A 134616-nucleotide genomic window follows, 5' to 3' on the forward strand; every position below is an offset into this window, starting at 1 on the left:
TCCTTATAAGCCTATTGCTAAGGTGAAGCTGTGGAATTGAGTCTTCCTCCAACAAGGAAGAGAAAAAGATGTTTTGTAACATGCTCAGATAACTGGTGGCTATAGTTTGGCTTTGGGTGCATGCGGCTTGGCTTTGGTTAGCTCCCTTGGTCCTACTTTCCCCAAAAGGAAACCTCCAAGTGATGGGAATCCTATTTATTCCCATCCCCTGGAAGGATTTGCAGGATAATTGCTCAGAACTAGAATGTTGAACCAGATTTCTACATCACCTATCCCTTTTGTTCTTTCTGAGCTGCAGCTGGAGATTGCTGCTTGGTTCACATGAATAAGCAGGGTTAGTCTAAAATGTAGGCAAAAACTTAAAAACAACGAATGATTCTAGAATTTAATGACAAATGTATGATAAGTTTTATAACATAATTTCTCTCTCTCCAGTCCTCATTTTTGTTAAAAAACAGATCATGATAGGACTAAGTTGTTTGCAAAATAGACTTGAGGTTTATATTTGGCCTAATTATTTGCATAAAGTACAGCAAGAATTATTATTTCTACATAGGCCTTTTAGATCAGCCTTGATGGAACTTTGTTCCACAAGGAATCTCAGATAAGACCTTTTAAAGCCGAGCCCAATAATGGGTTTGTATCCTCAAATACCCGTGAGTTGGCTGATCCTCTCATCTTAAGGTCCCAAGATAAACTCAGAGCTCCTGGGCCTGTCAGAAAGTGACATTCTTTACACCACAGGTCAGGAACCCTGTACAGGGACTGTGTAGACAAGAGTATGAGGCCAGTTTTCCCAAGGGGCTTTTATCAGCTCTGCAAGTCGAGCTTGACTCCTTAAAGGAAAGCATACCCTTCCAGTCAAAGCCTTGGTAAAACAACCAGTTTCTCCAATTGTATCCTGTTGCAAAAGAAAATGGATTCTTATTGCACTGATGCAAACAATTATATTACCATGAGTTAAGAATACTCACAACTAGTTTCCAAATTCTGGAGAAGCCAGGCAGAGAGAGACAAATGTGCTCCAAATTTTGTACACAGGAGTATATCTTACTCAATTATTAAAGGCCTTAAATTGTTCAAAGTAAGTTTCCTTGACTCTCAAAAACAAAACAAGCATCAGCAATCTTTCAAGCAAAAGTCAAAAAGACTACCCCAGTTTTCTATTAGCTCAGTCCATTCAACTAACTCTTGTTTTGTTTGATATTTGTGAACATTTCACCTGTCAAAGATCTATAGATTATAAATCATCTTTTGAAAAGGATCAAAACAAGACAACAATTGTCTGGGAATAACAAAATATCCAGGATAGTTCCAGTTAGAAACACAATTGACAAAAAGTTTGGTCATCTCTGTGGTTTACAATAACTTAACATAGACACCTTAATTGTGATTGATAGCATATGCTTTAGACATTAGAATTTTAGAAATCCCATATAATTTTGGAACATATATTAGTACTATTCACCAAAATATAACCTAAGGAATACCAAACACGATTTTAGAAATCCCATGTAACTCAACATATCAAATAATCCTGTTTACTTCTTTTTTTAGATACTCCAGGGGCCCTCTGTTGTATTCAAAAGCCAGGCATCAGGAAAGACAATTTTGAAACTGAAGTTTGATTTTTGGAAGCCTGTTAAATATGTTAGAGGTTTACAACACTTGATGTTATGAAATAGAAATCCAAATTACCACGTTATTTTGCCAAAATGATGACTTAGAAATTTGAAAAAGCAAAAACCTTCTACAACCCTTTACAAATTTTGCTAAAGAGCAGATTAGTGCCTTAACAGTACCTTGTTGTGCTTTTATTTCAATGATCAATTTACAGAAAAACCATATAATATCCTTTTGAATTTAGTCAATAAGTTAACACACAGAATTTCTTTGGCAATATTGATTTTTACAATCCTTTCACAACATATTTGACCGTTTGTCTTTATCTTATCTAACTCAAAACAATCCTTTAACCCTAGGCAAGAATTTACATTTCCACACCTTCTTATAATCTTGTATTAAAAACACACCTTACTGTTCTTACACACCTTGCATGTAAATTTATTTCTAGTAGTTTCAATTACATGTTATAATGGTAGCTCCTAGAAATTTTTAACTTTAATGTAAAACCTGGTAAGTCGTTTTAATTATGTGCTAGGTACAGCCAAGTTTGACTCCTTCCAGCATAATTAAGGGTGTAGTTAGTTCCATATGTCCCCAGGCCTTACCAATTGTGAAGCGGGCCAGTTAAATAGTTCTCAAAAACCAAAAAATCAATTATAACCTTAAAACATTTAGCAAACCTAGTATCTGACCTGCATAATTTAGTTCACCTATTAATATTTTGACAACATCTGCACTTTACCAATAACCTTTAAGGCTGTTTTTATTTCTCAAAGATTACAGTCATGTGAACTAAAAGGTACCAGAGCTTTATCTTCCCTTTAAAAAATATCTGATCCAAGCACTTATCTTCCTTTAGGCCAATTAATTAGAACTCTTTTTCATAGACACCACACATACAACACATATATGGCTACACAGACAGGTAGAAGAAAACCCAGTTGCCATAAGATTTTTTGTTTGCCAATCTCCTAATTGGATTATTGGCCTCCAGGTGGAGTCCTTTTAAGAGACAGGGCTCAGAAAACTTGTAGCTTCTAAGGCCTAGTAAACAGACATAGGTGGGGCGAAAACAGATTTTGAGAGGGATCTATCTGTTTTTAATTCCTGGGGTTCCATGAGGAAAACAGAGGTCTCCCCATTCTCATGTGTGTATTAAGAGTGACAAGGCAAAATGGAGAAAAAGAATTCAATCAACTGAGAAAACACCTTTTTCCAGCAAAACAAGGTCCAAGAAAAGAAAAACATAAAGGCCTTTTAAATATACCTATAACTGTGCTCGCTTTGGCAGCACATATACTAAAATTGGAACGATACAGAGAAGATTAGCATGGCCCCTGCACAAGAATGACATGCAAATTCATGAAGCATTCCATATTTTTTTGCAATCTCCTCATCTGACAAAGGGCTAATATCCAGAACCTATAAAGAACTCAAACAAATTTACAAGAAAAAAACAACCTCATCAAAAAGTGGGCAAAGGATATGAACAGACACTTCTCAAAAGAAGACATTTATGCAGCCAACAGACACAAGAAAAAATGCTCATCATCGCTTGCCATCAGAGAAATGCAAATCAAAACCACAATGAGATACCGTCTCACACCAGTTAGAATGGCAATCATTAAAAAGTCAGGAAACAACAGGTGCTGGAGAGGATGTGGAGACATAGGAACACTTTTACACTGTTGGTGGGATTGTAAACTAGTTCAACCATTGTGGAAAACAGTGTGGTGATGCCTCAAGGATCTAGAACTAGAAATACCATTTGATCCAGCCATCCCATTACTGGGTATATACCCAAAGAATTATAAATCATGCTGCTATAAAGACACATGCACACGTATGTTTACTGTGGCACTATTCACAATAGCAAAGACTTGTAATCAACCCAAATATCCATCAGTGACAGACTGGATTAAGAAAATGTGGCACATATACACCGTGGAATACTATGCAGCCATAAAAAAGGATGAGTTTGTGTCCTTTGTAGGGACATGGATGCAGCTGGAAACCATCATTTTCAGCAAACTATCACAAGAACAGAAAACCAAACACCACATGTTCTCACTCATAGGTGGGAATTGAACAATGAGATCACTTGGACATAGGAAGGGGAACATCACACACCGGGGCCTATTGTGGGGAGGGGTGACGGGGGAAGGATAGCATTAGGAGATATACCTAATGTAAATGACGAGTTAATGGGTGCAGCACACCAACATGGCACATGTATACATATGTAACAAACCTGCACGTTGTGCACATGTACCCTAGAACTTAAAAGCTGAGCACTCTTTAAGAAAATCATTTTAACTCCTTTATTATCCAACTTTAGCCATGCCAAGTGGCCAATATTTCTGACTTTCAAACCTCACTAAAGGCTCAGAGAAAGGACAATCCAAGGATTAGTGGAGGGAAAGATAATCAACAAATAGCAAAGGATGCAAATATATCAAACTAGAAAGGACTCATTCCCTAAGCCAGGATTGAATCGGGGCTACCACTGTAAAATGGCAGAGGCTAAACAAAGCATTGCTATGTGGTTACAGGTCATGCTCCCAAGGAGGTAAAACAAGATGGAGGCCTGCCACAAAGTTTGCTATGTACCATATAGAAAGACACACAAAGCATTGGCTTTGGCTACAGCTCAAGACCACCCTCACAAATCCTTTTTCATAATTAAAACTTTACAGAGAATATAAATAGTGAACTTTATCATTACTGGCCTAGTAAAACATTTTTTTGAAAAGAAAAAAAAAAAAAACTTCACTTAAAAGTTAACTCATGACCTAGTAGAGAAAGAATTAGAAAGCTTAAAGTACAGGGCTGTGTTAACTGCTGACAAGGTAGAGAAAAGGAAAAACAGTTTAACGTGAGGGGTTGGAAAGATGCCTGGGGAAAGAACCTCTTATTCTTATGCCAATGGGCTCCTAAGGGAGAGAAACTTAAGACAGGAGCTGGGGAGCTGTGGGTTCGCTGTCCATCCCGAAGAAAGAAGGAAAAAGCTGACATTCCCAACCCCTAGGAGCAACGTGAATGGGGGATGCATAATTTTCTCTACCCTCAGAAGAAGTCTGAGGACAAAAAGGCTTAGAAGTGAAAGGAAGAAATATTTTTTGGTTTGCATGTTACTAACCTTTTCTCATGTCCCCATACAGGCCACCAAAAATGTAGAAAAACCAAGTTCTTGTCACACGATCAGGAAGGATTGGGTGCACAGACACATTGAAGGGTGATTAGAGAGGAATTTACTGGGTGAAAATGAAAAAAAAAAACCTCTCAGCAAAGTGATATGGAGTCTTGCTAACAGGCCCTCCACCTCACAGATTGTTTCCCAGGTCATCACACAAGCTGAAGAGAGCAGAGTCCTCCTCTGCTTAAGATGTGAATTCCCTGTGGCTCCACCCACTTCTCCCAGTGTGTATGTTGGACTCCAGTCCACTGTGGGCATGCCCAGACAAGCCCTGGGCAGATTTCTTCATCTGCACACAAGCATTTGATGTAAACACTTGTGGGGCAGGTAGGAGATTCTCTCCAGGGACCCCTTTTTATCTGCCTAGGCATTTGGCTGTCTTAGTGAAAAGAAAAGTGTTGCAGTTCTAAGGTCAACAAGCCGACCACCACAGGGCAGGAGGAAGGAGACTTAAGGAACAGGAGCAGGAAATAAACTTGGTCAGCTTTGCCATGTTTACAGTTTGCCAAAGAGGCTTTACCCACCATCATGAGTCATAGCACTCGGGAGGAGTTGGGAAGCATCATCAGTCCTGTTAGCTCAGGTTCTTGGCAGCCCACTGAAATCAGGAAAGTCAAGATATGCCTAAGGAGTCCATTTCTGTTCTCATTATACACCCAGTTAGAAAACAGTCCACCCTCTACAAAAGGCAGAAGTAGGGCAATGTCAGCCAAGATGGAAGATGGTTGACCTCAGAGCTTAGTTTGTTGCGTTCTGTTGAAATGTCTTGAGTTTCAAGTTGCAATGAAAAGACCATAGTCTTCTTTGGTTGTGTTACCATCCTGTCCCTAGGCAAAACAGTTCTGGCTGTTCCTGCAAGTCTGAAAATGTTTAAGGGCAATCTTGTTCATGTTTGTTACGAAGATTTTCAGTCTCAAGGCTTTATACGTTCCCTAGTAGTACTGGCTATGAAGTTAAGGGCCTTGTCCTGATGCTGTGCAGGTAGGGTGCATGTAGCCTTCCTTTCTGCTGTTTTTTCTAGTATATCCCATCTGACTACATCTTTCTCACTATATTTCAGTGGCTCCTGAAAGACTTGAGGATTGAACCTCAAAACAGCTTGAAGTTAATTGATTGTTTATCCCATTAAGACTTTTATTTATTCTTTCACCAAATATTTATTGAGTCAACTACATGCAAGATTTCAAGGTCTTGCATGATCTGGCCCCTCCTTACATGTCTAGATTCATCTTCTTCCACCTGCCCTTCATACTCTATGCTCCAGGCCAAAAGAATGATACCCAATTTCATCAGTAGGATGTTTTTTTTTTTTTTTTTGAGACAGAGTCTTGCTTTGTCGCCCAGGCTGGAGTGCAGTGGCGCAATCTCGGCTCACTGCAAGCTCCGCCTCCCGGGTTCACGCCATTCTCCTGCCTCAGCCTCCCGAGTACAGTAGGATGTTTAATGTCTTAGTGACTTGCATATGCTATTTTTTTTTCTGCTTGGAAAGCACTTTCATCACTTTTTTGTTTGGCTTGCTACTTGAGACTCATCAGGACTCAGCTCTGCAATCACCATCACCCTCTCTGAGAAGCACTGCTAGAATTGTTGCCTTCCTCCCCATCTCTGTGGTGTTACAGTCCCTCCCCGGTGCAAGTATAGCGCCCTGTGCCTTCTTTCACCACAGCCTTCCCCTATTACATTGCACTGTAACTTGTTAAATCAACTGTCAACCCTTACTTCCAAGTCTATGAACCCCTAGAAGGCAGAGATTGGGATTTCCTCATTTATGAATCCCCAAGGCCCAGGCCAGAGTATTGGCCACCATCTCTGAATGCTGAGTGAGTGAATGGATGAGGCTAGACTTCCCTCAAAGGGCCTGCCAGGCAGGTCACAGGAGCTGTCATCATGGAGAGGGGAAGGGACAGGACCCTGTTTCCAGTGAGCTATGGTGGAAGTTCCTACTTGGTGTTTTCTGGCCCTGGCTTGAAAGAGAGATTGGGGTGCCTTTGCTGGCTGGAATGAAGGTGGGGTCACAGTAATTTTTCTATGGTATTTAGCTGAATTAGAGAAGTTATTGTCCAAATGTTTTCTGTCCTAGGCACCCCTTTCCTGGTCCTTTGGCTGGAGAGAGCAAGTTTTTGTTGGAGTATTTTTGTCCGCACCCATTGGTGTTTACAGATTGCTAGTTTCTTCAGCTCCAAGTTTGGGATCTGTGAGGCAGAAAGAAAACCCACAGAAGTCACCATGGAGTAGTTCCATGGGTCCTGAAGTCCCTAAAGAGTCAATTTTCTTCTTTCTACCTTTCAGTGTCTACTTCTGTTTGTTTTATACCTATTGTCCAGGGGTTTTAGTTGTACTTAGTGGAAGGAACAGGGAGAAGTATGTCAACTCCATCTTCCCAAAAGTGGAAGTCCCATAATTGATTTTTTCCCCAGCTTCAGTGAGGCATAATTGGTAAGTAAAAATTGTATATATTTAAGGTGTACAACTGGATATTTTGACATATGTATATACTGTGAAATATTAAATGATTTACACATCCATCACCTCACATAGTTACCATTTCCTTTCACTTTTTGTTTCTTTATTTATTTTGGTTAGTTAAGATCTACGCACAATTGATTTTTGTACATTGACTTTGTAACTTTTGACTCTCCTGTATTAACACCTTAAATCTAGCAGATTTTTTGTAGATTCCATAGATTTTCTATGTGCATATATATGTCATCTGAATAGTTTTGCTTCTTACATTCTAATATCTTTGTCTTATATTTCTTTATTATTATTTTACTGAATAGGCCCTCTGGTATAATGTTGAATAAAACTGGAAAGAGAAGACATATTCGAATAATTCCCACTCACAGAAAAAGTAGTTAGTCTTTTATAATTGAGTCTTACTTCTGATCTTAGGAGGAAAGCTTTCAATTTTTCATCAAGTGTGATGTTAACTGTAGGTCTTTTTTGGATGCCCTTTGTCAGGTTGAGGAAATTTTCTTCTATTCCTGGATTGTTGAATATATATTTATATTTATATAAGGAATGGGTGTTGAATGTTGTCCATTTTTATATCTCTGTCAATGATCCTCTGGGTTTTCTCCTTTATTCTGGTAACTTAAATTAATTGATTTTCAAATGTTAAACCAACCTTGTGTTTATGGGATGAATTCTATATGGTCATAATGTAGTATCCTTACTTTTTAATTCTAAAATTCATTTTATTGTGGTAAAATATACATAACAAAAAATTTAGCACTTTAACCAGTTTTAAGTGTTAAGTTTGGGGTGATAACTACATTCACATTGTTGTGCAGCCATCACTGTCAACCATCTCCAGAACTTTTTCATCTTCCTAAAGTGAAACTCTGTACCCATTAAACAAGAACTCCTCATATATCCTCCCCCAGCCCTCATTTCTATGTGTTTGACTACTCTAGATACCTCCTATAAGTGGATTCAACTTATATAATGCTTTTGTGACTGGTTTACTTCACATAGCATAATGTCCTCAAGATTCATTCATGTTGTAGCATGTGTCAAAATGTTTTTCCTTTGAAGGCTGAATAATAATTCATTGTCTTTTTTTTTTAAGAGACGGAGTCTCACTCTGTTGCCCAGGGTGGAATGCAGTGGTGCAATCATAGCTTACTTAGCTCACTGCAACCTCAAACTCCTGGGCTTGAGCAATCCCCCCACCTCAGTCTCCCAAGTAGCTAAAACCAGAACTATGTGCCACCACAGCTTGCTGATTTAAAAATTACTTTGGTAAAGGTGGAGTTCTCACTATGTTGTCCAGGCTGGTCTTAAACTCCTGAGCTCAAGCTCTCCTCCCACTTCAGCCTCCCAAAGTGCTGGGACTATAGGTGTGAGCCACCATGCTTAGCTGATCTGTTTTCTTTATATATCACATTTTGTTTGGCCATTAATCTGTTGTTGCTTCCACTTTTTGGTTACTGTAAATAATGCTGCTATGAATATGGGTATACAAATATCTGTTCAGTCCCTGCTTTCAATTTTTTGTGTATGTACTCAGAAGTGGAATTACTAAATTATGTGACAATTCTATGTTTAGCTCTCTAGGGCACCAGCATACTACATATATATGTATTTTTTAACAGCTGCTGCACCATTTTATATTCCCACCAGTAATGCATAAGGGTTCCAATTTCTCAGTATCCTCACCAATGCTTGTTATTTTCTGTTTTTAAAATAATAATGATTCTAATGGATGTGAAATGTTATCTTATTGTGGTTTCGATTTGCATTTTCCTAATGATTAGTGATGTTGAGCATCTTTTCATATGTTTATCAGTCATTTGTATAGCTTCTCTAGAGAAATGTTTATTCCAGTCCTTTTCCTTTCGTTTTGTTATTTCTGTTGAGTTGTAGAAGTTCTTTATATAATCTAGATTTTAATCCCTTATCAGATATATGATTTACAAATATTTTCTACCATTTCATGAGCTGCCTTTCACTCTGTTGATAGTGTCCTTTAATGCATAAATTTTAAAAAATTTTGATGAAAGCCAATTTATTCATTTTTTCTTTTGTTGTGTATGCTTTTAGTGCCATATTTAAGAAATCATTGCTAAGTCTAATATCATGAGGCTTTTCCCTTATGTTTTCTTCTAAGAGTTCTGTAGTTTTAGCAATTGCATTTATGTCTTTGATTAACTTTGAGTTAATTTTTGCATATGGTATAAGGTAAGGTTCCAACTTCATTTAAAACTTTTTTGCATGTGGATACCAAGTTTTCCCAGCATCATTTGTTGTAAAGACTGCCCTTTCCTCATTGAATGGTCTTGGTACATTTGTTGAAAATCATTTGACTATATATGCGAACTTTTATCTCTGGGCCGTCTAGTTTATTCTTTTTTTTTTTTTTTTTTTTTTAAGATGGAGTCTAGCCCTGTTGCCCAGGCTGTAGTGCAGTGGCACGATCTTGGCTCTCTGCAACTTCTGCCTCCCGGGTTCAAGTGATTCTCCTGCCTCAGCCTCCGAGTAGCTGGGACTACAGGTGCCCGCCGCCATGCCTAGCTAATTTTTTGTATTTTAGTAGAGATGGGGTTTCACCGTGTTGCCCAGGCTGGTCTTGAACGCCTGAGTTCAGGCAATCTGCCTGCCCTGGCCTCCCAAAGTGTAATGATTACAGGCGTGAACCACTGCGCCTGGCCTAGTTTATTCTTTATATGTCTGTCTTTATGCCAGGGCTACACTCTTTTGATTCGTGTAGCTTTGTTGTAAGTTTTGGAATCAGGAAGTGTGAGACCTTCAACTTTGTTCTTTTTAAAGATTATTTTGGTTATTCAATGTCTCTTGAGATTCCATATATATATTTAAGGACAGATTTTTATATTTCTGCAAATTGCCATCAGGGTTTTGATAAGGATTGGGATGAATCTGTAGATTGCTCTAGATAGTACTGACATATTAACAACATTAAATCTTCCAATCCATGAACTTGGGGATGCCTTTCCATTTTCTGTGTCTTCTTGCATTTATTTTAGCATTTTGTACTTTTTAGTGCACAAATCTTTAACCTCCTTGGTTAAGTTTATTCCTAAGCATTTTGTTCTTTTTGATGCTGTTATGCCTTCTTCAATTGACTCTTTTATTACTATGAAATGTTATTCTTATTCCTGGTAAGATTACTTATCCTGCAGTCCATTTTATCTAGTATTGATAGAGCTACTCCATCTTTTTTATAATTAATATTTGTGTGATACCTGTTTTTCATCCTACTTTTAACCTCTCTTCATCTTTGTATTTAAGGCATTTCCTATAGGCTGGATGTGATGGCTCACACCTATAATCCAAGCAGTTTTGGAGGCAGAGATGGGAGAATTGCTTAAGTCCAGGAGTTCAAGACGCCTGGACGACGAAGTGAGACCCTGTCTCTACAAAAAAAATCAAAAAAGTATCCGGTGTGGTGGAGCACACCTGTATGTAGTTCCAGCTACACTGGAGGCTGAGGTGGGACAATGCTTGAGCCCAGGAGGTCAAGGCAGCAGTGAGCTGTGACTGCACCTCTGTACTCCAGCCTGGGTGACAAAAGGAGACCCTGTCTCAAAAAAAGAGGTGTTTCCTATATATGAGATTACAGTTCAGATTGCTTTATTTTCCCAGTCTGGTCATTTTTGTCTTTTAATTGAGGTTTTCATACTATTATTTTCTTTTAATCTAATGATTGATGTGTCTGGGTTTAAGTCTACCATCTTACCATTTGTTGGAAATTTAGGAACAACTTTAGAGCCTGTTCATGCTCTGTTTCAAAGCAACCTTTTTGTGGGAGCAAAATACATGTGGGCATGATAAAGTGGGAGCATCCAGGGCTTCTCATCAGGGTACAACTAATCTCTAGCCCTGGGATTTGATAATTCTCCCCAAAGAACTCCCTGGGCTTCACTGTCCTCCATTAGAAAGTGAGGGGCTTGGACGAGACCATCCATAATGGCCATCTTGGCTATGCCAGGATCACTAAGGCAAGACCCCAAGTAAATTTCCTACTTTTGCCCTTCTCTCATCCTTGTGAGAGACTCTTCAGAGGTTCATCAACACTCTGTAGGTTAGAGGACATAGGTATTTTCAATGGTTTTGATTATTGGTTTTTTTTTTTTTTTTTTTTTTTTTGTGATGAAGTCTTGCTCTGTCACCCAGGCTGGAGTGCAGTGGCGCGATCTCGCCTCACTGCAACCTCCACCTCCTGGGTTCAAGCCATGCTCCTGCCTCAGCCTCCCTGAGCAGCTGGGATTACAGGCACACACCACCATATCCAGCTAATTTTTGTATTTTTGTAGAGACGGGGTTTTACCATATTGACCAGGCTGGTCTCGAACTCTCCTGACCTCAAGTAATCCACTTACCTTGGCCTCTCAAAGTGCTGGGATTACAGGCATGAGCCACCTCGCCTGCCTTAAACTTGTTCTTGCTAAATTGAGAGCAGAGGAAGAAGAAATCATAGAGGTTTTGGCTCTCTAAGAACATATTTTAACATTTTTTTTCTTTTTAGTTAGTGCTGTTTCTGAAAGGCATTATTTTTTTTTCCTGGATTCCAATGCCAGAACATGTTTCTTCCTTAGTTGGTCACATCAAAACATTTAGTAAGAACTCTAGGAGTGAAGACAAGATAGCCAAATAGTAACAGCTCCATTCTGCAGCTCCCAGCAAGACCAACGCAGAAGGTGGATAATTTCTCCACTTCCAACTGAGGTACCCAGTTCATCTGATTGGGACTGGTTAGGCAGTGGGCACAACTCAAGGAGAGCAAGCAGAAGCAGGGTGGGGTGTCGCTTCATACGAGAAGCGCAAGGAGCTGGGCGACCTCCCTGCCCCACCAGCCAAGGGAAGCCGTGAGGGACTGTGCTACCCAGACTGGGTACTATGTTTTTCCCATGGTTTTTGCAATCCACAGACCAGGAGATTCCCTCGTGTGTCTACACTACCAGGACTCTGGGTTTCTAGCACAAAGCTAGGTGGCTGTTTGGGCTGACGCCGAGCTAGCAGCAAGAATTTTTTCATACCCCAGTGGCACCTGGAACACCAGTGAGACAAAAAAGTTCACTCCCCCGGAAAGGGGGGCTTAAGCCAGAGAGTCAAGTGGTCTTCCTCTGTGGGTCCCACTCCCACGGAGCCCAGCAAGCTGAGAACCACTGGCTTGAAATTCTCACTGTCAGCAGAGCAGTCTGGAGGCAACTTGGGAGGATGGAGCTTGGTGGGGGGAGGGGCATCTGCCACTACTGAGGCTTTAGTAGGCAGTTTTCCCTTGACAGTGCTAAGGAGACTGGGAGGTTTGAACTGGGAGGAATTCACCACAGTGTGGCAAAGCGACTATGGCCAGAGTGCTTCTCTAGATTCCGCCTCACTGGGAAGGGCATCTCTGAAGGAAAGGCAGCAGCCCCAGTCAGGGGCTTACAGATAACACTCTCATCTCCCTGGGACAGAACACCTGAGGTGAGGGGTGGCTGTGGGCGCAGCTTCAGTGGACTTAATCTTTCTTGCCTGAGAGCTCTGGAGAGAGCATCTGATCCTGACAAGGGGGATTCTCCCACCACAGCACACCAGCTCTGCTAAGGGACAGACTGCCTGCCTCCTTGAGTAGGTCCCTGACTCCCGTGCCTCCTGACTGGGAGACACCTCATAGAGGAGAGCTCTGGCTGGCATCAAGCCAGCGCCCTTCTGGGACGAAGCTTCCAGGGGAAGGAGCAGGCAGCAATCTTTGCTATTCTGCAGCCTCCACTGGTGACACCTAAGTGCACAGGGTATGGAGTGGACCTCCAGCAAACCACAACAGACCTGCAGAAGAGGGGCCTGAATATTAGAAGAAAAACTAACAAATAGAAAGCAACAACATCAACATCAACAAAAAAGACCTCTACACAAAAACCCCTTCCAAAGGCCATCAGCCTCAAAGATCAAAGGTAGATAAATCCATGAAGATGAGGAAAAACCAGCACAAAAGGCTGAAAATTCCAAAAACCAGAATGCCTCTTCTCCAAATGATCACAACTCCTCTCCAGCAAGGGCACAAAACTAGATGGAAAATGAGATTGATGAATTGACAGAAGTAGGCTTGAGAAGGTAGGTAATAACAAACTCCTCTGAACTGAAGGAGCATGTTCTAACCCAATGCAAGGAAGCTAAGAACCTTGGTAAAAGGTTACAGGAACTGCTAACTAGAATAACCAGTTTAGAAAAGAACATAAATGACCTGATGGAGCTAAAAAACACAGCATGAGAACTTCGTGAAGCACACACAAGTATCGACAGCTGAATTGATCACGTGGAAGAAAGGATGTCAGAGATTTAAGATTACCTTACTGAAATAAGGCATGAAGACAAGATTAGAGAAAAAAGAATGAAAAGGAATGAACAAAGACTCCAAAAAATATATGAAACTTCTTGGGATTATGTGAAAAGACCAAACTTATGATTGATTGGTGTACCTGAAAGCGATTGGGAGAATGGAATCAAGTTGGAAAACCCACTTCAGGATATTCCCCAACCTAGCAAGACAGGCCAACACTCAAATTCAGGAAATACAGAGAACACCACTAAGATACTCCTCTAGAAGAGCAACCCCAAGACACATAATTGTCAGGTTCTTCAAGGTTGAAATGAAGGAAAAAATGTTAAGGGCTCAGAGCAAGAAAGGTCAGGTCACCTACAACGGGAAGCCCATCAGACTAACAGCGGATCTCTATGCAGAAACCCTACAAGCCAGAAGAGAGGAGGGGCCAATATTCAACATTCTTAAAGAAAAGAATTTTCAACCCAGAATTTCATATCCAGCCAAACTAAGCTTTATAAGCTAAGAAGAAATAAAATCCTTTACAGACAAGTAAATGCCAAGGGATTTTGTCACCACCAGGTCTGCCTTATAAGAACTCCTGAAGGAGACACTAAATATGGAAAGGAAAAACCGGTCCCAGCCACTGCAAAAACACACCAAAATATAAAGACCAATGACATTATGAAGAAACTGCATCAACTAATGTGCAAAATAACCAGCTAGCATCATGATGACAGGATCCAATTCACACCTAACCATATTAACCTTAAATGTAAATGGGCTAAATGCCCCAATTAAAAGACACTGACTGGCAAATAGGATAGAGTCAAGACCCATCTGTGTGTGGTATTCAGGAGACCCATCTCACATGCAAACACTCACATAGGCTCAAAATAAAGGGATGGAGGAATATTTACCAAGCGAATGGAAAGCATAAAAAGCAGGGATTTCAATCTTAGTCTCTGATGAAACAGACTTTAAACCAACAAAGATCAAAAAAGACAAAGAAGGGCGTTACATAATTGTAAAGGGATCAATGCCACAAGAAGAGCTAACTATCCTAAATATATGTGCACCCAATACAGGAGCACCCAGATTCACAAAAAAACAGTTCTTGGAGACCTACAAAGAGACTTAGACTCACACACAATAATAGTGGGAGCCTTTAACACCCCACTGTCAATATTAGACAGATCAATGAGACAAAAAATTAACAAGGATATTCAGGACTTGAACTCAGCTCTGGACCAAGTGGGCCTAACAGACATCTACAGAACTCTCCACCCCAAATCAACAGAAAATACATTCTTCTCAGTCTCACATAGCACTTATTCTAAAATAAACCATATAATTGGAAGTAAAGCACTCCTCAGCACATGCCAAAGAAAGGAAATCATAACAAACAGTCTCTCAGACAGCAGTGCAATGAAATTAGAACTCAGGATCAAGAAACTCACTCAAAACTGCACAACTACATGGAAATTGAACAACCTGCTCCTGAATGACTCCTGGGTAAATAAGGAAATTAACTCGGAAATAAAGAAGTTCTTGAAACCAACAAGAACAAAGAGACAACGTATCAGAATCTCTGGGATACAGCTAAAGCAATGTTAAGAGGGAAACTTAAAGCACTAAATGCGGGCATCAGAAAGCTGGAAAGATCTGAAATCAACACCCTAACATCACAATTAAAAGAACTAGAGAAGAGCAAACAAATTCAAAAGCTAGCAGAAGGCAAGAAATAACTAAGATCACAGCAGAACTGAAGGAGATAAAGACATGAAAAACCCTTCAAAAAAATCAATGAATCCAGAAGCTGATTTTTTGAAAAGATTAACAAAATAGATAGACTGCTAGCCAGACGAATAAAGAAGAGAGAAGAATCAAATAGACACAATAAAAAATGATAAAGGGGGTATCACCACTGATACCACAGAAATACAAACTACCATCAGAGAATACTATAAACTTTTATATGCAAATAAACTAGAAAATTTAGGAGAAATGGATAAATTCCTGGACACATACACCCTCCCAAGATTAAACCAGGAAGAAATCAAATCCCTGAATAGACCAATGACAAGTTCTATAATTGAGGCAGTAATTAATAGCCTACCAACCAAAAGAAGCCCAGGACCAGATGGATTCACAGCCGAATTCTACCAGAGGTAGAAAGAGGAGCTGGTACCATTCATTCTGAGACTATTCCAAGCAATAGAAAAAGAGGGACTCCTCCCTAATTCGTTTTACAAGGCCAGCATCATCCTGATACCAAAACCTAGCAGAGACACAACAAAAAAAGAGCCACTACATGTTCTCACTCATAAGTGGGAGTTGACCAATGAGAACACATGTACACAAGGTGAAAGACATCACACACCGGGGCCTGCTGGGGGTTGGGAGGCAAGGAGAGGGAGAGCATTAGGACAAATACCTAATGCATGCGGGGCTAAAACCTAGACGACGGGTTGATAGGCGCAGCAAACCACCATGGCACATGTATACCTATGTAACAAACCTGTGCGTTCTGCACATGTATCCCAGAGCTTAAAGTAAAAGAAAAAAATGGAAATTAATTGGCAATTCACCAAGAAAAAATTAATGAAATACATGATATTACTCTATAAAAAGATGTTCAACCCTAATGATAATATTTAAGAAATAAAAATCAAAACAATAAAAAACTCTAGCAAAGTTATGTATATTCACCTGTTGCGGAGTGAGGAGAGAAAAACTATCATTATAATTGGGAGGGGTATTAGAGGAGGTGAGGCTGGCATTAGGTCTTTCTCCACAAGCAAAAATGGTGGCGGTGGCAGTAGGGGAGCTGACAGTATTCCCATTATGGAAGTGATATGACATGAACTTCATTTTAGAGGTCACAATGGCTACTAGGCGGAGAACAATTTGTAGGGGTCGAGAGTGGAGGCAGCAAGAACTCCAGTCAGGAGTGCAGACTAGACTTAATGGCGATTTGAACTAAAGCAGTGCCAGTGATGGAGGAGAGGACAGTTCATATGGCATTTCTTGTGCCTAAAGAACATTTTTAGCACCAGAAAGCCTGACTGTTTTTGAGATTTTTGCCAGAGAGCAATAATCATGCTATATAGGAGAGACTTGGCATCTAGAAATGGATCTTATATCTGGTTTGTACTCCTGGAATTATGAAGACTATAGTAGGTAGCGAAATAGAAGTCACCCACTGTATGTTTGATGAATAGAGCTGAAAACTGTATAGATATAAAATGAGGATTCTTCTAGAATTAATTGATTTTTAAAAAAATTCCAAATGAATTAAAATAGCACTACTTAAATTCCTTTTATGTATTTATCATTAAATTTTTCCACAAGTAAAATAGAGCAGATGTCTTTAAGGTACACCACTATGTATTAACATCATACGTTCCCCCCCCACCCAGAAAAATGGAGGACTATTGAGGAAAACTCAAATCACACATTGATCAGTGTATTTCAGACGTAATGGAAATATTACCAAGGCTCCACAAAATTGCATTCAAATAAACTGGAGATGAACAAAAGTGTGAGTATTCTTACAAGCCAAGATGACTTCATGTTGATTTTATACAAGTTTGCTCTGTTTTGCCTCAAGAGATGTGAAAATGAGATACTTATCTCCTCTGAGGATGAACCAAACAAATGACAGTTTGATGACCACATAGAAATAAAACCTTACCTCACTTGCCTTTATGTCTTCCAAGGAATTCCTCCAGAGATTTCTATGAAATTTTGGGACTTGCTGTACAGGCTACTCACAACTGTCTTTTCTTTGCAGACAAGTGCCTAGTCTTTGATATCGACCAGTCCCCCTGCGAGAAAGAGCAGAGGTAAGATGATACTTCCAAGAAAGACCACTAGAGTCTCAGGCCAAAGTTCTCCAAATCCTGCATCCCATGTTCAGGTGGGATGGACATCTAGAAGCCCTTCCTGCTTTTGGTGAGTATTCTATTGTGGTTCCCGGTGGTAATTACAGCCTCATTGACCAGGACCACCTTCCTGCCAGGCCCTTTGCTAAGTGCTTTGCATGCATCATCCCATTGAAGCATCCCAATTTTGTGAGGCAAGTACTATTTATTACTGGGCCCATTGTCAGGAGAAGGACACCATGACTTCAGAGATATTAATTACGTTCTCTAAGACTGGTCAGGATTTATAGTTAAGCCCAAACTCTTCCCATTCTTTGCTGCCGCTAATCTCTCTGCTTTTGTGGCGGAAGTCGTGCCTCCTTTCTGAGGAAGCTTGGTTGAGATTTTATCAGGAGAAAAGCATGTAAAAATCCTTTTTGAACGTCGTTTCTGACAACTCACTACTAAATTTACAATTAAAGTTAATTTATGCAGACAATATACTCTACAAATGACAAGTATTACATTCATACATGTTGTTATCATCCCTTTGCATGTAATATGGCACTTAAAGAAGGGAAGTGATTTGCTTAAGGACAAGAATTGCATGTGTGTTGGGGAAGAAGAGACCTGATTTCTCTGCCCCTAGAAGGGGATTGTGATTTAGGTTCCTAGAAGTGTTACATAAATGCCTGCCTCGCTAAACAACTTTTTTGCTCTATCATTTCCTGGTTATTTCAGATGTTACGTCATACTGAAGCTTTTACACTTAATAATTAGAGTTTGTTTGTAGAGACTGAAGGTTGCAGACACAGCTGCGAGTCAGAATGTTTTATTTAAAATGCCGTCAGGAAGACCCATGCTGTTTTAAAATGAGTCCCTTCTGAAACTGGGTTTAGGAGCTTGTTTCTGAAGTGCATTGATCTTCAGTTTTGATGTGGAGAAAATAATACATCCAAAGACCACCTTCAGAGTGGTCAACTTTTGACATTACAAGGATTGAGTAGGAGGCTGAACGCTCTAGGGCCCTTTCTGTGACATATCCTCCTTGTCAGAGGGGCAGGGGTTATCACTATTATGAATGAAATTTAATAGTAATGATGTTAAATTAATATGTACTTTGTTCTTCCTGTGCTTAGTGATACAGCAGAATTAAAGTTGATTTTTGGGCCGGGCGCAGTGGCTCATGCCTGTAATCCCAGCACTTTGGCAAGCTGAGGTGGGCGGATCACGAGGTCAGGAGATGGAGACCATCCTGGCTAACACGGTGAAACCCCGTCTCTACTAAAAATACAAAAAGAAATTAGCCGGGCGTGGTGGCGGGCACCTGTAGTTCCAGCTACTTGGAAGGCTGAGGGAGGAGAATGGCATGAATCCGGGAGGTGGAGGTTGCAGTGAGCCGAGATCATGCCACTGCGCTCCAGTCTGGGCAACAGAGCGAGACTCTGTCTCAAAAATAAATAAATAAGTAAACAAATAAAGTTAGTTTTGATCTTTTAACTCTTTGACTGTCTTTTTAACTTGTCTCAAAATTGGTCAGTTTAAGAAAATAACATGTAGTGTTAAATCTATTCCTCATTGAGGATTTATTCAACTCTGGAATGAGTGGTGAGGGAGGTTGTGAGATCATCTTCCCCGTGAGTGTTTAGAAACAGACTGGAGCAATCAAATGGTATAATATAGGGCAACCCTGCAAAGCTCAGTGGGTGTGTCTCCTGGAAAAGGCCAGAGAGGAGGGCGGATTGGGAGGTGTGAAAACAAGGCTGGCCTTGTGATTGAGACAACCATACTAAATGAGGCAGCAGGTCAAGGGGTACACTGTGCAGTTGTTGCCCTCCCTCTGACCTCTGGGGTTCCAGACACCCACTGATGCCCTGCTAAGCTGGACTTGATACTCAACAAGGGTCGCATTTTGCTCTGTGAGGCTACAAAGCCCCTTTAGATCAGGATGGGGTCCTACCTTCTTTGTTCCACAATAGAGCCGTGATTGGACTCAAAAAGACCCCTCTTTTCTGTGATCCATACATTTTCTGGGCTCCATTAGGTGCTGCTCAGGTAGTGCTCCAGGGTCCAGGGAGGGTGGAGAGCCCAGATTGGGGTGGAACCTTTTGACTCGACAAGGTAAGGGCTACGTTGAAGTGGTTTATCTGCACCCCCGGTTTCAGAGGCAGTAGGGATCTCGCACTCCAACATCGCGAGGTCTGGGGAGAAATGCTACCACTCCTCCCCCCACTTCCGCAGCCACGCTGCCTCCGTGCCTGCCCCCCCCCGCCACGCCCCCACCACGCGCTTTGCACTCTGGGGCCCACGCACTTCCCTGGGGAGTTCACTGCGGGAGGAGTCAGTTAGAAGCTGCTCCTCATTTGCAGACTTTCCGGGAGCCCACCCGGTTCCCGGTCTCTCACCGGAGACCACAGGGAGGAGCTTCAAGTCACCCCAAGTCCCTACAGCCTCCAGCAGTGAAGACTTCCACAAGGGTGAGTGAAGTCCGTTAATGACGGCTACTCCAAAGTAACATGACTTGGGGTGGCGGCGGGGAGCCAGCCCCTTTGTCCCTCGGTGGCTGAGGAGCTCAAGCTACTCCATCAGAGACATTTCCTCCAGGACCCTCGTTTTCCTGGTCATCCTGGGAAGGTTGGTTGGGATGAGGGGGAGGGGGAGAGGTGGCAGTGGGTAGCTGGGGGTTGCACGAGGAAGACCTGCACATTCTGAACCTCCTCCCACATTGGGCACCAGCGCAGGTGCACCATAGGAGGCACCCGTTGAGTTTTCTTTGGACATTTCGGGAAATTGAAGCAGAGTTGGGATGAAAGGAAAGCTTGGGGTGTTGCGAATAGGCCGGCCTGAGCGCGCGTTTGAGTGAGAACGCCAGGCTCTGTCCGGTAGGGCTGGGCGCGTCTCCATTACCATGGTCGAGGACGGTGTGCTGCGGTGGGCGCGCATATCAAGAGGTTTGCCTCACTTTTAGCAGATTGAGCAGTTTGTGCACGTGAAATCTCAGACTTAAGAATTTTGAGGGCAGCAGTGGCTTTTCGGAGGATCTCCTTGAGGTTTTTGTTATTTGGGTTTGTTTTTCGCTTTTTTGGATTTCAAATGATGAGGAGTTTATGTCAGGATGTGTATTTGGGCACACTTAGACGGAGAACACAGAAGTTGTGGCTACCTTAGAAAATGTATTTTTACAAAATGGAGTCAGATTAGCGTGAAAGTGGCAGCAGCCACGTATCTGAAGACCTATAATGGAGGTGAGCGTGGGTCCGGTGGCATGCACCTTAGTCTCAGCTACTCGTAAGGCTGAGTTTGAGACCAGCTTGGGCAGACTTAGCGAGACCTGTTCTCTACAAAAATTTAAAAAAACAAAAAGCAAAAAACAAAAATTAGCCGGGCGTGTGGTGCCCAGCTAGTCAGGAGACTGAGGTGGGAGGAATCACTTGAGCCTGGGAGTTCTAGGTTGCAGTGAGTCACGAATGAACCATGGCACCCCAGCCTGAGCAACAGAGCAAGACCCTGTATTTTCATTCAAAACTTCCTGCAAAAATTACAACTCATAAGACAATATTTTATCAGTTACTCATCCATCTTAAGGGAACATAACTTTCCTACGGATAAAATCAAGAATGTAAATTAATCTACACTGGATTATGTATTATGCATGCCATAGACCACACAATATGCCAGGAACGGCAGGTGGCAAAGTCATGCTCCAAAGGAGATCCAGGAACAGAATCAGGCGTCCTAGTTTTTTTGAGATATCCCTACTGATTGGCTGTGCTTTTCTCTAACCTTAGTTCTTTCAGTAAGCTCAGTTTGTATCTAACGTAGATTTGTTGTGCTTATTTCTCTGCCTGTTCTAGAAAAGAGAGTATTGAGGGGTTAAGACACTCAGGCAGCAAAAGAGAATCCTTTCCACCAAACTCAAGAGAACGGGCAGAAAGCATTGGACTCATGACTTTGAAAGTATTCAGGCAAATGTAGCCAGTAGATGCCCTCCAGTCTGTCAGTACTTACTTAGACATCTGTCTCTGAGATTATCCTAGCACTTCCTTGGGAAAGTTGGGAGTGATGGAGAGAGGATGTGAGGGCGGGAACTGGACCTTTCTTCCATCAGCAAAGAACAGGCTGAGGGATGTTCCTCCTTTTTTTTCCCCAGCAAGTCAGGAGCCAGTGGGAAGTGGCTTTCCAATGGCTGGCCTTTATGTGGAGATTTCTTTGCAAAGTACTTCACAGATATCCAGTTTCTTGGGTGATAAGAATTACACTACAAATCCTCCTACTCTTAACTGAAAGCTGATAGGGTTGATAAAGTAATTAGGATTGTGGGGAGAGCATTTGGTTGTTGATAGTAAAACGAACATTTGTGATAAAAGTGTAGTTTAACTCTCCCGGTTTTAGTCTCAACATTTCATTCAACACATATTCAAAAGTTCTGTTAGAGGCACGTTTTGAGCTAAGATATAGGGCAAAGCAACTGAGAATAAAGATGCTAGCTTTTAGGGAGTCCACAGGCAAGTGGAGCTGAGAAATGTGCAAACAAATTATTATATCCCATTATTTGCTTTGAGCTATAATATGTGACTAAGAAACCCAGACACTGGACTTTCAAAGAGAAGGGAGTGATCAGTTTACCCTGGGTTAGGGCCTCAGCCCATCTTCCCCAAAGAGGAGGATTTAGATTGGGTTTTGAATTATGAGATTAATAAACTCTGGAAGGAGAAGGCAGAGGGAGACACACATATTAACAAAATGATGGAGGAGCAATAACGCCTAGCATTTTCTGAAGCAGGAGGTGACCAGGTGAGGGTGGCAACAGTAGAGAGCCATGGCAGGATTTTAAGAAAGTGATTCCCTATGCAGGTTGATATCCTTTATCCAAAATCCTTGGGACCAAAAGTGTATCAGATTTCAGATTTTGGAATACATGTATTTGCATTATGCTTACTGAGTGAGCATCCTTAATCTGAAAATCTGAAGTCCAAAAATGTTCCAGTGAGCATTTTTTGAGTGTCATATTTACACTTAAAAAGTTTCAGATTTTGTCTAGGTGCGGTGGCTCACGCCTGTAATCCCAGCACTTTGGGAGGCCGAGGCAGGTGGATCACCTGAGGTCAGGAGTTCGAGACCAGCCTGACCAATATGGAAAAAACCCCGTCTCTACCAAGCCCGGCGTGCGCCTGTAATCCCAGCTACTCAGGATGCTGAGGCAGGAGAATTGCTTGAACCTGGGAGGTGGAGGTAGTGGTGAGCCAAGATTGCACCACTGCACTCCAGCCTGGGCAATAAGAGTGAAACTCCGTCTCAAAATAAATAAATAAATAAATAAATAATAAAAATAAAATTTAAAAAGTTTCAGATTTTGGAGCATTTCAGATTTTGGATTTTCCATTTTTGAGTCAGGGATGCTCAACCATGAGTACACCTGATTTAGAGGTGTACTCATCAGGATTTGCTGGACTGGATTGTTTGGAGGCAGAGTGAAGGAGAGGGAGCTGTTAGCAAAGATCCTAAAAGTTTTTGTTTTATACAACTGATTCCACTCACTGAGATGAGGAGCACCGGGACCAGGAGCAATTTGGTAACTTTAGTTTTGAACCTGAGCATAAGGTGCTGGTGAAATATCTAGGAAGTCACTGGATGTGCTTCTAGAGCCAGAGCTCAAAGGAATAGTCACAGCTGGAAATAAAGATGCAGTGTCATCAAGGTTTCTTTTGGCAGAGGCTTCTGGGGACTACTAGCACCTCTTTATGGCTCTGGTGTCAGGGAAATCAGTCAGGGAAATGCCTACCCTGCTCTAGACATAAAAAGCTGCTGTTTATAGTCATGCTGATGTAACTTAGACTGTGTCTGAATGTTGATAGGCAAAGGTCTATGTGACAAAGGCTTCCACTAGATTTTCAAGGAGGTACTTCCCAAAAGTCAGTCTCTTAAAAGACAAGATCTAAGCAATTGTCTTTTCGTTTTGTTTTGTTTTGTTTTGTTTGAGACAGGGTCTCACTCTGTCACCCAGTCCGGAGTGCAGTGGCATGATCTCATCTCACTGCAACCTCTGCCTCCTGGGCTCAAGTGATCCTCCTACCTCAGCCTCCTGAGTAGCTGGGACCACAGGCATATGCCACTATACCCGGCTAATTTTTGTATTTTCTTGTAGAGACTGTAGGGTTTTGCTGTGTTGTCCAGGCTGGTCTTGAGTTCCTGAGCTCAAGCAATCCACCTGCCTCGGCCTCCCAAAGTTCTGGGATTACAGGTGTGAGCCACCACGCCCGGCCAATTGTCGTATTTTTTAATGGAAAATACAAACTACCTTTGACGTCCCAGTTTACACTGAAACTTTACATTTGCCCCTTGTCCTTTATCAAGGGCTTAAGATTTTGGCAAGGCTTTCTCCAAACACTATATAAATATTAAATTGACTTCCAAATGTTGTTTATGAGAACTGGAATACCATTCTTGTTATTTGATATGTATTTATGGAGTGTGTGTGTTCTGACTTGAGTCTAGCTAATGTCCCAGTAGGGTAGGATGTTTTGGACGTCGATGAGTTTTTCTTCTGATTCTATTTCTAACAGTTAAGCACATTGTTTAAGTAACTGGTTGTTTCTTGATTACAGAGTGTTCATGACCACTAATAAATGTTCCCCGTATTTAAACATACAAGTTGTACCTTTGGGATGGCAGGGAGCTAAGGGCCATCAGCTCTTTTATATGCTAATACCTGAGATCAAGGCACACAATACTACTCAGTCAAGCTAATATTTAGCTTTGGAAGTTAAAGCATAAATTCATGAATTTGAATAGTGTTCTTCTTTCTGCGTTGATATTTAACCATAATGTATGTATGCACACAATGTTCCAAGATTTCTCCTTTTTGTTTTTATTTTTTTTGATGATATATGTTTCACTTACTGCAATATTTGTTGATTTCATGAATACTACTGATATTTAGGGAAAAGATCTAAGAAGTGTTGAACTAGTGTGTCTTTCTTTAAGCTTGTCTCCTTGTTAAGGTGAACCTTAACATTCAAGGTTAAGGTGATCCTTATCATTTGAGACATTGACCAAATATATGGGTGAGCAATGCGCCTTAGACTTCTCCATCCGTGTGGTATCTGATCCTCCTGAGAGCGGCCTTATGTGGTAGGGAGGCCAGGGCTTAGCACCATTTTACAGGTACTCAGACAGGCTAGGTGACTTGCCCAAGATCACACAGCTAGTGCAGAGCTGGGACTAGATCCCAAGAATTCTGACCTCAAGAGGGATGTTGATTTTCCATTGATTTTGCAATTCCCCCTACTTAAGTCACTAATTTTAAAGTGTGGATTAAGGCAAGTATATTTTGTTGGCTTGCTGTCCTCTAACTTTAGGTCTCCCAGTTGGGAGAATGAACTTGTAGGTTAATAGTTTTCTAGTAGAAAGCAATAAATATATTCCTTAGTGTAGACAATAAATTGTGGCAGTTCCACTCTCCTCCTTGGGCTGCGTCAAGATCACTTTGAAACATTCCTGGGTATTCTTCATACAGGACTTAGGGCTGTTTACTCTTTTCCTTCTCCCATATCAGCCTCCTTTGCCAATCGTCTTCAGAAATATAGGTGTAAGCTGTGCTGTAAGGCATGAACCACACAGCACTTTGAAATGAGAAAGCTTTAAAGTAACAGGCAGGAATTTGAGGGGGAAATTGAAAAGTCTTTCTGCACAAAATGATTGTACTTTAAGGTGAAATTCACAAACAAGATCAATCAACATGAAGAATCTGGAAACTCTCATTGAGAGTTGTTTCTTTTTTTAGACATTCCATAAGAAACAAGTTAGAGCTTTCGTGTAAAGTTCTAACTTGTGATTACGGAAGGCATTTGAAGTGTATAGAACAGAGTATATTGTAACTGGCAGCCAGGGCATTTGCAGAGCCTCACATAATGGGCAAGTGTCTTAACCATCAGCATTGAGAAAAGGAATGGCACAGGAGTAGGGGCTGAGGGTAAGGTGGGGAGAGGAGCTCTGGCATCAGGTAGCCAAGAGTCAGCAACAATTACAGAGATAATTTTAAGTGAGGAGGTCCATAGCATTTCTTTTGGGAAGTGGAAGTTTTCCTTGGCCCCTTTTTCTAATTTGAAAACAATGTGGCTCATACATTGTCAACCTTTTCACTCAGTGGTATATATTTTTTGACCTTTTATGTGATATTAATACTTAATTTGTATATCCATCTTAAATTAATTTTGTTGCATATAGATTTTTTATGTGTGGACATAGCCCTTTATAAAAAAAATTATTCAACAGCTTCTAGGAGACAACTTCTCTGCTTTTTGGGATAAGGCATCCCTGCAGTAGGCAGAGCAGTAGGGTAGGATTCAGGAGAACCGGGGGTTAGGCTGGGGATTACTTGAAGATAAGGGATTTAAAGGAAGTTAGGATTCTGTTCCTCTTCTTGAAGTTGAAATAAAATAAATTAGGAGAAACCTAATTAGATACCTAATTACTAAAGGGTTTGTTTCCCTACTCAGACTTGCCCTGATTCAAAAACTGTATTTACAGAATGTTCACAGCCATGTAAAATAGACTGGAAAGAAATACTCCAATATGGCAATGTTTCCCTCACAGTGGTAGAATTATGCTTGTGTTGTCTCTCCTTTCTATTTTGTAAATTTGGTACTCTTAAAAAAAGAAACCTAAAATAAATTTCCTTTAAAAAAAATGAAATTGTAAAAAGAAGCAAGAAGCCTGGCTCATTCCCAGCATTCTAATGGGAAATGATTATAGAGCTCCATAAAACTGGCCGAGGAGCTACATAGTGATGAAATGTTTTTGATCTCTTTGGGAAGTACTGTAGGGAACAGCTCTGCTGGCACTCCCACAGCCCCTTTCCTGTGTGGAGATTGGGCTCTGGGACCTTTGTCTTGAGTGGTAAACGCCCAGCATGCCACCAGGAGCCCTAGCTGTGGTCACTCCCTCATGGAGCACCTTTTGGGTCTGAGGCTGATAATTGTCCTGCTTCTTATGTGGTAAGCTGTCAGGACTGTGGGCTGCCAGCTGCCTTAGCTGTACTAAAAGGAGGTGGTTGATTCATTCTTTTACTGTGGATTGTCAGCTGAATAAAGCGGCCCACCACAGCCTTAGGGACAAAAGCTCTCCATTAGGATTACACTGCCAGGTTGGAGAATGGCCCTTTCAATGCTGTACAGCCTCAAACAGGGGCTGTATTAAGCTGACCACCTTTATGCAAATCTCTCTCCTTTGTCCAAAGGCTCCCTCATGACAGAGGCCAGCTAAGCCTTTCTGGACAAATAGGCTTTGTGCAAGTCTGGGGGATCACCCAGGTTAGGTGTTTCCAGGAAGAAAAGTGGATTGAGGCGGTTTTGTAAATGTCATTGCTAATAAACTGAACATTGGCAAAACTTGCACTTAAGACGTTACTTGGGAAGAACAGATTATTCTTAAAATGGAACAGATTGAGGTGCCATAGAGTTCTGGAGTGCTGAAATTGTTGTCCTTTGGCATTATGCAAAATAACATTATGTCTTTATCTGTCTTTTCCAGTTCCTTTCTAGTTTCCTCCCTGATCCTGAGCTGCTTTGTTTTTGTTCAGAGTGGAAAGGCTGCTCCCATCTGTGCTCATCTCCTCCTTAGTTGCTTTGGCTCTTTTCTCTCTCCTTGCTGCTGTGTTTTGCCTCCACCCATCTAATAGAATATTTCCAAGGTCTTATCTTCTTTTCCTCAAGTCACTCGCTTGGGGCACTCAAGTAATTAGTCTAATTTCAAATATTCTCTGTGAACATGCCTTGTAGAGTCATGGATTCCCCAAGCTGAAAGAGACTTCGAAGTCATCTGTCCGACTCATGTCTATGTGGTCAAATTGACAATTCTTGTCAAATAGAGGTTGGAGTTTCTTCCATGTTTCATTGATGCCTAAGCATGCAAGAGAACCTAAAGTTGATGACTTTTTTGTCAGTACTTTTCCATGATTCAGTTTTTCTTTAGGAAAGAACACTCTCCTCTTCTGACCTTTAGCTATTTTAGCCCCCACTGCTTCAGGCCCATAACAGTAGCAACACATTTAATTCTTAATCTTTGTTCCTTCTCATATTAGTCTACCTCCTTCATAGCACGTCTGGGAGACATCCTCTCTTGCAACCTTTTTCTCTTCTTTCCGCAACAGCTAACCTCAAACCTCTTCTCAGCCTGTCTGCTTGAGCTCCCCTTGCATCACCTCTTTTAAAATTAGTTTGATCTTGTAAGTCAATTCTCGGAAAATTTTAGTAGTGCCCAGCTACCTCACATATTAAATAAAAATGTTACTACCTTCAGTTAGAGAATTCAGCCTGACCTGACCACTTTGATTTTCTCATTTGATTTTTCTTATCACCTTTTAACATTCCAGCTGCTCAAGTTTTAGAGAATCATTTTGACAGTTATAAGAGCTATAGCTCTTCTTTGAAATAGTAATATTTTAATTTTTCTTTAGGTCCTTTTGATTTACCAAAAAACCCCACAACAACAATAATAACAATAGCATTGAAATCACTGGACACAGTGCCTTGCTCATAGTAGATAACTGGGGGGCATGAATGATGAATAAATAAATAAAAGTATTTGAAATCACTGTAGATAACTTGATTTTCCCAGAAGCCAGAAATGTAGAACTCACTGTCCTAGAAACTGTATTCTTTCTTCCTTGGTAAATTCCTATGGCATCAAGTAAAGGGAAACCTTAATAAATATGGACTGAGAGTGGCCTAAAATATCCCACTATAATCTGTAATACTTTCAGGTTCTCTACGGTTTAAATTTAAATTTTTCTGTTCATTTATATATGTAAATCTTTCGGTTTAAAAAGTCCTTTAATGAAGTGTTCCAGTATCATTTTCTCTAGATTGTTTTACTGATTGGCTGTCAATATTTTAAATTGAAAATGGACTGGAGACAGAGAAAAACTTACCTATCAGGTTCTTAATTAAATGATTCATGAAGATGTCTTTTAAATGGTTCACTTGAAATATACCTTTATATGAACAGAAATGGCTATCTCCATATTAAGTCATCTGTATTAGTTCGTTCTTGCATTGCTACAAAGAAATGCCTGAGACTGAGTAATTTATAAAGAAAAGAGATTTAATTAACTAACGGTTCTTTAGGTTTTACAGGAAGCATGGTATTGGCTTCTGGATGGAGCTTTTACTTATGGTGGAAAGTGAAGCTGGAGCTTACACATCATGTGGCTAGAGCAAAAGGGGGTGCAGGAGGATGCGGTGGTGATGGGAGATGGGGGAAGGGCATGCTGGGGGNCCCCACCTCCAACCTCGGGGATGACAATTCAACATGAGATTTGGGCAAGGACAAATATTCAAGCTATATTATCATCTGTCCTTCATGTTTTCCTACATTTTTTTCTATGTCTTAGGTCATTCTCTTCCTGCATCTCGTGATCTCTGGAGAAACAACAAGTTCTTGATTTTTCAGTTTTCAACTAGCTGAATGTTATTCTTCATAGTTTTACAGGCTATGTTTATATAGCCTTGTGTTGCGGAGAGAAGCTTACCCTATTCGCTGCACTGATCAGGGAGAGACTGACAATACAGGACTTTGAAACAGTACCAAGTAAGGCAGGTGCCATAAGGGGTACAGGCAATGTGCTATGGAGCTGGAGGAGAGAGTATCAGAAAAGGCTTCTTGGAGAAGGTGCTTTGGGGGAAGTGCTTTGAAAGATTTATATTACTTCATTATGTAAAGATACAGGGAAGGACATTTTAGGCAAGGAGATGATCATGAGCAAAGGCTGGGCAGTAGGAATGAAGAGTGAGTGTCTGGATAATAGTAGGTACTTCCTGGAATTCATGAATGGTGTGACTGGAAAGGTGAGTTGGGTTGTATTATAGAGAGCCTTGAGTGACAGGCTGAGACAGTTTTACTGTGGTGATGCTTAAAATCTCCAGACAAGAACACATGTGATTATAATAGGAGAACATATTCAATAAATATTTGTGGAGAAATCATATATTGAACTTCTTATATTTTCCCTTTACTAACATGTTGTCTGTAATGAGGCAAGGTAGAAATGAATTTAATAAACCAAACCAAACTCAAACCTATCTAACTAAGTGGGTTCCAAAGTCCACATGACTACTCCCGCTTGTTTCACAATGTTTTCAAGCGACAAACCTTGTGAGGGGATCTTCCTTGAGGTCACAATTGTGCCAAACAGGTAGTCCCAAGTGCCAGTCACTAGTGAAGTTAAGCACTGGGCATAAGTGCCAACTGTGGGCACCTAACCAGATTCTTGCCAGATGCTCCTTGACTGATGTGAATGAAAGTCATCTGTTGAGTGGCTTCAGTTCATGTCACTGGATGATTCTTGAGCTTCAGCCCTGTGCTAGGTGCTGCAGACAGGGAGAAATCAGACCACATTCTGACCTTTTGCTCATACTCCACTGGGGGCGACAGACAAGGGGTCAAATAGTGATCAGACATCTTAGAAAGTGGCAAGTGCCCTGAGACAGTAGCGGACAATGAATTCTAGAGGGTTCAGGGAGAAGGAAGCTGAGGAAAACATTTGTGAGAGTGCCTTCTACCTGAATCTGGAAAAACTTGAAAAAAAATGATGTACTTTGGGATCCAAGTGCATACATCCAGGTTCCACATACCTTTACACCCAGTAGATACTGTGGGGATTTATTTTGCCAAATATCAGAAACAGATTGCTTTTTTGGGACTATACTATTTGGCTTTAGCATTGGTATGCTCCAGAGGCAAAAATGGTGTGTCCCTCAGAAAAGGCAAGAATACTATTTGCCTAAAGTGAAGCAAGTCCATAGAATCCGTTAAAAGAAATTTTTGAACGTCGACACTTACATTTTCTTCTTTTTTTATTAAAAAATAGAGATGAGGTCTCGTTATGTTGCCTAGGCTGGTCTTGAACTCCTGGGCTCAAGGAATCCTCCTGTCTCAGGCTTCTCAAAGTGTTGGGATTACAGGTGCAAGCCACTGCTCCCAGCCATCATTCATTTTTGTATCTATAAACCAACTTAAAGATTACAAGTAAGAGTTTTTACATTGCAGAGAAAGGAGAATTCCCTTAGAGGCAGATCTAAACACCATCTCTAGGGCTTGTATAAAAGACCACTGGACAAAATAGCATCAGAAAGCTCAGTCCCTTTGGTCAAGTAGACCACCGTGGTGATTGCAGGGGACTGGAATTGGGAGGAGACTGAAGACATTTGACTTCGTGCAAAAGGTAAAAGCGGTTTAAGAACATTTTTTCTCGGGGAGGGGGAGGTGATGAACATTCCCAGTTTCTCCAGTCGATAGCATTTCTGTGAGAATTGTAACACTATGAAAAGTCATTTCTAATCTGGAAAGTCTTGGTGGTTGAAAAGTTTCTCTTACCTTTATTTTCAGTTATGTGATTATTGAATTCCCTGGTGTTGCTAGACGGGCTATTTTTTATTTAAAAACGTCTTTTTTTCCTAAGATGATCTGGATAGACTATCCAGTGCCCATACACAACACTCATCAGCTTTTAAATCTCTCATTCTCAGGTAAGAAAACAATTTTTGTCTTTCAGACTTAACTTTTGTACTTACCTTTTTATATTTTACTATGTACTTGTAATGGAAGTAAGATTCCTCTGTAGTTTGAAACAGATCATCAAGTTGTAAGTGGGGAAAATCTAAGTAATGAGCTGGAATTTTTTTTTTTTCTTTATTGAGACAAGGTCTGTCTCTGTCACCCAGGCTGGAGTACAGTGGCACAATCGTGACTCACTACAGCCTCGACTTCCAGGGCTCAAGTAATTATCCCACCTCAGCCTCCTCAGTAGCCAGTGAGTAGCTGGAACTACAGGCGTGCAGTACCATGCCTAGCTAATTTATTTTTTCTTAAATTATTTTTATTTTTATTTATTTATTTTTTTTGAGACAGAGTCTCACCCTGTTATCCAAGCTGGAGTGCAGTGGCACAATCTTGGCTTGCTACAACCTCTACTTCCCGGGTTCAAGTGATTCTCCTGCCTCAGCCTCCCAAGTAGCTGGGATTACAGGCACCTGCCACAACGCCTAATTTTTTTTTTTGTACTTTTAGAATGGATAGGGTTTCACCATGTTGACCAGGCTGGTTTTGAACTCCTGACCTCAAGTGATCTGCCCGCCTCGGCTTCTCAAAGTGCTAGGATTACAGGTGTTAAGCCACCGCGCCCAGTCCTAATTTTTTACTTTTTTGTAGAGACGGTGTCTCCCTGTATTGCCCAGCCTGGTCTTGAACTCCTGGGCTCAAGTGATCCTCCTGCCTCAGCCTCCAAAAGTGTTGGGATTGTAGGCGTGAGCCACCTTGCCTAGCAATAAACTGCATTTTAAAATAATAATGCCTGAGTTAGTAATTCATACAATGCTCAGTCAGGCTTAAAGCACAGGTCAAGATGTAACATCATTCAAATAGTCATAATCAACCCTTATCCTAGTGAACTGATTACATGTGAAATTGTGTAGCATGAATAATAAAAATATCTGTTTATGGATGTTCTTGATTTTCACCAATGACAACTACAGATTTAAAGTGCAAATCATATTTTAATCTTGAGATTCTACTTGATCACTTTAAATGTAACACTCTTCTAATTTCCCTCAGAGAATTGTAAAATCAAGTGAAGGAAAGATGTCTTAGTTTTGATAAATTGGTGATTGTAGATCAATAAGAAGGTGTGTGCATATGTGTGTGTGTGCACGCGTGTGTATGTGTACTCAGTTGTAGAACAATTGCAAACAGAAATGAACTTAAATGTTAATTATCGCCAACTACTGTAATTTTATGTTTATATAGATATTATATGATTGTATTCTCTCAAAACATAACATATATTTATTGCCATAAATGTAATTTTTTTACATGATTTGCCATAAATGTAATTTGATACTTCTGTAATGAAAAAGTAAATAGATATAGAAAATAGATTTATAAATCTTAAGATATAACAATTACAGCTCATTCTCACCCAATTCTTTCAAAGGGGGCATTTTTCCAGCTATGCAGCTGGTCAGTTCTCTAAATATATTTTTTGAAATTACATGAGACAGCCCAGTCAGTGGTTGTGCACCTGTAGTCTTAGTTATATGGGAGGCTCAGGTGGGAGGATTGCTTGAACCCAGGAATTATTAATAGAAGCCAGCCTGGGCAATATAGTAAGACCTGTCTTGAAAGAGAGAGAAAGAGAGCGAGAGAATGAGATTTACATTTCTGTTATGTTAAGTTGCTCATTTAATAAAAAATTCTCAATAGAACCACATTTTATCCTTGCACAGCCTTGAAATTCCATTTTGGGACCATTTCCTTAGTATAGGAATTCTACTGTGGTGGTACATATAGTGAACAGATTTTACCTTGTTTCTGTCTTCAAAGTTATTTCAATGGCAGGGATTAATAGCCTATTAATTTATGGTTCATACTGTTTGCCTGAAGGAGACTTATCTTACACAGATAATTCTGACAGAGACATATACCATAATGCACAGTCATTGCAATTGTTTTGTAAAAGAAAGGTTAGGTGAGAGTCTCTATTTATTTATTTATGAGATGGAGTCTTGCTCTGTTGCCCAGGCTGGAGTGCAGTGGTGCGATCTCAGCTCACCACAACCTCCGCCTCCCGGGTTCAAGTGATTCTCCTGCCTCAGCCTCCTGAGTAGCTGGGACTACAGGCATCCACCACCATGCCCAGCTAATTTTTTTTGTATTTTCAGTAGAGACGGGGTTTCACCGTGTTAGCCAGGATGATCCCGATCTCCTGACCTCATGATCTGCCCGCCTTGGCCTTCCAAAGTGCTGTGATTATAGGTGTGAGCCACTCCACCTGGCCCTAAGAGTCCTTTATTCTTAGAGTTGTTTCGCAGGTATTTGGGCAGGCTATGCTGGGGACCTTTATGGGAGGACTTTGAACTACAACCAGTAAACCAGTTAAAAAGGATCTCTACTATTACCACATTCGTCTTTCCCTGGACCATTCATAAACCTTGGAGGGGATCCTAAGACTAGTATTTTTGTCACAGAGACCATTCAATATTTGTTAGGCTTTCAGAGTTTCCATTGTGTCATGCGTAAGCCAAAATGCATGCATAGGTGTTTGAGGATAGAAAGTAAAACAAGACAAAGACATATTGAAGTCATCTTGGAGATTCTCTGTGCTCTTAGGTCTATTAAAAGTGCTGAGATGTCTTGTGTCAATAAATCTGCTTCAGTATATTTAACCAGCATTTTTCAAATGTTCTCCACTAAGGAACACTTAATACCTATTTTTATTTTTGCTTAATCCTATTACCATCTTTTGGTATTCGTGTTCTGCAGGACCAGTGACCTTTAGGAAAGTTGTTTTTACCTGTATACCATTGTATATATGTGATCAATGGTATTTGGCTCAGCTATGTTGAATTCCCCAGGAGTAATATTGACCAGCCATTTCTGAGCAAGAAGACCATCAGCTAATTGCAGTGTCAAACTTCTTATGACAACTGGTTATTAATGTTTTTGTGCCAAATTCCCTGATGTATTGATTAAGGCTCTGGCAGGTTTGAAGGCAGCAAAAACTCCTGAGATATCTCCAGTAGGTTCAAAAACTGGCCTTGCAGGCTTAAGAACTTTCTCTGCTGCAGAGACAACAGAAACAAGCCTAACTCCCCAAATCCAGAATGACTCTGTTGACACAGTCCCCTCTGATCTTAGATGCTGTTGCATGGGGATGACATTTGCCAGAGATTTCTCCCCTCTCCCTCTCCTCTGAGTGGCTTTGAGATGGTGGGTTTTGATAACTGAGTTCACATTGTTGGAGAGAAAGTGTGGACACCAGCATCACAACTGTGGTGAACAAAGAGGCTCCTCCCCTTCCAAGGAAGCTGGGAAGGTGGATTGCTTCATTGAAGAGTTAAAGAAAATAGTTTTAGAATATATTATTTGATTTTTTTTTTCTTTTTTCAGGGTCATCTCTTGGGCATTTAAGTCACAGACGAAATCTCATTCCATGTTTCTGATAATCCATCCTTTAAAATACTGTAGAAAAATGGGTTTGCCTGTAGTTTGACAAATTAACTTTTTTTAAAGGAAACAGTAAAATGTGATTTTCCCATTCCGCAAAATTTTGAAATTCTTTGATCAAGTTTCAGTGAGTTTTATTTTTAGGGTATATGGTTGGAATTCTGTTTAATACATAATTTTTAAAAGTCAGCATCTGTTTATATTGTATATTAGGTAGATCCAGTGTGGACAATGTCATATAAAATGTTAATCTTACAAGCCGGTAAAGGCTTCAAGTTTAACTTAAGCCTGTTACTAACTTTGCAAAATTTTTTAATAAGGTGAGGGACTAGAAAAACCTTAGTTTCTATAAATTTTAATAAACTCAAGTGAGAAAATATGTATGAAATGAAGTTTTACCCTTACATGAGTAATAATAGAAGTTTTAAAAGTGTTAGGCAGATCTGTAGAATCCAAGTCAAAGGATAAGTTGTTATTCAGCTTTTGTAAGGAGCAAAGGAATAACTGTAGGAAGCTTAAAAGCTGTAGACATTTTAAGGAAAGAGGCATAGTGAAATGGACATAAGAGTAATGTAATCTTGACTCAATTTTAACTTTTTAAGTAATCATTTGCAAACTCCAATGCTTTAACTAATATTAAAACATGATTACTTCTTTCATTTATTTATTCATTGAATACAAATTATTGGGAGAAAGTGAAGATGGGAGGTGTGGGGGAGATGTGCAGGAAAGAGCCTCTATTCTGGGTTGTTGGAGGCTGTCACTTAATACTTCACATTATTTTTCTTATTAGACAAGATTACACATGTTGGATTGCCTCAGTGGTTTGAAATGGAAATTCTATTGAAATATAATGGGTGAAAATAGTTTTTCTTCTATAATGGTTTGCTCTCTTTATCTCAGTAGCAGTGTAGTCTATTTTCTCTGTGAGTCTAAGAATGACAGCCTGAGCTTTTCATTAGCCAGAGAACCCTGAACTTTACTCTAGCAGAGAGTTCAGGGAATTTAAGAAAAAGTATGATTACTTTAACCCAGGCGCCCCCCTGCTGTCCCTAACACTAGATGCTGACTCTCTGTGCTTCTGTTTCTGTATTCCATCTATGCTCTTCATTTTTATTTCTCCCTCTTAGCTTCCACAACACTTTATGTATAACTTTTTAAAGGGATTTATAAATTTTGACCTTGTATTCTAGTTACCTATCTATAAGTCTAATCTCCAAAGAGCAGAACGAATTGACTTCATCTCTTTATTCTCCAGAGTCAGCCACAGAGTTCACACTTAGAAAATGTCTATAAAATGAATAAATGTTAAATGAATAGTGGAATTTTATTTACAGAGGACTCTTCCGGAAAGATGTGTTATGTGATGTGTGTTATCTTTACTTCCACAAACGAGTCTCTACTTTTCATATAAGTGCTATCTGGTAAAGAGAACCAGGATGCTAGAATATGGGATTTTCTCCTGTTGACCTTTTCCTTCGAGCATGCTCCCTTTACATCTTTTCTTATAGATGAACTATCAGTTATACGTTTTGAGTTTCTCATTCTTCATTTTTGGTTGATTTCTTCTGAAGAGGAACCCATATTGGAACTTGGGGACAAAATGATGAAAAAAGAGAGAGGAAAAGAGCAGGATACAGGAATAAAGTGTCCACTAATGAACCCTGGAAAGAGAGGCCATGAACAGCCAGCTCTGTCAGCTCAATTTTGCATAGCTCTCAATTCAATGAGTAGCTGAAATAGATAGGATAGAGTTACAATGTGTGAAGAGTAGACAGGAAAATTTCTCTGGGAGGTGTTCAGGGGCAGTATGCCCAATCGTGTGTCCTTGAATCCTTTTCTTTTTTCTTTTACCTTTTTTTTGTTGTTGTTGAGACAGAGTCTTGCTCTGTTACCCAGACTGGAGTGCAGGGCACGATCTTGGCTCACTGCAACCTCCGCCTCCCGGGTTCAAGTGATTCAACTGCCTCAGCCTCTCGAATAGCTGGATTACAGGTGCGTGTCACCATGCCCAGCTAATTTTTTGTATTTTTAGTAGAGATGGGGTTTCACCGTGTTAGCCAGGGTGGTCTCGATCTCCTGACCTCCTGATCCACCCACCTTGGCCTCTCAAAGTGCTGGGATTACAGGCATGAGCCACTGCACCTGCCCCCCCCCCCACCTTTTTTTTGAGACAGAGTCTCACTCTGTCACCCAGGCTGGAGTCAGTGAGTGGCACAATCATGGCTCCCTGCAGCCTTGACCTCCTGGGCTCAAGTGATCCTCCTGCCTCAGCCTCCTGAGTAGCTGGGACTACAGACCTGTACCACCATGCCTGGCCTGTCTTTGGATCTTTTTTTTTTTTTTGTCCTGGAGTTTTTACTTTTAAAATGGCATAGATACTGTAGAAGTATGAGTATATACAGAGAAATAATTGTATACATGTATACATACATATAAAAAATGTATATTTTCATTACACTTCATTACAGCACTATAATAGCCTTAAAGGGGATTTAGCCCAAGTATTAATTGATCGTAGAATTGATCAACGTTTTACATAGAATACTATACATATATATGTAAATAGTATTCTATTTTAGATATATACCAGTGACTTTGGAGACAATAATTTCTTGTCTGGAGAATTTTTCACAGTATTTTGCTTAGTGACAACATCAGTTTCATGATATGTACAGTATGTCCTTAGTTTACTTTTTTGAAAGCAATATTTTAATATAGGGAGTATCTTTGGAGATGCTGATTACAAATGGTTTTGCTTTTGTATTTAATAATTTTTATTTGAAATATAATATTCCAACTGGACAGTACATAAATCATAAGAATATACTTAAATAAATTTTCATAATAGGTAAACTCATGACCACTCACAAAATTCAGGAAATATAACATCACTAGCATCCTAGAAATGACAATTATACTGACTTCTAAAGGCTATTCAATGCAATATTCAATGCAAAGAAACACCAACTGTCCTGGATTCTCATTCCAGATTTTAGTGTCATATAATTTTGACTTTCATATACATTTATTAACAGAACATGTCTTTGGATCTTGAGTGCATCTAAGAGTATCAGCCTTGGTTCAGTGTCATGGTCCACTTGGATATGACAGCAACAAACACCCAAAGGGGCTTTAGGAGAGCTCTAGCTGGGAGAGAGGTGTAGCAGGAGCCTAGAACTCAAATACTGGAGGGGGAAGGAATGAGGAAGAAACAAGGATGGGATGCACTTCAAGATTCTTACCTCCTCCGAAGCCTAAAGTGCTGCTGCACTTCAGCCTTGATACTGTCTAGAGGTTTGAAGTACACTGGACTGTCACTCCTTTCTATACACTAGGAATTCTCAAATATTCAAATCCCGTGTCTTAGCAATCACTGTCAAGGGACCGAGCTCTCAACATGATGGAAACCAAGCTCTCCTATTTTTTTTTTTTCAACGAATGACACTGATGTGTTTACAGACACTTTGTCACCATATTTATGATTTTTTTGTGAGTTTCAAGAGCATGATCAATTGCCAAAACATTATTGGACATAAATGTAATTGCTTCAGAACATCAAAGTAATTTGTTGATAGGCAAGGGAACCAGAATTGGGAGAAATGTGAGATGTTCGTGCTTATTCCTAGTGAGCTGAAGGTCACAGATGGAAATTGGGGGTGGGTATGAGGAGGGTGGTCAGGATGGGCAAGAGTGTTGAAAAAGGGCCAATGCTAAGTAATGAAAAGGCAGTGCACTACAGCGAGTGAGTGCTCAGGCACTGCCATGAACTCTCAAGATGGTCTTGGGAAAGTTAGCAAAAATATTTGGAACCCATTTTCCTCATGTGTAAAATGGGGAAGATAATGCCTGGGATGTAGTTTAAGTGTTTAATAAATATCATTTAATGTTATTACTATTTTTAATTTTTCTAAAATCTTATACTTTTCTACTGCTATAAATCTAAATTCACATGAGCCCCATTCCAAGGGAAGTTTATTGCTTAAATATAAAAGTAACATAAGGGGATGGTTTCATCTCCAAGGAACTCTTTTAACAAGGGACCTGAGGACAGATTCCCTGTCAAGTCCCAGCGTAGTTTTTTTTTGTGATTTTGAAGACGAATGAGAGTACCATACTTTTCATAATTAATTTAAAAATTGGCAATATTTTTCAGTTCTACCTGTCTTTTAGATTTCACAAGACTGTTTTAATCTTGACAAAATCCTTTCTAATTGTGGAGTTATAATGATTGACTTAAATGCCTCTCCTTATTGACTGTGGACTTTGTGAGGACAGAGACTGTGGCATCTTCATCTCTGGATTCTCACACTTGGTATTGCTAAGGCTGGCTCAGAGTAGGCACTTCGTGAATGTATTGGGAATAAATGCAGTACTTCAGCTTTTCGACTTAAGGTGCTTTCATGTGTCCCAGTCCTAGAAGAATTCAGGTTAAGTCTAAGGGAAATCAAAAGAATATCCAAAAGAGATAAAAATTTACTGATATTTCTATCAGTTCTCAGCTAGATTTTTATAAGATGTCAATCTGGAGAAGAGTATGAATTTAATGAATTAATAGAACATCAAGGTTGGTATATAGGCACATTCCTAGTGAGCAGAAGGTCACAAATGGATGGAAATTGTGACATAGCTAGAAATGTAGGGACCATTAACAGTAACTTTGGAATTCCCCTCTGAATCCCACAGTAGACCACTCTCATTGGGAAGTGAAGGCTAGCCTTTGAAATAGAGATCAAAGAAATCAATCAGGGAAAGATAGCACCAGACAATTATCCAGAAGAAAAGCAGAAGCTTTTCTTTTCTTCGTATCAGGGGGGTTTATTGCTTCCTATACAGATTGATTTCTGTATTTAATATTAGGATATGCTTTGGGAATAATGAAAAACATTAAGTTCTACAGGCTGATTGAATTCCACTTAAAATCTTACAATTCGTGTTTGTCACCTGGGTATCTGTAGGTCTTATTCACTAGGTTTTATTGTCCAGCTACTGCAACTAGCCGTGATAATGTGTACATTTGAGTAGCAGACTTCAGATTAATTTTCCTTTTCCAGGAAGTGAAGTCCTGCAAGGATGTCTTATTGTTTTACTGGAAATCAAAGTGATAATGAGCTTCCCTTTGCCTATCGGGGGTGGAGTTAGCCCTGGACAGTTATAGATAGTGTGAAACAGCCCTTTAACCACTAGATGCAAGAAACCTGGAATCGATTTGTCTGGTAAATGCTTCCACAGTGTATTACCCGTTCTCTAACCCTTTGAAACGTCTTTAGACATGATGGGGTTGGTAAACATCACACAGAATTCACTATGGAAATTAAATATGCTGGATTTCTCTGGAATTATTTATTCTGTAAAATCCTAGGACTCCTAGTGACCCCATCTCTTTAATTTTGGTATTCTAAATTCTCATTTCCTCTCTTTTATCATCTCATTGTATAGGACCATATTCTGTCACTGCACTTTGCAAAGTAGAGGGTGAGCTGTTACAGTAACATAGTTTGCACCAAGTTATCTATATCATCTTTTGTACTTACATACATTTAATTTGATTGAACAAATACCCAATGCTTTGTGTCTATGGTGCACAGTTCTAGATGTTTTAGGATATAGAAAGTGGAATAAGCCTTCCTTGTCCTGAGGAAGCTTACATTCTAGTGGAAGAATAAGAAAAATGCACATAAAGGGCAGGGTTTGGAAAATAGGTCTTCAAAGGAAAGACTTAGGGGTAATCCGGGAAGACTTCTTGGAAACAGTAGCATAGGTATATAAGGAAATCCAGTGTACTTTTTAACCTTTATACCAGACTCTCTGGATACAAATCTTTGATTTACTACTTACTAGCTGGTTGATCTTGGGCTACCTTTCTGTGACTCAGTTTTTTTTATCTGTAAAGTGAAGACAACATCAGATCATACCTCAAAGAGATGTGACAAATAAGTTACTTGCTGCAGAGGGCTTCAAGCAGGAACTTTCCAGTAGTCTGGGATAATGGGGGACCCAGGGGAGGACTTTAAGTGGAAGGACAGATCAAGTCAGTGTATAAGATCATATTGGCCGCTGGTTGAGGATGGACTAGAGGGGGCAGGAATGGAGACCATGGAGGAAGAGGTGGTTGCAGGAATTGAGGTGAAAGGGCCTGAGCTTGAGGCCTGGCATTGAGGATTGGTAGGAGCAGGCAAGTGTGAGCGATAGTACAAAGATGGGATCCAAGGACAGGCTATGGATGCTGGTCAGATGGGCCCAAACCAGGGCAGAGAAGGAAGAGATGTTATGAAAATTGACTTGGCAACCATCATTTGCAGGAATAGATTGATGATATTGGTGCTTGAGAATTTTGTCATATAACTGGGATTTTCTCTGCTAATATCCAGGTAAATATGAATACCTGGCTTTCTACTCCTTTCAGAGGATTGTTATACAATAAATGTAGAAATTTAATTCTACTGAATTTCTGTTGTTTCAACCAAGGAAGGGGAATGTTGCATTCTGTTGATAAATAAGGAAGGGAAAGTAACAAACATTTAATCACCTGCCTGATACTGATCAGCAGAATTCTTACATGGCCTAGGGATTCTGGAGGAAAGGGTTGTGGAAAGGGCAGTCAGTTTGACCATGGAAGAGGAAGCAGATTGCTTTGGGGCTTCATGTACAACCCAGGAAAATGCTACATCTCTCAGATGTAGAAGACTGCATCTGAGAGAGTAGCTAGAGAGCTTTCCCGGGCTAGAGTGAATGTGAAGGCTGTTACGAAAGCTTAGGTGGTGTTGTCCGGAGAATGTAGTGGTTATAAACTGAATTCTAAAGTGTCCCACTTATTCATATACTCACTTTCACATCAGTTGGGCCTCCAAAATAGTTTAGAGAGCTTTTAGGGTAATCACTGCAGAGTTGAGTAAGAGAGAAAGAAAGTGGGTAGTGTAGCAAGACAGGGAAAGACCACTTTCCTTGAGAATTGAAAAGCACTACAGAGGAGATGGTGAAGCAAATGTTTACAGACTGATTTTCCAGTGCTGTCAGGTAGTAGCTATGTAACTTCAGACAAGCTACTTAAACTCTGAGTCTCAGTACTCTCATGTGGGAAATGGGAGTAATACCACCTATCGAACAGGGCTGTTGTGAGAATTAAATGGTGACTTGTGAAATACACAGGACCTAGTATGTATGTAGTAGTCTCAGTAAATGTTGGCTATTATGGCTCTACCTCTGCTGCCACTGCCCTGCTTCAAGGCCCCAACCTCTCCCAGCTGAACTCCTTGGGTCTTCTAACTTTAAGTGCTTCTCAAAGGTTAGCATGCATAAGCATGGCTTAGAGAACTTGATGCTATGATGATTCTGATTCTACATGTCTGGGGCAGCCCTAGAACTTGCCATCTTCTGTGAAGCTTCTAGTTCAGTATTGATTACTCCCTTGCCCCTTGCCCTGAATCAGTGGATTTATATAGGTGCCAGTCTTCCCCACAAGCCTGTATACTGCCAGGGTGTGGCAGGGACAGGGGTTGAATTGCTGAGATTTCAGAACTGGCAGGAGCACAGAAGGGTTTTATGGACTTAATTGGAATAAGACTAGGATTAATCGTTTAATGGATTGCTGATCTGTTTTAGAGTCTGCAGAAATTTTTGCTGGACCATCTAGAAACTTGAAATATTCTGCCGGAATGTTCAGGGATGCAAGAAATCTTCTATTTCTTTAGTATTCCTTATTGTCTCAGACTAAGAGAACATGGCATACGAATTCCCAAAAGAGGGAAATCAGTAAGAAATACCCTTTTAAATCTGACTTTGTTTCTTTACAGATCTGGGTTTGCCTCGTTTTTTTTTTTTGTTTGTTTGTTTGTTTGTTTGTTTGTATCTATCTTTTAGGAACAGGATTAGCTGGGTGAGAGGAGGTATTCAGCAAACTTTGGCTGACCATTTGCATTTTTCCAGGTAGGACTCAGCAATCCCTCATTCATTTATTCATCCACCAAACATTTATTCAACATGGGTTTAGGGTGCTAGGAATACAATAAGTGACAAAATAAGTGACCCCTTTTCTCAGAAGGGGTCACAAAATATGCACCTGTGCTTAGAATGCACCTCAGCTTTGGTCTAGGAAAGAGTGAGCATTTTACCCATGCAGGTATGTGTGTAGGTGTGTGTGCATGCTTCTGTGGAATTGAGTTCATTTTCTTCATTGCTTGGATTCCCTCACAACGCTGCCCAGGCCAGGGTCTATGCTTGTGCAGTAAGAGCTTACTGAAAGAACTAAGGTTAGAGAAAAGCACAGCCAGTCAGTAGGGATACGTCAGAAAAACCAGGACACCTGATTCTGTTCCTGGATGTCTTTTGGAGCATGACTTTGCCACTTGCCTTTCCTGGCATATTCAGTGTTGTGTATGGCATGCATATTACATAATCCAGTGTAGATTAATTTACATTCTTGATTTTATCCATTGGAAAGTTGTGTTCCCTTAAGATGGATGAGTAACTGATAAAATACTGTCTTATAAGTTGTAATTTTTGAAGGAATTTTGATTGAAAATAAATTGGAAATTTCCACTGACTTGGTTGATATATTTATATCATACACATTTAACATCATTACTATCTACTTGAGATTTGTAAATATTTCATTCCTTCTCACTGATTAAATGCCTTTAATAAACCTTATATGAGAAGATGACTTCACTCAAGTTGATGAAATCTGCCATAATGCATTTTCCCCTATAAACTTAAAACAAATTCCTGGAACCATATTGAGATTTGAAAGACCACTTTCCTTTGCTTGAGCAATTGTTTATAAAGAGTGTATATGTGTTCCTCTATATATAAAGACAGAGTTGATCCCTGATAGTGCACAGCAAGTTTTATAACTACAAATATATGATGTGATTATCTTCCACAATAACATTTTAAATACTTTGAGGTTTTTACTTTAAAATAAACAAATATTGTAACCAAAGTAATATCCAAAGATGTATTAGTCTCTGCATTCTGCTTTTCTTCTGACCTTCTCTGGTTTTCTTTAAAATTCCATGTAAACATTTTAAATGATGTTTACATGAGCCAAACACTTTCTGGCCATTACTGCACCGTGAGGCCATAGAGTTTTCCTTCTCTCTGTCAGTCTGGCTAAGCTGACTGACAGACTGGGTGAGGGAGTTCAGACTGATCTGCAGAGCACGTTTCTGGGAGCTGCTGAAATAGTACTCATTCTGACAAATCGCTGATTAGGCCTGCCAGGAACTACCTGTGACTTAGGCAAGCCCACAGAGAGGGCAGTTATTCGTGGGTTCTAGAGCACTAACTAGTTAACTTTAACCTCTTCAGATGTGGAAGAGTGAGGATATGTTTTCTCTTTGTGTTGTTGGGGACAATGTCACTTCTGTGCAGATCATTACCACTGCAGAGTTATTCTCTTCTACCACATGTTGCACATTATGAGGACATACATTAGGTGCCGTGATACCCTGACTCTGCACCCAGACCTGAGACAGCACTTATTCATGACATGTTGGACTTACCTGGCAGGCCCACTGCATGGAGATTGGTCTCCACACAACTCTCTCATTGTTGCAACAACAGGTGATGTGAAGAAATCTCTCTGTATTGCCAAATTTTTGCCATCACTGACCCCTCTGAGAAGATTGCATCCTTGTCACAGTCTTTTAGATTTTACACTGCTGTTAACAATCTCTAATTAAAGCCATAATTTATTGGGTGGTTGCTATGAGTCAGTCATAGTGCTAGCCACTTTATATACATTAACTTAATTCTCATAAAAACCTTGGCATGTAGGTATTATAACCCCCATTTTAAAATTGAGATAATTGAGACTCATAGAAGTTAAGGACCAAAGGTCACACATCTATAAACAGGTAGAGAGTTGGGATTTAAACCCAGATCCAATTGATTCCAGAGCCCAGTCTCTTCACTCTTCAACACTAGCATCCACATTATTTTTGAGAGGAGTTTCTTAATTCTGAATGACACACATACTAAATGTAACAAACTTTAAAAATATTTTAAAAATTTACTTGCTCATTGTTCTATCACTAAAGGACACCTTGTGAATGCTTTGCTTTTATTTCTCATTCTGTTTTCTACACAGTATTTCATTGGATCATTTGCTTAACATGATTGGGTTCATATGGCGCATACAATCCTGTAACCTTTTTCAGACAAGATTATAATAAGTATTTTTCATAATACAGATTCTCTGCAAACATGCTTTTCACTAGCCTCTGCATTGATTACAAAACATGAAAAATCTACTGGGGAGTGTCACAAATGAGATACTCCATGAAATAAGAAATGTAATCTGGGGCAGGAGGATAAAGGGAGCTTGGACTCCTAGTCCTGGGCAAATGTTACTCTACTTGAAAATGAAGAATGCCACAAATATAGACATTTCACATGGAACTGCATTAAAATTCAACTTTAAAAGGCAGAACAGGCAAAGATGGATGAGTACAAGTATTTATCTGAATTTGTGAAGGATTTGTTGGAAAGGACATCAGCCCTGAGATATGTAAGTAAACTTATGAATTATAATGCTTTAGTCTTTATTCTAAAACTCTTTCCTAGTCCCCTAGGTTTGCATCAGAAAGTCACGATCTTGCAATTCTTGCTCCTCAGCCTGGTTGCTCTCCTTCCACAGCTGTCAGGTGTAGTAAAAGTCTGGCATTGTAAAGTAGTCCGTGGATGGTGGAAGATTTAATACCTTGAACCTAACCCCATAGTAAATGGGTCCTGGACTCATTTTCAGGACATGTTCCACTTTCACTTTTTATTTTTATTTTTACTTTTATTTGAGATGGTCTCACTCTGTCACCCAGGCTGGAGTGCACTGGTGCCATGTCATCTTACTGCAACCTCCACCTCCCAGGCTCAAGCGATCCTCTCACCTCAGCCTCCACAGTAGCTGGGTCTACAGGTGCGCACCATCATGCCCAGCTTATTTCTTATATTTTCACCATATTGCCCAGGCTGGTCTTGAACTCCTGGGCTCAAGCTGTCCTCCTGCCTTGACCTCCCAAAGTGCCAGGATTACAGGTGTGAGCCACTGCACCCAGCCAGGACATGCTTCACTTTGACTCTAATTCAGGATTACAACTTTAGTGTCATTTAGTCCTGAAATGTTTGTTCTGGGAGATATGGCACATGACATGTATGTCACATAGGTCCCAGATAGAACTCCTGCAGCATGTTTCAGGAACATTATCTCCAGGAGCCCAGGTTTTGATCAGCAAGTTGCTTGTCTCTAGAAAAGGTTGGTATTGCTGTGGAGCTTGAGCTGGAAGTCTGATATTTGGGTCCTGGAAGTTTTGAGACTGAGAGAGTTAGACTGAGGATTCTTTTGACTGTGGACGTTATCCCAATTAGACACTGATAAATCTATATTATCATAGTAGTCATGCCGGAAAGTATATATCTAAGTGATTCTCAACCACAGAGAACCAATGATGAATTAAATCCACCTATTCAGTGTATTTTCTTGTAAACTAAAACAAATATCTATGTGTGTATAGATGTGTGTGTACACATACATCTATCGTATGTTTTTCCAGAAAATTAAAAATGGATGAGAACAACGCTCCCTTTCCCAGCTCTTAGAAGAAATGTTTGCAAGTGTGACCCTCTTGACCTTTATATTATACTTCCATAATACAATTTGATGGGATTTTAGATTATTTCCCATTGATTTTGGAAAAATGTACTTATGTAAACTGCTTTTTCCAACCAATTAATTATTATTTTGTATAGGAGGGCTGACTATCCTTGGCCTGAGAGCTTTTAATTAGCCTTACTCTTTTTCAGTCTTTCCATGTTCTTTCACCGACATAAGTTTCTGAATCTGTTGTTTTAGAATGAATTACTGAGTGGAGAAGGTGCAAAGTCCATTAGCAGTTAGGTGTTTGAGCCTACCTTGTCCAGTAGGTAAGGAGAATAGTCAGTTGTTTATCTGTGTATTTTGAGTGTGTGCTCTGTGTGAAGCTGTGTGCTGTTGGAGGTATCAAAGATATGCAAAGCATGGCTTCTGTCTTCAAAGAACTTGTAAACAAATTTTGTTGCCCCAAAACACAGAAAAGGCTGTATTAAACACACACACACACACACTCTCTCTCTCTCTCTCTCTCTCTCTCTCTCTCTCTCTGTCTGTGTGTCTCTCTTTTCTCTCTCTCTCCATGGTAAAACTTCAAAATTTTAATGCCTTTTTTTTATCATAAATCAAATTTGAATTTATGCATGGATCTGTTCCTATGTTGTCTCTTTTCTACTACATGTATGTGTTTCACCATTATTCATTAGCCTAAATACTGTAGCTTTATAATAAACTTTGATGTCTAGTAGGCACACCGTTTATATTGCTGTTGTTCTTCAAAGTTATCGTAGATATTTTGGCCCTTTACTTTCCACAGGAATTTTGTAATTAACTTGTGAAGTTACATAGAAAAACAAAGCAAAACAAAACAAAAAAAATTACTGGTTTGATCAGAATTATGTTAATTTGTACATTAGTTGAGAAGATCTGATAAATTGATGATATTGAGACATCCCTTACGCAGACTTGGCATTGTCACTGCATTTATTTATTTTATGTGATTCAATAAAGCCCTATTATTTCCAGTGTAGTATTTCTGTGCATTTTTGTTAAATTAGCTACTAAGCACTGTATAGTTTCCTTCCTATATGAAGAAACCTATAAATATTATTTAAGAACATGAAAAACAGGTTTGAATAATTGTAGAGAACTTTTCTTGATGGAAATATGTACTGTGAAGATGTATAATGTGATTTTAATAAATTACAATAAGATTATTGAAGTTTTTGGAATTTAAAATTAATTTTTATAGTAAATAATTTTGAAATATTTTCCAATTTTCTTTGGGGTTTCTTCTTTGACCTACAGATTGTTTAGAAGTATGGCATTTAATTTCCAAATATTTGAGGGGTTTCCAGATATTTGTTTGTTTAGTATTGATTACTAATTTAATCTTGTGGTCAGAGAACAAAATCTGTGTGATTTTAATGCTTTAAATTTATTGAAACTGTAGATGTTGAATCTTATTGAATGTTCCATATACAGTGGAAGATAATGTACATCCCATAGCTGCCTGGATGTGGTGTTCTGTGAATATTTTTGCTGGTAATGTTAAGTCTTCGATATTCTTACTTATTTTCTCTTTATTCTATTGATTACTAAGGGGAGTATTTAAATTACCAACTCTTAATTGTGGATTTATGTATTTCTTCTTTCATTTCTGTCCGTTTTTACTTCACTGTCAAGCTTTGTAATTAGAGGTAAACATATTTAGGGTTGTTAAGTTTTCTTGATTGACTTCCTTTATCATTATGAAATGTCCCTCCTTTTCCCTAGTGATATATTTATCCTAGAGTCTACTTTGTGTAATATTAATATAGTCACCCAAATCTTTTATTATTAGGGCTGAGTGGTATATATGTTTTTATCCCACTTTTTTGTAGTTATTTAAATTTATTATTTTATTTTATTTTTAAAATTTTATTATTATACTTTAAGTTCTAGGGTACATGTGCACAACATGCAGGTTTGACACATAGGTATACATGTGTCATATTGGTGTGCTGCACCCATCAACTCGTCATTTACATTAGGTATTTCTCCTAATGCTATCCCTCCCCCCTCCCCCCACCCCCGACAGGCCCCAGTGTGTGATGTTCCCTGACCCATGTCCAAGTGTTCTCATTGTTTGATTCCCACCTATGAGTGAGAACATGCAGTGTTTGGTTTTCTGTCCTTGTGATAGTTTGCTGAGAATGATGGTTTCCAGCTTCATCCATGTCCCTGCAAAGGACATGAACTCATCCTTTTTTATGGCTGCGTAGTATTCCATGGTGTATATGTGCCACATTTGCTTAATCCAGTCTATCATTGATTTGGGTTGGTTCTAAGTCTTTGCTATTGTGAATATGCTGCAATAATCATACGTATGCATGTGTCTTTATAGTAGTATGATTTATAATCCTTTGGGTATATACCCAATAATGGGATGGCTGGGTCAAATGGTATTTCTAGTTCTAGATCCTTGAGGAATCGTCACACTGTCTTCCACAATGGTTAATCCTACTTTTAACCTGTGTCTTTATAATTAAATTGAGTTTCTTATAGACTATACATATAGTTTGGTCTTGCTTTTTAAAAATGTAATCATCAATCCTAAACTACATTTGTGTGTTTAGTCCATTGATAGTTTATATTATTATGAGTATGTTTTGATTTAAGTCTACCATCTTACTATATGTTTTCTGTTTGCCCTATTTGATCGCTGTTTCCATTGTCTTCTTTTTTCTGCTTCTTTTGGATTAAATGAGCTTTTAATTAGTATTCCATTTTATCTCTTTTTTGATTTATAATCTGTATCTGTGCCTTCTATTTGTTGCTCTAGGCAGTTTGTCATATACATCTTTAATTTATTACAGTCTGCCCATGGATTAATATTGTGCCACTTCATGTATAATGTAAGAAGCTTACAACAGCAGATTTTTATTTTCCACCCTCTCATCCTTTGTGCTATTATTGTCACAGGTTTTATTTCAGCATATATTATAAACTCTAGAATATTTTGCTTTTACATCAATTATCTTTTAAAGAAATTAAAAAGAGAAACATTCTTTTATATTTATGAACATACATATTCTTAAGAGCCAGTGATTTTCATTCCTTTGTGTAGATCTGAGATTCCACCTGGGATCATTTTCCTTCTACCTGAAGTACTTCCTTTAACATTTCTATTAAAGCTGGTATGCTTCTCATTGACTTATTTCAGATTTTGTTCACCTGAAAATATCTTTAGTTTTCTCAAAGGGTGTATTTTTGCTGGATGTAGAACTCTAGGTTGATTTTCCAACTCCCCCTCCAAGCACTTTAAAGATGTTTCATTGTCTTTTGGTTTGAGTTGTTCTGATGGGAAGCCAGACAGAAAACATTATTTTTCCTCTGGTATTAAATGTATCTTTTATTTGTGTTTGCTTTTAAGATTTCTGTTTAAAATTGGTTTTCAGCAATTTCTTTTAGTTTTTCTTTGTGTTTATTTTATTGGAGTCACCAATATTCTTGGATATATGAGTTTATATTTTTCATCCAGTATGGCAAAAAAAATTGGTAATTATTTTTCCAAAAATATGTTTGCCTCCCTCTTCTGGGAATCTAGTAACTTATATTTTAGATGGCCTGAAAGATCCCACACTGAGAGAGACTCTGCTCATTTTCCTCTACACTGGCTAGATACAACTCAAATGTCTTCCACCTATGCATGAACTGTGATGTTTATTTAGTTTTGTATTCATACCATTTGTTCTCTCCCTGGTAGTTGATCTTTGACTGGTCTTGTAGAATGTCACCTTGCAGGCCAGGCGCGGTGGCTCACGCTTGTAATCCCAGCACTTTGGGAGGCTGAGGCTGGTAGATCACGAGGTCAGGAGATGGAGACCATCCTGGCTAACACGGTGAAACCCCGTCTCTACTAAAAATACAAAAAAAAGTAGCCGGGCGTTGTGGCAGGCGCCTGTAGTTCCAGCTATTCAGGAGGTTGAGGCAGGAGAATGGCATGAACCCGGGAGGTGGAGCTTGCAGCGAGCCGAGATTGTGCCACTGTACTCCAGCCCGGGTGACAGAGTGAGACTCCATCTCAAAAAACAAACAAACAAAAACAAACATGTATGCAGATTTCTGGAACTCTTTTTCCCCCAGAGCTCCCTTCTTTCTGATACTCTGCTCCATAAATTGTAACCATCTTTCTTGGCTTTCTGAACTCTTATGTCTGTCTCCTAAAACTTAATGAGACCACTTTATTCTACTTGAGATCCTTCTCCCTCAATCATGGTCTGGAAGTGTCCTCAGGTAGAAATCTGGGATTATTGTGGAGCTCTTCTCATTTTTGCTCTTATCTCAAAGATCACAGGCATGTGCTACCTCTTTCCAGTGTCTTAGAACAGGCGTTTCCTATAATTTGTCCAGTTTCCTAGTTGTTCATGGCAGGAGGGCTGTTTCCACATCAGTTATTCTAGTGATAAGCAACAATCCTGTCTTAGTCTGTTTTCTGTTGTTATAACAGAATGCCTGAGACTGGGTAATTTATAAAGAAAAGAGGTTTATTTAACTCAAGGTTCTGCAGGATGAGAAGTTCAAGGGCGTGGTCCTAGCTTCTGGCAAGAAATTTTGCACTACATCACAACATGGCAGAGAAAGTTGAAGGGGAAGGGGACATGAGCAAAAAGTGAGGCAAGAAGGAGGAGGAACTTCAGCTTCTAACAACCCAGTCTCTCAGAAACTAATCCATTCCCCTGAGAAGTAATCCTGTATCAGGAGAGTGAGAACTCACTACCAGGAGAATGGCACCAAACCATTCATAACCCAAACCTTCTCACTAGGCTCCATCTTCCAGCACTGCCTCTTTTTAAGGATCAAATTTCAACATGAGTTTTGGTGGAGACAGGAAACCACAACCAAGCCATAGCAGACCTCTATAATTTTTGGTGCTATTGTATGTTTTAAAAATATTTTCTAATTTTGGTTGCTGGTATGTAGGAACAAATTCGTTTTTAAATATTAATCTTGTACACAGCAACCTTGCTGAACTATTTTATTTCTAATAGTTTGCAGAATTTCTTAGGGTTTCTATGTAGATAATCAGAATGTTCATGAATGCAGACAGTTTTATTTTTCCTTTCCAATAATTATCCATTTTATTTACTTTTCTTGCCTTAAGGCATTGGTTAGCACTTTTAGCACTGTGTTAAGTGTTTTAGCAGCCACTCTTTTTTTTCCTGAAACTAAAAAATTCCTTTAATGTTCTACCTTTACATAGGAAGATTGTATGTTCTGGTTGATAAATTTTATCAGGTTAAGGAACTTTCTGTGTATTCCTAGTCTGTTAAGAATATTTTCAAAAATCATATGTGTGTATTAAATTACATCAAATGTATTTTTCGGAATCTACAGAGATGATCACATGCTTTTTCTCTTTTTATCTGGGATGTTGAATTACATATTTTTTCTAATGTGAAAATATGCTGATATTTCTGGATTAACTCCACTTTCTTAATACCCTGCTGCTTTGGGTTTCTACAATTTATTTAGAATTTTTTCATATGGATCATAAACGAAACTGACATAAAGTTTCTCTTTTTGATGCTGCCTTTCTCTAGTTTGGTATGAAGAATATACTAGCATTATAAAATAGATTGGGTAGTTTCTCTTTTTGTGTGTTTTCTAGCATAATTTGCATGAGATAGGCGGATACCTATCAGTTCTCTAAATGTTTAGAAGCATCCATTTGTGAAATCATCAGGTTTTGCTTAGATTTGTTTAGGTTATTTTCTGTGGATGGATTTTTCATTACCGAATTTATTTATTTAGATTTGTAGAGTTTATTCAGCTTTTTTTGTATCCTTAAATAGGTTTGGGTAAAATTCATTTTCCAAGGCAGTATCCCGTTTTATCTCTGTTTCACTGTTTTCAAATTTATGGGTGTAGAGTTGATCATACTGCTTTTTACTATGTTGTATTTATAGTATGCCCTTTCATTCCAAAATGTGTCCTCTCCCATGTTTCTTGATTAACCTTGTATAACAATGCTTTATTTATTTCACTAGTTTTTATTTTAAGAAACCATTTTAAGATTTCTGTTCTATCTTTATTTTTATTGCATTATTTTCTGGTCCTATTTAGTATTTTCTTACTTCTCCTTTCTTTAGCTTTACTTTTATTTTTAATTTTTTTTGTTTACTAATTTACTGTTTTTTGTTTATTTGTTTTTTTGAGATGGAGTCTCACTCAGTCACCTAGGCTGGAGTGCAGTCGTGTGATCTCGGCTCACTGCAATCTCCGCCTCCCAGGTTCAAGCAATTCTCCAGCCTCAGCCTCCTGAGTAGCTGGAATTATAGGTGCCCACCACCACAACAGGCTAATTTTTGTATTTTAGTAGAGAGAGGGTTTTACCATGTTGCCCAGGCTAGTCTTGAACTCCTGACCTCAGGTGATCTGCCTGCCTCGGCCTCCCAAAGTGCTGGGATTACAGGCGTGAGCCACTGAGCCCGGCCAACTTACTAATTTTGTTTACTAATTTGTTTACTAGTTTTTGTTTACTTTTTTTCCTAATAGGCATTTAAGACCAAATGCTTTGGTACTACTTTAGCTGCATTTTACTTTAATATATTTTTAACGTGGTATACTTGTAATATTTAGTTCTGAGTATTTTCTGCTTTTCAGAGCTATTTAGGAAGTTTTGTTATTTTGAATGATCAAATCGATCAGGTTTTGTATTGTCTTTTTATTATTGATTTCTAATTTAATTGTATTTGGGCCAGAAATACGGTCTATTTGATAATATTCTTTGGTATGTGTTGATCTTTTTCATGGCTTAGAATGGCTTAGCTGTTTTTGGTGCTCTGAAATTTCACTGTGATGTTTCTAGGTGTGGTTTTATTTTAATTTATCCAGATTGGGTCACATTTTCCATTCTGGAAAATTTAAAATTGTCTCCTTACTGCTCATCTCCCCTTGCTATTATGCCTATCTGGAACCTCTCTTAGATATATACTGTGCCTTCCCATTTTGTCCTTCATATCTCATAACCTCTTGTTTCATATTTTCCAACCCATTTTCTCCTACTGTATGGCAAGTTTCCTATTAGCTCTGTTCCATTTATTAATTTCCTTATCTGATGTTTCTAATACATTGTTCAACCCATCTTTTAAAAATTAATTTCATTGAATATATCTATTTATATAACTTCTAATTCATCTTTCTCCACAGCTATTTGAAGTTCTTGGGGGTTTCATACTGTTGGGGGGTGTATGTGTCCCTTAGTTTGGGGATTGATAGATTATTTCCTTACGTATTTTCTAATTTTGAATAGTGAGCTCATCTTCAACAGTGCCTTATCTGTGGAAATTCTGTGGAATCTGTCTTTAGAAAGTATCTCTCCAGAAGGGGTTTATCTTTGCCTTTTCTGGAACCCCAAGGTTGATTCCGTATGGTGGTGTCTTTTCCCCTGCACCCAGAGAACACGCTGAGACAGACAAGCTTCCTGTTTTCTTCTTTTGTTGGTGGGAGGATTTTTTTTTTTCTTTTTCAGTGTAATGTTAGCCTCTGGGAGTCCTGGCTACATGTAGGGAGAGGTGGTGAGTTTTAATTCCACTTCCTTGTTTGGGTTATTCTTTATCCATTTTTTTTTCAATGTAATGTTAGCCTCTGGGAGTTCTGGCTATACATAGGGAGAGATGGTGAGCTTTAGTTTCACTTCCCTGTTCAGGTTATTTTTTATCTAGGAGAGCATTAACACCAAGCACAGGTTCATATTTCGTGCTTAGTACCTTTCCAGTGTTTGACTCCCCAAGCTTTCCCTTACTTAGAGAGCATTTAAAGGATGTTTGCTATATTTTGATCACTTTTTTGTAACACATATGTATTGGGATGCCATTGACATCTACCTTGAGGCTTTGGCCTTGAGGTGATGTGTGAGTCTAATTGTACAGCTCAAAGCAGAGGACTTCAGTGATTTCAAGGTCATTGTTTTATACACCAAGGATTTCTGTGAACAACAATAATGCAGATTTTTCTCTTTTGTGGCATGTACATGCTTGGCATGAAGCTTTCAAACTGCATCTGTCTTCATTTCCTTAAATTTTCTCAAAGTTAATAAAAGTTAAATGAATTTAAGGGTATGGAACTAAAACTACAAATACTTGTTTTTTGTTTTTGTTTTTGTTTTTTGATTAAGTGGTGTAACCACAGAATGTTTTTGTAACTTTTACAAATATATTCATTTGTAATGTTATTATCAAAAATATTCATTGGGGATTACACAATAAAGCAAGTCTTCAACATCTACATAACATATGAGAGTGTTATTGGTACTTAATGAAAGCCTATCTTTAAAAGAAGTAGGCATTCCTTGAGGGAAAAGTGTTATGCAATTGAGAATTTTGATTATCCTTATTGCTTTACTGTGATTCACCACTAAAACTGATTTCTTAGTAAAATATTGCTTCACTTTGATTTCAGGAGTCTTCCTTACATCACTGAATAATGAATGAGGATGAGAGAGAGAAAGAGAAGAGGTATGCATTCATAACTGACTGACATTTCTGTCAAAGCCCTCTCCCTCGTGCTCTGTTCCCATTTCACATCTAGCAAAATGCTATTTCCTCAGGGAAGCCTAATTCACTCAGAGAAATGTCGTTTCTCCAGTGTTGTTTTTTTTTTTCATAACTCTCAGCCCCAACTCTATTATAATACTTAGCACATTACCTATTTACCTGACAGCCCTCTTCCTCAAACTGTGTCCTCCATGCCTTGCATAGTGCCTGCCCAGAGCTGACTCTAATGGTTGTCAAATGACTGACAAGTATACAGTCCCTGATATTTTTAGAAGACTGTTTTTGAGCCTTGGCTTGCCTACAGCTTAAATTCATTTGTGTTTGAGAAGATAAATTAATTTATTTTTCCAGATCAAACTTCTAAAATAAATTCAAGTACACTGATCAAAAAGATTTTGTCAAAAGTTTGCAGTATGATCTGTGGTTTTTAAAAGTAAAAAATAAAAAATCAATTAGCGTTTTATGGTTCAGTCTCCTCTCTGAGAAGAGCATTGGCTTTGAGAGAGCCTCTTGTGTGATTATAGACCACTTAGAAAGAATTTAATTTTATCGGAAACACTCTTGCTAAAGGATGTAATAATATATGGTGGAACAAAGACCCACCGTTAAATTCAAATTAATTTGGACTTATTTTATATAATTCTTAGGTCACTGTGCCAGGTACTGTGCGGGGCTTTGTTCTGGAAGAGACAAGGAGACAGATATGGTCCCTACCCTCAAGGGCCCCACAGCAAAGGGAGATGAAGTTGGCTTTCATTTCCTTATTTTAATAATGATTATTATTGTTGCTCTATGGGTAATCAAAGGACTGGATTTTTGCTCTAATATTGACACTGACTTCTCCCTTTCTCTCTTCTTACCTTCTATTGTTCCATCATCTGATTTCCCCACCCCACCCTTGCCATTAGTAACCCTGATTGGTTTTCTTTTTCTCAATTAGGGATGAATCTGATGAATTCGAAAAGGCAAAGAAGGCTGAATTAAATGCCGTCTTGACAAGACTCCGCAAAATACTGCAAACTCATGGCTATCCTGTAAAAGGAGACAAATCGGAAACATCACAGAGCACCACTGTCCTTTCACAAAAGGACAAAGGTTTGATTTGTTCAGCCTCCACCATCATTATAGGTTTTCGATTAGCCACATTGAAAATTAGCTGTGGGTGGGACAACTTGGTCTCTCACTTTACCTCAGACATTCGTTGGGAAGAATTAATGATTAGAGGAACTCTTGAAGTACCTTCTAATACACAGATAGTTTGTTTCTTTGCATTCACAAGTTTGTATATGGTTGACACTTAAAATGTGATTGAGATTCATGCAAAAGTGAGCCAAGGAAATGAAAATTAATAGAAGCATATGTGGGAAATAATGCAAATTTCTGTATCTTAAGCACTTAAAGGTATGTGGTAAATGTTGCTGAGGGAAACATGGCCCCGAGCCTGTAAAATATTACCTACAATATTTTAAGGTTTAATTCAGTAGGTTTAACTCAAAACATCTGAGTAAGTCATGCCCATAAATATGTAATTATACTGTAATAATCTCTTACCTTAAAATAATTTTTGACCCCATGATACCTCCAGGTATTGCCCTATTTCTGTGTTCTCCTCCTTCACAGAAAAACTTACTGAAATGATTTTATGGGCCCTGTCTCCACTGGCTCACATCCCATTCTTTCTTCAACCCACTTCACTGAGGCTTTAGCTCCTACCATTCAACTACAACTACTTTTGTTAGGAATACCAGTGACCTTCACATTGCTGAATTATTTGGTTTAACTGTCCTCATCTTTCTTGACTTTTCCAAAACATTGGACATGTGACCACTCCCTCCTTTTTGAAACACTTTTCCCTCAGGTTCCGGGACAGCACAGTCACTAAGTTTCTTTCCTGGTTCATTGGCGTATTAGTCCACTTTCACACTGCTGCTAAAGACATACCCAAGCCTGTGCAATTTACAAAAGAAAAAGGTTTAATTGGACTTACAGTTCCACATGGCTGGGGAAGCCTCACAATCATGACGGAAGGGGAAAGGCACATGTTACATTGCAGCAGGCAAGAGAGAGAATGAGAGCCAAGAGAAATGGGTTTCCTGTTATGAAACCATCAGCTCTCGTGAGATTTTTTCACTACCATGAGAACAATATGGGAGAAAGTGCACCAATGACTCAATTATCTCCCACCAGGTCCCTCCCACAAACGTGTGGGAATTATGGGAGTACAATTCAAGATGATATTTTGGCAGGGACACAAAGCCAAACCATATGAATTGGCCACTCTTTATCTGTGTTTTTTTTTACTTCTTCCTCCCCTTTCAACTTCTAAACATGGGTGTACCCATGGCTCAGTCCTTGGACTTTTTTCTCTTTTATATTTACACAGTACCCATTTTCCAGGTTACCTTATCTATTCCCTTGATTTGAAGTGTTATGTAGATATCAGTGACCTCCACTTTTAAAATCTATCTCCAGCCCTGAGCTCCTTCCCTGAGAATCGTACTTATTATACAATTGGCAAAAGAGTTTTCTACGTGATGTCCTCAATTGCATATTAAATAGAAGGGTTAACATGGCCATAAAGGAACTCTTGATACCCCTACACTGCATTGCCTGTCTCATCCCCACCTCCAGTTCTCTTCATATCAGTAACTGGCAACCACCAGTCGTTCTGCCAGGCGCACAAGCAAAAAGTTTAGAAGCCGTTCTTATTTCCTCCACTTCATTCACCATCCTATCCAATTCCTCTGCAATATTTTTTTGGCTTCTACCTACACAGTATGTTTCATATCTATACATTTCTCACCATTTGCGTAGCCTTGATGTACCACCCAAATCCAGGCCGCTATCATCTTTTACTTTTTTTTCTTTTTCTTTTTTAAATTGATCAATAAAAATTGTGTGGATTTATGGTATAGAACATGGTATTTTGATATATGTATACACTGTGGAATGGCTAAATCCAGCTAATTGATATATGCATTACCTCACATACTTACCTTTCTCCGATGAGACCACATCAAATCTACTCTCTTAGCAATTCTCAAGTGTACAATATATTGTTATTTACTGTAGTCACCATGATGTGTAATAGAACTTGAACTTATTCTAACTGAAATTTTGTATCCTTTGTCCAACATCTCCCCATTCCCTCATCTCTGACTTTTGATGAAGGTTCATAGCTAGATTCTGCCTCTATCTTTGCTACCCACTTCATTCTGTTTGCAACAAACAGCCATAGGGATCTTGTAAAAATCTACCATGTCACTCTCCTGCTTAAAAGCACTTCATGGGCTGGGCACGCTGGCTCACACCTGTCATCTCGGCACTTTGGGAGGCCGAGGTGGGTGGATCACCTGAACTCCTGAGGTCAGGAGTTCAAGACCAGCCTGGCCAACATGGTGAAACCCCATCTCTACTAAAAATACAAAAAATTAACTGGGTGTGATGGCAGGTACCTGTATTCCCCGCCACTCGAGAGGCTGAGGCAGGAGAATAGCTTGAACCCAGGAGGTGGAGGTTGCAGTGAGCTGAGATCGCGCCACTACACTGCAGCCTGGGAAACAGAGCGAGACTCTATCTCAAAATAATGATAATTAAAAGCATTTCATGTTTTACTCAGCATAAAATACAAACTTCTTACCATATACCCTACATGATCTGGCCCTTCCTATCTCTCAGGCTTTCCTACTGCTTTACCCCCTGGTCATCCCACTGCGGCCACTTTGGGATCCTTTCGTCTCTTCAAATAGGCAAAATGATTTCCTGCTTCATGTTGCACTTACTGCTTCATCTCCCTGAGATGATTTGGTCCCATATCTTCACACAGTTGCTTTCTTGTCTATCAAATCTTAGTTCAGATGTTACCTTCCTAGTACCTTCCTCGTAAGGCTTTTCTTGATCACCCGATCTTACCAATTATTGTACTTGCAGATACCTGAAACTGTCTGTTCTGTTGTCTATGTGTTGATTATTTGTCTACGCTGCCCCATCAGTCTGTAAGATACAAAAGAACAGTCACCTTATTTTTCTTGTTTATGCTGTATCCTGAACCTGTAAAGCAGAATATGACCCATAGCAGAAGCTCTGTAAACATTTGTTAAATAAATGAATAAAAGAGGTTCAGTTTAACAAGTGTTAAATCCCTGCCATGACTTAAGTACCATGTTAGACATTGGGGATATGGTGAAGAATTGGATATGATGCACACCTTAGAGAATAAACAAAAACAAGTTCATGGGTAGTAGTAAAGTAGAAAAGTCCTTTATGATTTATTTATAAAATACAGTGGTTATCCTTTCTTGACAGTATATGAACTCCCCTATCTTTTTTATTTCTTTGAATGAAGTATAGGAGGTGAAAGTTATTAGATGGAACTGGAAGGCAATGGAGAAATTTCTTCAGAAATTGACTGTGGAAGAGTATCATGGGTTGTTTCTTGAGTTTGAAGAGCTATGCCTAGAATTGAGTTTCCAAGCTGGGACAGTGGTCAGGATCACTGATCTTGAGGCATTTATGCAGTTGGCATGGTTTACTTTTCATGTTACTCCTATTTCACACCCAGTTACACACCCTATTTTCATTTCCTCATCAGTGAGGGCTCTAAAGCTCTCCTTATGCATGGCCTCCCTCTTACCCAACTCTACTTCTAGGAACGAGTCAGAGACTCATGCCTGTCAAGAAAGCAATAGCCACTGTAAACATTATCCTTGTCATACGATTTTATATTTTTAATAGAGATCAAAGTTGTATGCTATGGGTCTCATTTTTCTGTGAGGAGAAGGAACTAATGTTTATTGACATGAAGTATTAAAATCACTTGAGATTAGAGGGCTGTGTTAGTGAAGTCCCTTTGCTAGTGAAGTTAGTGGAGTAGGGTGGAGTTGGGGAGGTAGAGAGTGGCACATGTTGACAGCAGACAGGAGCAGAAACACACTTTTCATTGAGGAAACCAGAAAACCCTGAAGAATGTGATAGGACGGATGGGGGAGAGGACAGTACCAGTAGCTTGGAAGAGATGAAAGATAAAGCTTGAAGATATTCTAGTTAAGGGACCTTGTGTAAAGCTTAAATAGATGAAACTAAAGAGTGGAATTTCATAATTTAGTCAGGACTAGGGGAGGACTTTGGGGGTCTGGACCTACTTAGAGCCCCTTGACTTACCTGGCGGATTATGGATACTGGGTTTTGGTAGAACTCAAGAGGAAAAAAATAACTAGAAGTTGAAAAATCATAAAAGTGTTTAACAGGTCATAATGTGTGTGGTAGAAATTGAGTTGGATGATCTTCAAAGTCTTTTTCAATTCCAAACACTTCTGTGTTTGTGATCATTTATATACAATTAGTTAGCCAACATCAGATCCTTCATTAGCACTCAGCATTTTCTCATGAGTCTTTTCTATAAATTAGGTATAACTTTGAAAAATCTAATACCCATAGCTAATCATTTTAATGTGACACTGTTCTGTACTTTCTTCCTTTTTCTAAAAAGACAAAGTCAATCCAAAAAGCTCTCAAAGGAAATTACATTGGATTCCATCTTTTCGTACCTATGATGACTTCAACCAAATGATGCTACAGGTAAGAGGGCTTTTGTTCTTTGATTACTTCATATGTTGAATACATGTAATAGAAGACAAAGAATAGTGTTCGTCAAAGTGTGATTAGGAGATAATATGCATTAGAATCAACCAGAGAGCTTGATAACTTAAATCGTCTGGATCAGAATCTCAAATCTGTTAGGGCCAGGAGTTTGCATTTCTCTCAAGCTCCCTGGATGCTTCCTATGCCAACTGAGTTTTGAGAAACACTGATTTTGAGTGACAACAAACACAAACAAATCTTTGCATAGGTTAGTGGCAAGTTAAGTGGTTATCTGGTAGACTTTTTCAACATAGATGGTTATACTCTAATGAATTAGCCTTCAAGTAGTTGTTCCCCCCTCAAGAATGTAAGGTGTTTATAGTTTCTATCTCCAAGAGAACTGGTTAGTTTCACAAGCCACAAACTGCACTCCGAAGGACCATATTCCTTTGAGTTGGACAGATAAGGATACAGATTTTGCCTTTGTCACTTACTTGCTGTGTGTCTTGACTGAATTACCATCTCTGAGCCTTGATTTCTTTCTCTTTAAAATGAGTAAAAATGATCTTTATCTCATTGAGATGATGTGAGAATAAAATAAAGTGAACATGTGTAAAATATATAGTACACTGTTTGGCGATATTGGACACCCAGAAATTATCAGTCTGGTCCCTTTTCTCTTTCGGTCCTGGCTGATCACCCAGCACTATGACCATTAGTGGTCATAATGGTGTCTGAGAAAGGCATTGTGTGAGTGAATCTTTTCAAACTCATCCCAATGTTAGAGCCAAAATTCTACTGACTGTGAATGAGTGGAACCATATTTTAATATTCTACTTCATTTTTCTTCCTTTTAAGCAACAGACTCTCACTTTTTTTTTTTTTTTGACACAGGGTCTCACTCTGTCATACAGGTTGGAGTGCAGTTGTATGATTGTAGCTCACTGCAGCCTCAGCCATCTGGGCCCAAGCAGTCCTCCCACCTCAGCCCCCAAAGTAGCTGGGACCAGAGGTGCACACTACCATGCTCAGCTAATTATGTTTTATAACTCTTTATAGAGACAAGGTCTCACTATGTCACCCAGGCTGGTCTCCTGAGCTTCTGGGCTCAAGCGATTCACCTTGGCCTCCCAAAGTGCTGGGATTACAGGCATGAGCCACTGCACACGACCCTCTCTCAATTTTATTAAAGGTTTTGTTTTAGGGATCCTATACACAAATATTTGCTAAATAGAGGACTTAAAATGTGTTATGTGAAATCTTGTTACCAATTTTATGAAACCAGATGCTTGTTTGAAATATTTTAGAAGCTAGACAAGGTATAACTACACCCTAGAGGGATAATTATGTTCACAACTACAGAATATATGGCATTCAACTGGAAGGATCAGAATATCTTGGGTAATTCCCTCCTTTCCACTTTATTCCCCTCCATTAGGCTTTAATAACTTCCCTAGAAAAGTCTGTTCTTTATTCATGAAGTTTTTTCTTGCAATAAACAAGCTCAGTCTGACCAATCAGGGCTGACTTCAGCCAGAGAGATGGAAACATCAGGAAATCTGAGAAGAGGGACAGTAAAGGGCTCTATCTCTTCACTTTCTAGTTTCATTACAGTTTTGGCCATTCTTTTGAAGCATGAAAGAAAGCGGAGTTTGGAGGGCAAGAGAGCAAGGTGCCTTTGTTTCTTATGGCTTGTATTTCAGAGCAATGACTTAGCTTTGGATGTTTCCTTCCTGTTTGCCATACTGTTGGTCAAACGTAAGAGCCTCCTGACATCTGTGTAACAACCTACACAGTGCTCTCATGTAGAGTAGCCGCTCTCATGTAGAGTGCTCTCATGTAGAGTAGCCTACACAGTGCTCTCATGTAGAGCATCCTCTTATGAGGATGCTCATAGGCATCTTCATAAGAAGCCTATGAGTAAGTTAATAATGATGTTGATCCTTTTTACTGTAGGAAAGAGGAGACCAAACTGGGAGAGCTTGCACCTTGCACCTTGTGCTACTCCAAGACCTGTTGAGTAGCACAGCTAAGTAGCACACCATGTTTCCTCACTTACACTCCAGCCCATGGGGGTCCAGACTAACTCAGAGCAAACCATCTCAGTAGAGAATGTGGTAATCAAAATGCCAAAAGCAAGCAGACATACAAAAAATGAGTAGAGGAGCAAAACGCCTTACCAGATCCGCCTAGACTGTTTTCTGAACCTATGTGTTTGGAAGGTCACTTCAGGCATGTGGCAGTTTTGGACGTTATCTTTTAACGTCTAATAGGAAATAGCAAGCACCCAGTTTTAAAAACTTTTACTTAAAATTTTATCGTACAAAAATGTATATAACATATATTAACAGTTAAAAAATAGTACAGGTAACACTGAGGTTAAGAAATAGAGCATTACCAGATCCTTTGAAATCCCCTTTGTCATGATCTTCTTCTTCCACACCACTTCTTCCCTACCATTTCCTGAGTTCTGTATCAATATTCCTTTGCCTTGCTTTGTATTTTTAGGACAAGTGTATGCATCTGTAAGTGATATGTTGTTTTCTTTTGCATGACTTTCACCTTTATATAAATTGAATTATATTGTATGTATTCTTCTCTGACTTGATATTTTTGCTCAACCTTTTTCAATTCATCCATGACACTGCATGTAACTCTAGTGCATTCATTTTTACTTCTGTATTCTTGTTAGAACATACTGTACAATTAACCATTTTACTGTTGATGGGCACTAGAAATCGGTTTTAGCTCATGCTCCTTAGGAAGTAGAGGCAGAAACAAAACTTACATGCTAAGGTTTTAGTGGGATGTACATTCTCAGGATAGTGAGGGTGAGGGGGAAAGAAAAGTAAGGCAGGGAAGAAGGGAACTGAAATTTAGGATAGTTTATTACCAAGCTGGATACAGCTTCACAAGAACACACAGTGGGTTGTTCAGTCACTCTTAAACTATGTAAAAGGCACCGCACCTTAGAATAGTCTGTATAGGGGAGGAAGGGAAAATACTGTATCTACCAGTTCCTTTCTATCTCCTGTCATTTTCTATCTCGTGTCCTTAGTCAAAAGTCACCTGGCTTTTTTGGAAACCCACTGGGGTACCCAGATCTGATGCCCCAAGGTGGATGAAGTTACTGCTTTCATGAATCCAGTCACTTTGGATGGATACTGAAAACCCCTACTGCTGGCGGAGTTAGGAGACTAGGCTGGGACTGCAAAAGGAAAGCTAAAATCCCTGGCTTGATTGAGGGTGGGATGGGGTATGAATCGGAGGCGCATAAACTGGGTCTTGCAGAGCTGTAGGTTTTTGTTATTGAGAGCAGTTTTGGTTTGAACATTTTTGTTCGTATATCCTTTTCCATATAAGCAAGAGTGTTTCTAGGTGTATATCTAGGAGTGAGATTGCTGGAGGGTAGAGTGGAGTGGTAGGGTAGCTCCCCTTTACATGAAAATGACAATGCTTTTCAAGTGGCTGTGTTTCACTGTGTATTTTACTGTTCATTTATATTCTTAGTAGTAGTGGATGAAAGTTCTTATTGCTCCACATCCTTGCTAACAATTTATTGTCTAATTTTTAAATTTTTGTCAATTGGTTGGGAATGGAATGGTGTCTTGTTTCATTACAAATGACAATGAGCGTCTTTTCACAAATTTTGAGGCCATTTGTGTTTCCTCTTCTATGAGATGCTTGTTTCTAACCTTTGCTCAGTTTCTTATGATATTGTTGTTCTTTCTAATTATTCATATGTTGGAGATTTTAAACAGATTCTGGAAATGAATCACTTGCAAGTTATGTGTTGCAAAATTCTTGTTCTAGTTTGAAACTTGCCTTTTCACTATTTAAGGTGACTTTTGACAAACAGAAATTATTAATTTTAAAGTAATCAAATTTACCAAAGAGTGTTTACTTTCTTGTTTAAAAAATCCTTAACCTACCACAAGGTAATAAATATATTCTCTTATATTTTATTTTAAAAGCTTTAACGTTTTATCTGTTATATTTAATGTGTTCATACTTTTTGAGTTCTTTTTTGTGTATGCTATGAAGGAGAAACATTATAAAGATAAGAGAATATTTTAAAGTAGTGATTTCGCTGTTTAATGATGATGTGATTGGTTATATTTTTTACTTCTTCTCAAGTTACTTTTTGTAATTTATATTTTTGTAAGACTTGCTTTCAAATTTGTTGGCATAAAGTTGTTCATAATGAAGCTTCTGTAATGATATCCACTTTTCACTCCTAATATTGTTTGTGTTTTTTGCCCCATGATTCGTCTTACCAGAGTTTTGTCAATTTTAATGTTCTTTTCGAAGAATTGACTTTTAACTTTCTTGATTCTCTCCATTGTGTCATTATTTTTTATTTTATTAATTTCTGCTATTTTTATATTTACTTTTTTCTACTTTTTTGGGTTCGTTTTTTGTTCTCTAACAATTTTAGATTATTTAATTCATTGATTTCTAACCAATTTTCTTTTCTAATATATACACTTAGGCAAAGATTCCCAAATGTTGTTTTAGCTGCATTTCACAAGTCTTGATAAATGGTGTTTAAAAAATTATTATATCATAAATACTTTCTAATCTCCATTATAACTTATTATTTGGCCTGTTTTTTTATTATTGTAAAATGTATATAACATGAATTTATCATTTAATCACTTTTAAATATAGAGTTCAGTGGCATTAAGTACATTCACATTATTGTGCAACCATCACCACCATCCATTTCCAGCTTTTAAAAGCTTGCGTAATTGAAACACAATAACTCCCCATTCTCACTTTCTCCCAGTTCCTGGTAACCACCATTCTACTTTGTGCATCTATCTATTTGGCTGTCCTAGGAACTTCATATAAATGGAATCATACAGTAGTGTCCTTTTGTGACTTGTTTCACTTAGTATAATATCTTCATGTTTCATCCATGTTGTAGTATGTGGCAAAATTCTCTTTCGTTTTAAGGCTGAATAATATTTCGTTGTTTGTTATACATTTTGGTTATACATTCATCTGTTGGACACTTAGATTGTTTACACCTTTTGGCCATTATGAATAATGCTTCTGTGAGCATAGGTGTACACATATCTGTTTGAGTTCCTGCTTTCAGGTTGTTTTTTTTTTTTTTTATACACCCAGAAGTGGAAATGCTGAATCACATGATAGTTCTATGTTTAGTTATTTGAGAGACTGCCATAGAGTTCTCTATAGCAGCTTTGTCATTTTACACTACCCTCAATAGTGCATAGGGGTTTCAATTTCTTCATATCTTGTCCCAAAACTATTTATTTTGTTTTAATGATAGCCCATCCTAATGGGTTTGAGGATTTCGTGACTTTATCCAAATGTAGAATCCTGTTTGCAATTACTTGGGCTTCCTGAATCTTAAGATTGGTGTATTTTATTACTTCTGGATAATTTTCAACCTGTATCTCATTGCGTATTTCCTCTTCTCTGTTATATTATCTCCTTCTGGAACACTGATCAGACATATGTTGGACTTTCTCATTCTCTTCTCCATGAAATGAATTTATCTTATTTTTCCATTTGTATGTCTCCTTGTGTTACATTCTGAGTCATTTTCTCAGCTCTTTCCAGCTCAACAATTTTATTTCTGGCTGTGTTCTAACATGCTATTTAACCTATACATTAAGTTTCTAATTTTAATGACAATATTATCTATAGACATTCTGTTTGATTATGTTTTATATCTCACGAGTCAGTTTTGAGTCTCTTGTTTCTTCATATTTTTAGTGCCCTTTGTTATTTATTTAAGCCTATTAAGCATACTTGTTTTGTATTCTGTATCTGATAATTCCAATATCTGTTATTTTTTAAATATGATTCTTTATTTTATTATGTCTGTTGCCTCTTGTTCATAATGCTTCATCTCTTCCTGTGTTTTATTTTTATTATAAGCTCGTATTATTTGTAACTTTATCTGCATGAGTTCTTTGAACCCTCATTTTAAAATAATTGTCTAGATGTGATTTTGATTTACTTTTGTTAGACATATGGGGTCAGGATCACTTTAAACTAGATATTAGACTTTGGTCGTTGAGGGCCACACAGGTAGTATATGAATTCTAGCTCCAAGTTTGTGTAAAGGTGGGCTTCTGCTTAGTGCCTCCTAAAGTTCACTATTTTCTCTTTTCCTACTCTTCCCAGGACTGAGGCTGAGGGAGGCATGCACATTCCCTGTCTCCTTTCACTGGATAAGATTTTTCTGTTTCACCTGTTGAAGGTGTCACACCCTTTTGGAGACCTGGCTTTATATTGTGGTCTTTGATTTCACCTCCTGCCTTGTACAGGCCTCGGCTTTGCTTTTGTCCCCCAAGCTCTAGGCCATCAGTGTTGGAAGATAGTCTCAAGGCAGATACAGGGTCTAATATTCTCTGATGTCTTAATTCTCACAATCTAGTCATTTCTGACACCAGATTATTTCCCTTACTTTACCGATAGCTTGGTCCTGTTTTGAAAAATAAGTTTTAATATATTTTATTCATCATTTTAGATATTCTCTACCAGGAGGCATTTGTCTGGCTATTGAATCCATTATATAGCAGGAAAGTGATGGCAATATCCATATTTATAAGGAGATGACTAACCTAACCACAAATGAAAGTGTCCTTAAAATATTTTTAACTTTTTTGAAATTAAGTGTTCTTAAAGTGAAACAACCTACACATGGAAATGAATCTTCTTAGCTTGTGTTAGAGAATTTCATGTTAATTGGGTGTACATTGAAATTTGTTTGTTTAAGTGACACATCATTTGATAAACATTTCATGCTTAAGGTTAAGTAGATTCTGTGTAGGAGGCAGAATAATGGAATTTTAATTAAGTCTGTGCCTATTTTATTGATATTTAAGGACTGCAATACATTTCAGTGTGCCATTATAATTATCTAAGCATTTAGCAATAAAGCTATCATTTTATTATTGTTCCACTATTTAATTACATTATTATCCTCTCGTCATTAGTTATTAGATGGCTTTATGATTACACTGAGCGCAGATGGAGTGATCATTCATGTGGCTGAAAACATCTCTTCTCTTCTTGGACATTTACCAGTAAGTTCTTTCTACTTTTGGGAAAGTGGATCATTCTGGTTTGTTGTTTAGGGGTTCATTATTTATTTTCAGGAGCATAAAGCTCATCAGAGAAGATGTTTTCCATGTTGTCAAAACGTGCCCCTGTTTTATTGTCATTTTCATTGGTTTCAGAATACTGTAGATTGGGTGCCTTTGTAAGCAACACAAATTTACATTTTATAGTTTTAGAGTCTGAGAAATCCAAGATCAAGGTGCCAACAGATTTGGTGTCTAGTGAGGGCCCACTCTCTGGTTCATAGACATCTTTATTCTTATTATAACCTCACATAGTAGAAGAAGCAAGGGAGCTCTTTTTTTTTTTTTTTTTTTTTGAGATGGAATCTCACTCCATCACCCAGGCTGGAGTGCAGTGGTGTGATCTCGGCTCACTGCAACCTCTGCCTCCTGGGTTCAAGTGATTCTCTTGCCTCAGCCTCCTCAGTAGCTGGAATTATAGGCACACGCCACCACGCCTGGCTAATTTTTGTATTTTTAGTAGAGACAGGGTTTCACCATGTTGGCCAGGCTGGTCTCAAACTCCTGACCTCAAGAGATCTGCCCATCTCGGCCTCCCAAAGTGCTGGGGTTAAAGGCATGAGCCACCATGCCCAGCCTAGGGGTCTCTTTTATAAGGACACTAATCCCATTAATCATCTCCAAAGGCCCCATCTCTTAATATAATACCGTCACATTGACAGTTAGATTATTTCAATATATAAAGTTTTGGGGGACATAAACATTCAGTCTGTAGCAAGGCCTTGATATTCCACTTATACAGGTGCTTGAGGAGGGGTTACCTAGAATACATTTACCAACAACAACCCTCCCACACAAACTGTCTGCCATTGGCATGGTTGTGTTAACAAAAAGTTTTGGGAGAGGATATGAAGAAATTGAAACCCCTATGCACTATTGGTGGTAGTGTAAAACAATCATATCTCGGTTGTTTTCATTACGTATTCCTCATTCCACAGAGTTGTCTCAAGAACTTGACAAACCCTGATCCAGAGATCTATAGCACTCAAGTTTGGAACATGGAAATTAATAGAAGCCAGGGTTAGATTATCCTGTAGTTAGGTTGGAAGTGGATTAAAAACATTTCACTAGTTTAGCCAGGCCAGTTGGCATGTTCCGTGGCCTGCTTGGAAACTCAGAGTCCTTATACCCTTTAAAAAAAATTACAGATGCGGCCGGGCACGGTGGCTCACGCCTGTAATCTCAGCACTTTGGGAGGCCGAGGCGGGCGGATCACGAGGTCAGGAGATCGAGACCATCCTGGCAAACACGGTGAAACTCCATCTCTACTAAAAATACAAAAAAAAATTAGCCAGGCGTGGTGGCGGGCGTCTGTAGTCCCAGCTTCTCGGGAGGCTGAGGCAGGAGAATGGCGTGAACCTGGGAGGGAGCAGAGCTTGCAGTGAGCAGAGATCGCTCCACTGCACTCCAGCCTGGGTGACAGAGCGAGACTCCGTCTCAAAAAAAAAAAAAAAAAAAAAAAAAAAATTACAGATGCTAGAATCAATCTCTTTTATTTCTCATTCTCTTTCGTTTTTTTAAAAAACAGTTTACATTTTCAAATTCAGCTTATATTTGTAGGCTACCAAAACAGCTGAATAAAATGCAAATAGAGATACTTATTGGATTGCACTTTAGTATATTTAAATCATAGAAGGAAAAGATTCTTTTAAAATCTATATTTAAAGAAGGAATGTGCGAGTATGATCCATTACAGCTTAAATTTTATTATAATGAAGACCAGAAAACTACCCAAATTTTTGTGGCATCAGATATTGCTTAAACCAAATTGGTCATTGGCTGAGACTGGTGACTTTTTCTTATTATGTGAGGATTTATTATAATGATGGTGTTAGTTATGATATGATCTTGCTTCTTTATGTATTTGGTTCAGAGTTTTCATTATCAAGAAGCTCTTTCACCCTTCAACATTTGAGGTACGACACACACACACGCTGCCCCAAAACCACAAGGTCTAGAGAGGTATCTGGGTCTAGAGAGGTGACATGTGCTTTGAACTGCCAGCCTTAAACAATATACTTGATTTACCTGAGATCAGTGTACTTAAAAATAAATGTATAACTATTACATTTGTACATAAACATTAAATGGGAATTAAGTTATATATTCCTATAAAACAAGGTTAAAAACGATTACACCTGAGGCATAGTTTCACACTTCCTCATTAAATCCTAACTGTTCTTAATTTTTCGAAACAGGCAATCTTTTTCTCAGGCTTTGATTAAAAATTTCATTTTGTAAGTCATCCAACTTATATTATAAAATGGAGACCGAACCATTTCTAGAGTGTCTGCGTGGCTCCAGGAATCTTCAGTTTCATTGCACATCTAGGCACCTCTGTCTGTGGAGCAACTCCAAACTAATAGCATGGTGGAATGGAAAGAACTTGGTCTTTGGAATCAAATAATCAAATAATCTAGAAATTAAAATTTGCTTTGTTTCTCTCTAACTACGTAACCTTTAGTTTCTCTTCTATAAGTGGGGAAATAATATTACTTAGAGAGTGCTGGGAGATGAGTTATTATAAATTACGTGATTATACAGAGACCTGAATGGAGTATGTGTGATATGCAGGTAATTGGAGCAAGTATCTTTCAGACAGAGGAGAAAGCATATGTAAGAGCCTGAAAGCAGGAAAAGGTACAGCAGAGAGAACAGTGTGACTGGAGTGATGTGAGCAAAAGGAAAATAGAGATGATAAAGTCAGAGCAGTAACAGGAGAAGTAACATCCCTTTTCCTCTGAGGTGGGAGGAAGCCATTGGGGAGGTTGGAGCAGATGAAAGAAATGATCTGACTTAAGTTTTATCAGAATCGCTTTGGCTGTTATGTCAAGAATTGGCTATGAGGGGCAGGCATGGAAGTACAGAGTCCACTTGGAGGGCTATAGATGGTAGTGGGTTGGATTAATGTGGCAGTGAAAGTATTTTGTAGGTAAAATAAGTTGTTTTGCTGATGTATTGAAGATGGGTATGACAGAGAGATAAGATGTGTCCAAGTTATGCTGTTACAACACATACCATGAATAAAGTGATGCCTGTTATCATTATCATCATGGTATTAAACTTTTATCTGAAACCTTCCATCACATTTTCCCAATCATTGATTTCATTGACAGTTTTTTTTTTCCTTTAGAAAAACTCATAGTCATTTGTAGTAGTAAGTTCTAGTCACTGCCCCCTGTTCTTAGCAGCCTGCCCTCCTACTCACCCCACTCCATTGTTCCCCCTGAAAATAAAATCAAATCTGGGAGTTTACATATATTTATTCTCTTTTGCAGTTCTAAAGCAAATGAAGCTTTTAAAACATACGCTACATCTGAAAAGATTCTCAGCATTGAATCTTTAAGAGATTAGACTTTAGCGAATTTTGAACATAGGTACATGGTTAGTTTGTGATAACTGTGATGAGATTTGCTCTGTTTTCCCTGAGAAGCTTACAGATAGCAGAGATTTAGTAGTGATGAGTCTCATTTGATTTGAGATGCAGCCTAAATCTCCTGCAGAGGATCTTATCCTTCCCTGTGCCCCATACAGTTGAATAGCTTTCTAATGCATGTGTAATATGAATGTCTTTGGCAGTAAAAAAGATGATTCTTGCCTAGATTCTCAGTAAATGTCATGGAGTCCCCAGTAAATTTCTTAATTCTTTTTTTTGTTTGTTTTTTTGGTGTGACTGAGACTCACCATGCTAATATTTGTGTGACAACTAATAGATATTTGCAAACTTGGCTTTTGAAAAAACACCTTAATTTTTCGCTGGTATTTATCCTTGCTTCATTAAGTTCTAAGTACCTTGATCTTTCTACCTTGTGTAATAAGAGCAAATGCTAAAAATTTACAAAAATAACATGAGGTTAATCATGCTTTCAGGTCTCTGCCCTTTTTCTAACTAAGGAACAAGGTCACTGGAACAGATCCACTGTTTCAATTGGTGGTTAATTATAAGGCTTATTGTCACTATTCCTATCCCTAGAGAATCAAAAAGAAACTCATTACCACTAGTCACATCCAAGAGAATGTAGACTATCAAAAGATAGCTCACTTTGAACTCTTTTAAGTGACAATACTATCTTCATTTTTCAACTAATGAAAGAACTTATGAGACATAGCACTTTGTACCTCTTGTTAGGGTATTATTTTATACTTTACATCATAATTGATTGTGCATATTTAATCTGCCCTACTAGACTATGTGCTCATTGGAATTCATTGTCAGGTTCACCTTTTGTAACCCTTATAAGAAATAAGTGTAAAATCTTATTCAGTGAATTACTTCATGTAGAATGTCCAAAATACAGGAACTGGTCCAGTAGGAAATTTTCTGTTCCTGATGCAAATTGGACTTAGGCAGCTATGGTGTAGTAAAAGGCACAATAGATATGGAATTAGATGTAGCTTTCATGTCAATTTCATTTCTGCATTTCTGAACTCTTGACAATTGGAGAAGCCTTAATTTCCTGAAGAATAAGACAAGGGATAATTCTTACACTCCCAGGGGATTAAGTGAGCTTGTATATGTGAACATACCTAGAATAGTGACTGGCATGGAGCAGTTGTTTATCGTGTGTTAGGTGAGTGAATGAATGAGTCGTCTCCACAGAGGTAACCTAGTTTGGCATCTAAAGTCTATTTTATAACTAAACCAACAAAAACGCTTTTATTGAAAAAGTTAAATTTAGTGAAAAAAATCTACCTTTCTTTTTACTGTGTGACTTTCACTGTCAAGATGTATTGCCTGTTAATTCCATAATGTTTTGTTTGGTAAATTAAGGTAATATTTCTATCCTTAATCAAGCCAAACTTGATTGAGACAGCATCCATCTGCTAATTCGAGCATTGACCAGTTCATAGGCTGGCTTCTACAAATGGGCCATAAAGATATATTTCTGAATATTGACTGTAGATTATTAATGCTAATCAGTTAAAAAATCATTGGAATTTGTGGTTTGTCACACAAAGCCATTATTCAGCTACAAAGAATACTTTATTACTTTGTTGCTATCACATTAAAAGCTCATTACTTCTATATCTGATATTCAATTTATCCATGTCTCACCATATTTCAGCTACATGATACAATATTATTCATTCATTCAACCAATATTTACTGAATGCTTACCAGTGCCAAGCTCTGTTCTAGGTGTTGAGGATATAGCAGTGAATAAGACAGGCAAGGTCTCTGTTATACTGCAATTTACATTTTAATGGGGAAGGCAGATAATAAACAGATAACAAAAAAGGCAGTAAGAGAATGTCAAGGAGTTGGTGCTATGTAAAATACTTTTGAGTAAAGACCTGTATTAAGTGAGGGAGAAAGCCATTGCAAGTACTTGGGAACCAGTGCTTCACATTTAAGGAGGAGTTAGTTCAAGGGCTCTGTGATGAGTATTTGCTCTCGTGTTTGGATGCGAATGAGGAGTTAGGTGTACCTGGAGTGCAGTGAGCAAGAGAGAGAGAGAGCAGATAAGGTCAATAGCAACAAGGAACTAGAATATTGAGTGGTGAAAGCCCTTATAAAGACGTTGGCTTTTATTCAGAATGACTTGGATAATCAGTGGAAAATTTTGAGTGAACATAGGAATAGCATGATGTGGCTTATGTTTGGAAAGGATCACGCTGGCTGTTCTATAGAGAATGGAGTGGTGGTGGAGGCATGGCAAGAATAGATGCAGGGAGAGCAGTTACGGCTACTGCAGTAATCCAAACTGGGAATGAGACTTGGACCAGGTGGTGAAAAGTGTACTGAGTCTGTACGTGTTTTGAAAATTGATCCATTAGAGATTGCTGATGGATGTTGAGTTTGAGAGATAAAAGGCAAGTCAAGGACAAGTAAATGGGTAAATGGTGGTTGCCATTACTGATATTAGGAAGACTGAGGGAGGAACATATTTTGTCAAAGAAAAGATCAGGAGTTCTTTTTGGATCTCTTAAAATTGAAATCTGATTAGACATCCAAATTGAGTTATCGTGCGGGCAACAGACGAGTATCTGCGAGTCATTAACAGATAGGTGGTATTTAATGAGATGGAAGTGGAAGAGACCACGTAGGGAAACAGGCCTAATGACTAAGCCCTGGTACTCCGATGCCTAGTATTCAGGAAGCAAGAGTAAGATCTAGCAAATTGTGAAGGAGTAGCCTTTGAGGTAGAAGTATATCCTCATGTGTGTGGTGTCCTGCAAGTCAAGTAAATGTATCAAGGGAAAAGGAAGGATCAGTTGCATCAAATGCTGAAATGCTTGGTAAGATGAGGGCTGAGAAGGGCTGAGAAGTGATGATTTGATTTGGCAATATGGAGGGCATTAGTGACCTTGACAAAAGCAGTTTCAGTGGAGTGGTTAGATATAAACTTCATTAGTGTGGTTTCAAGAAAGAGTGAGAAGTGAAGAAAGGGGAGGTGACAAGTATAGTTTCATTTCAGGAATTTTTGTCCCAAAGTGGACCAGATAAGTAGAGTTATAATTGAAGGGAGAGGCGGTAATGTAAAGGAAGATTATGCATGTTCAGAATTTTGTGTTGTTTTTGTTTTCCTGATTATTTTTAAAATTTCTTATTGATGTATAATATTTGTACATAACTCCAGATAAATAGAGTTATAGTTGAAGGGAGAGGCAGTAATGTAAAGGAAGGTTATGCATTTTTAGATTTTTGTGCTGTTGTTTTTGTTTTCCTGATTATTTTTAAAGTTTCTTATTGATATGTAATATTTGTACATATTTATGGCATACATGTGATATTTTGATACATGCATACAGTGTTTAATGACCAAATAGATGACAGATATCATAGCATGTATAATACAGCATTCTGTATGCTTATCGGAACACCCAGTCAAGAGGAAAAGAAAACTTAATGTGTGGGGTAGAGTAAGACTTTCTAGAACAATGTCTTTTCATAGTCTACAGAAAATGGGATGCAGTGCACAGGCGAAGGAGTCAAATTTAGGTAACAGCTTATTCATTGGAAGAGGAGGGAAAGCAGGTCTCTAGGCACAGGAATAGATATTATCGGTTGGTAGATTTGGTGTCAGATGTTGACATTTCCCATTTTTTTCACTGACTGAAACAAGAAATTAGGTCAGCTGAAAATGAAGGAAGGCTGGGGCGTTGGAGGTTTGAAGGAGGAAAAAGAGTAGGGGAGCAAATTGTCTAAATAAATGAATTTTGGGCAGAGTTGAATACGTATTTCAAACAATATACTGCTTAGTTGTGGGTTTTTCTTCATCTACATTCAATTGCTTGGGTGAAGGTGTGGGTGTAAATGAAAGGTTGGAAGTAACTAGAGTCAAAATTTTCCCAGGCAAGTGTGGTAGAGGGAAAGAGCACATAGGAATGATTACAGTGACCATGGAATCTGAGCTGGATAGGGAAAGATGTGATGATTTGAGGAAGATAATGCACAGTGAAAATGTGATAGAAATGGGTTAGAGGTCTTAGTGGATGGAATCATTGTTGGAGAGGTGGTACATACAAGAGGGGTATTTGTATGAGTGCACTGGAAAGGTAGAAGGTAGTGGTCATAAAGTAGGATAATGTGAATTGTATTTTTTAGAGGTATAACAGATGTAACTGTAGATGGCTGAGGTGGGGCAGAGCATGAGCTCGCTGGAGGTAAGGAGATAGAGGAACTGAACAGTATTAACACAGATAAAAAAGGAACTGAACAGTATTAACACAGATAAAAAAGTTTACTCTCTCCCTCTTCCCCTCCCTTTCCCCTTCACCTCCTCCTCTCCTCTCCCGCCAGGCTGAGATTGTGGGCAAAAAATTATTAAGCCTTCTGCCTGATGAAGAGAAAGATGAAGTCTACCAAAAGATTATTCTCAGATTTCCTTTGTTAAACTCAGGTATGTATATTTTTAAAAGTAGTAAATTCTTAGGTTTTAAAGGACAAGTAACAATCACTCAATGGATTAATTTTTAAAAAGATAATTAGAGCATATATGGCTGTTGATCATATATTAATTTACTTTTATATAATATTACAAACTATATTTTTAGTGTTAAAAAATCTCTCCTCCATTAAATCTTATTCTTCACCACAGACCCTGAGTATTGTAGCATTTGTACAATTGCATTAGTGCTGTATAAATAATGGACCGTCGTGTGTAGTGTTCTAGCTGGTGCCCTGCTCTACTGATACAACATAGATAGCTATGTAAATGCTAATGTTCATGGAAAGAAAATAATATTTTTGTGAAATCTAATCTAAGTAAGACATTGGTCATATGAAATAATCCAGTAGAATATGGTAAAGTACAAATGTAGACTTGTTTTGTATTTGTTCTCTTTTTATTAGAAACACATATTGAATTTTGCTGTCATTTAAAAAGAGGAAATGTTGAACATGGTGATAGTTCTGCTTACGAATACGTGAAATTTATTGTGAATGTAAGAGATATTTGTAATGGTAAGCAATTCTGTTTATCTTATCTATATGACATTTATGAGTTATGTAGCCTCTCATTACTAACATAAATGCTCTTCTGCTTGGTACTTGCAAACTGTCTGATATCCCTGTGGCCACAGTTTCTGACTACTCACATTAATTAGACTTTAAAAAAATTAACAGTGAAATTTACAAGGTGGGGGACACTGAGTTGTTAAGGATGGCTCTTTCCTTTTATAAAACAAGGAAATGATTGCAAACATATAACAAAAGAAGTTTAATGCATATCCAAGCTTAAAATAATGGGGACTCTATGTGTCTATGTGTACCAGAAATTAAAGTTTAAAGCAGTATGATAATGATAAGAAGAAGCTGATTTTGTGGTGGCCTTGGTGGGTTTTAAGTCATGCATAGGCTCCATTGGCTGGGGTCAGGAATTCTGACACCCAGTCAAGCACCAGTATATAAAACCTAGAGATCAATAAAGTGATCAATAAAGTTCTGTCCATTGGCCCAGAGGAATAGTGAGTGGGTTCATCATCTCTCTCTGGGAATTTGAATGGACAAAATGTGCCACTTACAGGAAACCAAAACCCAAATTTTTGTTGCGTGTGGATATAGGGTCCATTTTACAAATTTTGAGGTGTCAGAAACTGCAAGCTGAGAAATTAACATAAATTAATTAATATTAACTGGTTTGGAGCCATTAAAATATCTGGGACTTGAATCAGAGGTAAATAGCCCAAATAGCTAACAAATATATGAAAAGATACTCAAACTCACTAATAAGCAAAGAATGAAACATTTAAAAACCAATGACATTAGCACTCTACACCCATCAGAATGGGAAAAATTAGAAGTGTGAATAATACCAAATATTGGTGAACATGTGAGAAATAAATAAATAAATGAAATTAACTCACGCAAAAGCTGGCTGATATATTTGTCATGATTCTTGGAAATTAAAGGTCATACTTTTTGAAAAAATCTTACTTGACTATGTGTGCACAGGTTACACACACACACACACACACACTCCCACACACTCTACCCATGTGGTCTATATAAAAGAGAGGAGCCACATCTCTTTTGGAGGCTAAAATGTCCATCCACAGGGTAATAACGGAAGACTGAAAACCAACCTTAACTCTCAACATTTGATTCTCAGTAATGAATTATTTATGTTTTGGTGGGGAGGGTGGCTGAAAAGGAAAGAAGACAGGAAAAATCCCATGGCTCAGAATTTTGAAAATTGTCAATGGGTTAGCAAACAGCACATGGATGTGGCAGGTATTTGTCTTCTTGTTTTACTGGTCCACCTTTCTGTTGTCACATGTGTGTCTATCTTCCTTAGAGTCTACTATGGTCTTTAGTGGCTTATTTTCCAACCACCTCCATGCTGACTTGTCTGCTGCATGTATTCCTCAGGAGGATCGGTTTTATCTTGTGGGAAATGTTTGCATTCTCAGGACTCAGCTCCTGCAGGTGGGTATACTGTGTTTGTGCTTCCCCCATTGTGGTGACGTGGGCTTCCTTTGAAGGGTCACTTCCCCTTTGGTCTCTCAGCCACAGGACAGCATTGCTAAATTACTCAGTGTGTGCAGAGGGTTGTGCTAGGATATGCAAATAAGGAAAATCAGCTCCTATGTTTCAGAAAGTGAGCATCTCAATGAAAATTTGGACACACTCAAAAGAAATGCACAATCATTTACAAGTAGTCTTGACATAATACAAAATATTATAAAAGGTAGGTGCTGGGGACTGGAACACATTAAGAGAAATGAGCATTTTGGCAGGGAGATGAAGGAAGGCTTCTGATACCAGGTGAGTTTTGAGGCAGCTCCACCACAGCCCCATTGGGTAGCTGATTGTAAAGACTTCTGCTCTCTTTGTGTTCTCTAATATACCATTCACAAATTCTAGCTCTAAAAATGATTCACTTTGGGATTCCTCTGATAGATTAAGCATCCATTAATTTATCCATTCAGTAACATATTTAGTAAGCACCTACTGTGTTCCAGGTACTGTGCTAGGTGCCAGAGAGACATTAGGGGAGATAGGCAATGGCTAAATAATATTGGAAAGTGCCATGGAGGATGACAGAATAATGTGCTAATGACTAGTGCGGGTGGAGAGTTCAGACAGTCATCAGGGAAGGTCCTTTTCGGATAATTTGTCTTTTGAGCAGAGACCCCTAGGGATGCTAAGAAAGGAAGGCAACGCAGGTAGAGGGTTCAACATCTGTAAAAGACCTGAGGTAGTAACTAGCTTGGAGAGTTCCAAGTAACAAAGTAAGTTATGTGACCAGAATAAGGTGAAAGTGGGAAGGAGCAACAGAAAATAAGATCCAGGAGAGAGACAGGGGACTAATTATGTAGAACTTTCAGATCCATGGTAATCAGTTTGGGTTTTATTTCAAGTGCATTGGAAAGCAGGAAGGTGACATGATCTGATTTTCTTTGTTAAAGGTCAGGCTGAATACTGGGTGAGAAATGGAGTATAGAGAAACAAGAATGGAAGCAAGAAGACCTAAGTGAAAGATGACAGGGGCTTGGACTATGATTGTACTAATGGAGATAAAAGTATTCTGATTTGGGATATATTTTGGAGATAGTGCCCTTGCTGATGAGTTAAAAGTGTCTAGGAGCATTTTTTCATATGTCTGTTGGCTGTATGAATGTCTTCTTTTGAGAAATGTCTGTTCATATCCTTTGCCCACTTTTTGATGGGGTTGTTTGTTTTTTTCTTGTAAATTTGTTTGAGTTCTTTGTAGGTTCTGGATATTAGCCCTTTGTCAGATGAGTAGATTGCAAAAATTTTCTCCCATTCTGTAGGTTGCCTGTTCACTCTGATGGTAGTTTCTTTTGCTGTGCAGAAGCTCTCATCATCACTGGCCATCAGAGAAATGCAAACCAAAACCACAATGAGATACCATCTCACACCAGTTAGAATGGCAATCATTAAAAAGTCAGGAAACAACAGGTGCTGGAGAGGATGTGGAGAAATAGGAACACTTTTACACTGTTGGTGGGATTGTAAACTAGTTCAACCATTATGGAAAACAGTATGGCGATTCCTCAAGGATCTAGAACTAGATGTACCATATGACCCAGCCATCCCATTACTGGGGATATACCCAAAGGATTATAAATTATGCTGCTATAAAGACACATGCACACGTATGTTTATTGCAGCACTATTCACAATAGCAAAGACTTGGAATCAACCCAAATGTCCATCAGTGACAGACTGGATTAAGAAAATGTGGCACATATACACCATGGAATACTATGCAGCCATAAAAAAGGATGAGTTTGCATCCTTTGTAGGGACATGGATGCAGCTGGAAACCATCATTCTTAGCAAACTATCACAAGAACAGAAAACCAAACACCGCATGTTCTCACTCATAGGTGGGAACTGAACAATGAGATCACTTGGACTCAGGAAGGGGAACATCACACACCGGGGCCTATCATGGGGAGGGGGGAGGGGGGAGGGATTGCATTGGGAGTTATACCTGATGTAAATGACGAGTTGATGGGTGCAGCAGACCAACATGGCACAAGTATACATATGTAACAAACCTGCACGTTATGCACATGTACCCTACAACTTAAAGTATAATAATAATAAATAAATAAATAAAGAAAGAAAGAAAGAAAAAAAAAGTGTCTAGGAGAAGGGAGAGAAACATCTCATGGAGGACTCTTAGCTTTTTGGCTTATGGAACTCAGCAAATGGAGGTGCCATTAACTGATTTTAGCAAGACTGGGACAATGTGGATCAGGCAATGTGGGAGGCTAAAATCAACAGCACTGTTTGGGCCATGTTAATATTGTGTTGATGTTACAACATAAAACATATCCAGCTCATTACCTTATAAGGGAAACCTCTGATCCAGATTTCCTGTGTTCAAATCCTTTCCCTACCAGCTATGTGACCTTGGCCAAGTCACATCCTTTAGCCTCAGTTTCTTTTTCTATAAATGGCAGTCATAGTACCTTCTATTAGGGTTGTAAGGAGTAAATAAGACAGTTTCTCCTATATGGTAAGCACTCAGTAAATGTGAACTATTACAGTTGTCGTGATCATTGTTATTACTGTCATTATTACTGCCAGTGATCCAGAGAGGGCAACATACTTGCTTTACTTTTCATCTCTGGTTTAAAATGTGTGATTTTCAGACCACATTTTAGAAACCGTGGAGTGGGGCTTTACATTCAGTTTTAGAACAAGTAATATATGTCATCATTTCTTCAAATTTAAGATGGTAAGAAAAGCAGTATAGAAGAAAGACAGTTTAAGGAGGTTGCCTAATTCAGTTGCCCCTTCCATTATTCCTTCTTTGTAGCCTTGTGGGATTTGAACTGTCACATCTGCTATGAGAATACAGACATCCCACTTTGGAAGTCAACCCCAGTACCTACTTCCTTCTCTGAGAAAGAGAAAATAATCTTATTTGGCCCAATACCTTGGTTGCCCTTACAGCACAAGGAACTCTATTTGTGTTCTAGTCCAGTTTCTCTCTAGGTTTATAGGATGTTTGTTCCATATTAGTGGACATTTTGGAGAAAAAATCTTGTGCAAACAGATGGCTTTTTGGAGGAAGATTTTTTCACAGTGTGACTGTGTAGTACAGTGGGAAGAGTGATGAACTCACAGTTCAAACTTTGAAATTCTGCTCCTAGATCTACTAGCTCTATTTCTTGGGTCAAATCATTGTATCTCTATAATCTTGAGTTTTCAAATCTGTAAAACTCCAGTGCATTTCTCACAATGATATGCAGATTATTTGTAACATTGGATATGAGCATGCCTCCAAAATTAATATATGCTATGCATTTTTACTATTTGCATACATACTAAATATTTAAATATTTGAATTTTTCTGTAGCAACTTTACACTTCAAAGGCAGTCAGTGACGAAGCTGAACTTATACAAGATTCGGATGAGGAACCTTTTGTGGGAGAGCTCAGGTGAGAGGTAGTATTGATAAAGGTAATGAAGATCTAGAATACAATTTTACTAAACAAAACTAAAACAAGAGAAATAACACCTACAGATATTTTTTTCCCATCAAATTGAAAATAAAAAGAAAAAAGAAACAAATGGGCCAGGGATGGTGGCTCATGTCTGTAGTCCCAGAACTTTGGGAGGCTGAGGCAGGAGGAGCCCTTGAGCCCAAGAGTTTGAGACCAGCTTGAGCAACATAGTGAGACCCTGTTTCTACAAAAAATACAAAAAAAGTAGCCAAGCATGGTGGCATGTGCTTGTAGTCCTAGCTAGCTGGGAGACTGATGTGGGAGGATCAATTGAGCCTGGGAGATCAAGTCTGCAGTGAGCAGTGACCGTGCCACTGCATTCCAACCTTGGCAACAGAGTGAGACCCTGTCACTAAATAAATAAATAAAACCAGAATAGCAGTCTACTAGTCTGAACTTCCTTTCCCAGCTCATATAATTTACATGTTTTTCCAACAGAATATAAATACAGGTGATTGGCTTTTTATTGTTTTTAAAAAAACATTAAAGCAATAAATAGAGAAAACTTAACTGACCCAGACATGTAATGACTTTCAAATTAAGGTAATGCATTTTAATATACTACTTCATTACTTTTTTCCTTGAAAATAAAGGTAATGTTTAGACACTTTTAAATGGTAGAAGAGCAAGTATGCGTTGTGGTAACTGCTAATTATACAGGATCCCTCTTTTGTGAATCTAATATGTTCTTTAAAATTTGTTTACTAACACATTTTCAGAGAGTAGAAGCCAATATTCCACTATTTTACATGAGAAAAGTAAAAATATATTCCTAACCCCCAGGAAAATGCTGATTAATTTGCCAGATACCACTAATACCCCTTTATAAACTTATTTAACAAACCACAAAGGAGTTCTGTAAAATGTAAATTATTTATAATACTGTACAGTTATTCAGCATTTGATAAACTAATTGTTAGGTACGTTTGTATGTAGTAAGCCACAAGAGCATACACCATAGTGTCTGGTATTGGGAATGGATTCCATTTTCCTTCTACATTGCAGTGTACATGCACTGGTAAATAAATAATGAAATAATATATTAAATATTTTAAAGATGTGCACTGTATGCCAATACTTAGCAAAATAAAATAAGCAAACAAGGGAACTTTCAAAGAGGTTTCTTGGGATCAAAGGCATGCTTGTATGAGGTCTGATGGTGAGAAGAGTGAGCTGGAAGCTGTGGTCACTGTTACTATTCAGAGGCAGGAGGAGGTAAGGAAGCCAGAGCTGGTGAAGGAATGAGTTAAACAGGAAATATTTGAGGCTCATCTGGATTTAAGAGAAGGCAGGGAGAATCTTCCATTCCCATCAGAAGAGTACAGAGGTGATTGGCTGTCAACCATTGTCTGATGCTACACACAGAGCAATGGGATGAGAAACAGAACTTATGGTGGCTAGCTATTTACATCCCCTTTGCTTGGTTAAAAATTCTTGTTAGCATAAAGCTGCATTTGTATTAATAATTGTGTAATTGTATATTGAATGTGACAATATGACTTGTCTGCTCATGCCATGATCACATTTATTTGTACCAGCATGCTGTTTTTATGGAATCTATTTTTTTTTTTTTTTTGAGACAGAGTCTCACTCTGTCGCCCAGGCTGGAATGCAGTGGTGCAGTATTGGCTCACTGCAACCTCCGCCTCCCGGGTTCAAGTGATTCTCCTGCCTCGGCCTCCTGAGTAGCTGGGATTATAGGCATGCACCACCACGCCCAGCTAATTTTTGTATTTTTAGTAGAGACTGGGTTGCACCATGTTGGTCAGGCTGGTCGAACTCCTGACCTCGTGATCCACCCGCCTTGGCCTCCCAAAGTGCTGGGATTGCAGGTGTGATCCGCTGCACTCGGCCGTAATCTAAATTTTTAAATGAATCTTCAGTGTTTTATGTTTGGCTCCTAGGAGTGGGGAGCACATGCATGACCAAACTTAAGACTTCTAGCCAGTCTCTGAATGTGCTTTATTGCTCCCAACTTTTCTTGTAGTACATGGACTTCAATAGGCCTGTAAGTCTTGCCCACTTCCTTCATTAGTTTCTCTAGTTTCTTAGAAGACCTTTTACTGAATAATGTGGAGAATAAGATACATACAAGACAACATGTTTAAACAACATGAACTCAAGACGCTATAAGGAGAATGACTGAGACACAATAGCATGCATGACTTAAACATATTCTTGCATGCGCCCTAAAACAGATTTATTTAGCAGGTTTGGGTAATGAGTTTTGTTTAAAAATTAGCATATCAGTGTAGCAAATATTTAGACAGTGGGAGTTTAGAGAACAAAGATACCTGTATTTTATTTAATGGTAGAGCTTAGTTGGATGAAAAATATTCTGATGCAGCAAGGAGCCAGCTACCACATCTATGCCATAATCTTCATAAGATACATAAGAAAAGTGTTTTCTGAAGGCTTAAAATTATGTCTTTTCTAATTTTGTAAGAAATTATGACTCAAATGTGGGTGAATGCACACTCTTTCCCCTTAAGTTCAAAACTAGACAATGGATTGTTTATCATGTAGGAAGTAAGATAGAAAATGACACTTGGGGAAAAAACGGATGCATTTAATGAAGAAAAGTCTGATTAATTCCAGACTGCTTGTCCCTCTCATATCCCTCCCTCCTCCAACTCCATCACCACTACTCTGGCCCCAGTCTCTTCAACTCTCATGTGATAGACTGTTGGTGGACCTGGCTGGCCCACTAACTTGAGCTGTGTAAGGCAGGACCTGTCACCCTCATCCTTGTCTAGCACAGAGCCTGATATTGAGTAGGCAGAAGTGACATCTGCTCATTAACTGATTGGTTACTTGATCTTATCAAAATGGTAATACATTCCAGGCCATGAGATCTCTCAATCATTATGCAGTATTGTTAGAAAAAAGTGCAAACCAGTACCCTATTGCTTGATTTTTTCATAGACTTGTCCCTTCTCCCCATGATATTTTCAATTAAAAAGGAGAAGAGATTGCGTTGTATCAGGGTTGTAATTTTTAGTTATTAATAGTCTGGCTTCCATTTTACCCTCTGGGGGATAGTTAGAAAAGCAATTGGTCACAAATGTCATAGGGACCTACAGCTCCCAAAATGTTTCCCTTATCTTGGTAATTCAGTTTTTTAAGAGTAAGAAGCATCCTCCTGAGTTTTTTCTACGCTTATGAAGGAAACACAAAGATGGGAATTTGAAGTGTTTAGAAGAAAGGGTGTATTTCCACATAGAATGTCCTGTTTGTGCATGTTTAAGATTTGAGGCTTAAAAATCTTTCATTTCAGGAGAGGGCCTGAACAGCTGGGGTATTTTTCATTGAGGCTACAGATGTACTGGAGTGGAAAGTCTTGCTTTCCTGGACTACTGAAGGTAGAAAGAAGTAAGGGATTTGTGAGTCAGTGAGGGTCAGGCAAAGAAGTGAATATTGAGTAGCCCTCTGCTGTCTTGCTACTGCTAGAGTCAGAAGTAAGCAACTAAGTTACTTTTTGGATTTACCCAGTTGTATGTATTGGTAAGGCCCAAATTCCTATCATAGCATCATCTTTTAACACAGTGCAATTTGTTCTTCATACTTCATGATGCTATATTATGTTTATTACTCAGTTATTTTCTACACATCTAAAAGGTAGATTTTAGACTTATTGTACAGGTGAGAAAGTGCATTCGCAGAGGATGTATGATTCACCCAAACTCACACAGCTGGTTAGGCAGTATAGCTGTATTTGGGACCTAAATTATCCTAGGCTCCATTCCACGAGGACACCAGTTTCAGGAGCTGTGGCTGGTATAAGATTTAAGAGAGAAAACTCAATGAGTCTTTGGGAAGTACGTGACCAGGGATGTTACTAAGAAAAAGCATTTTTCTTTTTAATTTCACCTTAGAGGGAGGAGACTATACCAATTAGTTAGTCCTAATACTTTTTACAAAGATGGCACATTTTCACCCAAAAGTAAAGTAGAAAACACTGGAAAATCAAATGATGAGTATTTCCCAGGTTCTGATAGCTGTTACCTGTGCTTGCAAAGTCCTCAGAAACTCTGCTACAGGACTGGAATTGGTTCCTGGGGAGACTCCATCTGTCAGCAACTCCACCAGAAAGAATGTTCCTGCCTAATTCCTCTTTCAGTGAAGACACACCTTGTACAAAGGTGTGGGGAAAATTTTGCAAAGATGTGCAATGGTCCTAATTAATGAGGTTTTGTTGTACTGAGTCTTTTTACCGTACTATACCGTATTGACTCTATTCCTTATGTCTGCCCCATCTTGAACAGAGGAGGAGCCTTGCACATCATTGTAAATGTGGCTAGCGTGCCTAGTCTTACCACTTTAGTCCCAGTGAAACTTATTTATTCATACAGAAAATATTTAGCATCTACCATGTGGAAGTTTCTGTTCCAAGATTTAAGGATATGGTAGTGAGCAAAAGTCCTTATCTTCATGGTGATTACATTCTGGTGGAGGAAAAAGATAATAAACAAATCAATAGACTATAGAGTAGGTGAGATGATGAGGGCCAAGGGAAAAAAAATTGAGCAGTGAAAGGGGGGGGTAGGGAATGTTATTGGGGGAAGGTTAAATATTACTAGATTTTGAAATGGCATTTTATAGGTTGAAAATGGAGTAATGTTGGCAATTCCCTGTGGTTCCCTTGTGGCCAGAAAGGGCCTCAACAAGAAGGTGACTTGAGTTAACATCTGAAAGGAGTGGAGGAGCAAGCCTCATGGATTTTGGAGGAGATATTCCAGACAGAGGGAAGAGCAGATGCAAAGTCCTTGAGGCAGAAGTACATGGCAGAAGCGTATGTTTGAGAAACAGCAAGGGAGCCAGTGTAGCTGGAGCAGAGTCACTAGAGAGGAACATTCAGAGCATGCAGGGCCTGTGAGCAACTGTGAGGGAAGGACCAGGATCATGTTAGCTCGACCCTGCCTTGTGGAATAGCTCCTGCTAGAGTCATTCACCATTATTTCTCTTGTTTTTCAATGTCGTGTGGAGACTCAGTCAACACTACCTGCTCTCTCTCCCTTTACACGTTACTTGGCCATTTCTACTAATTCTAGTCTCCTAATTCTACCTGTCACCTTTGGCAAATACTGTGGAGGTCTTATAGTATAGTTTTAAAACAACATAAAATTAGGATTTTTAAAAACTATAATGCTTAGGTTTTATTTCTCAGTTTTGCCATTTACAGGTTGTGTGATCTTGGAGAAGCCTGTTAAGTCTCACGTTCTTTATCTATAAATGGTGAAGATAATTACCACAGAATGGGTATGAGGCTCAAATAAAAATAAAGAAATAAGATCTATATGTTTTGTAAAATACTATGCAAAGTCAAATTATTATGGATTAGAAAGTCCTTCCAAATATGGAGTAATTATAATTTAACACTATAGTCCTGACTAATCTATACAGACACTATTAAATACAAAGGGCTACCTGTGAACATAGCAGACAGTCATGATCTGAAGTTTGTGTCTGGTGATTTCTTCAATATTCTTATTATTTCTCTATAAATTTAAGGTAGTTCTTTTTTTTTCTGCTTAAAGCCAGTACATTTTAACCTCCATACTGAGATGGTACTCTCTCCATTAACAACCAAGTTATTCCATGAAGAGCATCCATGTCTCCTTGCAGGGTGAAGTGGGTGTGGCCAACTTTGAATATGGTGAAACTTCCAGCTTGGAGGCCACATCCAGCCAGATGATTCTATGCTCTTACACCCACCAGAGAGATAATTCACATGCTGACACCTGGTGTTAACAGATAAGGAAAGGAGTTGGGGCTTTTCAGGCTGACATCCAGGGAAAGAACCTGAGCCCATTCCCATGCAGCTGTATTTGTTAGATTTGAAGCCAGCCTCTTGGTGTACATTTAACTAGTCATGTTAGTAGTATGTACAGGGCCTGGTCCTTGAAAAGGACAGACATCAAAAAACATAGGTAGCAGGGATAGCAGTCTCAGGATTCTGGGTTTTATATATCATTTTCTTTATGATGTGACTTCTAGCCAACCCATACTCCATCTTCAGCTATATGACAAATTATTTTGATCGTCCAAAAGCATAAAATCATTATACTATTAGATTTGCGATTGATAAGAGCAATTTTGTTGTTAATATTTTTTGAAAAGCTCTGTGTAAGGATTTGTACTCAAAACTCATTGAAGCAACACTGAAATCACTGAGGGTTTAGACACTAATGAAAAAAAGAGTCTAATAAATATAAAAGTTTAAAAAACTGGGACGAATTACCTGATATATTTGCCTATTTTATGAAAAGCAATTTTAAATAAATATTCTGACAGCTGCATATTCTTCTCAAATAATAATGTTATTTTTTTCTCACAGTATTCATTTGTCACTCCACAATATAAATGCCCAGTTGTGTGTTGGTCATCTGAAGATGTGGAATGCGATTCATCCAGCTCTCCTTTCACTTAGTGATTTTTGCTTTACCTCTTTCTTATCTTGGGACCATTTTTTGCTTTAGCTCCATTGCCTTTTTTTTTTTTTTTTTTTTACTTTTTAACTTTTTATTTGAATATTGGTGGGAACTATATGTGTCCTCTTGCCCCATTTGCTTTATTATCATTCTCTCCCTTTCTCTCCTTCTTTCAACTTCTTCCCATCTTTTCTTCCCTCTCTCATCTCTCTCTCTTCATATAGATAGACATTTTGTGCATGTGTAATTTATTATGAACTATGGAAGTACACCTCTATTTCTCAAATACTTCTATGTATTTCCTGTGTTTAAGTTTATTACAATACATAACCTCAGTATGGTTATAAAATCGGGAATTTTGGTATCTGTGGAATATTATTATCTAATCCACAGTCCATATTCAAATGTTGTCAGTTATCTTTTGTAGCTTTTTTTTGGTATAAGATCCAATTTAGGATCATGATTACATTTAGTTGTCATATGTCTTTAATCTGGAATAGTTTCCCAGACGCCCTTTGATATTCTTAACTTTGAAATTTGTGATGAGTGCAGACTGAATATTTTATGGAATGTCCCTCCATTTGAGTTTGTCTGATGTGTCTTCTTAACTAGAGTCAAGTTATGCATTTTTGTCAGGAATACCACAGAAGCAATGTTGTATTCTCAGTACAACATATCAAAAGATGGATGATGTTGATATTTCTCACAAGCTGATATTAACTTTGATCACATGGTTGAAGAGATGTCCACCAAGTTTCTCACCTGTAAAGTAAAATTTCCCTTTGTAAATTTTAAGTAACTTATGGGAAAGTACTTGAAGACATGTAAATACTCTGTTCCTCAAGAAATTTTTACCCGCTAGTCTTAGTACCTGTTGATAATTTTCTAACACCATCATACCTTCTACATTTATTGGTTGGCATTTTGATTAGGAAGTTTCCCCTGTGCCTCATTGATTGATTTGTTATTTATTTATTCACTGGCTTATAATATATTACTATTATTACTTATTTCAATGCTCACATTATCTCGGAATTGGCCAGTGGGAGCCTCTTCCAGCTGACTCATTTCTTTTTAATGTGTCCCATCATTCTTTGAGCATCCCCTTTACTACCTGGCACAAGACTGTTCAGGTTCATTTTGTACTTTCTCTGCCTCAGAGAAATCAGCCAGTTCTCTTAGTCTGAGCAACTCCAGCTTCTTTAATTGGAAGTGTTTAGAAACCAAGATCTAGGCACTACTTGTGGTCATTGTTACTTGTGTGCTACTGCTTTTAAGTGCTTTCAGAACTAGAAAACAAATACACATGTACCTACATATAAAGATATATATCTATATGTATTTCCATATCTACCCATCTATATGTATGTGTACCTTTGTGTATGAGTGTGTATAAAATAATACAAATCATGAGTTCATACTGATGCTTCAGATTCTAAGCCAAAACCATAGGGTTCATTCTAGAACCCTAGCCTTTCCATTTCTGTATTTGCAACACTCTTTTCCAATAATCACAAAGGCCTGGCCCCATTGTCCTCAATATAGTTACTTACTTGCTCAAATATCAAATGCACAGAAAGTAGTTTTAGGGTTGCCAACTTATGTCATTGCAAAAAGAAAACCTTCTAAAGTGAGTTTAATATTATTTACATTTGTAAAGTAAAATTTACATGTAGTAAAATACACCTATCTTAAGTCTATCATTCCATGAACTTTGAATGGAGAAGCCCATATAAACCTCATTCCTGTCAAGATGTACAATGTACATCATGGTGGCTATGGTTAACAACATTGTATTTTATGTTTGAAAATTGTTAAGAGAGTAGATTTTAAGTGTTTTCACTACAAAAATGATAAGTATGTGAGGTAATGCTTGCATATTTTAAATAGCTTGATTTAGCCATTCCGCACTGTATACATATATCAAAACATTATATTGTACTCCAGAAATATATAATTTTTACTTCTTAATTAAAAATTTTTAAAGATAAACAATGCTTTCAGCACACTGGAAAGCTTCTTTGTGCCCCTTCTCTGACATCCTCCCACCTAGAGGCAACTGCTGTTTTAAATTTTTTCACTGTAGATTAATTTTGCGTTTACTAGAACTTCATAAAAATAGAACCAGACAGTATATATTCTGTTGATTCTGCCCTCTAACCCAGCATAAATTGTATGTATCAGTAGTTCATTCTTTTTGTTGCTGAGGAGTATTCTATTGTAAAACTATACCACAATTTGTTATGTATTTACCTTTTGATGGACATTTGTTTCTAGTTTTGGATTATTACAAATAAAGCTGCAATGAACATTCTTTTAAAAAAGGCTTTTTGTGGATATGTGTTTTCTTTTTCTTTTTTTTCTTTTCTTTTTTTTTTTTAATTTTTTGAGATGGAGTCTCGCTCTGTCGCCCGGGTTGAAGTGCAGTGGTGTGATCTCAGCTCACTGGAACCTCCACCTCCCAGGTTCAAACGATTCTCCTGCTTCAGCCTCCTGAGTAGCTGGGATTACAGATGCCTGCCACCAGGCCCAGCTAAATTTTGCATTTTTAATAGAGATGGGGTTTTACCATGTTGGCCAGGCTGGTCTTGAACTCCTTACCTCAGGTAATCCACCCTCCTTGGCCTCCTAAAGTGCTAGGATTACAGGCATGAGCCACCGTGCCCAGCCTGTATTTTCATTTTTAAAATTATTTCTTTAAAAAATTATCTGTTAAATTGTGTACTAAAATTGTTTTTTTTTTTCCTCTTGGTATACAGTTCTGTGGATTTTAAGTAAGCTATAGATTCATTCAACCACCACCGTAATCAGAATACAGAACAGTTCTGTTATCCCTCAAAAAACTTCCTTGTCCTGCCTATTTATTGTCAGCCCTACCCCACCTCACCCTTAACTCATTTCAACCACTGATCTATACTTCATCCCTATAGTTTTGTCTTTTTGAGAATGTCATATAAATGGAGTCATACAGTATGCAATCTTTAGAGACTGGCTTCTTTCAGCACAATTCCTTTAAGATTCATCTGAGTTGTTGCATGCATCAAAGGTGTTGTCATTTTTTAAAGTTTTAGCCACTAATAGGCACATAGTGGTATTGAGTTATGTTTTTAATTTGCATTCCCCCTAAAGACTAATAATGTTGAATATCTTTTCATCATTTTCCATCATTGCATCTTCTTTGACAAAGTGTATGTTTTAATCTTTTGCCTAATTTTAAAATTTTGTTGTTTGTTTTCTTATTGAGTTTTGAGAATTCTTTTTTGTTTCATTTTTTATTCACAAAATATTTTCTCATATTCATTGTCTTTAATCTTTTCAGCATCCTGCAAACATTGTTCTAATATTAATTTTGTAAAGTCAGAGCAGTAAAAATTAAAAATGTGGTCTCCAAAGCTAACAATCTGGGTTCAAATTCTGGGTTTGTCACTTATTGCTGTATAACTTTAGCAGCTTGACTTCCCCGAACCTTGGTATCCTCAACTGTGAAATCATACTCATATAAAACCATCATTCCCAGCAAACTATCACAAGGAGAGAAAACCAAACACCACATGTTCTCACTCATAGGTGGAATTGAACAATGAGAACGCTTGGACAGAGGGAGGGGAACATCACATACTGGGACCTTTCAGGGAGTGGGGAATGGGGGAGAGAAAGCATTAGGAGAAATACATAATGTAAATGTCGAGTTGATGGGTGCAGCAAACCAACATGGCACATGTGTATACCTATGTAACAAACCTGCACTTTGTGCACATGTGCCCTAGAACTTAAAGTGAGAAAAAAAAAAAAAAAAGCAATAACAGCACTTGCTGAGTGCTTACTATATATCAGGCACTGTTCAGAATATTTTAAACACATCTTAGCTCATTTCATCCTCACCACAGTCTATGAGTTTTGAGAATTCTTTATACATTCTGGATACAAGTTCTTTGTTCAATATTTGATGTGCAAGTACTTTCTCAAGTCTGGGGCTTCTATTTTCATTCTCTTAACAGTGTATTTTGCAGAACAAAGGGTTTTTATTTTAAGGAAGGAATATTTTGTTATTTTTTTTCTTTGATGGATTGCTTTTGGTGCCATGTCTTAAGAATTCATTACCAAACCAAGGCCACATAAACATTTTTAGTTTTTTTTTTCCCAAAAGTTTTATCATTCTGGATTTTAAGTTTGTATCTATGATCTACTTTGAGTTAATATTTTTACAAGGTGTGAAATTTAGGTCAGAGTTCATTGTTTTTGGTATATGGATGTCCAGTTGTTCCAATATCATTTGTTGAAATATGATCTTGTTACTGTCCTGCTCAAAAACTTTCAGTGCTTTTCCCATTGCACTTAGAATAAAATCCAAACTCCTTTTGTATGGTCTGTAAAGCATACTGCTCTCATGCCTACTTATTTCTGAAACCTCATTTTGTGTTATATTCCTTTTTGTCTGTCAGACTTCAGCCTCCCTGGCTTCTCTTTTCTGTGAATTCTCAACACTCTTTTCCAACATAGAGTCTTTGCACATGTTTGTGTCCTCAACCTGAAATATTTTTCCATTATGTTGTTCAATAGTTGGCTTATACTCGTTCCCCTAAGTTCATTTTTTATTCTCTCCTCTGGCATTCTGCCCTTTTCCTTAATCATACTTATTATAATTTTTAACTTTATAGTTATCTCTAAACTAATCACTCATTGTCTGGATTTCCCATGAAACTGTAAGATCCATGAAACTGTGTTTGCAGTGCCCACTACTGTGCCTATCCTCATAAAACTTGCTGCCTAGTGCTGAGATGTACAACTAAATAAGAAACTACAATACTACAAGAAGCTACACCATTCTGCATAAATGCCATTTAAGTTCATTCACTATTTCTACATGGACTAAAATGTTTTTCCCCTCTGTATTTTGTATACTTGAATCCTTCTCACCCCTCAAGAAACAGTTCCATCTTCCCTCTCTGAGAAGTTCCTCCTGGTACCCAGTTCGGAAGAGCTCTTCCTCCCTGCTTTCTACTCTCCTACTGACACTCTCCACTTTGCCTTAAGATCACAGAGACTGACTTAGCTCTTCTCCTAGAAAATCAAAAGCTTGCTAAGAGTGGGATCCAAATTGCTTTCAGCTTGTGTCTCCCTCAGTACACAGACCAGCTCATTTTATTCAGTTAACTCATTTTCTGATTTCTAGAATACAGTCATGTGTTTATCCATGGGTCCATCTTGCCATTGGAAACTAACAGAGCTGATTTTCAGAACAAAAAAGAAAACAAGGCCAAACTTCAAATCATATCTCATATTTGCACAGCCAACACATAGGCCATTCGCTTTTTAATAAGTAGCAAAGACATAAAACGTTTTCTTTTAACATGTGCTGGGACTTGACTGGTCTCTGTTGCTTTATTTCCCCAACTGGCTCAACAATAGTCTTATAAAAGTGACAGAAAGACCATACACCATGTTACCTTAGAGGGATGACTGAGTGGGTTACAAAAGTAGGAAGACTCAGATGCCAAATAAAACATGGGCTGTTTGGCAAAACCTTAGCATGAACATATGGACCTAGTCTAGGCGCTCTAAAGTTACTGGCTGTATTAAAAAGAAGTTGGACCTGCCCTGTTTTATGATGTAAAAATGTGTGTGTGTTTGTGTGTGTCTTGTTTCATTGAAGTGAAAGCAAATGATTTTAACGGAATAGTGACAAACATTAATTCATAAAATAGTTTTTAGACTGGAAAAATATTTGATAATGGATCCAAATATGAAAATAATGAAATATAAAAATCAATGTAGTACCTTACAAACTGTAGAAATTATATCTGAGCTGTCAGTTCTAGTCGTTCAAAAACCCTGTCCTCTTTGAGTAAGAGATACATCCCTATAGAACATCCTGTCCTCAGCTGGAAGGCTTGGCCTTAAGGGCTTATTAGTTAGTGGGAACAGAGCAAACTTTCTTTATATCTTACCACACAGTTCTGGTCTTAGTATAGTCTTGTGTCTGATTTATGAATTTCTCCTGGAATGAATTTTCCACAAATATATGATGGCGAACTGTGTAGCCTTGACATTCATTCTGCCCATGAATGTCTTTAGTGTTAGCAGCTGGCATCCAGGCATTTTCCAGTGACTCACCAACCAAAGCTATACATTGCCTTCTCTACGTTTGAAAAAAAAGGGCAGGGGGTGGACCACAGAACACTAATCAGATTCTAAAGTTGCTTTCATGTTTACTTAATATTTCTACACTGCTCAGAGGAAGCCAATATCAGCAATATTCTTTTTGAGATGACAAAACCTTGAAACTTTTTAAGTTAATTTTAGAGCAATAGAGTTTTTGTTGACTTAGTGTTCACTTTTCTGTCTTGTCTTTATTATTTGACATTAGGGCAACTCTTACCGTAGATTACTTGCTCTTCAGGGTATATGAGACTAAGATTTCTACCATGTTGATGATCGTATTTACTTTTTAAGTGTGATGAATATTGTGCGTTACTAATTTTTTTTTAATTCTGGTGAGGAAATACCACCAAGTGCCATTCGGTGTTTTTCCTCTTTTGATGTGTTTGTGAAAAACTGGTGTAACCAAAAAAGCACATTAGAGGAATTCAAAATGGCCCTTTAGAGATTGATGGTTTCTATGAAATGGATGGAGTATGATTTTAGTGGAAATTTTCCCATTTTGACTTCATCCTTTGTAAAACACCTAAATGTATCAGAGTCAAACCATTTGGCTTCTTTTTAGTTGTGTATTAGTAGTTATTTAAAGCAAGTCTTTACCATACAGCTAAAAGAAGAATTGAATTTTCTTAGCTATGCCATAAAAGTAATTACCTGCCAGATAAAAGGGACCTCATGTTCTAAATAGTTGACATTCAACATTTTGTTTTAAATCTTCATTTTCTGATATGTAAAATTATCTGAATTAATCTGTATGGTGTAGGTTTAGTCATGTTATCAGCTTCAGATATATCAGATATATATATATGTTAACCCACTCAAAGAATATGATTTTGAAAGCCACAAGAATCCATATCTGTGTCTCGTACAGGAAGACAGGAAGGCTGAAATGGAAAGATGCATATAGACCCTAACTCATTGTCTCATGAAAGTCAGTCCTCTTCATGCTGTGGCCAGGGAGCAGTAAGGGGTGTGATGCTCAGGGTAGGGAATTGGAGAGGAGAAGGGTGCATTATTTTCTGAGTCATCTTGTTTCACTTTCTGCCTATCTCTCAATCCTAATACACACCATAGGCATGTACACACGTGTACACACACACACACACACACACACACACACACACACACGTATACCAGACATTTTCCTTTTCCATCCTTTTAGGCCCTGGAGTAATAAATTACTCTGCTGGAGAGAACTGGTAAATTCAAATAGCACACTCCTTCCATTCAGAATATCTGAATGAAATATCATACTTTTCCCTCACATCAAAAAAAGACAGAACTTTTTGTGACTAAAAGTTAATTTCTTAAGCCAAAAGAAAATTTCTGGAAGCAGTCACTCAGGAAGAGTTTCCTAAAACATTCATATGCTAAGATGGTAAACGATGGGATTTGTTGTCCCTTTGTTAGCAAGAAACCATGATCTTGAGCAGCTTCAGGTCCATTAAGATCTCTCCCAAGTGAGAATGCAATGGGCTTCTCTGGCTGTAAGTTGTCCATTGCCTCTGATTCCATTGGAGAGAAAGAAACCAATCACCTGCTCGTGTTTTTTCAAATTTCCAAATCCATTCTTACGTTGTAAAAAACAGGCTGCTGCTGATTTTGGCTCACAGGCCATAGTTTGGACAAAACCCTTATCTATTCAGTATACTAAGTATCTGTTCATATCAATATATTATTCTTGATTACATTCTTGATTATAGTCAATGGATATATTATTATTTTCAACATTTTAAGGAATGTTTAATTTGTAAAAAGTTAAAAGTCGCAGAATGGTTTGCCATTCTTATGAATAAAAACAGAATTTCAGGACTTCATATGAATGTTTTTAGTTTATGCTAATTTAATAATACATTTTTAAAGAATTCATTTTCTAATTTTTCAGTGATTTAGCATGTTTTCAGATTTTATCAACAATATCATCAAATGACTCATTTGCCAAATTTACCATTTTCCCCAAACTTGTATCTGTGAACTCTGACAAAGCTTAATGACTTAGAGTGGATTGAAATATTTTAACAGTTTTTGAAGATACTTAGGATATATTGTACTTGGCCAATTTTTCTGTTAACATTTTAAGGAAGGTTCCATTTGTCTGTACCCCAGGTCCCTTACTGCTGCAGCTGAATTGAGCAGGGGACAAGAGAAGGGAACTTGCGATGGGGGAAAGAAACAAAGGAGAACCAGCATCCAGCACAGCTTGGGCTACCAACCCCTGAAGTTGGGTTGGGAGGAAATGAGTCCATGAGAGAAGGAGATGAGGAACTCAGCAGGTGTCTGAAGCCCTCAGGACTCTGAAATCCTTCCTTCCTACAATAGTCTTAAACTCTGCCAACTCAGCACACTTAAAATTTTATGAATAGCTTAAAGAAACAGGTTTTTGGTAAATCAATATATTTGGATAATTTGACAAATTGATGCTTTGATTCATGTTCATTCAGTCCATTTGTCTCCTGGCAAGTTGGCTTTTGGAAAATTTAATATTAGTAGATTGACTTGGGAAGTTGGTATGCTTCCATACTGAAAAGCAGTGGCTTTCCAGAGGCAAAACTAAGAAGGAGCCAGGAGTGGGTCAAGATTGCATCCTTTCTGGAAACAATAGTGTGCACAAACTACCTGGCAAAGTTGATAGTAGCTCATAGTTATCTGCAGTTCATTCTGTGGAGGATGTTAGTGGGTTAACTTGTGGTGTGAATATAAAGTGATGGAACTGATCTTAACATATGGGCCTATCGATTTCAAAGACATACACATTTTGGTAATAGAGACAAATGAAGGCATCACATGCCTGTATCAAAACATTTCATGTACCCCACAAATATATACACCTACTATGTACACACAAAAATCAAAATAAAAAATAAAAGTAAAAATTAACAAATTAGGGCATATTGGATGTGTGGCATGACAAAATCAAGGCATTTCTGGCTGGGATTAAACAAAACTAGAGATTATTTTACTACTCCCTAATGGTGACACATTGCCCTTACTGGTATAAGGATTTAGCAGACTGGGTTCATATTCTGGCTTTGTCATTTACTAGTTGTGAACTTATATGTTATTCACGTTATAAAGCTTTATTTTCCTCATCTATAAAGTGGAGACGATAACAGAACATATGTCATTGAGTTATTGTAGGACTCAGAAAGGTAATATGTAAAAGATACAGACCCCATGGTAGGAACTTGGTAAATGATAGTGTCTTTTCTGTCAGTCAGAGATGAGATTGGTTGTGGGTAGGCAATATGGTTAGTTAGCAATTACCTTAAGATTATTGAGGGTGATGATGAAACATTCACTTCAAGTTACTGATATTCTGAACCGATCAAAATTACATCCATTGACTATCTGCCTTTAGTTAAGGTTCCTAAAATGAACTAAATTCATCTTCAAATAATGTAAATCTATTAAGATGACTATCTCCAATTATTTAGTTAGTAAAAGTTGCTATATTGAAAGAGAAGGACCTGTCAAATATTTAGAAGGCAGTGTAGTTATTTTGTATTCGGAAGGATCAAGATTTGTACATTGATTCAGAGGATATTTACAAGTATACATTGTATGCAGAGCCCTGTAGCCACAGAACACACTTCTCTTCTCCCCCTCAAAGGAGGATATTGATCTAGGTGATCTATAGCAATAGCAACGTTCCCAAGTCTCTCAGTGCAGTTTCAAGTCACAAAACCCAGGCTCTTGATCCCTATTCTGCTCATCTTAACACTAGAGCACCTGCTTCTTGGCTCCAAAGGAATAGAGAAATGATAGCGCATGCAGAACTCATCTTGCAGGAAGACATTTTCTAGGAGAGAGAATTAAAATTACAAAAGAACAATTGTAAAGCAAATTACAGTATCATACCTCTCAAATCATATAGTTAAGTGGAATAGAAACTTAGAGATGTAGGGTGGTCAATGAAAGAATGGCTAATGAGGGCATTTGAGCTGACCACACTTACGGAGACTCTACACATTACAATGTACTTTTTCTTTTTTTTAATTTTTCAGAATTTTGTTTTCACTTTTTGCATGTGGGGTTGAGAAAAATATTTTTTCTAGCTTTATTTAGGTATAATTGACCAATATTGAGGGTGTGTGACCCCAGCTTCTGTTCACCTTCCATGGCATGCCTAGAATACTGAATAAAATAGTAGGGGGCTAGGGCAAAGAGAGGCTGTTTCAGGCTTGATTCCTAGGGAGCCACTTAACAGGAATCCTCTTCGAAGAACATAATGACTCTTGAGGAGAGGTAGGCTTTGGAGCTGCTAGTATCTAGTTATCAGGGACGGCTGAGATGCAGTTGGATTTGAAGGAAAAGTTGATACCTGATCCTGGACTCAAGATTTTACATTTCAGACAGGGCATGGTAGTGAGCTTCCTCTGAGAGCCTGTAGACTAGCCTTGGTTAGAGTAGCCTTAAAAATTAGCTTCTTAAACTTTGTTCATAACCTGCAACCAAGAAGGGAAATCTGGTTTTCTTTCCTTCCATCACTTCAGATTATATAATCTCAGCTGTAAATTAAATAGGGAGAGACATTTAGGATTATATTTTTACTGTCATCAGTTTCCTGACTCTGCCACAACTGTTCAAAACACACCTTAGTTTGTACTCCATTGGCGTATGAAAGGACAGCATTCCTTTGACATCTTTTTCATATTTACAGTTTCATTTATACAGCAAGTAGAAGTAGATGATATTTTAAGCCAAGAACAACCTTGCATTAAAGCAATTCAGCAGTGTTAAGCACTTTACCAATGGATATCAAATCTCGGTAAAATATTTAAAATGAAGAGAGAGAAGAAACATGAAGGGCTCAATTTAAGAGTAACATTTTGAGATTTTACATGATGAAACAGAGGTGCTCGTCTTTGTAGAATTAGGTGTTCTTTTATGTAACTACAACTGGCAAAGTGTTCTTTGATCTTTCTCCTTCTTTTTAAAAATTAAGTGATACAATTTGGAAAAAAGAAAGTTGTGCTTGTATCTGTTCCTACCCAAAGGCCAGCAGTGGATATGGCTGCAAACCCTCTGTTACATGTTATATCCCATATCCTGAGCCTGAACTCATTATTTACATGCACAAACTAGTTAGGTATGAAATATTCCCTAATGTTTTTCTTTAAAATTGTAAGTGCTTCTCTGTGGCTTTTAATTGTGAGGTGTTTTGTTTTGTTTTCGGGTCTCGCCATGTCGTCTAGGCTGGAGTGCGTTGGCGTGATCACAGCTCACTGCAGCCTTGACCTCCCCAGCTCAAGCGATCCTCCCGCTTCAGCGTCCTGAATAGCTATGACCACTGGCATGCACCGCCACATCTGACTTATTTTTTATTTTTTCTAGAGATGGAATCTCATGGTATTGTCCTGGCTGGTCTCAAACTCCTGGGCTCAAGTGATCCTTCCACCTTGGCCTCCCAGAGTGCCTGTGACTTTTATATTCTACATCAAATATTTGCCATTTATATTGACTTATGGAGAGGCAAAAAAATGTAAATTCACTGAATAATTTGGAAAATATTCACTTTTATTTATATTCGTGATATTTAAGTCAGTGGATTTGAAACAAAACATACTTGCTTCACAATATATTGCTGTCAAAGAGTTTTGTCCAGAAAAACTTACTGCATCCTTTAATACAGCACTATCCAGTAGAACTTTCTGTGATGATTGCAGTGGCCTATAATCTGCTTCATCCAACACAGTAACCGCTAGCTATGGAGCACTTGAAATGTGGCTACTGTGACTGAAGACTACATTTTAAATTGTATTTAATTTAAATTAACTTAAATTTTGATTTAGCCACATGTGCCTAGTGACTGCCATGTTGGACAATGCAGCAAGCAATACATTCATATATTGTTTATCTCAGATATAAAGTTATGCACTATTTAGAAGCCAATATAAAGGTATTAGATTACTTTTAAGGAACAAATAGAAGCTCCAGCTTGTCCATTAAAATAATTTTGTCAATCCAAGCAGATTGGGATGAAGGATGTGAAACATTTTGATTGAATTGACTGCTAAGTTGTATCTGTTTATTTCTTTTTTTACTTAGCAAATATCCATTAAGCATGTAGTAATTGCTCTCCATTGTGTGAAGTGCCTGGGATACAAGAAGTTTAAAGCATGTTCATTGCCTTGAAGAAATTCACCCCGTAGAAAAAGTAGATAGAAAGTAATAAGAAACATTTGTATAAGGTAGAAGAGAGTTGAGAAAGAGGGAAGAGTCTAGGATGACTTGCAGATTTCAGTCTTGAGTGACTGGGTGGAGGGTGGCACTGTTCACCAAGTAGGAGACACTGGAGGGGGAACAGGAGTCTATACCATGTTGAATTGAAGTTAGATATCCACATGCATGTGCTGAAGGCAGTTGGATATGTGGGTCTACAGCTTGGGAAGAGGTCTTGAGGTAGAGCTGTGGGAGTCACCCATAGTTGAAGCCAAGGAATACGACATGGTCTGCAAGGCAGATAATACAAGAAATAACTTGGCTTATAAATTTAGTCGGAGATCGAAAAATTATTTTAAAAATATATAATAATATAGGAATTTTGTTTTTAAATAATATGTTGGCAGATTTACAAGTGACTCCATTTATGTTTGTTTCATGACACTGAAAATCAAATCAGTAAGAAATATTCTATATTTTACATATTTCATATTTATTTTAATAATATTAACATAAATATTAATAAATATATTTAATTAAATATATACTTTTTATATATTTTAAACATTCTATATTCGATATAGTCCAATTATACACACAAATGCCTGACTTAACTTATTAACTAGTTGTTTTATGCTGTGTAAATACTTCCTAAATATTACATATTTTTGATATCCAAAATAAATTTTTTCAAACTCTTAATTTTTTAGTGTTAGAAATAAATGCTATAAATAAAATAGATTTTTGTCAGGGTCCTCTGAAATACAGAATGGAAAATTTCTCTCCGTTGGCTCAGAATTCACTTTTTGAAACCATGTGAAATAACCCAGGTTTTCTCTTAATTACGTGTCTCTGAATATGCTTCGAAAGTTTTATAGATACCATTTTGCCACTGTCTTGCTGCTCTGAGGTCTTGTTTTTTATAATATTTATTATCAGACTTTAATTTCTCATTTTGTGGAGTAATAGGGGCTTTTCAAAAGAAAAACTCTTGAAAACAAAATACATTTCAATACCAGAATCTCAGTTACGAAATTTTTAAGGCTTGAAACACTATTATCAGTATTAAAAATAAGATTCTCATTCATTCATATTTTCTCCCCCCCATACTTAATTGGTGAAAAGTAAGCTAGTATTTAGACTCTAGTGTGCCATGAAGCTGCATCTCACCTTCATCGAAATTCTAATTTTGATAGAAATGAATTGTTAATGAGCCCCGAGAATGGAGAGTTTCTCTAATTACAAGAAACAAAATTAAATTGGGCCTAAAGACATTTTTTTTTGTAATTGCAGTTGGTTTAAAAATCGAAAAAGAATATTTACTCATACACCTTGGCTTTAAAAATACTGGTTTGCTCCCCACTGTTAAAAAGGCATTGAGACCTGCAGCAAACTTCATTCTAATGAGGGTCCAGATGATTTTTTTTGTGTGTAGATGTGCAGAACAACTTTGTGGGAAAAATGATACCTCAAAGATTAATGATGTTAATGATGTTCTGTAGTAGGGAAAATAAAACAAATAGTTTTTATTTGAACCTTTTTATTGTATGATAGAAAATTTTGATTTAAATGGCAAGTGAGATATGCTTACCATCTCTCTTTTTACCTATTTATAGTAGCTCTCAAGGTCAAAGAGGACATACTAGCATGGAAGTCGTGTATGTTGAACCTGCTGCCGCTGCTGCCGCTGCTGCTGCTGCTGCTGCTGCTATCTCAGATGTATGTACATTGAGGACCACAGACTACAATCTTGGACCCTTACCGTGTGATGTTGATTATTTAGTTAATGTGTGTTACCAAGAAGTATGTCAGATGGACGTGACACATGAGCAGTGTTCCACAGTTGCCATCTTGTAGACATTTCTTATTAGGAGCCAGTAACTGCCAGACTTGGAATGGTCCCTGTAGTGCTTGAAAAAGAATTAAGCTAAACTCTATCCCAGATGTTGTTCAGGGTCCTTTGCCTTGTGAGTACATTTCATAATGAAAGTTTACTGACCTGCATGGTATAGAAAGCCATGAAGGCGGCTGGGTGCAGTGGCTTATGCCTGTAATCCCAGCACTTTGGGAGGCCGAGGCGGGCGGATCACAAGGTCAGGAGATCAAGACCATCCTGGCTAACTCAGTGAAACCCCATCTCTACTAAAAATACAAAAAATTAGCGGGGCGTGGTGGCGGGCGCCTGTAGTCCCAGCTGCTTGGGAGGCTGAGGGAGGGAGAATGGCGTGAACCCGGGAGGCGGAGCTTGCAGTGAGCCGAGATTGTGCCACTGCACTCCAGCCTGGGTGACATAGCGAGACTCCGTCTCAAAAAAAAAAAAAAAAAAAAAAAAAAAGCCATGAAGGCCAGAACCCAGTGCCTAATTAGCCTAGGTTGTCTGCATCCGTTCTCTAAGACAATGAATGTATCATCCATTTATTCATTAACCAGATATTACTAGAAAGAATCCTTAAGAGATATACATTAATATAAATTTAAAACCTGGGTCTGCCCTCAGTGATCTGATGAAACTCTCGTCTGGGAAATAAAATCAAACTGCAAGGAGAGAGAGAGGTAGAGAAGAACAGAAGAGGTATCTCAGAAGGCATTTCCCACGTTAAAAAGTGAGAGGGTGGTTCCTCGCCTTACATGCCACTCCATGGGTGCATGTACCACAGCTGATAGGCTGGATCACCACAGTGGTAACAGTGCTACAGAGAGAAAACATGGCTGAGACATCAGAAGACAAGGGTTTGATTCCTGATTCTGCCCTTACCAGTTACATGGCCTGGGGAAAGTTATTTTACCTCAGCCTCAGTTTCCTCATCTGTAAAATGGAAGTAATAATAATAATCTCTACCAGGCTACCTCATAGGCATATAATAATGCTCAAAGTAATCTTATTGGGATATTTATTTTACTCCTGTAATAGAATGAAACCTCTGTGAGAGGAGAGACCATTGGCTGTCTTGTTGGTCAACTTTGAACAAGGCTTGTTACACATAGTAGGCAGTCATAAATATTAGATGCACAAATGAGTACTCTATGTTAAAGCACTCTGTTATTTTTATAGAACTCTTCAAATATTTGGTAAAGGGATTTCAAGAGCAGTATAAACAGGCTGCATGTATAGACTCTAACTTTGGTTTTCAGGCCTCCATGTGTTTTGCCTGAATGAATTTGTACTGGGATCAGTGCAGATAGCAGGTCCTTTCAGTATTTAAGTTCTCCTGTAACATGGAGACGCCATGAGCACATATTTTAAACGTGAAGTGCTGATTTTGCATTGAATTTTCCAAGTATTGCTCATTTAACAAAGTATGTCTATGCAAATAAAACTTTCTCCATTCTGAATAAGTACCTCTGCTTAACCTAATATTCTGTTCAAAGAAGTATGAAACAAAGAGGAAATTAGGTAGAAGAATGCTAATTTAGACAGAGCAATGTTCTCTTTACACACAAACTAATTACAGGTATGCTAGGAAAAGGGGCCAAGCCAACCGTATGGCTCCAGCAATCAGTGTAACATCTACACAGCTGTCAGGCTTGCTTCATCAGCCCGTCAGTAAATAAGTATTTATCCAGGGTTTATAGTATACTGTGTGTGAAGAATCCAAAGTCCTTAAACTTAGTATGTGTGGAAGAAAGCTGGATTAAAATATTCTCACTTTACAAAACATATAATGCCTAAGTAATTATAATATTTAGAGAAAAGTGGGTTAAAAAAAAAAAAGAAATACATAACCCCACTGCTGTGGCACAGCTGCTGTTTAATTTTGCTTATTCCCGTTCAGTCTTAGTCCACCAACGTATATATTTTTCATGTAGTTACAATGAAAAATATAGCTTACATTCTACGGCATACCCTTGGCTTCCACTTATCCCTAAGTTCCATTTTTTTCTACAGTCACATTGATCATTTTTTAAAACTGTATAATATTCCATGGAATTGTGAGACTTCTGCTTCCAGCCAAGATGGAGTGAGGGGGCCAGGTTAACTTGCCTACCTGAAATGGGCAAAAATAAAACAGACAAAATATATGACATAACAGTTTTCATGATAATGGCCAGCAGGCAGCAAAGGCCACAGATTCTTGAGCAATTGGAAATCAACGAGAGGAGCTCCACAGTTACCAGAGCTTACTACATAGCAAGTTTCTAGGCCACATTGCAGAGAGGGAGAACACATATGGAGCCCAGTGGACTGCCTGAGTTGACATTGAGGTGAGAGTATAGGGAGACTAAGTTTGCTAGCAGAGTCCTAGAGAAGAGAGAGCTGCATGGAGAAAGAATGCTAGAGATCTGTGAGGGGCCTCCTCTAGTATTCAGCAGCATATTGATTGGCGTATTAACTTGAGGAAGCTACTTGAAGTGGGGCTAGGGGAAAACCATTCCAGAGGATTACAGAGAACAATGCTAGTACTCACAAAGGGTTGGTAATAGTTCCTGTTCCTACCAGCCATACTGAAAATCCTCATAACACACCAGACATTAAGTGAGAGTACACAGAAATGTCCTGCATCAGGTGTGCAGAAAAATTAACTCTAGTGATATGGTTTGGATCTCCTTTTTAATTGACTTTGTCCCAAATACTTCTTTTAATGATGAGTGTAGGTGACTTATGTTAGTAGCCACTCACATTCTGCCATCCATCCCTAGAGATAGGTTGCTCCTTAGCCATGTTACACTAAACAGGCATGTTTGGCAGAATTGGCGCTTGTGCATTATCAGATTGCTTTTGCATCCAAATCCATTGTTGCAGGAGGTGGCAGGTGGGGTGGCATCTTCAGAAGCAGCTGTCTCTGAGCATGAACCAAGGGCTGGGTAGGATACCAGCAGACAACACAGAAACAGTCTGCTAGAGCTGATTATGTGCAAATGAGAGGCCAGGACAAACCTGGTTTAGGGAATAATCATGAGAGCATCTTGCATTGATTTTAAAACCTACTATATGGTAGGCATTTAGTCATTTATTCATTCAACAGATACGTATTTAAGATTCTAAAAAGTAGTCAAAGAAGGTCAACCCTGAAGAAGAATAATAACACTGAAAACTAAAGTGTCTTGAGAGCTTCCTATTTGTGCATTTTGCTGGGTGCTTAACTCCCACAACAGACCTATGAGGCATTATCATTCCAGTTTTACAGATGGCAAATATCAGAGTCTTGCTATTAAATAAGTTGCCCAAAGTCACACAGTAAATGTCAGAGCCAGGATTCAAACCCAGATCTGTCTGATCTCAGTATCTATGTCTCTTACTGCCCAGTGAGGCATCTACTTTTAAAACTATTTTGTCGTATTGTCCTATTCGTTGCATGGTTTCCCTTTTGTTCTTTATATATTCGAACATTTTAAATGTGTTTATTTTTAAAGGCCATTTCTGATTCCTTCATTTACTGATTTATTGAACAACTATTTATTGAACACCTACCAGATACCAGATACTGTTTTAAATTGGGGGGTGGATTCATTAGTTAACAAAACAGTGAAAAATTGTTGCTCTAGAGGAACTTACATTCCAACAGTGAGAAACAGACAATAACGAGATGAAAATATTAAATAAAGAAATCATTGATTAGAAGGTGACAAGACTTAGGCCGGGCACAGTGGCTCGTGCCTGTAATCCCAGCACTTTGGGAGGCCGAGGCAGGCAGATCATGAGGTCAGGAGTTTGAGACCAGCCTGACCAATATGGTGAAACCCCATCTCTACTAAAAAATACAAAAAGTAGCCGGTGGTGACGCGCGCCTGTAGTCCCAGCTACTCAGGAGGCTGAGGCAGGAGAATTGCTTGAACCCGGGAGGCAGAGGTTGCAGTGAGCTAAGATCGTGTCACTGCATTCCAGTGTGGATGACAGAGTGAGACTCAGTCTCAAAAAAAAAAAGAAGGTGACAAGACTTATTGAAAAGATAGAGCAAGATGAGGAGGTTTGGGAATGCAAGAGGTGGGGGAGTACAGTATTAAATATAAGCAATGACTTAAAAAAGGGGAGAAAGCTAGCCATGAAGACATCTGTGGTCGGGGAGACTATTTCAAGAAGAGGAAAAACTTCTGCAGGATTTTGAGGTGGAAGCATGCCCGGTGTTTAGAGGAATAACAAGAAGGTCAGAGCAGCTGGAGCAGAGTGAGCAAAGCTGAGAGTAGGTATTGATGAAGTCATAGATGTAATGGAGGTCAGGTTGAGTAAGGCTTTGTAAGCCATTGTATAGATTTTGGCTTTAACTCTGAGTGAAAAGGAGAATGATTAAAGAGTTTTGAGCAGAAGAATGGCATGACCTGACTTGTTTATTAAAAGAGTCACAGTGTTGAGAATAGACTGTGGAAGGAAGGGCAGGAATGGAAGTTAAGGAGTCCAGTTAGGAGGCTCTCTCAGCAGTCCAAACGAGAGATGATAATGGCTTGAAGCAGGGTGGTAACCGTAGAAGTTGTGAGAAGTGGTCAGATTCTGAAAATATATATGTATGTGTATATATGTGTGTGTGTGTGTATATATGTGTGTGTATATATGTATGTGTGTGTATATATATGTGTGTGTATATACACACACATATACATATAATACATATATACACATATATATGTATGTGTGTGTGTGTGTGTGTGTATATATATATATATGTATTTTGAGACGAAGTTTTGCCCTTGTCACTCAGGCTGGAGTGCCGTGGCGCCATCTCGGCTCACTGCAACCTCCGCCTCCCAGGTTCAAGCAATTCTCCTGCCTTAGCCTCCCAAGTAGCTGGATTACAGGCACCCGCCACCACACCTGGCTAATTTTTGTATTATTAGTAGAGACGGGGTTTCACTGTGTTGGCCAGGCTGGTCTTGAACTTCTGACCTCAGGTGATCCACCTGCTTCGGCCTCCCAAAGTGCTGGGATTACAGGCATGAGCCACCGTGCCTGGCCTTCTGAAAATATTTTGAAGGAAGAGCCCTTGAATTTGTTGGCATTTGATGAGGGGTGTGAGAAAAAGAGAGGAATTAGGGATGATTTTAAGGTACTTGACATGAGCAACTGATGGGATAATGTTGCATTAACTAAGATGGAAAAAATTATGGGAAGAATTCACAAGCTTAGGGATGTTTTCTTTCTTTCTTTCTTTCTTTCTTTCTTTCCTTCTTTCCTTTTTTCTTTCTTCCTTCCTTCCTTCCTTCCTTCTTACTTCTTCCTCCTTCCTTCCTCCCTCCCTCTCTCCCTTCCTCCTCCTCCTTCTTCTTCCTTCTCCTTCCTTCCTTCCTTCCTTCCTTCCTTCCTTCCTTCCTTCCTTCCTTCCTTCCTTCCTTCCTTCCTTCCTTCCTCTCTTCCTCTCTCTCTTTCCTTCCTCTCTCTCTCTTTCCTTCCTCTCTCTTTCTTCTTTCTTTTCTTTTTTCTTTTCTTTTGAGACAGGGTCTCTCACTCTGTTGCCCAGACTGGAATGCAGTGGTATGGTCAGCTCACTGCAACTTCTGCTTTCCAGGCTTAAATGATCCTCCCACTTCAGCCTCCCAAGTAGCTGGGACTACAGGCACACACTGCCACACTCAGCTAATTTTAAATTTTTTTAGAGACAAGGTCTCACTATATTGCCCAGGCTGGTCTCAAACTTCTGGGCTCAAGCAGTCCTCCCACCTCAGCCTCCCAAAGTGTTGGGGTTATAGGCATGAGCCACTGTGCCTAGCCAATGGTGTTTTCTTTGAGGGGAGGAGTAATATCAGGGACTTAGTTTTGAAAATGTTTATGACTGAGATGCCCATTAGTCATCCAACTGGAGATGTAATACTGGACTGGAAATTTGAATTTGGGAATCATCAGTATGGATGGTCTTAAAGCTGTAAGCCTGGAAGATGGTCACTAAGGTAGATAGCAACAAGGACCAAGGACTGAGCCTTGAAGTACACCCAAAGTTAAGAGATTAGGGGAGAAAAAGGAGGAATTAGCAAAAGAGACTGACAAGTAACTAGTGAGGTAGGAGGTACGCAAAGTGAATAAAGTATTTACAGGAAGAAGGAATGATGAACAATGTCAAATACTGCTGATAGATTAGATAGGTGGACAATTGAGAAGTGACCATTAGAGTTAGGACCTGTAGATCGTTGCTAAACTTGACAAAAGTTTTGGTGGAGTATGGTGGGGTTCAAGGAGATAATGTCTGATCACAGTAGGTTTAAGAGAAGATGGTGGAATTGGAGACATTGTATATAAAAAAATCCTTTTGAGAAGTTTTGCTATAAAGGAAATCACATAAGTGGGGTGGCAGGTAAATAAGAGATGAGGTCCAGAGAGGATTTCTAAACTCAGTGTATTTTTTTAAAAAAAATTCTGCTCTATTTTATCTAGCATTTTCCCCATGTCTCTCCAATCTGCTGTCTTGTTTGGAAGCCCTATGGCCTTTCGCCCACCACCTCCAAAAAAGTAAAATGCAAGGATCTCCTAAAAATTAGTCAGAGCACTTTAACAATAAGCCACCACAGGGAAAATGCAAAGATTTGGGGACAAACTTCTTGAATGCCCTCTTCCCCCTCTCCCCCTACATATTTGCAGTTTACATAACCATCAGGTATTGGAGTTTGCATTTGAAGCCTACTTTATGTCGAGCCTCAAAACCCATGCCTCTCTTTTCAAATCCTTTAGCATACTAATCGTGGAGACAATTACGGAATAAAGGTGAATCAAAAACTCCACTCAAAACTGTAAAAGCATGTTGATTGTCTTCCTATCTCCATGCATGCTTTTTCACCTTAGTCCTAATTGCATTTTAAGCTGGTATCTTTTTGCTTCCAAAGTAGTTTCTTGGCTTTATTTTTTTCCAGGCCAATTACCATTACTGCACATAATGCTGTCATTTAAGTTAATTTAAGCTCACTGCATTTATATTGATAAGCCCAAACATATGAATGCCCAAAAGTGGACATCTTAATTAACATTTGAGAATATAAATTTCTATTGAAAATAATACAGAAAGCAAAGAGTTAGTGATTAAATCGATAGATGGCTATGAAGAAGAACAGAAGGAAGAGGAAAGAGACAGGTCATATCTCCTCTTAATGAATACCGATTCACCATAATATCGTCGTAAATAATGAAAAGATTGTCACATCCCTGGCAACATATCACTTATTTTAGGTAGTATAAAACATAGTCACTTGAACAGTGAGGTTGCACAATTTCCTGAAGTTGAAATACTGGGATGTGATCCAACAAACAGATTCCTTGTAGAAAAATCACCATGGGTCTGTGTCTTAAGCCAGTCCAGAACAAAAGCAAAAAAAAAAAAAAAATATTTTGTCAGGGATGTAAAATATTTCACTGCTAAACAAGGTACTTAAATTTCAGGGCCGGGCGCGGTGGCTCAAGCCTGTAATCCCAGCACTTTGGGAGGCCAAGATGGGCGGATCACAAGGTCAGGAGATCGAGACCATCCTGGCTAACACGTTGAAACCCCGTCTCTACTAAAAAAAATACAAAAAACTAGCTGGGCAATGTGGCGGGTGCCTGTAGTCCCAGCTACTCGGGAGGCTGAGGCAGGAGAATGGCGTAAACCCAGGAGGTGGAGCTTGCAGTGAGCTGAGATCTGGCCACTGCACTCCAGCCTGGGCGACGGAGCCAGACTCTATCTCAAAAAAAAAAAAAAAAAAAAAAAAAAAAAAAATTTCAATGGACAGTGATCCACAGACTATTCAAAAAGGATCCAGTTGTTCAGGAAATAGGACAGGATCACTCAATAGAAATACGTAATACGTATATAGTTTAAAGCAACAAATGGCTTAAAGGTAGCCAGACTTAGGAAAAAGAGCATTGGGTTTGGAGTCAATGGATTCTGTCTCTCACTCTGCTCCTGTCTGTCTGTATGGCCTTGCCCTCTTTGACACTATCCAATGAGAACATTGCACTAGAAGCTCTTAGAGGCCTTTTCACCTCTCTGCTAAAAGTACTTTTGCTAATAATACTTTCAACTTTAATCTGCCTAAAGACATAGTTGTTAAACAGCCCCCGGTTGGCCTTTTCTTTCTCTAAGCTTAGGATGCAAGTGCAGGAACTCTGGGAAAATGGCCTTATCAATGGTGGTGCAGGTCTCCCACTGCTGTCCCATTTCTCTGTGAGCCAGTGTGTTTGGGTCTAATAATGAGGAATGGGAGATGAGGTGACTACCATCCTTGGCTACTATCATGACAGCATCCTACTGACACCACTGAAAGGCAGAATTGTTTTTGCCATGCCTTTTGATCTATAAACATTTTTGATGCCTTTATTTTTAGTATTATGTATACTGTGTTTCTCTTCTTAAGTTTGTCAGTGTATACCTTGTGGCATCTATAATCTCTGCTTGTTATCTTCCAGCAATATTTTTAAAGAGGTATTTGATGACGATTTTTTGTTAGGTTTTCAGTTGATTGCAGCAGTGTTAGAAATTGTGATGTGAAATGCATCAAAGTTTGTATTCTGCCTGTGTTTCCTATTCTTTCTAACTCCAAAATGCGATATCCTATCTTTCTCTTTTGGACATTTACAGGACCAAATCGATATTTCAGAGGTTGAGCAGTATGGACCACAAGAAAATGTTCATGTAATGTTTGTAGATTCTGATTCAACTTATTGCTCCAGCACAGTTTCCCTGTATACTATTCCTGAATCTCCGGGTAGGTACATTTATGCATTTGGATAGGGACTATTAGAAGAAAAATAGTGACCAACAGCGTAGTTACAGTTTTTCAAATGAATGTAATGCTCTATAATAGTGTGAAATCACAGAGTGAATTCCAGCTTTCTTCATCTTCTGTAAATATTTGAGATGATGATTTGAGAATAATAAAAATGAGGATTTCATCACAGGTTCAAGTGCTTGGAAATGGTCTTTTCTCCTATTTAATTTTAATCTTCTAAAAATTGGCACTGGATCTCAGTCCTTGAAGGAATAGCGTTTTATCTTTTTATACTCATGTAGTCTATTCTGCTATCACACAATATTTGGATTCCAAAGAAACCTCTTGTTATTGAGTTTTCATGGCAATAAAGGGGGAAAGTGAGAGTCTCTCAAAAACAGTGATATTTCTTTCATGAGTTTCAATATTAAAGACCTTTCATAACTGTAATTGTTTAAAAAGTACAAAACTTAAGAAAATGGTGTATGCATAATGCAAATCGTATCTCCTAATTAATCTGATCATAAATAATTGGTATGTGAAATCTTGTATAGAAGTAGTAAGCTCTATTTTAATTTTTATTTCACTCTTTTTTCAGTTTTTAAATCCAGTGTTAGTATCTCCACTTTTAAAACTCTTAGTTAACAACTTTTCCATTGTTGCTGTCAATCTCAAAGCTGTGTTTAAAAAATTCCTTCCAAAACAATTGATTTTTGGCAGGAGAGGTCAAACTCCATGAACTCATAATTGTGATTTCTAAAATTTATAAGAGATTGATTGCTTTAAACCTATTTATCTGGACCTACCATTGTAACTTTGCTATAGAGAATTATTTGTGTTTACTACTGTTAAGCCAATGATGGAGAAATCCTTATAACCTTCCACAGATGACTATTTCAACAAAATGAGCATACTGAGATGACTAGCAGCTTATGGCTGATATGGTAGAAGTCAAGTAACTCCTAGGTTTCTCACTATCACTTATAGATAATTTAGTAGCTTTGTTTACTTGGAATCAGAAAATTAAAAGATGCTAAACTGGGCTGGGTGCGGTGGCTCATGCCTGTAATCCCAGCACTTTGGGAGGCCTAGGTCGTCGGATCACGAGGTCGGGAGATCAAGACCATCTTGGCTACCATGGTGAAACCCCATCTCTACTAAAAATACAAAAAATTAGCCAGGCGTGGTAGCGGGCACCTGTAGTCCCAGCTATTCGGGAGGCTGGGGCAGGAGAATGGCTGGAACCCAGGAGGCGGAAGTTGCAGTGAGCCGAGATGGCGCCACTGCACTCCAGCCTGGACGACAGAGCAAGACTCCAACTCAAAAAAAAAAAAGCTAAACTGATTTGGAAAATGGCTTTTAGTGGAAAAAGAGTTAAGCAGACAAATTTAGCCAACGGTCTAAACACCGGAAGTGTCCAGAAACCAGAATTTTCCAAAATATTTTCAATGGTCATCCCAAACTCATGCTATGATTGAAGGACAATTTGCTCATGACCATAGCCTGGTAAGATATGCAACCCCAGGCTGCAAAGAGCAGATAGGAAGTGACAGAGTGGTTCATTCTGCCTAATCCAGATGTTTCTCTTTTCCAAACTTTTAATCTTGAAATAATTTTGGACTTAAAGAAGATTTGCAAAAATAGCACAAAGAAAAAAAATAGAAAAATAAGGGAAATATACCATTTAGGATAACCCTAATTTAGCTTCCCCTAACGTAACATTTTACATAACCACAGTACAACTGTCAAAACTAAAAAGTTAACATTGATACAATACTTTTAAGTGAGCTTCAGCCTTTACTCAGTTTTCCCAGAAAATTGTTTTTCTGTTCTAATAACTAATCCAGTATCTTTCATTGAATTTAAATAATATGTGTTTTTAGTTTCTTCTAGTCTTTGACAGTGTCTTAGTCTTGCTTTTCTTTTTTTTATCATCTGATACTTTTGAAAGATATGGGCCAGGTATTTGACAGAATGTCCCTCAATTTGGACTCGTCTGATGATTTTTCAAGATGAGATTGAGGTCTTGCATTTTGGGAAAGAATACCACAGATGTGATGTGCCCTCCTTAGTGCATCATATCAGAATATACATGATGGTATATTTTATTGCTGGTGGTGTTAACTTGATTGCTTGGTTAAGGTGATACTGTTTTCCCCTTTGTACTTACCAAATATTTGAGGGGAGCTACATTGAGAACATGCAAATAATGTTTCCTGTTTCTCCTTAAACTCTCCTTCACATTGTAGCATCATCAGTGGAATTGGCCTGTAGCAATTACTTCTAATGCCATTTTTTTATATCCTTTATTTTTTGTGTATTTATTAGCTGCAATCTTGCTGTAAGAAAGAGTTGTTCCTTGTCTCTCATTCATTCATTTATTCGTAGATTCATTTACATCAGGATGTATTTATGGGCATTTTTTTATTATTTGGTTTGTAATCCAATACCATCATTAAAAAAAAAATTGCTCCAGCTTTGGCTCATGGGGCTCTTTTAGGTTGGCTCCCTTGTCCTTTTATCATGTCTGCATCTTTTTTTTCCCCCTTCACTTCCTTATTTCCGTTATTACATGTTGTCATTGAAATCAACCCCTTCTTTAAGGAGCCTTATTTAGGTCCTTTATTTGGAAGGTGGTATTTAAAAACGAAGATCTGGGTGCTAGTTGTACTCACTGTTACAGGTATGTCACTACTTCTAAACCCTCTCAGTAGACACAGCTAAGAAAGATGTCTGTTCATACTAACCTGTGCAACCATATACAACCATCTGTATTTATTTCAGCGTGTAACAACCAACAACAGCAGCAGGAGTTCATTGATATTTCCTACTCCAGCCCAGTATCATAGGGTTCATTCTAGCCTTTTCTGTCTGCTTATTTGTAATTTGTATCTCTGACAGTGATAAATCTGTCTCTCATTATGTATAGTATATTTATTGATTTTTCCAATACATAAACATTCATAAAAAGTAGTTTCACAATTGCTAACCTGTACCCCTTAAGGAACAAATTTACCATGTGGAATTAATTTGTGTGTGCATTTTTTTTTTTTTTTTGGTCTTTAGCTTTGCAGTATCCAAGCAAACCTCTGTTTTCCGAAGTTCCTACGTTAGCTTCTTTATTTCTCACCCCCATCACTGTGGATATGTCATTTATTTGTAATAGAATTAGATTCATTTGTTACAGTCTGCATATTCACCTAGGTTTTCCTACCTCCTGATCAATTTATTTTCAAATTTATATACAGTAAAATTCACTCTTTGATATATACAGTTCTATGGATTTTGACAAATGGTAAGAGTCATGTATCCATCACCACAGTACCAAACAGAATAGTTCCATCACCCCCAAAATTCCTTTGTGCTCCCTCTTTGTACTCAACCTTTGTCTCCCATCCCCTGACAACCATTGATCTGTATTTCACCTCTGCAGGTTTCCCTTTTCCAGAATGTCATGTAAGAGGAATCATATGACATCTTGCCTTTTTTGTCTAGCCCCTTTCACTTAGCAAAATGCATTTAGGATTCATCCATGTTTGCATGAATCAATGGTTAATTCCCTTTTATTGCTGAGTAGTACTACATCTTATGAATTTATCAAGTTTTAACACTTCATTCACCTGTAAAAGAACATCTGGGTTGTTTCCAAGTGTTTTTTGATCATGAATAAAGCTACATTAAACATTTGCATAGAAGTTTTAGTGTTGTATGAATATACGTTTTCAAGTCCTGGTTGTGGGACTGCTGGGTCATTTGGGAAGTATGTGTTTAACTTTATTAGAAACTGACAAAGGGTTTTCAAAAACAACTGTACCATTTTGCATTATTCAAATAATGTTCTCCACTGTCCTTTTCAGGGCTGTTGAAGCCAAGTCATGTCATAACACCTCCCAGAGCACTTTGAGCACTCCCAAGGTCCCACATTCTGGGCAATCCAATTGTTCAGAAGTGATTTATGACTAGATTTTATTTGGTTTTATCAATTGGATGGTACTAAATCTCCAAAAGCAGAGCCAAAATAATTTTATAATGAATGAAATGACACTAATAAATGCAGTGGGTTTAGGCACTAGCTTAAGCTGGAGGATAGGCAGTGGTAATTTCAAACACTCTCTCCCTTTTCTTCATTTTCAAATATGAACAGATTTTAAAAACAATATTCTGAATGATTCCTGGCACCTGGCACATCTCATCCTTAACATGGACTAAAATGACCCTCATACAGTCTTTTTGATAACATCAGTACTTTTGCTTTTTAAGTCATGAACTCCCCTGTGCTTTCTTCCTCAGCCTTATCCTTGCAGGACTTTCAAGTTGAGCCTGAGGTGAATCCATTGTACAGGGCAGACCCAGTGGACCTGGAGTTCTCAGTGGACCAGGAGGACTCAGTGGACCAGGAGGGCCCAATGGACCAGCAGGACCCAGAGAACCCAGTGGACCTGTTAGACCAGGCAGGCCTGATGGATCCAGAGGACTCAGTGGACCTGGGGGCTGCTGGCGCAAGTGCTCAGGTACTTCTGAAAGTCTCGCTTCACCCGCTTCACATGTTTGTCTAGACAGCTAACCTTGCAAAGCCCAAATTTTCACTCTTGTGACCAGTTTCACTTTGCAGAAAGTATGTTTGTTACTTTTTCAAAACTATGTCACTATTTCTGTTGTACTGGATTTTCAGATGCAGCTAAGAACTCAGTGGACCCTCACAAACAGGGAGATTGGAGGTTCTCTACGTAAGACCAAATCCCTGTGCTCTTCTTAATTTGAAATCCCATGGACACTCTGTACTTGAGGAAAAGTTTGAGCCAAATAGGAAGCTTAGCTACTAAGAAAAGGTGGTATTTTTAAAAGCCCTGATTTTAATCACCTGTGAGAGCATACTAACCATCTAGAGGGAAGACAACCTTCTGGCCTACCCATACCAACCCTCTTCCTGCACCACAAGCTAGGTTTTCCCAGTGGAATTTTTATTAGGTTAGAACATGCATTTCAGAGTCGTTAGATATACCCAACCTTGAAACGTCAGTACCAATGTACAGTCCAAAGCCAAATCAAAATGATTGGATTAACTACTGTGTAGTTCCTCTACCCCGAAATGTGTTTACATAACCATGATTTGAACAATCATCTTTTATGTTAGACAGGATTATTAAAATCAGGATTAGAAGCCAAGCTAGTGAGTTTATGGTCAGTTACATGGAATTGTGTGCATTCATCACCAAGCCTAAGACGAGTGACTCCGTGTCAAAAGGATCCTCATCTAATGAAAAGAATTAAGGGCTAGAACACAATTGTTTGAGTTTAGTATCAGCAGTGTGGCCTTGGCAAATTACTGAGTCTCAGTTTCTCCATGTTGAAATGGTCTTGCCTTGCAGGGATTTGCAGACTACTGTGAAAATTCTCTGAGCTACTTAAAAGGAAATTTCTGTGAAAATCTGCTGTGGCCTGATTTATGCCCTTATTATGCCAAAAAGTTGTGGTTCTCTTTTGCTGTTGACAGGTTTATCTTCTCTTTTGAATTAACTTGTAATTAAATTTTTAAGTATGACTTTTAAAAAATCACCAAAATAACCAGCAATGAATGTGTGTCATCTGCCTCTGCATGTGCTAGTGTATTAGGCTTATTTCTGGGTGCCATGTATCAACAACCTGGATTGTATCCAAAAGATGGAGACCAGGATGAGGAAGGGGCTGGAAGACATCTTAATCAGTTGCTGAAGACACTGAGAAGGGAAGAATGGGAAGGGACAGGGACAGCTTTATCCAAATAGTTGAAGGATCATAAAGTGGAAGATGTGGTTCCAGAGGATCAAGGAAGCAGTCTGGCACTATTAGCCCTTCTCAGACAGATTAGGTCACCTCTTGAAATAGCAAGTCCTCTCTCCTTCAATGGAAAGGTTAGAGCCAATGCTTGGCAGCTCCTTTTCCAGGAACAGTAGAGAAGATTTCTGCTTGGAGAGGGTGAGAGGATGTGAGAACCTGTAAGGTTTGTCTCTTCCAGTCCTGAGTTTAAAGGGGTGTGGGGGGTGTGTGTGTGTGTACGTGCGCGTTCATATGTGTGTGTGGTTTTTTTTTTTTTTTTTTTTTTTTGGTCTAATGAACGTCTGCTTTCATATAGGAAGAGACATACAATGCATAGTGAAAGAAGGACAAATTGAGCAGTTTTCAATGGACTAAAAATACATATATAATTTTTATTCCAAATGATGAAAACAACAACTTGTAGGGTGTTCTCTCTCTTTCTCTCAACTCATCTATGTACTTACATTACTCATAAAGGGTACTGATGAACCACAGTATATTTTTGGTTTCTAGAAGTTGCAAGTATATGTACCTTTTTCTTATCATTAATATTGTAAATTCTTTATCGATCAGGACTGTGGCTCTCTGACCTTGTTTATATGCATGGTATTCAGCACAGTTCCGGGCAAATAGCAATTGTTCCCAGGCCTTACTTCAGCCTTGAAAGATATTTTCCAAGAATCTCATCTCTCTTCTGTCCCTCTCAGCCTCTCAGCCAATCAGTTGAGAAATCCCATCCACCTTTTTTTTTTTAAAAGAGTCGTGGTTTTTGCTTTGTTGCCCAGGCTGGTCTCAAGCCTCAGGCAGCTCTCCCACGTCAGCCTCCTGAGTAGCTGGAATTACAGATGCGAGCCACCACACCTAGCTCAGCTTCTTTTTTATTATTGTTTTTTAAACTTTATTTTACTTTAAGATATTCTGGATGTTAATCTGTTTCTTAGAATTTTGTTTATTTTTGATATATTATAGTTGTATATATTATATATACTATATGTGTGTATATGTGTATATATATACACATATACTATATATAGTATCATAGTATAGTGCCAATTGATGGTTTTCATATTTTATATATATACTATATATAGTATATATATACACTCTATATATTATGTTGTACATAGTTTTGGATACATGTACATATTTGGATACATGTATACAGTGTGTAATGATCAAGTCAGGGTAATCAGGATACCCATCACTTCAAATATTTCTTTGTGTTGGGAGCATTACAATTCTTCTAGCTATTTTAAAATATACAGTAAATTGTTTTAACTCTAATTTTCCTACTTGAGCACTAGAACTTGTTCCTAATGTTTAACTGTATTTTTGTACCAAATAATCAACTTCTCTTCATCCACCTCTCCCACCTTCCCTTCCTAGCCTCTGGTAACCACCATTCTACTCTGCACCTCCATGAGATCAACATTTTTAACTTTCACATATGAGTGAGAACATGTGATATTTGTCTTTCTGTACCTGGCTTATTTCACTTAACATAATGTCCTCCAGTTCCATCCATGTTGCTGCAGATGACGTGAATTTATTCTTTTTATGGCTGAATAATATTCCATTGTGTATATATAACACATTTTTTAGCCATTTGTCTGTTGATAATACTTGGGTTAATTCCAAATGTTGGCTATTGTGAATAGTACTGCAACGAATATGGGGGTGCAGATACCTTTTTGATCTACTGATTTCCTTTCTTTTGGTGTATATTCAGTAGTGGAATTTGCTGGATCATATGGTAGTTGCATTTTTAGTTCTATGAGGAACCTCCATAGTGTTTTCCATAGTGGCTGTACTAATTTACATTCCTACCAACAGTGTATGAGTGTTCTTCTTTCTCCACATCCTCACCAGCATTTGTTATTTTCTTAATTTCTCTCAAATATGTCTCTTCCTTTTTATATCATCTACCTCTGGATTGTTCCATGCCCCTATTATCTCTACCTTGAATTACCCCCACAGCCTTCTAATTGACTTGTCCCGAACTCCACGCTTCTTTTCTCCCACCACTTCATCTTCTGCACAGCTGCCAGAAGGCATGTTTTACAACTGAGATCTGAGCATGTTACATCCCTGATAAGATATGGATTGTAGAACACATCTTCTAACAGCAGTACCAGGTGACTGATGAATAAAATCCAAGTTCCTTGGCTGCCTGAACCTGTACAAAACTTTGGCTTCTCCTCTACATGTGACCTGCCTTACTCCTTCTATTCCAGCCAATTTGGAGCATCATTTGCCCCATAACACACTCTCTACTTTTATAAACCTGCACATTTGCTTCTTTCCAGATGTGAAACTGTTATCCAAGTTAAAATTAGATTTCCAGAACCTAGAGGAGAGTTCATCTAAGTACTATAATTGTTAATGAGAACAATAATAGTACCTGCTTTTCAGGGCTCTGTGAAGATCAGACCTATGAGTTTTCATGCAGTGTTTAGAAGAGTGCCTGGAACAAAGGAAGTGCCAGTTGATGGTTTTCATTATTGCATTGCTAACAGGGGCCCTATTGGTGGACTGTCATTTGTGATTTGACCCAGGAGCAGAATACTTTGGCACTGGCCCATGACTCTTCCACTAAGGACTTTGGACAGGTTGCTTCATGTCTCTGGGTCAATTCCACTTCTTTCTTTTTGGGAAAAGAATCAGGCTAAATAATCTTCGTGGTCCATTTCTTATCTAGAATTCCTAAATTAACCATTTTTTTCAAACTTTCTAGTAATGAATGAAATCTGAATTTGAGAGCTACCGTTTGCATTTTCAGTCTTTCAGAAATTTTGAAGTGAAACAGGATGGTAAGACTTGGAGAAACCAGTGTCGCTATACATGAACCATAAGTAATTCTCCCCACAGCCATCATCACCAGTTGCCTACGACATCATTAGCCGGGAACTGGAACTGATGAAGAAGTTGAAGGAGCAGCTAGAAGAGAGGACTCAGTTGCTCCATGATGCCATCCAAAACCAGCAGAATGCATTGGAATTGATGATGGATCAGCTTCAGGTCAGTGAGGATGCTAGGTTTCAGGTCAGAGAGCAGTTCTATATAAGTAGCAGAAGGAAGAGGAGAGAGGGACCTTGGCGAGCCTTAAGGAGTTAGTCAGTAGTGCCTGCCAGTAGTGACAGCTGCTGCCCGCAGGGTGATATGGGATATCTAATGTGATCTCCAGCAGGGACTTAGAGTTTTGCCCTTTTTCTCCTGACTGCAAGAGCTGAGATTGGCCCAGCCAGGCCTTGGCAGTGGTTGATGTGGCTTATATATAGCCAAGGCTTCCTGTAGGCTTGCCTATGGGCAGTCCTGCTCCATGCCCAGCTTGTCTTATGCCCTACGGAAAGGTGTGGACTGTGAATAAGACCTTTGTGGTACTGTGTCCTTACAGAAGCAGCCAAACACATTATGCCACATTGTCAGTCCTGATCTCCAATCTTCAGAGGCAGTGCCCAAGAAACAACACACTGGGCAAGTGAAGTGGCCTCTCCCACATCCCAAGGAGGTCAAGTGTTTCTGCGGTTTATCTTTATCCAACTGTCTCAAAAACACTGGGGAACTTCAGGAGCCTTGTGTTGCCTTCAACCAGGTATGGAAAGGCTGTTTTAACTGTGTATCTGAAAGGGGATTTTGTTTTCTTGAGGACTTTGACTCACTTGGTTCTCCTTAGGGGGTAGTGACTATCCAGTTGGCTGCAATTTATTTGCCCAAGATAGTAAAAAATCCTGGGCTACCTAGACCTGAATGCACACACTAGACCATGTGTACCTACATGTACATATGTGCTGGATTAGCAGACTCTTGCTGCCAGGTGCACGGCTGCAACTAGTATCCAGTCTAACAAGTAGACAGTCACACAGATCACTATGTACAGAGAGGCTCAACTGTTGCTGCCTTTTGCTTTGCGAGAATTGAATGGGGGTGTTAAATAAATTTCTCGGGGGCTCTTGCAGACACCAGGGTGCTTTTATCTGTTGCCTTTTGATGCAGCAGCAACTGGCGCAGCAAGAACAACGCCTGAAGGAGCAGCAGCGGCAGCTACGAAAGCAGCTGCAGCAGCTGAGGGAGCAAAGGAAGGTGCAGAAGCAGAAGAAGATGCAGGAGAAGAAGCTGCTGCAGGAGCAGAAAATGCAGGAGAAGAAGATGCTGCAGGAGCAGAGGTGGGAAAAGAAGAAGAAGCTGCAGGAGCGGAAGAAGCGGCAGGGGCAGATGCTGCAGAAAGAGCCAAAGGAGAAGCAGCAGAGTCAGCAGTTGCAAGAGCAGCCACTGAAGCGTAATGTCATCGTGGGGAATCAGAGGGTGCAGATATGCCTGCAAAACCCAAGTGGCGTATCTGTGCCCCTCTGCAATAACCCTGTTAGGCTTTTACAGACCCAACCCATTGTTCCTATCCAGATAGTAGCTGAACAACAGTCCTCTGGCTTCTATCAAGATGAAAACTGTGGGCAACAGGAAGATGAGAGTCAAAGGTAAGACATGCATGGGATAGTGATAGTGGCTATGATTATTGCTTTTCCCTCATGGCTGGATCCCATGCCTGAGACCACAGACAGACGACCTGTCCGTGTGGCACCAGCGTCCCTTTCATCAATAACAACTTGCCCTCAACTTACCTTCTCTGTGGCCACTGCCATCATCCTTCTGCATGTGTGGTGCATGACTGAGCATCCATTGATGGAACAAAGGGGTACCAGTGAAGAAAGTACTAGATAAGGAAGCCTCAGTGCTAGGTAATTAGCCCACAAACCTTGAAATCACTTGGTTGGATTCCCCAAGCCTAGTCTCTTGCACAGGGTGTCTATGGACAAGTCTTTTGTGCCCACAGCTGAATAACTTCTGGGCTTCCAGTTTCATTCCCTAACTTTCCTGGAATCTGGTGATTGCAGTAGGCCAAGTGTAGGTATCTCCCTGTCATTTATGAACAGTAGGAGGGAAGTGAGTGTGAAACAATTGCTAGATTGCTAAGATCAGCCAAGAATACATGAAGGCTAAGTCCTGAGTGGCAATATAAGGACACAAACACATTTCTGCCCAATAATAAGGTCTTCAGTTCCAAATGCTAGAAAGAGAAGGTTCTGCCCAGCAATGAAAGGATTGCTTAGCATATAGTTGGGGCCCACTAAATAGTTTTGAATGAATGCTAGCCTTCCCAAAGCTCTCTGGACTTCCTTCTGGGCCTTGCTTTAGAATGAGTGACTTTGACATGTAGACTGCTTTAGGGCCCTATTGCCCACCTGACCTGATCATCAGAATCCACCTGAGGAGGATTTGGAAAGTAGAGATTCAGAGTCTGGGATGGGGTTCAAAAATCTATATTGATCACAAGACTTTCAGGCTTAGGGTTGTGGAGGGAGCACTGGATTTGGAGTTTGGAAATCTGCCTTACGGTCTCCTCTCAGCCATTAGCTCCCTGAGTGCTTTCAAAGTAGGTGAAATGACTTTCCAAGACCACAGAGAGCATAGTTGTAGCAGGACCAAGACTGTCCAAGTAACATAAATAAAACCAGTTGAGACAAAGGATTGTAATTTTTGTCAGTGTCTACATTCACTTTACTTTGACAAGTTGAATCTTAGTCAGGCCAAAGTGAGAATACAAACAAGTGAATCCTATGGTGTGGCCACCAAAACCAAATATGCCTGAAGCACCTACTGATGACCACATGAGTGTCTCATCTGTTATCATGTCCAGATCCACGTCATGCAACAGCTTTCTTCTCTTACAGTTTTTATCCTGAGGCGTATCAAGGGCCCCCCATGAACCAGCTGCCGTTGACAGATACCTCAAACTCTGAGACAATTTCTTCTTCCAGCATTCCTCAGTCTCCCATAACTTCAGACTCAACCATAAGCACCCTGGAGACCCCACAGGATTACATCCAGCTTTGGCAACAGCTGTCTGATCCACTAGGTCCTGTTGTTGTCCAAGTGAATACTTGGACTTGCGATGAGCAGGGCACCTTGCACAGACAACCCCCCTACCATCAGGTATGCAACAGCCTCCTCCTTTTCCCTCCAGTGCAGGTCAAGAGGGATTCTGGGCCCCTTCCACATAAGGCACACACCCCAAGTGCATGCTGTGTGTGAGAGCCAGACTTCAAAGCTGAGTACATTTGAGGGCAGTTAGTCACATGACTAACTTTTACTCATTGTTGAATAAAAATATTCTCTACAAGGTTCCTCAAAAAAGTGAGCTGGCCTAGTCGATCTTAGATGCAATCTGACTGAAACTTCTGTCAAAACTATGTTACACGGGCAAAGTGAGCCATGCCGTGTTTTTAATCTGAGCTTATCGTCTGATCCCAAGCCTCCTTCTAGACTTAGGATCTTTAGTTCTGCTACAAAATCAAGGACCTAGTGTAGGTATGTTTCCTTGTACTAAAAATAAACTTAGGGCCCCTCTGTTGAATGTGCTTGGTATCCATCTACGGAGTACCCCGTATTTGGAAGGGCAGGCCTACCTTGTGGACCATCTGCAGTGGCCATGTTTCCAGGATGGAAGCTGGTCCAGATGGCAGTTACATAGCAGGTTTTGCTCCCCGCAGGCCCTGTGGGGACCACACACACACAATTTCACGAATGAGTGGAACTTTCTTTTTTTTTTTTTTTTTTTCTTTTTTTTTGAGACTGAGTCTGGCTCTGTCGCCCAGGCTGGAGTGCGGTGGCCGGATCTCAGCTCACTGCAAGCTCCGCCTCCCAGGTTCACGCCATTCTCCTGCCTCAGCCTCCCGAGTAGCTGAGACTACAGGCGCCCGCCACCTCGCCCGGCTAGCTTTTTGTATTTTTTAGTAGAGACGGGGTTTCACCCTGTTAGCCAGGATGGTCTTGATCTCCTGACCTCATGATCCGCCTGTCTCAGCCTCCCAAAGTGCTGGGATTGGAACTTTCAAAAAGTGTTTTCACTCTAGCTTTAAAAATCTTATTATAGCCTAACCTTTTTTTTTCTTCAAACACAAAACCAAACCAAAACAACCAGAACAAACAGTAAGCTAAGGCAGAAAGGAGTTTAAATATTTTAGGCAAGCAAATGTGTGATTATTTTCACATATACACCTTGACCAGCTGTGCCACCAGTACTGCTAGAAACTTGGTCACTTAGAGGGACTGCTCACATGGAGAGATCAGAGTGGGCAATAGGTCCCTATGGTTCCGTTACCAAGCCAGACTTTGTTGAGAACATTTTTTACGCCTATTTTTGAGGCACTTTCCCACCTAGAGAGGGTCCTGAGAGACCAAGCCAGCACAAGGCTGAGCACGTTGCCCAGGGAAGTGGGAAAAGTCGGATTCTGCAAGGTTGCTCAGCTGGGAGAAAGCAGTGGAACAAGCCAAGGGCAGGACCGTGTCGGAACTTCCCTGCCCACAAATCCTCAGGGGCTCCCTGCTATCCTCAGGATGAAGCCCGAGCTCCTCTTCTTAGCTTCCCAGCCCTCACTTCCCTGTCCTGGCTTATCCCTACTGTCTTCTGGGACCTTTCTGCCTGCAGGTCCCCAGACGCCTCCAGCTGTTTGTCCAGAGCCCAGCCCTGCTCCTTTTGCTCCCTGTGTCTTCTCCGCCCCCTTGGATTCCACTTACTGAAATCTTGCATCACCTTGCAATATAACCCAAGGAATCCTTCCTTCTTAACCAGGAAAGACCCCCTCAGCCCATAGTTTGAACACCATCTTTGTATCTATTCCTTCTCCCTCCTCCACACCCCAGTGTGGGTTGGTACCTCTCCTGTCACTTTGTTAAAGTGGGCCAAGTAGCTGCAAATCAGAGTAAGCATAGAAATGACTGAGCCCAAGATCCAAGGCTCGTGGCCTTGGCCAGCCATGGCTGGCAGAGAAGCTGGACGAGGGAGGGCCAGACAGAGACCCAGGAGCCTCAAGGCAACTTTGAGAAAGCCTGAGTCTGCTTCCGCTGCTCTTTAAGCCAAGATGCTGCTGGGAGAGAGAAGAGGAGAGGAACCTCATCTTTTGTAGCTCCCCTGTCTGCCATCACCTTGCAGGCCCATATTCCAAAGAGGTATTTCTCAGCAGCTTGCGTATTCGAACTAAAGGGTTCCTCCCACAACCAAAGGCCCACAAACTCTAGCAAAACATTCCACCTTGTTTCACTTTTTCTTGGCAGGTGCAAGTTTCTGAGGTAGGAGTCGAGGGGCCTCCTGGTCCACAGGCTTTCCAAGGCCCTGCTGCATACCAGCCAGACCAAATGAGATACTTGATGCCTGCGGAGCAGTGTGACTCATGAGGGGAAATGGGGGGAGGGGGCAGGCCAATAAGGTCTGCATGGCCAGGGGACCTTCAAGGTGCATAAAGTTAGTAGGTAGAGACTTACTCATTTCCTGATAGGTTATGTTTGTAATTGTTTGTGAAGCACAGCCTGTTTCTTGGAAGTTATGCTGCAGAGGCAGCCTGTGATCTGTAGTATTTTAGGGTGTGACAGCAGCCAGCCACAGCTGGATCTGATGTCTCGTCTGCCCTGCCCAGCTTTGTATATCCATGTTCTACCACAGGAAGGTGGCCGGCCAAGAGTCTGATCAAAGTTTTCAACACAAAAAAAAGAAAAAAAATGCCAGAGTGCTTTTCAATCTAGTAAATCTAGAGGGTGTTTTGTCTTAGCCACAATAATTCTGAGGTCTTGACCCTGATGATTAAGCCCTGCCTCCCCTCCATAGTCTTGTTGGAGAAGCCCAGAGAGAATGGGACTCCAACTAAAGGAACCTGAAATCAGCTCAATGGAGGCGCTTAAGAGCTAAAATAATTATGGCTTCCTTGCTTAATAAACATTTTCGTTCACTGCAGCTTTGTGAATTGATGTGTGACGTTTGGAACCCGACTGTGCCAAGGTCCCTGGTGAAGGGCTCGTTCCCTACAGTTAGGCCCCTTTTGCGGACCCTGCTCAGTCTCTTGTTCACACCTCAGCTCCATGCCACATTTGCAGAGGCCAGCGGCTGCTGCCTTCCCACATGGCCGTGTGCCCAGGCACGCTGTGTAGCTTTTCTTTGTGTAGCTCAGGCATGCTGGCTCCTTCATTGACACCAAGGGCAGCCACAGGCCCACTGAACTCTGAAACAGTTTGCCTAGGGGCTACCTTCTCAGGGTAGATGGTGTTTGTGCCTCATATATTACTTCAGAAGTAAGCCTGAACACTAAAGGACAGTGTACCCATACCCCTTATATGTGGGTTCTTTCTCTCCCATCAGTAGACTTTTTAATGGATATGGGTACCCCCTAGAGGGAAAATGATTTTGGTTACAAGTCAGGCACCAAGAAGGACATCTTCGCAGTTGTCTGCATGGTGCAGAGAGAGGTTCGGATAGCCAAACCAGAGATCATTGTGTGCCTTTCTTAAGGTAATGAACCATTGATTGGAGAAAGCAAAGGAGACCCCAGTCTCTAGTGGCAAGTTAAAATAAAGGAGGCACATTAGGCCTCACATCACAGGAGGAGCCAGAGATTCCTTAGAAAGTGTGATCTCTACCATGGTTTTATAGACAATGTTTGTGCCCCACCCCAAATTCATATATTGAAGCTGTAACTACCCAGTGTCAGAGTGTTTGAAGATGATGCCTTTGACAGGGGTGATTAAGGTTAGATGAAGTCACTAGGGTGAGACTATCATGACGGGATTAGTGCCCTTAAAAGAGAAAACACCAGGAAGCTTTCTGTGCCCACCAAGCCCTTTCGCGTGCACATGGGCGCATGCACACACATACGTACGCACACACACACAAGAGGTCATATGAGCACACAGCGAGATTGTGGCTGCCTACCAGCCAAGGGAAGAGGCTCGAGGACAAAACCTACCTTGCCAAAGCCTTGATGTTGGGTTTTTCAGCCTTCAGAACTGAGAAATGCATGTTTGTTGCTGAAGCTACCCAGTCAGTGGTATGTTGTTAGGGCACCCTGAGCTGATGAAGACACACAGGCTGTTCTCAGGTGTGTCCTTTGCAGACACTGGGAAGGGGCAGCTGATGGCTCAGTTGGTTGTCAAAAGTCACCCACTTGACACATAGAGGTATACCTCTCCTCGTAATCATCAGATGCAGAGCATTCCTAAGAGGCAGTTAACTGGCACCCAGTAGAGACAAGCAGAGTTTGGGGGCATTCTTTATACCCTCTGTGACTTTGGACAGGCAGAGTTGAAAGTGTCTGGCATTCCTGGCTGTTGGCAGGAACTCTCTTGACAGGCCAAATCCAGCTCAGAGGCGGAAGCAGCCACACCTGCCACCTCCTCCCCTCCTGCCAGAGTGTGCAGGGCCACACATGTAGAAAACCAAGCCACACCTGTCAGAGGAGTGAGGAAGGTGTGCAAGGGAGTGAGAGGGCACTGACTGCTGGCATGCACAATAGAGGCCTAGAACCAGAGCAGGGGAAGGGATGGTGGTAGTGATATGTGAAGCCCTTCCAGCTACTCAGCCAGCCTGCTAGCATTCTGACTACAGGGGAGGCTCAGGGGTTTACTGTGCAGCATCAGTAGTTCCCACCATTACAGGCCCAGTTTTACCTTAGGAGAGTCACCTAAGTTCTCTGGGCCTCACTTTCTCTATCTGAATGAAAAGGAGTTTGGAGGAGATAATGCCTTTCCAATCTAGCTCTTACAGCAGATGAGGACACATGAACGGAATGGTAGAGCTGAAAGAGCCTCAGGGAGAGGCACTGTGAAACCGGCTAGGCTGGAGACATTAGGCTGGGGTTACTGTTTGAATTCAGTGTTTATAGAGTGTGCCTGGGCTAGGGTTTATCTGAACTGGGGGAGTCTGTGGTCACCCACCAGTCGACTGCTTAGCTCTTAGCTCAGCCCTGCAGCCAGGGTACCAGAGGGTTTGGTGGCTGCCTTGGTCTGCTTTTACCTAGGAATCCTCCCAGGAGTAGCTCCAAGGACAACCCATCTTAGGATTGAGGGTAAGAAGGGGTTACAGGGGCCAAAAGACCAGAATGAGCGCTCCTGTGCAGGATTGCCCAGTTGTGTTGTGAATTACTAAAGTCAGACTGTGGTGAGTGAATTCTCCGTGACCTCTTATGCAGTTCCAGGGTCGAATGCCTGCTTCAAGGCATCTGTGGTGCTGCTGGCAGGCCCGTTCCAGCTTGTTCCTGGCCTGGACACCTTAGCTTGGCTCCCTTGGCAGATCAGTAGCTCTGCCTAGAGTCCGTTGGTGCTTATCTTTTTGCTCATTGTCCCAGGCACAAGCCGTAACTCCCCCAGCTCCAGAGGGCCAGGGAGAAAGCTGTCAACCCTCAGTCCAGGGCTTGGGGAGAGGCAGACGAAGCAAAAGGATGGCAGTGTGAAAACTAAGCAGCGGGGCTTGTACCAGCCTTGCCCAGGGTAGGAGAGAAGTCTGGGAACAACTTGGGTCAAGAAGACCTGTCACAGACCAAGCTTTCAGGGTCACAGCTCGCACTAGGAGGCAGTATGGCTGTCCCCATGGTCTGTGCTAGGCTGCTCCATGAGGCTCTGGGGGACTCTGGAACTCATACCACAAAGTTTTACAAGGGAAATCGTCAAATGGACGCTTCACCTGAAACTACTCAGGACAAACATTTTCTGTCCCTTGGCCTTCTAGCCTCACACACTGCATGCACACAATGCACCCCATCTTTACCATCAGGCTCTTCTTGGGGTGAAGGAGATAACAGTGGGTTATGAGCTGTCTCACCAGCAGCCTAAGGCCAGGCAGACACCGGGTGAGAAGTTGGGAGGGCAAATAAGAAGATGCAGCAGTCCATGAGTGCAGGACCCCATCTCCGACACCACTGGCCTTCGCTGATGGGCTCTCCTTGGTGGCAGCCTCCTTCCTGGGTGGCCCCAGAGTGCCAGTGGCATTCTGCCTCATGCCCTGAGCACAGTGACCCACACACTACTAGATGGCTGGGAACTTGACTTGGGCCAAAAGGGCTGCCTGTTCCCAGAGGTTCCTGCCCTCTGCTGGGATGCTGTGAACTCCTCCCTTGCTCTAGCTGCCCAGCCCACACAAGCTTCCCCTTTGATGGGGTAGGTAGAGGCCCAGAGGGTCCAAAGCACTGTGAGTTTGTTGGTACAGGGATCCTGCAGCAGGAACCCATCCCTCCCCTCTTCTTCCTTTCCTTCCAGAGGAACTGCTGACAGCACCTGCAGATCCAATGTCATGCCAGAAAAGGAGGCCCAAGCCCAGGCCTTTCTCCAACCCTCAACACAGCCACCAGCAACCCCAAGATTGAAAGCGGGAAGTGCTGGTCCCCTTTCATGCCCAAATAGCTTGATGGTGGTTCAGTTTGGATTTCTTTACCCCTCCAGCATGAAGGGGTAAAGCCAGATTGGCTTCACCTGTCTGGAAAAGTGTAAGAGTTGCATTTGCATGTGGGCTGGTACGGTAGGGGAAGCTGGAAGAACATGACAGAGGTAGGCCAGCCACCACACATGGCAGAGCTTCCAGAAACAGCCACCGTGACCTCCACATCGGTTCATTCCCAGGCGGGCAGTACAGCAATCCTCACTGAGCAGCGCTCAATCTGTATGTACATAATAGAATATTGCATACACAGCCTTAAAGCTGAATATTCATGTTTTCTAAACACATCAAACATTCATAAATGTTCCTATTCCCAAGCCCATTTTCTAATAGAGAAGGAAGAGTGTTATTAAAACTACCAGCCCCAGTTCATGTTTGCAGCACACACCACAGCATGGGCTGATGCCCACTGTGGTGTCTTCAGTGTGTTTTGAAGCATATTTTGAAGACAATGAAAAGGAAGGCAGCTATAGAATGTTCTTGGGTATGAGTTTTGTTCATCTCTGCCAAAATCACTGGGAAGGAAAGGTTGGAGAAGAAGGGCTACTGTGACAGGAAGTGAGCCAGGCAGACATGGGAACTGGGAACTGCAGCTTCAGGCCACACTGCCTATGAGGTGAAAGGAGGGAGCTGGTCCATCAAAGCCTTGGAATGTGTCTCTAGCCTCAGTGGAGACTGCAGTAAACTTCACCTGCATCTCTAAAAATGGGCTACATCAACCTTAATGAAGACTGGTTTATAGCTAGGACCAAATTAAATATTCCCTAGGGGATATTAAATAATTGGAATTTTTTTGTTTGGTTTGTTTTAATGGGTAGGGAAGACAGCACTGAGTGCTTCTCCATTGCCTATCAAATAGAATCCAGGTTCTCCACCTGGCCTGGCCTCCCTCTTCCTCTGCAGCTGCATTTCTCTCCTCCAGTCATGCACTCTGCATCCAGTCCCCTGAGCCCTTGGGTTTCATAGAAGCCCTGGGCCTTTCTGCCCTTGTACATTTGTCACTATTCCGTATGCTCTTATGCCCTTGCCTCCCAGCTCTATATTTTCAACCTTTGCCCACCACCTTGCAGAGCCTTGCTGGGAAGGAGCCCTGCTCCATGTGCCCCTACCCCCGCCTGTACCTCACTTGGAGCACGCATGCCATTGCCCTTCTAGACTGAGCTACAGTGGGCAGAGATTGGGACAGATCTTGGATGCCCCCATAACACAGTACCTTGCAGGTAAGCCTTCCCTCTATGAATGTTCACAGCTCCCGGGCCCCAGGAAAGCCTTCCTCCAGTGCTCATTTTCTATTTAGGTAGAGCCCTTCTTAAGCTTCTGAACATTAACCAGAAACCTTGCAGCTCTTCCTCAGGGAGGAGCTCCTCGATGAGGGTCTGTCAGACCTGCTGGCATGCCCTGCAGTGGGGGTGCAGTTCTGGCCCTGGGACTGCAACTTTCCTATGGGTCTGGGGCACAAGGGAACTTGGTAGATGAGACAGCAGGGTGTAAGTCATGAAGTGCCAAGCACTGCACACAAGTTGGTGAGCATCCCTGGTAGTGGCTCCAGTTAGCCTCTGCAAATCCCTTTGTGGCACACGGAAGTCAGGACCACTGCAGGGAGATGGGGGCTGTGGGGAACTGTAGCGGGAATTGATGGTGACAATTAAATGCCAAGAGGCCCAAAACTCCTGGAGCCATGGATGTTTCCTGCCCAGATGGAGGCCCTGACCCCAAAGGTCAAAGGGTAATTAACCACCTGATCACCTTGGTGGTGAAACAAAACCCACAACCCTGCAGAATCAAAACATGTCAATTACAGAGAGGCAAAGGTCGGCAGACAGGACAGACAAATTGCAGTATTTAGAAAGTGTTTGTGCAATCTATTTCCAGTTCTACCCTGTGGGGAAAGTAGGTGGGAGAGAGGCTGGAAATTTGGCTGACTAGGAGTGGGGCGGACTTCAGCAGAGAAAGAGGCTCAGGGCTCTAGGTAAGAGCCATGCTCTTGAGGCCATTTACACCCCGAACCTTGGACATGCCATCTACTAGGAAAGGCAACCTGGGACTGCCTGCAAAAGGGGTAATGGGACAGCAGAAGACTCAAGACGGGGGTCTTGAACTGAGTTCAGTACTGGTCTTTTATTGTTCCCCTCACTTGTCAGTAGGCAGTGCCCACCAGTTTCCATGTGGGATGTGGTGCCAGTGGAGGCAAGGCATTGACTGTTTAGGCTTCTACCTGCTACCCACCTGCTGTGAAACCCTGGGCAAATCACTTTACCGCTCCCTGTCTCTGCTGACTCACTGGAACATAGGGACAAAGATAAGACACTAAGTTACTTGAGAGGCTAGAATCCAGAGGTCCTCCTGGATCAAGGAACCAATGGATGAGAGAACAAATGTCAGCCTGTCTCCCTGCCATTCTGAGCCCTATGTCCTCCTTCTCAGCTCTGATGAAGATACAACATGGGTTCCTGGAAGATGGCCATACCACATCTTCCTGGAAGATGGCATCTTCACCCTTATTGCATTCACCTCCCCCTCTCTCTTCTCGGGCCAATTGGGTCTTCTCTTCTGGTCTTTATCAGCACACTGTTCCCCTCCTTTAACTCCTGCACTGCTTCCTGTCTTTGATAGGCACCTCCATCCTCTGAGTTACCCAAGCTAACACGCACACTCTGCCTGAATCCTCCCTTTCTTCCATCTATCACCTTAGACATAATTGTCTGTTTCTTCCACTAACACAGGGAAGGGAGCATGAAAGTGTGAATTAATGAGGAAATAAATAAATTAACAGATGACTGTCCAGTCTCCATTCTCTTCTGTTCCCAGGCTCAGCATGGTCTGGGCTTATAGGAGGCATCAGGGGAGATCTGGTGGTCAATGGGTTCTCTCCACCAGAGCCTTCCCATGCCCCTCCTTAGGCACAGACACCTTTTCCAGGCTCAGGGCCCTTAGCTCTAGGAGCCCTCTAGATTAGGGCCAGCCGCTAAGACTATAACCTATGGTACCAGCCTTGGGAAAGATGTTTGATGGCTCTTCAGGGCCAGCACATAGATTGGCATTCTTGGTGCCATATCTCAGGGTGCCCCCATAACACTCAAGAGTCAGCTTCCCAGGGTTGCTCAGGGCTGGGGCATTGCCCAGCGCCCAGACATGGACAAGAGCACAGGATGGGTGCAAACGAAGGAAGTTCCTTTATCTGTGTCTCAGATTCATGGTTTCATCTGTCCTTGCCCCACACACCCCACCGCCACCAATTTGGTGGTAGATACAGTAGGCTCCAGCTCAGGTAGGCAGCATCATGCACCCCAAAGCCCTAGGAGCAGTCAGCTAGGCCCGTGGAGCTCAGGACACACAACCCCCAAGTCCTAGGTAGGGTGTGGTCAAACTCATTTATTGTCATCTCTTGCCCCCTGGTGCTTGATCACAGTATTGCAGCTCTCCAGGGTCCTCCCTTGTGACCAATTTGGTTAACATTTTCTGACTACCTATTCCAGGTCAGGCCTTAAGCCATACAGAATTCTATTCTCAAGGTTTCAGTCCAGCCCTTGGTCAACTTTCTGATGAATCTTCCTTCTCTATTCTCCTCAAACACCCCAGGGCCATGATCCATCATATAATCATCTTATTTCCCTTTTTTGCCTCTGTCACAATTGACTGACAAATTCCCACTCTTGGATGAACTCAACTGTGCCCTCTGTGTGTCTGCACTTATGCATCTCCGTGCTTCCAGAGAAAATCACACACATCGGCAGATTGTGTACCGCTATAGGCTCATGATCTTCAGCCTCACCAAGGCACATCTCACTGCTCAGGACTTCCATGTTTGGTGTCTTTCCAGTCCGGTTCTCAGAATGGTGATTTGCCCTTTCCTCAAACTCCCCATGTCGTTCCATTTCTCTCCTGCTTTCTTTGTCAATACTCAATTTAGATGTTACAAGATATGGAATAGAAAATCCCTCATCCTCCCATCACTAATCCTTCCTGTACCTTCCTCTGACTGAACTCAGCTTTCCTCAAGCTAAAATGGCAGAAGTATCCCTTCTCCTTTCTAAGACTGATGTCTTCATTTGTGTTCTAGATCCCATCCCATGCCACTTGCCCCTCCCTCCAGCATCAATGAATCCCCCCTTTCTACTTGATCAGTCCCATCACCATGGAAACTTGCTATATTTTCTGTCTTTACAAAAAACCAGTCCTTGACTCTCACATCCCTCTCCAGTAAGTGCCACATTTCTCTGCCTGTGTTCAAGGCACTTGTCTGCATGTACTGTCTCCTCATCTTGTCTTCCCACTATACCCAACAAGTTAGCTTGTGTTCTTTTAAGAGGTCTCTCTCTCTCTCTGTCTCTCTCTCTGCACAGAGGAAAGGCCATATGAGGACACAGCAAGAAGGCAGCCATCTGCAAGCCAGGAAGAGAGCCCTCACCAAGAACCAAATTTGCAGGCACCTTGACTGTAGACTTTTAGCCACTTTTAGAACTGTGAGAAAAATGGGTGCCTGTTGTTTACATCACCTAGTCTGTGGTACCTGGATGTGGCAGCTTAAACTGACTAATGCAGCCACCTAGTTTGTGGTACTTTCTTAGGTGGCCCTAGCAAACTAATACAACTGGGATCATTCTTAACTACATCCTTTTCCTCGACTCCAGATATCCAATTAATGTCCACATTTTGTTAGCTGTGCCTCCAAAATCCATCTGGAATCCCTCTATTGCTCTCCATCCCCAAAGCTCCCATGATCATCTGTCACAAGTATTGCTGGTAAAACACTTTTAGCTGGTCTCCTTATTTCCATCCTTGCTCCTTATAGTGCATTCCCCACACAATATCACAGTGATCTTTACAAAGTATAAAACTGACCATTCTCTTGCTTAAAACTCCAGTGCATTACAATATTATCAGAAAGAGGGTCAACCCCTCGAAAAGTTCTCTACGGCCCCTCTCCAAACCATCTCCTCCTACTACCCCCACCCTTGCTTACCATGTCCCAGCCACACTGGCCTCCTTTCTGGCCAGTGGACATCAAGCCTCAAACTCACATCACATGACTGACTCTTTCCCTTTAGGTCTCAGTTTAATTGTCACTTCTTCAAAGGGGAAGTTGCAATTGTGACATCCAAAAATGGATTTTTTCCCATCTTATTTCCTAACTGGTTATTGTTGATTTGTAGGAAAGGTGCTGAATTTTGTAAAATTGGCTTGATTCCATCTGCCTTGCTAAACACAGTTCTTAGTTAATTATCTTTAGCTTTCTAAGCAGCTAATCATATAATCTGTAAGTAATAATACATTTTTGTAGTGGGGCATTTCTAATAGGTTTGCCTCTTGTTTTTTGTCCAAATCTTACTACATCACTTTAAGTAAGATCCCCTTCCTTGTTTTAAGTAAGATCCCCTTCCTTGTCATAAGTGCTCCTAACAACACAGCACATCTTAATCTGTACTTTTATCTTGTTGCGTCCAATAGGTAAGTGAATACATGCACTTAAATAGATTGAATGAGTAACTGTGTGGCTTTTGCTCTCCCCTCTGAATTACAAGTATCATAAAGTGGGGACAATGATTGAGTCCAGGCAACAAGGTAGACAGTCATTAGATGTCTACTGAAAAAAAAAAAAAGGAAATAAATGAAGATGCTTTAATAGAAGCATGTAGTGGCTTGTTGAGTGGAGGTAAAACATGACAACAAGACCATTTCTAGATGAAAGGGGAGTGTCAGCACAGGTTTCTACCAGATCTCAACTCCAAATGGATGTTGCCAGGTAGAGAAGCAGGTGCACATTACAGGGAAAGGAAGCAGCTATGGCAAAGGCCAAGGAGGTATGGAAGCCTTATAAACCCCACCTCACTAGATGGGCTGCCACACCTGTGGGCCTCTGGATTTCCTGTTTCCTCTAAGTCTAAAGCCACAAGAAAACTAAGAAACAAGATGTGTCAGTTATCTTTCTGATCCCTGGATGGATAGGTGGAGGGATGGATGAGGCTTTCTGTGTTTAAAAGAAATGGAAAGAATCAAAAAGGAAAGACAAAGCAATAGATTTATCTACATTAAAATAGTAAACTTCTGCATGTCAAACATATAAGCACCAATAAGAGACAAACCAAAGCATAAATATGTGCTATATAATGTGCGAAGAACATACGAGAATCAATTTAAAAACACTAAGATTGCAACAGAAAACTAAGACCACACAGTTAATGCACAGAAAATAAAAGGAAAATGGTGAATGAACATGAGAAAATATAAGCATGATTAAAAATACAAACTAAAACCACTGCTCCGTGAAATAAAAGAGGACACAAACAAATGGAAGAACATACCATGCACATGGATAGGAAGAATCAATATTGTGAAAATGGCCATACTGCCCAAGGTAATTTATAGATTCAATGCCACTCCCATCAAGCTACCAATGAATTTCTTCACAGAATTGGAAAAAACTGCTTTAAAGTTCATATGGAACCAAAAAAGACCCTGCATTGCCAAGACAATCCTAAGTCAAAAGAACAAAGCTGGAGGCATCA

At 39.6% G+C, this 134616-nt stretch overlaps 1 protein-coding gene and 1 non-coding gene across 2 annotated transcripts; both read left to right on the forward strand.

Annotated features, from left to right (window-relative positions):
- The first annotated feature begins 2901 nt into the window (after positions 1–2901).
- Positions 2902–3008, forward strand: LOC112616814. The gene has a single exon (XR_003117810.1). It is a non-coding gene; the product is annotated as a U6 spliceosomal RNA (small nuclear RNA).
- Positions 3009–19610: 16602 nt separating this feature from the next.
- Positions 19611–120336, forward strand: PASD1 (PAS domain containing repressor 1). Its single transcript, XM_025372832.1, has 15 exons — positions 19611–19929; positions 54483–54538; positions 60066–60154; positions 67135–67224; positions 75026–75125; positions 75578–75688; positions 77022–77152; positions 80565–80647; positions 101082–101184; positions 109935–110061; positions 114355–114575; positions 116374–116382; positions 118729–118878; positions 119255–119452; positions 119854–120336. The coding sequence occupies exons 2-15, from the start codon at positions 54511–54513 to the stop codon at positions 120334–120336; spliced, it is 1923 nt and encodes a 640-aa protein (XP_025228617.1). The 5' UTR covers positions 19611–19929; positions 54483–54510.
- Positions 120337–134616: the final 14280 nt, after the last annotated feature.

Source organism: Theropithecus gelada, chromosome X (assembly GCF_003255815.1).
Source record: "Theropithecus gelada isolate Dixy chromosome X, Tgel_1.0, whole genome shotgun sequence".
Taxonomy (NCBI): domain Eukaryota; kingdom Metazoa; phylum Chordata; class Mammalia; order Primates; family Cercopithecidae; genus Theropithecus; species Theropithecus gelada.

What these genes read in the sequence shown, in the direction of transcription:
- PASD1 (XM_025372832.1), top strand. Translation starts at nt 54,511, where the DNA reads ATGAGGATGAGAGAGAGAAAGAGAAGAG. An exon ending in CTCTTCTTGGACATTTACCA is followed by an intron (nt 67,225 to 75,025) that starts GTAAGTTCTTTC and finishes CTCTCCCGCCAG; the next exon opens with GCTGAGATTGTGGGCAAAAA. An exon ending in CTTGTGTTGCCTTCAACCAG is followed by an intron (nt 119,453 to 119,853) that starts GTATGGAAAGGC and finishes CTTTTGATGCAG; the next exon opens with CAGCAACTGGCGCAGCAAGA.